General features: G+C 36.8%; 3 protein-coding genes across 3 annotated transcripts; 2 read left to right on the top strand and 1 right to left on the bottom strand.

The window, feature by feature from the left end:
* The first annotated feature begins 24,759 nt into the window (after positions 1-24,759).
* On the top strand, positions 24,760-100,223 carry LOC143613132 (uncharacterized). The gene is made up of 11 exons (XM_077086929.1): positions 24,760-24,920; positions 96,470-96,542; positions 96,744-96,843; positions 97,112-97,202; positions 97,284-97,426; positions 97,518-97,608; positions 97,714-97,849; positions 97,938-98,113; positions 98,206-98,326; positions 98,439-98,621; positions 100,209-100,223. Exons 1-11 carry the CDS (start codon positions 24,760-24,762, stop codon positions 100,221-100,223), a joined length of 1,290 nt encoding a protein of 429 aa, XP_076943044.1.
* Positions 100,224-100,534: 311 nt separating this feature from the next.
* LOC143613122 (uncharacterized) lies at positions 100,535-101,143 on the bottom strand. The gene has a single exon (XM_077086922.1). The coding sequence runs from the start codon at positions 101,141-101,143 to the stop codon at positions 100,535-100,537; it is 609 nt and encodes a 202-aa protein (XP_076943037.1).
* Positions 101,144-121,002: 19,859 nt separating this feature from the next.
* Positions 121,003-124,714, top strand: LOC143613305 (putative serine/threonine-protein kinase PBL7). The gene is made up of 6 exons (XM_077087051.1): positions 121,003-121,646; positions 121,998-122,255; positions 122,912-123,084; positions 123,169-123,248; positions 123,340-123,487; positions 124,127-124,714. Exons 1-6 carry the CDS (start codon positions 121,130-121,132, stop codon positions 124,481-124,483), a joined length of 1,533 nt encoding a protein of 510 aa, XP_076943166.1. The 5' UTR covers positions 121,003-121,129; the 3' UTR covers positions 124,484-124,714.
* The last annotated feature ends 19,465 nt before the right edge of the window (positions 124,715-144,179 follow it).

Raw genomic sequence — 144,179 nt, 5'->3', positions numbered from 1 at the left:
TTGTGATGCTTCCATATTACTTTCACTAAGGGTATAACCTTGCGACGAAGTTGCTTTTCTTTGCGGTATACAATCTCAACAGGTTGTTCAATGTAGTTCAGCTGCTCATCAGCCTCATATCAACCAATGGTACACGAGATGTGTCATCAGCTAGACATTTCCTCAGATGAGAAACATGAAAGGTTGAATGAATTCCTTCAAACTCCTCCGGTAAATCTAGATTATAAGCCACTTCACCCACAAGATCTATAATCTTAAACGGTCCAATTTCCCTCTCTTTCTAAAATGAATAATTCCTTTCCAAGGCGAGACCTTGAGCATCACATTTTCACCAACGTTAAACTCAATCGGTCGTCGCCGCTTATCAGCATATGACTTCTGACGGTCTTTAGCAGCTTTCATCCTTGCCTTGATCTGATCAAACTTTGAAGAAGTTTCTTGCACAACCTCTAGGCTTCCCATCTCATTCTGACCAATCTCATCCCAACATACAGGAGTTCTACAACGTCTTCCATACAACATCTTGAACGGTGGAATACCAATACTTGAATGGAAGCTGTTGTTATAGGAGAACTCTGTCAGATGCATATGACCATCCAAACTTCCTCCAAAGTCTAAAACACAAGCACGTGGCATATCCTCAAGGGTTTGGATTGTCCTTTTAGACTGTCCATCTGTTTGAGGATGATACGTAGTACTAATGTTCAATCTTGTTCCCATGGCTTCATGGAACTTCTTCCAGAAACTCGAAGTAAAATGACACGATCGACAATGGCATTCCATGTCTAGTCACGACCTCTTTTATGAACAAACTTGCTAACGTTTCTGACGAGATAGCCTCTCGTATAGGCAGAAAGTGAACACTTTTGGTCAAACGGTCCACTGTCACCCAAATGGTATCATGATGTTTAGCTATACGAGGTAGCTTAGTTATGAACTCCATGGTGATGTTTTCCCATTTCCATTCAGGTATCTCCAAAAGTTGCATCTTTCCATAAGACTTATGGTGTTCAACTTTGACTTGCAAACAAGTTAAGCACTTACTGACATAATCTACTATATCATTCTTCACCCGGCCACCAACAATCTTTCTTCAAGTCTTGATACATCTTAGTGGATCCCGGATGGATTGAATACCTTGACTTATGAGCTTCATCAAAGATTCGACCTCTAAGATTTCCATGGCGTGGAATCCACATACAGTCAAACCTAGTCTTAACACCATGGGTGTTCTCCACCAGATCATCTTGCTGACCGAAAATCCTTTCCTTCTTCACTAATCCTCCATCTGCAGCACTCTTGTCTATACCTTGATGATTTCTTCAAAAAGACTTGAGTTCATAATCAGTTGATATGACTTCACTATTGCAATAACTTCTTCATTCTTCCGGCTTAGCTTATCAGCGACCACATTAGCTTTACCAGGATAATGCTTAATATCGCAGTCGTAGTCCTTTATCAACTCTAACCATTTCCTCTGCCTCATGTTCAATTCTTTATGCTCGAAGAAGTACTCTAAAATTTTATGATCTGTGTAAATAGTACACTTAGTACCATACAGATAATGTCTCCATATCTTTAGAGCATGCACTACTGCTGCTAGCTCTAAATCATGTGTCGGATAAGTACTCTCATGCACCTTCACCTGTCTGGACGCATAAGCTATCACTTTTCCTCATTGCACTAACACGTAGCCTAACCCACGATGCGAAGCATTGGTACAAACAACCAAATCCTCGCCAACATCGAGTAAAGTAAGGATTGGAGCTTGCGTGAGTCTTCTCTTTAGTTCCGTAAAAGCTTATTCTTTAAACTTATCCCAACTGAATACTACAGACTTTTCGGTCATACCGGTCAACGGTGCAGCTATCTATATAAACCTTCGATGAATCTCCTATAATAGCCAGCTAGCCCTAAGAATCTTCGTTTATTAGTCGGGTTCTGCAGAGTCTTCCAATTCTTTATCGCCTCAATCTTAGCTGGGTTTACGGTAATCCCTTCAGGATTGATCACGTGACATAGAAACTGTACTTCTCTTAACTAGAATGCGCATTTTGAAAACATAGCGTACAACTTTTCTTCCTTCAAAACCTCCAACACTTCCCTCAGATGCTCAGCATGATCAGACTCGCTCTTTGAATAAATCAATATATCATCAATGAAAACGATAACTGACTTATCCAATATCAGCCGATACACCCTATTCATCATATCCATAAATGTTGCCGGAGCATTCGTTAGGCCGAATGACATCACGAGGAACTCGTAGTGTCCATACCGGGTCCGGAACGCTGTTTTAGGGATGTCTGCCTCTTTAACATTCAGCTGATGATAGCCTGATCTAGGATCTATTCCCGAGAACAAACTTGGTCAAACAAATCATCATTCCTTGGCAAAGGAAATTTGTTCATCACTGTAAGCTTGTTCAACTCACGATAGTCAATGCACATTCTCATACTTCCATCCTTCTTTTTAACAAACAACACCGGTGCATCCCACGGAGAAACACTCGGTCTTATAAAACCCTTGTCGAAGAGTTCTTGCAGCTGGGACATCAATTCTTTCATCTAGGACGACGTCAAGCGGTAAGGTGCTTTCGCGAAGGGTTAGGCTCCTAGTATTAAATCTATCTGAAATTCTATCTCTCACTCCGGTGGCAACCTCGGAAGATCCTCAGGGATACTTATGGGTAGTCGCACACAATAGGAGCATCTTTCACTTCCTTTGTCTCGGTCGTAGCTTTGAAAACATACGCCAGGTAGGCACCGCACCCTCGCCTTAACAAACCTTCGGCTTTTATCATCGAAATGACGTTAAGCCCGGATCTTTCCTTATCACCGTAAACCGTCACCGCACTACCATCCAAGGACTTTAACCTTATTATCCTACTCTTACACACTATCTGAGCTTCAAACTTTGATAACCAATCCATTCCCAAAACTACATCGAACCCTTCTAAGGTCATCACATATAGGGTAACAGGGAACTCCGTCCATCTCCATCATCGTCCACCAGTGGAACCAACTATAAATGAAATTTATGGTAAAAAAAACTACAAAACAAACCACTAATTTATGAATAGGTTCATAAAAATGACCCAAGATGTTTTATATTACCTCAGGTTTGTCGATATACACAACGATTGATTCCTGCAAGCAACTCCATAAAGTTGTGGCGTAGCTTTGAAAGTGTGAGATACTATTATATGATTTTCATATCACAATTGAAGTCAATCGCTTGTGTTAATCAGTGTCTTAATAGCCTCTTCAATGCCATTAACGTCGACGGATGACTTAAAGTAACCATAAAGTTCATGATTACATAACCGTTCAATTGAAGTAATTACCTATTGATTGCAATTGAAGTCACCGGAGGGAGGGAGACGGTTGTAGTTGAAGTCGCCTGACAATACCGGAGATGTGAATTGCATTCAATTCAATGGCGTTTCCTGATAAAGACAAAAAAAAGAGTGATAAATTACTAATTTGTCTTCTAATATGGTTTATATGTAATATATATATATATAACACAAACTATTATAATAATAATAAAAAACAAACATGGCATGCGACAAAAACTACTCACTCACCCCCTTTTGTCGCCCTGAGGGCGGTGTTCGCGTCCCTTTTATTCGCCCCACTACGGATAGCCTAACAAAGACCATGAGGAACCCCATGTGGCAAACACGGGTACACACATGATGAGCCATATATATACATATCGTATATGTCAAATCACTGTTAAAATTTTGACGCATCTCCTCCTTTTGAGAAAACAACTTACAAAACCATCAGATTAGTAAGTAGTTGGTTTGACAACCACACTAAATGACTTTGTTTAATCTCTTTACTTAATGAAAGCCATTGGTTACAATTTTAGTTTATAAGTAACAGGTCCGTCATGTCTCTCTTACATCCATAAACCAACTTACAACTAAAAATATTAACCTAAGAAGGAGCAGGTAGCCAAAACCTAATTTGCTTAGGGTGTATATTAGCAACTTTTTTTCGCATGGGATATAATGTAAAATATTTGTGATGAAGGCGTGAGAAAATATAATCTGATGGGTGACCAAGACGAAAGTGACACTCTCCTAAGATGACAATCAATATGAATATGAAGCATGTACAGGACCTGTACAGGATCTCACAGTGTCTTAATAGACAAGCTAGAGAATGCGAACTTGTGAAGACAATAGAGCATATAGTCAACAACGGGTTGGGTGATAGACAAAAAAAATTTGGTTAATCTAGAAACAGCTAGAAATATTTTTTTAAGAGTATGGGATGATGTAGAATAGAAATTAAGCACATAACTACCAACATGAGACGCGTGAAGAGTCCTATCATTCCCAACCACCCCTTTTTCTAAACTGTGATAAGGTGTTGGATCGTGAACCATACCAATGTGAAATATCATATGAGTCATGACACTAGAGTCGAAAAAATGGATCAATCAACCACACCAAATGTGTTGGAGAAATTCGTTGTGAGTTAAAATATAAGGAACTCAACTGTTTGGAGGCCAACGTTGAGAAAAAAGATCAAGCTTGATTTGAGGATATTGATAGAAAGTATCACCGGTTTGCACACACATAATTGAAATGAAAATACTGATAGTCTATTCATTGGATCAAAGTCGGCATTAAATAGACCTAGGTTACAACTGAAACAACGGAAATAAAGGAAAAAAACTAGAACTAGAACGTGCTAACAAACTAAAAAGAACGTTATTAAACTGAAGAAAAAGTAAACCCACGTGCAGATATAACACTTTCTCAGGAGGCTTGACTTGGTCCCAAAGAAAATAATATTAAAACATAACAAAACCCTAAACCGGCTCTCATAACACTAACAGGCAAGACTCGGCAGTTAGACCGGGTTCACTCCAACAATCCCTCCCTCAAACTAGATCCTTTCAACTGATCTAGTTTGTCCTTGAGTGAACACACTCTCAATTGCTCTATCAACATCACATATGAATCTCTGTGCATTGGTTTAGTGAGAATATCAGCAACTTGTTCCTTTGTACCACAATGCACGAGCTCAACTTCTCCATTTTCAACAAGATCTCTTAAGAAATGAAAACGTATACCAATATGTTTACATCTCCCATGGAATACTGGGTTCTTGGACAACTTTATGGATGATGTGTTATCACACTTAATTATCACCTTTCCATTAACAGCAGCTCCCATTTCTTCCAAAACCCCTTTAACCCACATAACTTGACACGCACAAGCAGCAACCGCAACATACTCGGCTTCAGTAGATGACAAAGTCACAATATTTTGTTTCTTTGATGCCCAACACACTGAAGCATTATCCCATATAACCACATAGCCAGAAGTACTCTTTCTATCATTAATGTCCCCAGCATAATCACTATCTGTATAGACATTCAATTATCCATCTCCTCCTTTGTTATACCATATTCCATAATCTTGAGTTCATTGTAGGTATCTCAATACTCTCTTTGCAGCAGCAAAATGAACATCAGTTGTGTTGGTACATGATGTCAGTAGTTCAGTATCTAGTGTTATGTGTGTGTCTGTAATCGTGTTAGTTTGTTTTGGTTTAGATAGGTTGTCTCACAAGTTCGCCTGATATAAGCGAACTTGTGGACAAGCGAAGTTATTGACAACTTCGCCTAGTCTGTTAGGCGAAGTTGTCGTAACATATATATACATAGGTTACGGGTTGTATGAGTAAGTGATTTTTAGAACGTGTAATTGTGATTGAACATCACGTGTTGAAGGGTTGCAATACAACGTGTCTTTTGAGTATTGTAACGTGTATTTGTGCTTGGTTTTAACGTATATCGCATCGAACACTCGTATCGTCTTACGTAGGGATTCCGCACCTACGTAGTACGAGATACTTCCGTGTAGATCCGGCTGGGAACCTACAATTGGTATCAGAGCATTTGCTCGTGATTGTGTGGTTCGGGATTATCACACGAGTGTAGAAATCGTTCCGTTTGACTATTCGCGGGATGAGTTTACGTTGAAATACCGAGTTTTTATGTCCTACCCATCTCCCACTATCAAATATAATCCATTACACCTTCGCATACCTCACAATACGTCAAATTAAAACCTGCAAAAACCTTATGTTCATCAGGAGAAGTTGTCGTCACTGTTCGTAGGGTTTGGGCGAAGTTATAAGTTTAAGCGAAGTTATCATCAAGCGAAGTTGTCATCAAGCGAAGTTGTCAGCAAGCGAAGTTGTCAATAACTTCGCCTACTGATCACTGTTCAAATTAAAAAAAAAAAAATTGTGTGTTTTCAAGTCGTGTTTCTTTCAGCGATGACTTCGATAAACATTACGGAACTGGTGAAAATGGAAGTTGAGGCCGGTTCAGCAACTAAGGCTCCGAAAATGCTTAAGGGTACCGATTTCGTTGCTTGGAAAGATCGGTTTGAACAGTATGTCAAATATCAAGATGCTAAGATGTGGGTGTGCATAAAAGATGGATACATTCCACCAACGGCCTTCTTTGAGGGTCGTGAACAGATTAAGAAGTACAATAAGATGGAAGAGGAAGAAAAGAAGATGTATGAGGCAGAAAGTAAAGCTCATGCTGCAATAACAATGGCTCTTCCACAAGAGATTCTTCACACCTTCAGGAAATACAAAACCGCTAGAGAGCTATGGGAAGCGCTAGAAAATCGATATGAAGGTAATGTGGGGATACGTGCATCCAAAATTAAGCTACTAAAAACCCAATTCTCGGTGTTCAAATATTTGAAAAATGAATCACTTGATGATATCATCACAAGATATTATCACCTGATGACCGAACTTAGAAATTACTCAAATGACTATAAAGAAGAAGAGATTGTAGAAAAACTTCTTGATGCTCTTCCACCGAAATGGGAAATGTACACGGTTTTGATGAGAGAAGATAAAGAGTTTGCCAATATTGATTTGGAAACAGCAATCAATAAATTACGAACTTTTGAACTTAACATGGTTTGGAAAGAGACACCAACTGATCAGGTTCAGGATCCGGGAATGTATGGTGCGAAAGTTACTTCAAGTTCAAGTTCAAAGTCAGAATCCTCTGCTTATTACTCAAAAGGAGACTCAAACTCAAATTCAACTCATGATGGTCATGTGACTCTCAACATGGATGGTGATGTATGTTTCGTAGCTGCATGAAGTAATTCTTCAAAACCTCAAGCCACAACTAGTAACTTTTCACCAAATGTTCCAACCAACAACTACTCACAGATGCCCATGAGTGTTAAATCAGCTGAACAAAAGTTTGCTCTCTATGCATCTTTCATTGCATCTTATGAGAATTACATCAAAGGTAAAATAGTCGATCCCTCAACTTTGGATGAAGACTATGATCAGATTGATGCTGATGATCTAGAAGAGATAGATATGCAGTGGCAGATGGCTATGATAGTAAGAAGGGTTAAGAGATTCATGAAGAAAATAGGAAGAAAGTTCGTTGGAGAAAGACCAGGGTTTGACAAATCAAAAGTTAGATGTTACAACTGTCAACAAAATGGTCACTTTGCCAACGAATGTACCAATGAGAGAGTCGAACGTAGTCAGAACAGGCCTGCACAACAGAATGGGGGAGGTAGTGAGAATAGGGCTATGGTATCTAGACACAATGGTGGGTATAACTGGAATCTACAGGTTGAGGAAGTCTTCGAACAGGAAAATTTGGTGAACATCGAAACTGCAGGAAGTGAGAAAGAGACGGGAGAAAATCAAGCTTACATGGCAGAAGTGAACGATCAGCTCTCTGAGGTAAGTTCTGAACTTCATTGTATGCAATGTGAAAATCTGTCTGAACAATTGAAAACAGTAACTGATCAGTTTGTTAGTTTGGACGCTCAATTTAAAACGTTAAAAGAAGATCATCATTACACTAAAACTAGAGAAAACAGTTACTCGGTAAAAATAAAAGCTAGTGAAAAAGATATCAGAAGTCTTAAAGCCAGTCTAGCTGGTAAAATACAAGTAATTGATCTTAGTTATGAAGTGTTAGAAGAAAAAACCAAACTAATTGCTGAAAGGGATAAACAGATAGCTGATTACCAGGTAAAAGTGGTGGAATTAAACAGAAAAATTGAACAGTTTCGAAATTCCTCAGCAATGCTTGATCACATCGTATGTGTTCAACGTTCCCAAGTTAACAAAGGAGGAATTGGATTTTCTGAAGTTCCACCACCATATAACCATAATTACACGTATGATCCTAGTAATAAGAAATCTGTTGATGTTGAGATTAGTCAGACAGTTCCTGTCAAAATTTCGATTAAAGAACCTGAAGTTAGTAAAAACGAAACGAGTAAACCTGTTTCGAATGTTAAGATTTCTGTTCCTAACTCTGTCTCATCAAATTCGGACAAGAAATCCGAATCGGGTGAGATAAAAGAAGAGGTAGTATTACTAAAACGTGGGGAGGAATATAAGCCAACTGAAAAGAACTCTCCCCTTAACCCGTTTGTCCCACCATATGTTAGACAAACGGAAAGTAATGCAACCTCAACATCTGAAACAACTGTCGAGACGAAAGTTGAACACAGGAGTTGTTTCAGATGCAATCAAATAGGACACCTGATTGCTGATTGTCCTCTAAATCAGAGAAAATTCAGAGGCATGAGGCCTCCGAAAACTGAAAATAAATCGAATGGTAATTACTATAATTGGAAGAATGCGAACTCACCAAAGTTCAGACATTGGATTTATCCAAGATGTCAAAGAAATCGATCACAGTTTTTCCTAGTTAACAACCAAACCACTAATTATAATTCAACTAATTCACGACAGTTTGGGTGGCCTCAATATCAATCCACTAGAAGGTATCCTTTTAGAACTTACAGAAGTCATTTTCAAACTGACTTTGGGCAACTAAAGTACTGGAGGCCGTTTAACAGATTTAATCGACCCAAGACCAGTAGGTCTTGGGTCCCCAGATTTTAATCCTTTTCTTTAATCGTGCAGGAACAGTTGAACAGGGCTGCAAACAATCTGTGGGTTGTGGATAGTGGCTGTTCCCGGCACATGACTGGTAACAAGAATTTGTTACGCGAATGGAAACCTGTTCAAGGAGGTAGGGTAAGTTTTGCTGGAGAGAGTGGTGGTAAAATTACTGGTATTGGAACTGTGACAAATGGTAAAATGAAGTTAGAAAAGGTGAATTTTGTTGAGGAATTGAAGCATAATTTGTTAAGCGTGTCTCAGATTTGTGACAAAGAGTACACAGTACACTTTACTATAAATGAAGCAATTGTTCTGTATCCTGGTTTCAAGATACCCGAGGCATGGGTGGTGATGAAAGCTCCAAGAGAAAAGAACACTTATGTAATGGATATGCGGTCAACTGAAATGGTAACAAAAGAGTCATGTCTTCTGTCAAAGGCAACTGAATCTGAGTCCGAATTATGGCATCGAAGAATGGGATATATACATCTTCGAAAAATGAACTACATTGTCAAGAATGGGCTGGTGCTTGGTGTTCCCTTGAAAAATTTTAACTTTGAAGACCAATGCTTATCGTGCAAGAAAGGAAAGCAACACAAGAAACCTCATCACTCCAAGAAGGTTAATTCAATAGTCAGTACCCTAGACCTACTTCACATGGATCTCTTCAGTCCCGTGAATGTAAAGAGTCTAGGTGGAACATCATACTGCTTGGTAATAACCGATGATTACTCTCGATACTCTTGGGTATACTTTCTGAAGACAAAAGATGAGACGGTTCAGTTGGTAATTAACCTGATTACCAAGGTTGAAAATATTGTGGGGAGAAAGGTTAAGTACATCAGGAGTGATAATAGGACAGAGTTCAAGAACTACCAGATGGAGATATTCTGCTTACAGAAAGGGATAGACCACTATTACAGCGCCCCGTATACTCCGCAACAAAATGGAGTGGCTGAGAGGAAGAACAGGACGCTAATTGAAGGAGCCAAAACCATGCTGGCTGATGCTAAACTTCCGGTGGTGTTCTGGGCTGAAGCTGTTGCAACAGCTTGTTATATCCTTAATCGTGTCTTAACTATTAAAAGATTGAATAAAACTTGTTATGAACTTATGCATGGTCGAAAGCCAAACTTGAATGGTGTTGAACCTTTCGGGTCCCCATGTACGATATTAAAGACGAACTCGAAATTTGGTGAGAAAGCCGATGAAGGTATTTTAGTCGGATATGTTGTTGGGACACCCAACAGAAGAGTCTTTAATCTATCGAACAGCAAGGTTGAGGTGGTATGTAACACTGACATCACAAGTTACAAACCACCAAAGCCTAGCATGGGACCCGCTGAAGCTTTCGACTATGATAAACTGTTCAAATCTTTTAATATGCTTTACTTGAATTTTGCAGAAGTTGATGAGAAAATTGCTTCACAGATTCTGTATGATGAGGAAGATAATATTGTGCCCCGTCCGAGATACGATGAATGTCAACCTTCCTCGTCAAGTGCCGTTGATATTCCTGCTGCCTCTACTGAGGAAGAATTCTACAATCCTTTTCACTCTCAACACCAATCACCCATTGATGAACTCTCTTCGAACTTGGAAAACAATCTGGAATTCATTACGGTTCCGACTACTGGAGTTCACAAAAATCATCCTTTGGAGAACGTGATAGGTGATCTGTCTGATGGTGTACAAACAAGACGAAGCTTCAATGAGCACACTTGTGTTTACGCAAGCATTAAGGAAACGGGTATCATTAATGAATGCTTGTACACCTGCTTCATCAGCCAGATTGAACCAAAGAACTATCAAATGGCTCTCAAGGATAGCTCGTGGGTCGAAGCCATGCATGAAGAGTTAGCCCAGTTCGAGAAGATGGAAGTATGGAAATTAGTTGCAAAACCGAAGAATGTGCATGCAATTGGCACCAAATGGGTTTTCAAATGTAAGAGAGATGAGAAAGGGATAATCATAAGAAACAAGGCGAGGCTGGTAGTAAAAGGGTTTAATCAGCAAGAAGGGATCGACTACAATGAAGTGTTTGCTCATGTGGCAAGATTGGAAGCGATTCGACTATTTTTGGCATTTGCTGCACACAATGAGATGAAGGTGTTCCAGTTAGACGTGAAAAGTGCTTTTCTTAATGGTAGAGTCGATGAGGTAGTATACGTTGAACAGCCTCCAGGTTTTCCTGACCCAGACTTTCCTGATCATGTGTACAAGCTGAGTAAAGAGCTATATGGACTACATCAGGCCCCTCGTGCCTGGTACGCAACCTTATCTGATTACCTACTTGAGAATGGGTTCGAAAGAGGAAAGATCGACAGCACGCTGTTCGTCAAGAGAAAAGGGGGAGATTTTCTTCTAGTTCAAGTCTACGTGGACGACATCATCTTTGCTGCATCAAAAGTCACCATGTGTCAGGAATTTGAAGAAGTCATGAAAAAGAGGTTTGAAATGAGTGCAATGGGTGAATTAACTTTCTTTTTAGGATTGCAGGTTGATCAGAAGAAAGATGGGATGTTCATCCATCAAACAAAATATGTCCAAGATGTACTCAAACGCTTCAAGATGGAGGAAAGCACTCCATTTGAGACCCCAGTTTGCATCAACCACAAACTGGGTGCTGATTCAGACAGTGATGTAGACGTGGACCCCACCCAATATCGAGCAATCATAGGTTTCTTAATGTATTTAACTGCATCTAGACCTGATATTATGTTTGCAGTTTGTCTTTGTGCTCGATTTCAGGCAACCCCGAAGGAATCTCACATGAAGGGAGTGAAGAGGATATTGCGGTATCTCAAAGGCAAGCCTAAGCTGGGATTGTGGTACACGAAAGGGGGAGACCTGGACTTGGTTGCTTACAAGGATTCTAACTATGGAGGTTGCAATCAGAAGAGGAAGTCGACAACCGGTGGTTGCCAGTTTCTGGGTGGAAGATTGGTGTCATGGCAATGCAAGAAGCGGACCTCAGTAGCCATTTCTACCTGTGAAGCAGAGTACATGGCAGCATCAAATTGCTGCTCCCAGGTTCTTTGGATACAAACAGCAATTGCGCGATTACGGTCTGAATTTCACTCAAACTCCTATTTGTATTGATAACACTGCTGCAATCTCAGTAACTAACAATCCCGTAAAACAAAGCAAAACTAAACACATTGACATTCGTCATCATTTTATACGGGATTGTGCTGAGAAGAAATTAATAGTGCTCGAAAAGGTTGATTCGTTAGATAATTTCGCTGATCTTTTTACTAAAGCGCTTGACAGAATTCGTTTTCAAAATCTTGTTGAGCTTAATGGGATGATCAATCCCGAGTAACCGTATTTTTCGTTTTTACTTTAAAAAAAAACGTCACTATCGCTTAGAATTATGTCGGTTGCTTCAGTTTGAAGGACATATCTTCGGATGTGTTTGGTCCTCACTTCTACCAGTAGATTATGAGGATAGCCATTAACCAGATGACTGAAAGTGACCGGGGCGGTTTATGATGTGTTTTTATTCTTTCGCTGAAAAATAGTCGTTCATACTTAGTTAGAAGGACACATATTCGTATGTGGTCGGTTCAGCTGATCCATTGGATCTTCAGGATAGCCGTTTACCTGAAGACTTTGACTTGATCGGGGCGATAGAATTTAAAATTTTTTAGGGAGATGATATAATTTTTCAAGTCTATAACTTCGTAAGAAGTTTCAATACAATGTTTCTAAGAAAATTGATCCAACCTTGGAAAATGATACACAAACTAATTCTGTGTGCTTAACTAGTGAAGTTATTAGGCCTAAAAGACTCTAGCACAGTCATTGTATGTTATGGTAGCTTTTTATGGTGCGTAAAAGTAGAAGTGATACTAACTAAATCTTCTCGATTTAAAGTGGAGACTCATTCAGAGTTGTGTATGTCTCCATATACATCTTTTCGAATGATAGGCAGAAAAGCGATTACCCAGTCATACACGAGCCCGTGAGTGTTCTGATTTCCGAGAAGATAGTATGTCAAGTACCTGCAGTGATCCAGATTCGGGACTTGCAGTAGTCTACTGTTATGAAGCTATGTAAATCTTTATTATTTAAATAAAAATAATAATAATAATAATAATAATAATATGATGATGATGTTAAGCCTTCTGAAGCCTATCATGTTATGCTTATCAATCAAGAGGCGATAAAGAGAACGGGAAGAAGACTCTAAAGATCAAGATGTACTTACTGTTTAATCAGACACTACGGGTCGAGGTCAACTCGGGGTGACTCGGGGAAAGTCAAATAAGCTTTGAGAATAGATGGGAGGCATCACAATCTCTGATGTTTGTCCGTTTAAATTTTGAGCTTAATTGAACCTAATCCGTATCACAGAAGCGATGAAAACCATACTAAGTTGTATACCTGCTTACAACCTGTTTCATTATGTCATAATACCGCTGAACATGGATCTATGTGACAGCCATCTAATTAGTATGATTCCTGTTCGGATCTTTTCTAAAACATTCTGGTCCCCGTCAAGACTGAAATTTGATCCCGTGTACTTTATTTCTAAAATTTACTTTACATATGTCGTTTTATGGTTTAATACTTGGTTACTTGGTCTTTGATCGTAACATTTAAATCTTTAAAGGAAGTTTTAAAAGATAATTGCATAACGTTCAAATTTATGAGGGCCTATTTTGTAAATTTAATAAAAGGTTGCAGAGGCGAAGTTGTTACAGGGCGAAGTTAAGTGTAAGCGAAGTTAACCTTAACTTCGCCTGTGTAATGTACAGCCCTATATAAGTGACTTTTTGGTCAAACACCAATTAATATTTACAAAACCCAGGCGAACTTATCACATTATAACCCTCAGCGAACATGTAAATTGAATCAAACCTTGTTGTTAATTGATTTCGATCCGTGTTAAAGGTGTGTAGGGTTTGTGATGCATATAATTCTTGTTAATGGCGTTAATCAGAAGTCGTTTTGGTCCGATTCGTGACTACGTTCATGCAATTCCTTTAAACACCCGATAACCAATCTGTTTCAAATGTGTTCGTACCTAATTTGATCGACTAGATTGTTATTATAACATGCTTTTATGTAATCAACCAACAATTCATCATTTAAACCTTGTTTGGACGTCTGCAATTCGCCGTTTCAGATTCAGGCGAACTTATGTTTAGGCGAAGTTGTTCACAACTTCGCCTATGGCATAACTTCGCCTAATCAATTTTAAATTAATTATGTTGTCTGGATAGTCTCAGGCGAAGTTAAGATTCGGCGAATTTGTACTTAACTTCGCCCTATCCCTAACTTCTCTTGCACACTAGAAGTTATCATAACTTCTCTCTTGGTAATAGGCGAAGTTATGATCTGCTTTGAGATTGCCCTAACTTAGACCGTTTGTTATGCAGATATGGCTGCTGTAGCGGGAGCTGGTGGTGCTGGTGGTGACGAAGGTGGTGATAACAACCGTCAATTTTTTCCGGGGCACAATATGTACATCACACTGGATCCGGATGCTAGTGGTATAGATGATTTTCGTGAGATCATCTCATTCCTTGTTCGCTCGCGCATCTTCCACGCTATTACTACAACACTACCCATATCTCTACTGAACATTGAAGATTTCTGGAGGACGGTAGAATATGACTGTAGAGTTGAGCCCCCAGTCATGCGCGCCACAGTTAACAATCAGGAGGTGCAGTTCTCATCTGAGCAGATAAGGGTCGCCTTGCAGTTCGGGAACGAAACTAGAGATGATCCTACAGACTTTACTGCTCCATTCAGAGATGGTGCATTATTACGAATGGGCTATTCCGGTCCATTGGGTGACACTCTGAGGCGTAAGGGATTTTTGTTGGATCAATGGCGTTTTCTCATGCATGTGATGATCGTGTGCATGTCGGGTCGTAAGGCTGGTACGGACGGGATGGGTGCGACGATGCAATCGGCAATGACAGCACTGACTTACAACAAGCGTTACAGCTTCAGTCAGATGGTGTTTTATGAAATAGACCGTCAGAGACGTGCGGTAGCTCGTGAAAGATTCTTGATGTATCAAAGATTCTTACAAATGATCTTGAATCATGTGGCTCCTACGCTACCTCAGCGCCGTCCAATTCGATATGTAGAGAGTGTCAGCAAGAGGATATTCGCACAATGCAGATCGTCGAGTGCTCGAAGTAAACCAGAGCTTCGTCCACGACATACTCCGTTATTTGGTTATTTGATAAACCCGGGGTATGTTTCTCCTCGTGGAGACGAGTTTCGGGATCTGGCACCGCAACAAGCAGTTGTTTCCCAACCACCACCTGTGGTACAGCAGGCATTATCTGTGGCTCTTGTTGTGGCACCGGAGGAACAAGTAGACCTTGAAGCTGCTTTTGGTGGCCAAGGATTCTTTGATATGGAACGAGTTGATCCTGAGGCAGAGATTCAGGTCTCAGTAGCAGAGGTTTCTTGTGTTGATGTGTCAATGGTAGCTACGTCTGTAGTTGATTCTGAAAAAACCGACTCTGACTCCTCAGCTGATGATGTTGCTGAAGCAAGACAGATACTGGTCGCCCAAGAAAGAATTCATGGAAAAAGAAAGAAAGACACAGATGACAGTGAATCTGACTATGAGGAGGAGTTAGATCGGTTGGTTCGTCGATCGAAAAAGGTCAGAACGGGTGAAGGCTCGGGAGCTGGTGAAAGCTCGAGGGTGGTTCGTTTCTCTCCACCCGCCTTATCTGGTATGACTATGGTCCCTGCATCGATGACTGTGACAGGACCGATCACCTCGGATGTTCCTGTGATATCTACATCATCTTCCTTTGGCATTCCACCCACTACCTTTCAGCTTTCGGCTCCAGAAATTGTTTCCTTGCCACCTCCTACACTTACTCCATCGGAGGTTGTTGCAAGATTCGTTGAATCGAAACTGGTTGCCACTGCAGGGTTATCTGTTACAATACCACCTGCGGTTACTTATCAGCCTGTTTCTGATGTTCTGACTACCTTGGGAATCCCTCCACCGTATGCTCAAGACATTTCTCATATGAGATTTGATTTTGATGCAACTTTATTTGACTCAGACAGGATAGCAGCTCTTGAAAGGGTCGTGACAGAACAGTCAAGAATCAACCTGATCCAGACTCACGCTATCCAGTGCCTTGTTGCAGAAAATCAAATTCAGTCGTCCCTCCTGGTTGAGCACGGTAAACTTTTTGATGCTTTAAAACAGTTCTTAGCATCTCAGGGGGAGATGAGCTGCAAGGGCGATGAGTTGAGGACGAAGAAGAGTAATGATAGAGACGATGATCCCAATGCATCGAAAGGTGCAGGTGGTGAGTTGCGAAGAACTGAACAAAGTCTTGGGACTTCCACATCTCAGGGGGGAGTCAGCTGGTGCAGCAGGTGGATCAGGGGGTGATGATGTGGTGGTAGTGGATGACGAGGAGATGTTGGATGTTGATACTGTGGGTGACGACGATGTGTTACCGGTTGAAGAGATTGAGAAAATAGGAGCTGAGATTGTGATTGACAGTGAGGCTGAAGAGGGAGAGATTGTGGAGGATAATGTTGAGCATGAAATTCCAGAAGTTGATAAGTCAAATGTGGGTCAAGATATGGGAAGCGATGAGATGAGACTGAATGGGAAGAGCAGCCGAGATGGAAAGAAGGCTACGCTCAATGGTTCGTAAAGACAAAGAAGCCAGCGGTTCCAACTATGTTTAAAAAGAGTTATAATATCAAAGGGTATGCTGAATCAAAGAAGGGGATTATATGCTGGTTATATGATGAGCAGTTGAGGCTTTTTGTGATTAAACGTTTTGACGGAGTTCAGTACCTCAAAAGGTTGTTGAGATCATTGAATACCTTGCCGGAGTGTGAGGTGAAGGATTTAGCCAAGTTGGGGTTGATAAACAGGAGTGATGATAATATGGCTAGTATTATTGGAAAGATCGTGTGGAAAGAAAGTATAAAAGAGAAAAAGTTCGAGTTGTTAAAGCCGCAGAAAGGGAAGCTTGTTGAAGATAAAGACAGAGGAGTGGGAGCTGATGGCAAACCTTGGATGGTAATGAATAATAAGCCTATCCGGGGTTTAAAAGAAGTGCCGATGAAACAAATGCCCAAGGATGTCCTAAAGGATCAGAAATGGTGGTATGTCGACAGTCAAACAGCTGAAGCGGTTATGGAGGATGAAGATGAACAAGAGGTGCTGAGAGTGTATGATCCTATGCACTTGGTGAATTTGTCCCAAACTGACTTGCAGGTGCTGAACGGGAAAAATATATTCTATATTCCTGCATGGAAAGAAGAAGCCAAGAAATACCAGAGAGTTGTCTCTGTCTGTGTAAGACAGGGAGTTCATGCTTGAAGACGGGAGATACAAGATTTTGAGATTACCAGACACGTGATTAAAGATAGAGATATGAAGCTACTGCCAAGGGGGAGTCTGTTGATACATGATGTCAGTAGTTCAGTATCTAGTGTTATGTTTGTGTCTGTAATCGTGTTAGTTTGTTTTGGTTTAGATAGGTTGTCTCACAAGTTCGCCTGATATAAGCGAACTTGTGGACAAGCGAAGTTATTGAAAACTTCGCCTAGTCTGTTAGGCGAAGTTGTCGTAACATATATATACATATGTTACGGGTTGTATGAGTAAGTGAATTTTTAAACGTGTAATTGTGATTGAACATCACGTGTTGAAGGGTTGCAATACAACGTGTCTTTTGAGTATTGTAACGTGTATTTGTTCTTGGTTTTAACGTATATCGCATCGAACACTCGTATCGTCTTACGTAGGGATTCCGCACCTACGTAGTACGAGATACTTCCGTGTAGATCTGGCTGGGAACCTACAAGTTGGTTTGGACATGTACCGGCTCAGCAAATCAGGTCTAGTAATAGTGATATACATAAGACTTCCCACCACCTGCTTGTAAACAGACTCATCTATTTCTTCCCCTTCATCTTTGATCAATTTCATGCCAGGAACTATTGGGTTCACAACTGGATTACAATTTGTCATGTTGAATCTCTCTAGAACCTCTGCAGCATACTTTCTTTGACTGATGTGCACTCCATGTGTAGTTTGATTGATCTATATTCCAAGATAATGCCTCATCTTGCCCATATCAGACATCTCAAACTCAGATTTCATAGAGTTTCTGAATTTGATTAACACATCTTCATCATTTCCGGTATAAATGAGATCATCAACATACACATTTACCATGAGAGTTCCTCCATTAGACCCATGCTAACTTACACTTGTTGAACCCCTTCTTGAATAAAGTATGCCTCAATCCTACTGAACCAAGCTCTAGGGGCCTGCTTGAGGCCGTAAAAATCTTTTTTCAATTTATTAACCATTTCTTCCTTTCCCTTCACAACATAACCTTGTGGTTGTTGGACATATACATCCTCTTGAATGTCACCCTGCAAAAATGCAGACTTGACATCCATTTGGTATATATTCCATCCCTTTTGAGCTGCCATAGCAATCATGATACGGACAGTATCCATTCAAGCTACAGGAGCATACACTTCCATATAGTCAAAACCGAACTCCTGACCAAATCCTCTTGCCACAAGCCTTGCCTTATGCTTATCAACCTCACATTTCTCATTTAGCTTGGTTTTATATAACCACTTGACACCAATACACTTGGCATTCTCAGGCAATTCAACAAGGTACCAAGTATGGTTCCTTTTAATGGATTCAATTTCATGATCCATGGCTTCCCTCCACTTTTCATCTATAACAGCTTCATCAAACCTTACTGGATCATTCACAAATTCAACATAAATTACTCCCATATTGGTTACATAGTCATCCAAATAGGCGGGAGATTTTCTTAATCTACCAACCCTATTTGTTTGACTACTAGAACCTGGATCAACACCACCATCATTGAGTTGTCCATCTTGAATATCATGTTATTCTTCCATCTCATCATCATCACTTTGCAAATCATCCAAATGTACCTCATCAATAACTTCATAATTTCCCCAGGTCAACTCACTCTCCTTAACCTTCTTCTCAACATTATTCCAATCCCATGCCTTATGTTCTTCAAAAATTACATCCCTACTCACCACCACTTTATTAGCCTTGGGATCAAAGAGTCTATATGCCTTTGATTCATTACTTATGCCAATCAGAATGCATACATGACTCTTATCACCAAGTTTGGATCTCTTTTCCTTTGGTATATGCACATGAGCTATGCATCCCCAAATTCTCAAGTGATCCACAGTAGGCTTCATTGAACTCCACTGCTCCTTAGGAGTCTTGCCTTTCAAAGCTCTAGCAGGACTCCTATTGAGCACATATAAACTCCACTGAGTTGCTTCAGCCCAAAAGTTCTTAGGCATGTTTTTAGAAGTTAGTAAAGCAACTACCATGTTTATGACAGTTCTATTCCTTTTCTCGGCTACACCATTTTGTTGAGGGTTGTAGCTGGTAGTCAACTGTCTACGAATGCCATTAACCTTACAAACTCAGTGAACTACTTAGACAAGTATTCACCTCCACTATCAGTTCTTAATGCCTTTACCCAGCTTCCATTTTCCTTTTCAACTAAGACCTTGAAAGTTTTAAAACTCTCAAAGCCTCAGATTTTTATGATAGCAGATACACCCAACTCTTTCTACAATAATCATCAATGAAACTAATAAAGTATCTCTTACCCGATTTTGAAGTTGGAAAAACAGGCCCACATATATCAGAATGAACAAGTTCCAACACTTGTTTGGCTCTCCATGAACTGAACTTGGGAACGGGCTTTCTTGATTGTTAGCCCACCATGCAATCGCTACAAATGTCTTCATAAGCAGGAAAGACGGGCAAATCTCTTACCATTTGACTTTGTTGGAGCTCCATCGTCCCAGTCTTACTAATATGCCTCAATCTCTCATGCCATAGTCTAGCAAGAGATTCTTTACTTAAATAGTTGCAGCCAGTTTCCTCTTGTGTCTCATGTTTCCTTTTCACCTCATGAATGGGAAACATCTTATTCATGCTCATGTGACTTTGAAGAATCAATCCTTTATCAGGATGATACGCTTTGGAATGATCACCTTGAAACAAGAATGATAGACCCTTTTGCTGTAACTGTCCAATACTTAGGAGGTTATTTTTCAGGTCAGGAACATAGAAAACATCTCTAACCACAAATGTTGCTTCATTTAGATAAATATTTACACTCCCCTTTCCAGCCACTTGCATTCTTGTATTGTTACCCAACCTCACAGTATTAGAAAAACTTGAATCAAAATTAGAGAACCTTTCCTTGGCTCCACACATGTGGTATGAACAACCTAAGCCCAAGAACCAGATAAGCCCTTTGGATTCAAGATCTGTATGAGCCATGAGCATTGACGGTTCATCGTCAACATGAGCCATCAATGCTACTTCTTCATCATCTTCAAAATCAGCATAATTGGCATCTTTCCATGATGGGCACTCATAAGAAAAGTGACCAAGCTTGTGGCACTTATAGCATTCAATGATTTCTTTTTACTGCCTGCCTCTACCTCTGCCTCTACCTCTTTGACCAAATATTCCTCCCCCTCTTCCTCTATCTCTTGAACCTTCACCTATTTCAACTTTCAAAACTTGTTCATCCTCTTTCTCAACCTTCTCATTCTTTTGGAACTTTTGTTCATGAACCACCAGCGCCCCCAGCAGCTCAGCAATAGACATAGTTTCCGTATCTTTAGATTCCTCTATAGACACAACAACATTGATGTATCTCTCGGTGAGTGTTCTGATGATTTTCTCCACAACTTTTTCATCGAAAATGATCTCACCATTACTCCTCATTTGATTCGTAATGGTGAGAACCCTACTGAAGTATTCTGAGAATGTCTCAGAATTCTTCATCTCCAGGATTTCGAAATTCCTTTTAAGTTTCTGCAACATAGACTTCTTAACCATTTCATTACATGCGTATCTCTTCTTCATTGCCTCACAGATTGCCTTTGAGGTTTTCCTGTCAAGGATAGTCTCAAAGATAACCCAGTCAATAGATTGATACCGGTAATGCTTGACCTGCATGTCTTTAACCCTTAACTCTTCAAGTCTCTTTCTTTGAGCTTCAGATTAAGCCACACCAACTTGTGGTTCCACAATCATGGATCAATTAGCCCCCACAATTGTTTTGCCCGCAGCAAGTTCTCCATCATCTCGCTCTAGTGCTCATAGTGTCCATCAAACACTGGTACTTTCATCTTTTCACCGGCCATTGAACCTAGCTCTCTCTCTATCTCTCTCTCTCTCTCTCTCTCTCCCTCTTTATAGGATCGGTAATTTCGCTCAGATACTAGATGATAGAAAGTATCACTGGTTTGCACACACACAATTGAACTGAAAATAATGATAGTTTATTCATCGGATCAAAGCCAGCATTAAATAGACCTAGTTTACAACTGAAACAACGGAAATAAAGGTAACAAACTAGAACGTGCTAAAAAACTAAAAAGAACATTACTAAACTGAAGAAAAAGTAAACCCACGTGCAGATATACCACTTTCTCAAGAGACTTGACTTGATCCCAAAGAAAATAATATTAAAACATAACTAAACCCTAAAACGGCTCTCATAACACTAACAGGCACGACTCGGCCGTTATACCGGGTTCACTCCAACATATATTCACCATTACAGTTTATAGTTTCTCTTATAATATATTTTGTTGGGTTGCTACGTGTAAACCATATGAAAGTGTTTCGCCATTTAGTTGAATTTGTCAAACCGCTAACGTATATGAAAACGGTTGACCCACTAACCCATTTACTAAATGTGTGACCCATTTTTGCAAAAATTCCTAATTAACACGATTACGGTTCAACACTTTTACTTTGCTGTTAACTCTACATGAATAACGAAACTATTTTGTTATGATTGAGAAGATTTTAAGGAGATAATAAAGGCCTTTTTTTTAACGACTAATAAACAAAATCCGCCTTCCCGGATAACCCAATGGCAAAAGGCAACCCCATATGCTCATGATCGCAAAGAGCTAGGTAGGCCAAACCCACTATCTCTTGTTTTGGGGAAAACCTGTTGCCTGAAGATCCGCTGCATAAGGTAAACTAGTTAAAATCGGATTCGAACTTTAGACCTTGCAGCTTGTAGCCCGGTTAAAAGCTAATTGGCGGAGAATTCAAAAGGCCCTCAAACTAGTACAAGTTAAAGGTTATTTTAGTACATGATTAGGTGAAATAAGCTAATATAGTTTGTTTAATTTGGAAATACATTTTCTCTCAAAAAGATTAAAGATTAAAAATCCAACCTCTATCTTGAAAGTGTTGTCCCATTTTTTAAACAAATATTATCTCCTAAATACATGGCATGTGTTTATTATTTCTTACTACTATACAAATAACATGCATGTGCCACCAATGGATTCACTTGTCTCCATCCCTCAAGTGGCTAGTTAATAAATTTAATCTCCTAATTTGTCTCTCCAACACAAATCCATTTTTCTTGGAAATTATAAACCCACAATATTACGTTGCCAACTTTGGAAGTTAAGCCAAACTAGCATCAGTAGCAAGCCGAGCCGAGCTAGTATATATTGTGTGGCTATATCTTATTTGGTTCAATGGATAGGGCGGGGTAGGCCAGTAGCTAGAGGCTCTGAACCAAACGAGATGGAGCCAAAATAGGTTGTCAAGATCGGTAGTTAGGTGTTACAAAGGTGGTTTTGGCTGGTCACCAAACTACATATCTTTATTCTATCTCATAATCACATTTAATAACTAAACAAGGATATTTGACGTGCTTATATCTTTCAGGTCTTTTAATTAAGGTACGTACTTGACCGTTACTATAGTTATAAACGATTTTGACTTTTGATTTCATTCCTGGAGCACAAAATAAAATTAATTAGAATTTGGGTTGACCGGTTTATTGCTACTAGATTCATTAATTTCTACATATCAACCGCACAACATGACACGATTCACATCAAAATAAGTAACTTTCAATAATAAGTATATCACAAGTAAATTAAGGTCTCGTTAATCCGTCCTTGATAGTCCGCCGAAAACATGAGTGCGGGTAATGATTTCAGACAAATTACCGGCAAAATTTACATCACAAATTACCGAATACAAGTGAGCTTACGGACAATATTTAATCATTGAACTTAGACATTTAAACTTAAAGATTACCCACGTATGATTACCAATTGTTTTTTAAACCATTAGACCGTCCGTAGTTGGGACATTATGTTGGCGTTATAGCCTATAACGCCGGGGCACACCCCCCCCCCCCCCCCCGCCCCGGCGTTTTGGCTTTTTTTTGTGAACGTTATAAATAAAACGCGAGGAAATGGCTCAAATATCAAAAAAGAGCCGTTAGTTACCGTTGGGGAATAAAAAATAATATTTCCTATATATTAAACTAACTCATCCTCAATCAAAACTCATCAAACTTATAAAAATTCTCCTTCAACTCTATAATTTCTCACACAAAATTCAGTATATAAATGGATCCTCCATCTATATATAAACGGTTTTTCAAGGCCCGACCAACAAGCCGACGACGTGGTGGAGGAACAGGCGGTTACGAGTGCGATTATGCTCGCGACAACTTATATGAGTTCCGTTACGAGTGCGATTAGCTCTCCAACACCCTCTATTTCAAAAATAGCATATATCGAACAAGATCGTACTGAAGCCAACAACCGGTTGATGGCGGATTACTTCTGCAACTCTCCAAGATACAAGAACCCGAAGACCTTTAGGCGACGTTTTCGGATGTCTAAAAATTTATTTATCCGTGTCACCAATGATTTGGAGTGTGAGCTTGATTACTTTAAGCAAAAGCCGGACGGTCAAGGGACGCTAGGATTCACGGCTATTCAGAAGGTTACGTCAGGCGTACGTGTGCTCGCCTACGGAAACACGACCTACATCAACGACGAGTATTTAAATATGGCCGACAAAACAACTCGGGACACCTTGGAGTATTTTTGTTACGGTACGTTTTGTTTTTTTTTAAATAATTTTATCACTTGTTTACTTTAATCATTTATTTTATAAAAGTTGTGTAAAATACAGGAACATTGAAACTATATGGACCACATTATCTGAGAGAAACCCAACTGTAATGATCTACAACGTCCTTACGAGGCACATACAAGGGTGCATGGTTTTCCCGGCATGATAGGGAGTGTAGATTGCAGGCATTGGGAATTGGCTAATTGTCCAACTGCATGGCGAGGTCAATTCACACGAGGTGACCAAAAGGGACCAACGGTCAGCCTTCAAGCGATTGCTTCATACGACCTTTGGATTTGGTCGGCATTCTTTGGAGTTCCCGGTTCCAACAATGACATAACCGTCTTAGAGCAGTCTCCTGTGATGGAGAGTTACATATCTGGGACCGTTCCCGTCGCTTCGTTTTGGGTTAACGATAACTTCTACCTTCATGGGTACTATCTGGGTGATGGAATATATCCAGAGTATGCGATAATCGTTAAAACATTCAGAGACCCGATGGATGAAAAAAGACAACATTTTAAGAAAGTGCAAGAGTCTGCGAGAAAGGATATCGAAAGGTGTTCTGGTGTTCTTCAACAACGATGACATTTTGTTAAAAATCCTTGTCGTCTATGGTCTTTAGAAAGAATGAAATGTGCTATGTATGCGTGTATCATAATGCATAACATGATCATCGAGGACGAGGGAAGAGCAATATGTCCAACTTTCATACCGGACCCGTATCCACCACGGACTCCGGAAAGTATGAAGCAAAGACTCGAAAACTCGGATTCCGTGCGGTCAAGAGAGATACATAACACACTAAAGGAGGATTTGGTCCAACATCTTTGGATGTATCGGCCTTTGCCTGGTGAAAACAATGATCAAAATGAGGGTAACAATGAAGACGATGATGAAGACGACGACGACAATGGAGAAGACGAAGAGGGCGATGACGACGAGGACGACGACGACGAAGAGGGCGAAGATGACGAGGACGACAACGATGACAAGTAGTTTTTTTAATTTTCATGTAATATTTATTTAATAAAATATTATTGTTATTTGATTATTCTAAAAAAAACAAAAAGTGTAAATAAAATATTATTTGATTTAAAAAAAAAAACAAAAAGTGTAAAAGTGACTGGGCGCCACGTGTCATGTAACGCGTGGAAGTGGAGAGTTATGACTACACCCTATTTTTATAAAAAATCACAACTCTGACTAGGCGCCACGTGACGCATAATGCCTGGGAATGGAGAGTTATGACTACTCATAGTCTTACTGACGCATATTACTTCACTATTCCGTTGGTAAAATATTACTTCACTATTCCGTCGGTAAAATTAATTTAGATTTCCTAAAGATTAAAATTATGAAATTAAAAAATTACAAAGACAGAATAATTTAAATTACATGCTTTTAGTAACTATGGTTCTATAAAAACAATTACACTCACATTGTCACCCGATTATCTTATTATCATAACTTGTACATGAGAAGTCACAGCCCATAATAAAATTAAAATTAATTAATCTAAGTTATTTTAGAATATATATATATATATATATCTATAATATCTTTAATGTTTAAATACTATTAAAGCAATACAATGTCGACACATGGCTTTCTTCTAGGCTGTCTGTAACACCCCGGCTAAAGCGGAATACGCCCGAGTGTGACATACATATTGCCCAAAACACATGTGACACTATTAAGTGACAATATAATAATTAATTAATTTAAAAATCAAGTACACAAGTTTAAAACAAGAAATACAAGGAAAATACAAGAACAATTAACTACTTGTCCATTTATTAATATAACCTAAGTTTTAGTGCTTCTCCGTTTCATCCTCTAATAATTGTACCTGTAACATATACATAAAATAAAGTCAACTAAATGAATAGTTGGTGAGTTCACACAAGTTCTGATATACGTACATAAAAATCATACAATTCCATGAACAAGTGTAAATGAGAAAGTAATGTCCTTTCCAACTGGGCTTGTGCACCAGCGTACTCAGATAAGCGCAAGTAAGGTCCTTTCCAGTTGGGATTGTGCACCAACGTACTCGGATAATGAGGACATTTTCCACTCATAACAACAAATGTATTGAGCGCAAAGGGGGGCGTATGATCATACTATATTGAAGTAATCCGTGTGTAAGTAATTTTGAGTAAGTAACAAGTAAACACACAGGTCCATGTAGCGAATTGTAGTTTGTAAATAATGAATAAACGAAATTGTAATTTGGATAGGATATATATGCTACTCCCAAAAGTAGTAAAAGAGTAAAAATGGGGTTTGAGAAACTCACCTTAATGTTTAACACAAACTTGAAATAGAACCGAAAGTACGTAAATGAAATAAAAGCAATTGAATGTCACGAACTAGAATTTAAAGCATAAAAATTAATATTAACTAACGACTTGTAAAATGTAGATATTCATACAAGAACAATAAGTATTTTCTAAAGGATTCCTAAAATCCTTAGTATCCAAACAATCCCACGGATTATTAAAAGTTTGACCAAAGTTTGACCTTCGTTAACTTTTGACCAAAAGGTCCATGTTGTTGACCGTTGACTAAAAATATTGACCGTTGAACAAAATATTGACCGGTGAACAAAATATTTACCGTTGACCCTAAATGTTGACCGACGACCTGTTGGTGGCTTTTGACTAATTATCTAGACTTAAAATAATCGTACGATATTCATAGTCGCAAACTAACAATCGATCATGTAATTTGCAGTTAATCATTTTCCATTCAACCCTATGACTAAGTCACACTTTTACCAATTTCATTTCCATAAGTAAGACCAAGCATTTAGTCAAATAATTTCAAGTTGACCAATAAAGTCAAATTCCAATATAACACAACAATCTTTGTACAAACTACAACTATTTTTACCAAACAACATGTTGGATAAATATGGGCTGGTTTTAAGTCAACAAAACCTATTTTTCTAACCAGTCAAAACAGCAAATAATTTACCAAATAATTCCCACAGAAACTTTCAAGTATTAGGAACAACATAAAATTTTCTTGTATATTTCAACACCCACAAACATCATGAAAATTCATACACTACAGCAACCTATTTTCAGCTACCTTATCAGCACAACAGAATGTAAATATTTTCTAAAACTTCCATATATGTCCAATTGATGCAAGACCTATTGGATTGAATTCCTAATTCAATTTTTAACATTCCAGAAGTGGAATAACACCCATATCTATTTTCAATCTCAAGTTATTAAATTTACAACACAGCTCAGAAAATTTCTCTTTCAATCAGGATTCCAACCCGATTTTGTAAATTAATAAATACTAGTCAAACAAAGTCCAAAAATTATGATTCTTGACTTTTTAAAAACTAGATTCAAAGTAATTAATCATAGTATCACAAATCAATAACAAACACCAACGTATCATCAAGTTATACAATCTACAATCTAGAACACAGAATCTGTCAACAAGAAGATTCAAACCAAAAGTCACAAAAATCATGATTCTTATATCCTTATGATCTTTTTCATCAAGGAACCATTTTCTATAACCAAATCTCATGTATTTCATTATTTTACTGATTTATAAAATAATATTTATGTACAAAAGGTTTCCATATTTTCTTTTATGACAAGACACACAATTTCTTTTAAACCATCAACTTGATCATCTTTTTATTTCTTATGATTACATGTGTTCGGATACTCAATCCCAAAATCCCAAATCAAAGAAACATAAACAAAATATATATTAACCATGCTTACTTACTTGCTTGATCAATGCTATATCACTATTTGTTTCAAGAATCACCCAACTTGATTATGATATTTTAAGAGTGTTTTAGAAAAATAAAATGTATGTGTGTATGATGTGATATGGACGGCCAAAAGGAAGAAAAAGAAAAGTTATAACATTAACTGTTATTTACTCATCATTAACACAATCATTATGACACAATTAATTTTATTAAACTTTAGGTTATGTCAGTTTTTATTACATGTGACATGTTACATTCTTTTATAAACATTTTCTAGTAACCATATGTTGTGTACTAGTCTTTTTGTTACTTGTTACGTAAGATATCATAGGTCATGTTATTTTTATTATTCACTTCTCCTACAACGTATAAGTATACAACAACTAATCGTGTAGCATGTAACACAATTTCACCGACCACATATAATACATGTAACATATCATGTGTGACAAATTTATTATAACATATCATATATAATAACATGTGTGACAAGTTTATTATTCTAGTTATCAATAACTAGTTACTCTCACTTAGGTCACCAACGACACCACCGACTCAATGTATGCATACATGACACTATATGCATGAGATTTCATTAACTTAGTTAACAAAACTAACTGGGTTTACTAACACAGTCAACTGGATTTAACTGAAAATGCCGGGTGTCACATCGGGTATTAGAAATGTTGAATGTATATTTTATTATGGATTTGGATATTGTAATATGTTTTTATACATATATTTATAAATAAAAACCGAAAATTTAAAACGGGTCGGATTTTTCGGGTTTGAAAAGTAACGAATGTTACATGACTTACAACTTTTAGAAATTTCATCCCGAAATTAAAATAAAAATAGAAATTTTAAACGAGAACAACTAATACACAGAGTTGTTACAAATTTTAACAATTTTTTACATACATAATAAAAAAATAGAATAACGCCGATCTTTTAATGACCCAAGAGAACGCCAATATGGCATGGACACTTATATATAGGATGTACCAGCGGCGTATCCACCATGCTCTTATCATATTGTATTTATCCCGTTCCCCAAAATCATTCCAAGTTCCGAGTTATTTCACACAACCGAACTTATTATATTTTCCTTGCGAGGACTTTGATAATTACGTGTCGACCCATAATTACCTCTATCGTCGGATGGTCTATATAATTTGTTCTATTGTGTGGTTTTCAAACATAGAACTTAGATAAATGAATAAAATTCTCATATATAATGTTAAAAATAAAAAAATAATGAATTTAATGGGTAAAACATTACAAAACACATTGTTATACCACTCATGCCAAGGATAACGAAAAAACACTAAGTCAAATAAATGAAATCATCGTAGTCTGAACCAAGTAAACGATGTTGAAAACAAAATAAAAGAGGTAACGAAATTAAAGAATGAAAACAATTGAATTATGAACATCGTAACATGTAATTGAAATAATGGGGTTGAGAATAACGTGGTAAGTAAACGTAGCATTTAACCAACGAAATATGAACATGTAATTTGTTAACGCATTGGGTTCGAGACAAGTTTAAATGAATGAAACTTTTAAGTATCAAAATATCATGATGTTTAAAAAAATGAAAATCTCCAATAGAACATTGACGTGACCAATGGCAGCGTTGAGATGAATAAACAATTATATCTTACAAACATGTAAATTGATAATAACTTGAAATGAAATGGATAAACGAAAATTTTAAATTAACATATTGAAATCGATTAAGTTTGTGAAAAGAAAATTATAGTAGCTTTGTGCTTATCAAGTATATAATTAGAACTTCAAAATTAAAATAAAGTAATTGTCTTAAACTGATGAAATCAAGAACAATAAAATGGTTCAAATAAAACATTGAGTGGAAGAGAAGTGCAAGAATAAACAAAACAATTTGTGTAAAAATATAACATCAGATAAACTCGGCATGTACATGGGACACAGTCCCGGTTCTAAGTAAACGTATTCGTTTGGAGAGAACCGGTCACCGATAGTAAAATGTAGAAATAAAATGAAAATACGATTTCTATTAGGTAACTATGTACACATACATGTTCATAGTCCCAATTTCCACTTAACGATTACGTTGATGGGAAATTGGTCATAAGTCAGAGAATTCGAAATAACAAACGTAAACCGATTTAATAATGCGAATAAGAATAATGTACGAATTTACGTTTCGTAAAATACAAACGAATATGGATCAAATATCAATGAACAATCAAAATAAACTTCGTAACAATATTCTAAAGGCCGTGGATGTAAAATCACTTTGGGTATGTCCGAGAAAAAAAAATACGTGAAGGAGAAGTTAAAGAAACGAAAATGTTGCTTGTGACGCTTGTCTTCTCGAGTGTCGATTTATTTGGGGTAGGAGAGGTTGACGTGGGAGGTGGTGCCATGATTTCCTAGCCGAAACTCATTGGCGTTGATGAATGGGATGAAAAGAGAACTTTAATCTTACGAAAATCGGTTGTAAATCGTGATGCTTTTAAATCTAATGGTGAAATAAAATTTATTTAGACAAAAGGTTTTTAGCTATTGCAAAGATTTGCAAATTTTATAAAACTTTCACATAAAAACAAATGTTTTCTTTTGGCCTGCGGCCTAGATAGAAAGGAAAGAAATGATTGTCAAGGTATCCGACTTGTTGAATGAAAAATAGCCTTAAAGGGCTTAAGACTTGTTTAGAACAAAAAATTTACTTTAAATATGGTTTGAATAAATTATTACATTATTATTAGTGGTGACGATAATACTAATAATAATAATATTACTAATAATAATAAATAGTATTTAATAAATTTTATTAATAATAATATTGATAATGATGGTAATAAAAATAATGATGATGGTAATGGTAGTCGTAATATTAATAATGATGTTAATAACTTTAATAATAATAATAATAATAATAGAGGTAATAAATCATTTTTAAAGAAAATCCATTTGACTGAAATTTGAAAAAAAAACAGCCAAGGATTTGGATTTAAGCGCGAGGTGTTAGTAAAAGAGATAAAATATAGGAAAGTATGCAAAAAAAAATATAGACGAGTTTGATGAGTTTTGTAAAGATCTAAGTATTGAAACCGGAATATCGTGTAAGGTCGACAAAGGATGTGGGGTTAGGATATTGCATGGCGGAACCAAGTTAGGCCTTCCAAAGTATAGCGGGTGTGCTAGGGTCACCACAATGATAGTAGGCTTGAAGCATGAGGTTTACCATGTGATTGAGACAAATGGTTAGGTATAGGTCTTATATATGGGGGCGTTGAGTTTGGGCAGGTCTTAGCAATAAGTGGTAACTGAGTCTTCCACGGATTGAAGCATATCAACGTTTCGGGGAAGTAAAGTGGTGGAACTTACACATACTGTACAAAGGGTGTGTTTCAGCGTGAGGCCTTTCGGTTCGGTTTAGTTTGTGTTTCCAAGAATGGTGCTTGGTTTGAATTTGAATTAACTATAGCGATGAAGGTAGGTGCGGTCAAACGTGGGGTGATCGGGATCGTGGAGACCGTTTGCTTGATAACTTGGATTGTTATTTTGCGAGTTGAGTGTAACAACTAGGAAACGAGGAGGCATGATATGAAACACGAAGAACACGCGTGACTTGCGACGTAAGTATGTAAACGACTAATAGATACATCAAAAAAACAAGTAAAGAAAAGAAACCGCATGAAACAAATTTGAAATCGAACTTGGAATTCCCATGAAAGTCATGAGTTTTCACCTTTCAATAAATGAAAACCTCATAAATTATTGAATAATCATAGGGAAAAAGTATTAAACTTAACAATAAATAGTGAAATCGAATTGAAAATCGAGTGTTCATGTACCACCATGACTTTTTAAATTTCTATTCTAAAACATAAGAGTAAATAAGTATAACAATAAGGTAATCGAATTGAAATTCGACCATTCATGTATCACCATGACCTTCCGAATTTTCTATTATAAAACGTAGTAGTAAATGAATAATATAATATAGTAATCAAATCAAAATTCAACCATTTATGTATCACCATAACTTTTTAAATTTTCAATTCTAAAATGTAGTAATAAACGAATAAAATAATGTAGTAATCAAATCGAAATTTAACCATTTATGTATCACCATAACTTTTTGAATTTTCGATTCTAAAAAATAATAGTAAAATAATAAATTAATCGTTTTGAAATTTGGTTATTACCTTTCGAACATCTAAAATTTTAAACCGTAAATGGATGTATAAATAACAAAAATTAGTCACAAAATTTTTAAACTTTGCTATTCTCGTATCAAAATGCGCAATTAAATCGAACTGAAAGCTGAGTATTCGTGTATCACCACGACTTAACAGACGTTCAGTTAAAACACATTGTAAAACATAGAGATTCGGACGTCAAACGTCGCATAAACCATCGAAAACTGAAAATCGAAATTCTGATTAATGAAAATCCTCGAGAATCGTTACGTTAGGCATAAGCCTTGGACTTGTGTGTGCTTGTGTAATTGAAGTATTTGAATTACGTAAATGAAATAATGTGCATTGAACAATCAAATAAGGCTCACATAATTTCTAATCATGCAACCTAAACAGTTAAGCAAATAAACTATAACCAACTAAAACACTACGTCTAATGTCCAATCTTATGGTCACGGCTCTGATACCAATTTCTAACACCCCGGCTAAAGCAGAATACGCCCGAGTGTGACATACAGATTTCCCAAAACACATGTGACACTATTAAGTGACAATAATATAATTCATTAATTTAAACATCAAGTACATAAGTTTGTAACAAGAAATACAAGGAAAATACAAGAACAATTAACAACTTGTCCATTTATTAATATAACCTACGTTCTAGTGCTTCTCCGTTTCATCCTCTAATAATTGTACCTGTAACATATAAATATAAAATAAAGTCAACTAAATGAATAGTTGGTGAGTTCACACAAGTTTTGATATACGTACATAAAAATCATACAATTCCATGAACAAGTGTAAATGAGCAAGTAATGTCCTTTTCAACTAGGATTGTAAACCAGCGTACTCAGATAAGCGCAAGTAAGGTCCTTTCCAGTTGAGATTGTGCACCAACGTACTCGGATAATGAGGCCCTTTTTCCACTCATAAAAACAAATGTTTTGAGCTCAAAGGGGGGCGTATGATCATAATATATTGAATTAATCCATGTGCAAGTAATTTTGAGCAAGTAACAAGTAAGCACACAAGTTCATGTAGCGAATTGTGGTTTGTAAATAATGAATAAACGAAATTGTAATTTGGATAGGATATATATATGCTACCCCTAAAAGCAGTAAAAGAGTAAAAAGGGGGTGTGAGAAACTCACCTTGATGTTGAAAACTTGAAATAAAACCGAAAGTACGTAAATGAAATCGAAGCAATTGAACATCACAAACTAGAATTAAAAGCATAAAAATTAATATTAACTAACGACTTATAAAATGTAGATATTCATACATGTACTATAAGTATTTTTTTAAGCGATTCCTAGAATCCTTAGTATCCAAACAATCCCACGGATTATTAAAAGTTTGACCTACGTTGACTTTTACCAAAAGTTCCATGTTGTTGACCGTTGACTAAAATATTGACCGTTGACCAAAATATTGACCGTTGACCCTAAATGTTGACCGACGACCCGTTGTTGGCTTTTGACCAATTATCTAGACTTAAAATAATCATACGATATTCATAGTCACAAACTAACAATCGATCATGTAATTTGCAGTTAATCATTTTCCATTCAACCCTATGACTAAGTCACACTTTTACCAATTTCATTTCTCATAAGTAAGACCAAGCATTTAGTCAAATAATTTCAAGTTGACCAATAAAGTCAAATTCCAATATAACACAACAATCTTTGTACAAACTACAACTATTTTTACCAAACAACATGCTGGATAAATATGGGCTGGTTTTAAGTCACCAAAACCTATTTTTCTAACCAGTCAAAACAGCAAATAATTTACCAAATAATTCCCACAGATACTTTCAAGTATTAAGAACAACATAAAATTTTCTTGTAATATTTCAACACCCACAAACATCATGAAAATTCATACACTACAGCAACCTATTTTCAGCTACCTTATCAGCACAACAGAATGTAAATATTTTCTAAAACTTCCATATATGTCCAATTGATGCAAGACCTATTGGATTGAATTCCTAATTCAATTTTTAACATTCCAGAAGTGGAATAACACCCATATCTATTTTCAATCTCAAGTTATTAAATTTACAACACAGCTCAGAAAATTTCTCTTTCAATCAGGATTCCAACCCGATTTTGTAAATTAATAAATACTAGTCAAACAAAGACCAAAAATTATGATTCTTGACTTTTTAAAAACTAGATTCAAAGTAATTAATCATAGTATCACAAATCAATAACAAACACCAACGTATCATCAAGTTATACAATCTATAATCTAAAACACAGAATCTGTCAACAAGAAGATTCAAACCAAAAGTCACAAAAATCATGATTCTTATATCCTTATGATCTTTTTCATCAAGGAACCAATTTCTATAACCAAATCTCATGTATTTCATTATTTTACTGATTTATAAAATAATATTTATGTACAAAAGGTTTCCATATTTTCTTTTATGACAAGACACACAATTTCTTTTAAACCATCAACTTGATCATCTTTTTATTTCTTATGATTACATGTGTTCGGATACTCAATCCCAAAATCCCAAATCAAAGAAACATAAACAAAATATATATTAACCATGCTTACTTACTTGCTTGATCAATGCTATATCACTATTTGTTTCAAGAATCACCCAACTTGATTATGATATTTTAAGAGTGTTTTAGAAAAATAAAATGTATGTGTGTATGATGTGATATGGACGGCCAAAAGGAAGAAAAAGAAAAGTTATAACCTTAATTTTTATTTACTCATCATTAACACAATCGTTATGACACAATTAATTTTATTAAACTTTAGGTTATGTCAATTTTTATTACATGTGACATGTTACATTCTTTTATAAACATTTTCTAGTAACCATATGTTGTGTACTAGTCTTTTTGTTACTTGTTACGTAATATATCATAGGTCATGTTATTTTTATTATTCACTTCTCCTACAACGTATAAGTATACAACAACTAATCGTGTAGCATGTAACACAATTTCACCGACCACATATAATACATGTAACATATCATGTGTGACAAATTTATTATAACATATCATATATAATAACATGTGTGACAAGTTTATTATTCTAGTTATCAATAACTAGTTACTCTCACTTAGGTCACCAACGACACCACCGACTCAATGTATGCATACATGACACTATATGCATGAGATTTCATTAACTTAGTTAACAAAACTAACTGGGTTTACTAACACAGTCAACTGGATTTAACTGAAAATGCCGGGTGTCACATCGGGTATTAGAAATGTTGAATGTATATTTTATTATGGATTTGGATATTGTAATATGTTTTTATACATATATTTATAAATAAAAACCGAAAATTTAAAACGGGTCGGATTTTTCGGGTTTGAAAAGTAACGAATGTTACATGACTTACAACTTTTAGAAATTTCATCCCGAAATTAAAATAAAAATAGAAATTTTAAACGAGAACAACTAATACACAGAGTTGTTACAAATTTTAACAATTTTTTACATACATAATAAAAAAATAGAATAACGCCGATCTTTTAATAACCCAAGAGAACGCCAATATGGCATGGACACTTATATATAGGATGTACCAGCGGCGTATCCACCATGCTCTTATCATATTGTATTTATCCCGTTCCCCAAAATCATTCCAAGTTCCGAGTTATTTCACACAACCGAACTTATTATATTTTCCTTGCGAGGACTTTGATAATTACGTGTCGACCCATAATTACCTCTATCGTCGGATGGTCTATATAATTTGTTCTATTGTGTGGTTTTCAAACATAGAACTTAGATAAATGAATAAAATTCTCATATATAATGTTAAAAATAAAAAAATAATGAATTTAATGGGTAAAACATTACAAAACACATTGTTATACCACTCATGCCAAGGATAACGAAAAAACACTAAGTCAAATAAATGAAATCATCGTAGTCTGAACCAAGTAAACGATGTTGAAAACAAAATAAAAGAGGTAACGAAATTAAAGAATGAAAACAATTGAATTATGAACATCGTAACATGTAATTGAAATAATGGGGTTGAGAATAACGTGGTAAGTAAACGTAGCATTTAACCAACGAAATATGAACATGTAATTTGTTAACGCATTGGGTTTGAGACAAGTTTAAATGAATGAAACTTTTAAGTATCAAAATATCATGATGTTTAAAAAAATGAAAATCTCCAATAGAACATTGACGTGACCAATGGCAGCGTTGAGATGAATAAACAATTATATCTTACAAACATGTAAATTGATAATAACTTGAAATGAAATGGATAAACGAAAATTTTAAATTAACATATTGAAATCAATTAAGTTTGTGAAAAGAAAATTATAGTAGCTTTGTGCTTATCAAGTATATAATTAGAACTTCAAAATTAAAATAAAGTAATTGTCTTAAACTGATGAAATCAAGAACAATAAAATGGTTCAAATAAAACATTGAGTGAAAGAGAAGTGCAAGAATAAACAAAACAATTTGTGTAAAAATATAACATCAGATAAACTCGGCATGTACATGGGACACAGTCCCGGTTCTAAGTAAACGAATTCGTTTGGAGAGAACCGGTCACCGATAGTAAAATGTAGAAATAAAATGAAAATACGATTTCTATTAGGTAACTATGTACACATACATGTTCATAGTCCCAATTTCCACTTAACGATTACGTTGATGGGAAATTGGTCATAGATCAGAGAATTCGAAATAACAAACGTAAACCGATTTAATAAAGCGAATAAGAATAATGTATGAATTTACGTTTCGTAAAATACAAACGAATATGGATCAAATATCAATGAACAATCAAAATAAACTTCGTAACAATATTCTAAAGACGTGGATGTAAAATCACTTTGGGTATGTCCGAGAAAAAAAAATACGTGAAGGAGAAGTTAAAGAAACGAAAATGTTGCTTGTGACGCTTGTCTTCTCGAGTGTCGATTTATTTGGGGTAGGAGAGGTTGACGTGGGAGGTGGTGCCATGATTTCCTAGCCGAAACTCATTGGCGTTGATGAATGGGATGAAAAGAGAACTTTAATCTTACGAAAATCGGTTGTAAATCGTGATGCTTTTAAATCTAATGGTGAAATAAAATTTATTTAGACAAAAAGTTTTTAGCTATCGCAAAGATTTGCAAATTTTATGAAACTTTCACATAAAAACAAATGTTTTCTTTTGGCCTGCGGCCTAGATAGAAAGGAAAGAAATGATTGTCAAGGTATCCGACTTGTTGAATGAAAAATAGCCTTAAAGGGCTTAAGACTTGTTTAGAACAAAAAATTTACTTTAAATATGGTTTGAATAAATTATTACATTATTATTAGTGGTGACGATAATACTAATAATAATAATATTACTAATAATAATAAATAGTATTTAATAAATTTTATTAATAATAATATTGATAATGATGGTAATAAAAATAATGATGATGGTAATGGTAGTCGTAATATTAATAATGATGTTAATAACTTTAATAGTAATAATAATAATAGAGGTAATAAATCATTTTTAAAGAAAATCCATTTGACTGAAAGTTGAAAAAAAAACAGCCAAGGATTTGGATTTAAGCGCGAGGTGTTAGTAAAAGAGATAAAATATAGGAAAGTATGCAAAAAAAAATATAGACGAGTTTGATGAGTTTTGTAAAGATCTAAGTATTGAAACCGGAATATCGTGTAAGGTCGACAAAGGATGTGGGGTTAGGATATTGCATGGCGGAACCAAGTTAGGCCTTCCAAAGTATAGCGGGTGTGCTAGGGTCACCACAATGATAGTAGGCTTGAAGCATGAGGTTTACCATGTGATTGAGACAAATGGTTAGGTATAGGTCTTATATATGGGGGCGTTGAGTTTGGGCAGGTCTTAGCAATAAGTGGTAACTGAGTCTTCCACGGATTGAAGCATATCAACGTTTCGGGGAAGTAAAGTGGTGGAACTTACACATACTGTACAAAGGGTGTGTTTCAGCGTGAGGCCTTTCGGTTCGGTTTAGTTTGCGTTTCCAAGAATGGTGCTTGGTTTGAATTTGAATTAACTATAGCGATGAAGGTAGGTGCGGTCAAACGTGGGGTGATCGGGATCGTGGAGACCGTTTGCTTGATAACTTGGATTGTTATTTTGGGAGTTGAGTGTAACAACTAGGAAACGAGGAGGCATGATATGAAACATGAAGAACACGCGTGACTTGCGACGTAAGTATGTAAACGACTAATAGATACATCAAAAAAACAAGTAAAGAAAAGAAACCGCATGAAACAAATTTGAAATCGAACTTGGAATTCCCATGAAAGTCATGAGTTTTCACCTTTCAATAAATGAAAACCTCATAAATTATTGAATAATCATAGGGAAAAAGTATTAAACTTAACAATAAATAGTGAAATCGAATTGAAAATCGAGTGTTCATGTACCACCATGACTTTTTAAATTTCTATTCTAAAACATAAGAGTAAATAAGTATAACAATAAGGTAATCGAATTGAAATTCGACCATTCATGTATCACCATGACCTTCCGAATTTTCTATTATAAAACGTAGTAGTAAATGAATAATATAATATAGTAATCAAATCAAAATTCAACCATTTATGTATCACCATAACTTTTTAAATTTTCAATTCTAAAATGTAGTAATAAACGAATAAAATAATGTAGTAATCAAATCGAAATTTAACCATTTATGTATCACCATAACTTTTTGAATTTTCGATTCTAAAAAATAATAGTAAAATAATAAATTAATCGTTTTGAAATTTGGTTATTACCTTTCGAACATCTAAAATTTTAAACCGTAAATGGATGTATAAATAACAAAAATTAGTCACAAAATTTTTAAACTTTGCTATTCTCGTATCAAAATGCGCAATTAAATCGAACTGAAAGCTGAGTATTCGTGTATCACCACGACTTAACAGACGTTCAGTTAAAACACATTGTAAAACATAGAGATTCGGACGTCAAACGTCGCATAAACCATCGAAAACTGAAAATCGAAATTCTGATTAATGAAAATCCTCGAGAATCGTTACGTTAGGCATAAGCCTTGGACTTGTGTGTGCTTGTGTAATTGAAGTATTTGAATTACGTAAATGAAATAATGTGCATTGAACAATCAAATAAGGCTCACATAATTTCTAATCATGCAACCTAAACAGTTAAGCAAATAAACTATAACCAACTAAAACACTACGTCTAATGTCCAATCTTATGGTCACGGCTCTGATACCAATTTCTAACACCCCGGCTAAAGCAGAATACGCCCGAGTGTGACATACAGATTTCCCAAAACACATGTGACACTATTAAGTGACAATAATATAATTCATTAATTTAAACATCAAGTACATAAGTTTGTAACAAGAAATACAAGGAAAATACAAGAACAATTAACAACTTGTCCATTTATTAATATAACCTAAGTTCTAGTGCTTCTCCGTTTCATCCTCTAATAATTGTACCTGTAACATATAAATATAAAATAAAGTCAACTAAATGAATAGTTGGTGAGTTCACACAAGTTTTGATATACGTACATAAAAATCATACAATTCCATGAACAAGTGTAAATGAGCAAGTAATGTCCTTTTCAACTAGGATTGTAAACCAGCGTACTCAGATAAGCGCAAGTAAGGTCCTTTCCAGTTGAGATTGTGCACCAACGTACTCGGATAATGAGGCCCTTTTTCCACTCATAAAAACAAATGTTTTGAGCTCAAAGGGGGGCGTATGATCATAATATATTGAATTAATCCATGTGCAAGTAATTTTGAGCAAGTAACAAGTAAGCACACAAGTTCATGTAGCGAATTGTGGTTTGTAAATAATGAATAAACGAAATTGTAATTTGGATAGGATACATATATGCTACCCCTAAAAGCAGTAAAAGAGTAAAAAGGGGGTGTGAGAAACTCACCTTGATGTTGAAAACTTGAAATAAAACCGAAAGTACGTAAATGAAATCGAAGCAATTGAACATCACAAACTAGAATTAAAAGCATAAAAATTAATATTAACTAACGACTTATAAAATGTAGATATTCATACATGTACTATAAGTATTTTTTTAAGCGATTCCTAGAATCCTTAGTATCCAAACAATCCCACGGATTATTAAAAGTTTGACCTATGTTGACTTTTACCAAAAGTTCCATGTTGTTGACCGTTGACTAAAATATTGACCGTTGACCAAAATATTGACCGTTGACCCTAAATGTTGACCGACGACCCGTTGTTGGCTTTTGACCAATTATCTAGACTTAAAATAATCATACGATATTCATAGTCACAAACTAACAATCGATCATGTAATTTGCAGTTAATCATTTTCCATTCAACCCTATGACTAAGTCACACTTTTACCAATTTCATTTCTCATAAGTAAGACCAAGCATTTAGTCAAATAATTTCAAGTTGACCAATAAAGTCAAATTCCAATATAACACAACAATCTTTGTACAAACTACAACTATTTTTACCAAACAACATGCTGGATAAATATGGGCTGGTTTTAAGTCACCAAAACCTATTTTTCTAACCAGTCAAAACAGCAAATAATTTACCAAATAATTCTCACAGATACTTTCAAGTATTAAGAACAACATAAAATTTTCTTTTAATATTCAACTCCCACAAACTTCATGAAAATTCATACACTACAGCAACCTATTTTCAGCTACCTTATCAGCACAACAGAATGTAAATATTTTTGTAACACCCCGTAACCGCAGCGGAAACGTAAACGGGATGCAACAGACACATCTGATATCAACAGCATTGCTTATAAAGAAAACACCACTACAATAATTTAAACGTATTACATTGTTCCCAGTTTGGTTACCGACTAGGCGTTATCACATAAGTTTTACCAATACTACGTTAACATGTTTAATACAAAATATAGACTCTTAAGCTTCCACAAAATAGCACACATCATCAAGCACGTATCACTCATTCCAATTTGGGTGTACCTAGAAAGCATGTAAAGGAAACGGGTCAACTACGAATAGTTGGTGAGTTTCACTAATTTAAATAAACCATGACAAATCATTTTAATAATCATAAATTAACGATGTAATTATGCTGAGCCTACAAGTGAAACCTCTGTTAACCCAGAAACACATTTAATAACCTCTGGGGACACTGTTAACCCAGAAACACATTTAATAACCTCTGGGGGCACTGTTAACCCAGAAATACATTTAATAACCCCTGGGGACACTGTTAACCCAGAAACACATTTAATAACCTCTGGGGACACTGTTAACCCAGAAACACATTTAATAACCTCTGGGGACACTGTTAACCCAGAAATACATTTAATAACCTCTGGGGACACTGTTAACCCAGAACACTGTTTCGGGCCTTACAATATTAGCAACTCAGACAATTACCATCTTAATACATTACCGTACGATTCCCGTACAATAAACATTATATAAATACATTCATTTCCATGCGATCGGCATGTACTTAAACACTTTGATAAAAACATGCTTTCCGCCCCGGGAAAATATTTAAAACAGTTCAATAAAAAGGGGCTCGTGAAACTCACCTTTTCGTGAGTAAAGATGTAATACTGTGCGCGGCTACCGGTCCGGATCTGTAATACGATCCCTAAGTCGTTACTACACAATTTCTATTAATATAACTTAAATTCGTGTTAACCGGTACGTCTGGGGACACACACTGTTAACCCAGTACCGTACACGATCCGGGGACAATGTTAACCCCGAAGCACTTCTCAGGACTTAGATTGTGATATCACTTAGAGTTCTTTAGTCAAAATTACCATTAGTTTGTTTTTCTCGTTTTGCGTGCCTAGCACGGTTAACCGTCTTTATGTTTTCAAAAATGAGTTTGGTCACATACGACCCGAAAATAGTTGTTACTGATATTTTAATTAAAGTGGTGAAATTAGAGCTCGGTTTAGACACCCCGTTTGGCCGCGGGGCCCGTTTCCGTCTTTAATATACCGGAAACTGCTAAATCGGGTAAAATTACCCAAATCATCCGAATTATTTTCGGATGATTTATTTTTACTTGATTAACTTAGTTTCAAGAAAATAGTCCATTTTTAAGGTTTTTATACACCGGTCAGCTCGCTTAGGCGAACTTTGCCAGTTTACGCGTTTTAAGCTTTAAAAGTTTGTTTTTATGTTCTGTTTAGCACAAATAATTATCCGTTTAGTCTCGGATCTTGAAATTTTGCACAAATCAGTTTTTGACAGTAAGGAATTTTATAAAAATATTTCCAGAATTAATTTTTATATTTAACATTTATTTATCTATTTTTAAACGTCATTTAAACACCAAATATGTCGAAAATACCAAACGACCTTAGAAAAATCCCAAATTTTTCTGGGATGACCCCTGCCATATTCATAGTTCCCAGTAATTTTTCCAGAACCAAAAACTCATTTTTCATGTCATTTTCGCCAAAACCGAGCTAGAAAACCCTAGAACTCGTTTTACCGAAAAGCCTCCTTAGACTTCTCCAATGGACCTGAAATTTTTTGTGTGACTTTTATATGTTATAAAAAGCTTATCTGAATTTTTCCAGAATTGTTCATGATGTTTAGCTATTTTTCACCATTTTTAGCCAAAACCGAGCATTAAATTCACCAAATATTCATCCTTTATCCAAAAATTACCAAATTTTCACAGATCTCATATTTTCATGTGTAGATCATCTCTGTGAAATTTCATGACCCAACTCTAAGTCAACCACAATCTGTCCAAATCATACAAATCATACGAAAAACCGAACTACCTTGTGTTTCTAGCTTTAGATCGCAAAGATCTTGCTTTCTAGCCTTTGCTAGCAACTAGACACAACACCTACAAGCACAACAACACCACACCAAGCAAGTTATACTCACAATCAAGCCATTTCTTTCATGGTTTCGGTTAAGACATCAAAACAAAGATTTTAACCGTAAAAATTCGTTTTTGACTCTTTTAACTCCTTTCTTGGACCAAGATCCCCTGTATAACTTGTATACATCACTTGATCATGCAAGAATCGGTTTCATCTCGGGTTTTCACCCATTTTTCACTTGAAACCTCATTTTCTCAAGATTTTGGAATTAAAAACCAAGATTAAACCATAATAACATGTTTATACCTTATGGATCTTCTTAAAAATCAAAGGTTTTTGGTTGAATGTGTGGAGGATGGAGAGAAATGTGGAGTTGGGAGTTTAGAAAAAAGAAAATGAAGTTGTTAAACCATATACAATGGACCGATCGGTCCTTGTTATGGTGTGGGGTGGGGCCACACATTCGGATTGTGTAATCCGGATAATGTTGTGGATAATCTGGTTCAGTTCGTTTTTCGGTTAAACGCTTAATTCGGTTTAAAACGAGGCTAAAACGGTCGTTTTTCGGCTTAAAAATAAAATTTATATAAAACCGATTTAAAAACTTTAAAAACTTAAACCATGACATTTATTGACTTAACATATCATATTGTCGGTAATTGTGCATCTTTTTCGGCTTGATCGATCGTCTCTTGCTTGGTTTGATATTAAAGGTTTCGTTTAACGTACCGACGTACCATTAAATCGAAATCCTTTTTCTGTGCTATAACTCACTCATCCCGAAGCTTTAATACTTCGTAAACCTTACTAAACATCATATATTTCGTCTATAATGTAATCCCCGATTCGTTCGGGTTTCAATAACCGTTCATCGGTTAATCGTAATTCCAATATGACTAGCTATACATTCGAGTATAATTCGTACTGTGAATCTTATATACTCGTATAAACACATTATAATTCATATATTCGGTATTAAATAACACGTAAATAGTATATACCGGCTAGGGTATACCTGAATTTGCCGGAATCGTTACATTCTCCACCCGTTACAAAAATTTCGTCCTCGAAATTTTACGCGTCAACTACTTCCTTTTGAGGAAATAGGTGGGGGTATTTCTTCCGAAATTCGTCCTTTCGTTCCCATGTATATTCTGGGCCTTGTTGCGAATTCCATCTAACTTTGACCAATGAAATCTTATTGTGTCTAAGTTGCTTGATTTTCCCGTCTACTATTTCTAGGGGCTCCTCTACGATGTTGAGCTTATCATTTATTTGGACACCGTCTAAAGGTAACACCAATGTCTCATCCGCCAGACATCTTTTCAAATTCGATACGTGAAACACGTTGTGAACTGCACTCAGTTCATCAGGCAGTTCTAATCGGTATGCAACAGGACCGATTTTTGCAGTGATGTCGAATGGTCCAATGTATCTAGGGGCTAACTTCCCCGCCTTTCCAAATCTGACTACTCCTTTCCAAGGTGATACTTTCAAATACACTTTATCACCTTTCTCAAATGATAACGGTTTTCTACGGGTATCGGCATAACTCTTCTGCCGATCCCGTGCGGACTTCAGATTGTTCTTAATTTCAAGGATTTTGCTGGTCGTTTCCTGGACCAGATCTGATCTAATAACCTGTGTGTCGCCCACTTCAGTCCAGCAGAGTGGTGATCGGCACTTCCTTCCATACAATGCTTCGTAAGGTGCTGCCTTTATACTGCTATGGTAACTGTTATTATAGGAAAATTCAACGAGTGGGAGATGTTGATCCCAATTTCCCTTAAAATCCAGTACGCATGCACGAAGCAAATCCTCCAGTGTTTGAATGGTCCTCTCAGACTGACCGTCAGTCTGAGGGTGGTAAGCTGTGCTTAGATCAATACGCGTTCCCAGCGCTTCTTGTACAGCTTGCCAAAGATTGGAGGTGAAATGGCTATCTCGATCGGAGATGATTGAGATGGGTATCCCATGACGAGACACAATTTCATTTATATAAATCTGCGCAAGTCTCTCGGTGTTATAATTATTTCTAATCGGAATAAAATGTGCCGACTTGGTTAATCGATCCACGATTACCCAAATTGCATCGTGTCCACTGGACGTCTTAGGGGGATGTGTCACAAAATCCATCGTGATTTGCTCCCATTTCCATTCGGGAATTTCCGGTTGATGTAACATCCCCGAGGGTTTCTGGTGCTCCGCCTTAACCCTCGCACACGTCGTACACTTGCCGACGTATGTGGCTATATCCTTCTTCATACCCGGCCACCAGTAGAACTCCTTCACATCCTTGTACATCTTATCCGATCCCGGGTGTATGGAATATTTCGATTTATGCGCTTCGTCCATGATTAATTCACGAAGGTTATGGAGGGTCGGGATCCAAATCCGATTTTTGAAATAGAGAATTTCGTCCACTCGCTGTTCGAAATTCTTCTCGTTACCGTAAAGTCCTTCTTTTTCCAATTGTTCCTCTTTCAACGCCTCGCGTTGAGCGACTCGAACCAGGTCCGAAAGGTTCGACTGGACTGTCATTTCTAGTGCTCGCACTCGCAATGACTTAACCCGATCCTTTCTACTCAAGGCATCGGCTACGACGTTAGCCTTGCCGGGGTGATAACGGATGTCACAGTCATAGTCGCTTAACAACTCCACCCATCTTCGTTGCCTCATATTCAGTTCTTTCTGATCGAATATGTGTTGCAAACTTTTATGATCGGTGAAGATGGTGCACTTTGTACCGTAGAGATAATGTCTCCAGATTTTAAGTGCGAAGATAACTGCTCCCAGTTCTAAGTCTTGAGTAGTGTAATTCTTCTCGTGTACTTTTAACTGTCGAGAAGCATAGGCTATAACCTTATTATTTTGCATCAACACGCATCCTAACCCTCTCCGGGATGCGTCACAATACACAACAAAACCATCGTCTCCGTCGGGGAGACTTAAGATCGGCGCTTGGCACAATCTTTGTTTTAGCGTTTGAAACGCCGTTTCCTGCTCTTCATCCCATTCGTACTTTCGATCCTTTTGGGTCAGAAGGGTTAAAGGTTGGGCGATGCTGGAAAAGTTCTCTATAAATCGACGATAATATCCAGCTAAGCCTAAGAATTGGCGGATTTCCTTTGGCGATTTAGGCGCTTGCCAATTCTTAACTGCTTCAACCTTACTTGGATCAACATGTATTCCCTGATGGTTTATAACGTGACCAAGGAATTGCACTTCTTGTAACCAGAAGTTACACTTGGAGAATTTTGCATACAACTTCTCCTGATTTAGAAGCTCTAAAATTAATCTTAAGTGTTGCTCGTGCTCTTCTTTACTCTTCGAGTATATCAAAATATCGTCAATAAACACGATGACGAATTTATCGAGGTAGGGTTTACAGACTCGATTCATATGATCCATGAACACTGCTGGCGCATTTGTTAGCCCGAAAGGCATAACTAAGAACTCGTAATGGCCATAGCGAGTCCGGAATGCGGTTTTTGGCATATCCTCCTCCTGAATTCTAACCTGATGGTATCCCGATCTAAGATCAATTTTTGAGAAATAGCTCGCACCTTGCAGTTGGTCGAACAGGTCATCAATTCGGGGGAGAGGATACCTATTTTTGATTGTCAAATTGTTCAGCTCCCTGTAATCAATGCACATTCTAAGGCTTCCGTCCTTCTTTTTCACGAATAGTACCGGTGCACCCCACGGGGAGTAACTAGGACGTATAAATCCTTTATCCAACAATTCTTGCAACTGGTTGGATAATTCTTGCATCTCTGATGGTGCAAGTCGGTAGGGTGCCTTAGCAACAGGGCCAGCTTGAGGTAATAGATCGATTCTGAATTCGACCTGTCGGGTTGGCGGTAATCCAGGAAGTTCCTCTGGGAAAACTTGTGGAAATTCGCGTACCACTGGGATATCGTCCACCCGTTTTTCCTGAGGATCCTTGGCCGTCAAGCTCGCTAGATACGCCACGCATCCCTGGCGTATATATTTTAACACCTTGAGGTGGGATATAAACGGTATCATATTGCCCGACTTCTCACCCTGCACTAATACCTCTTCGTCATCCGACACCCGGATCTTGACGATTTTCTTTTCACAGTTTATTTCTACCTTGTTACGTGCTAACCAATCCATTCCCACTATCACGTCGAAACTACCCAATTCTACCGGTAACAAGTCAATCAGAAAGGATTGTTCGTTCAGAATAAAAGGGCAATTCCGAATTTTCTGATTAATTATCATGGTTTTACCGTTAGCGACTTCTACGGTGTAAAGTTCTATGGTTTCACTAATTGGAAGGTTTGCAATCGATAGGAATTTAACAGAAACAAAACTTCTATCGGCGCCTGTATCAAATAATACAGAAGCGTAATGATCAGAGACGAGGAATGTACCTGTCACTACGCTGGGGTCCTGGCGTGCTTCGTTCGCCCCCATCACAAATGCTCGGCCTCGCGCTGGGTTGGACGACGATGCCGGACCCGCGGTTTGCCGCCCATTTCCTCCCTGGTTCAGTTTCGGACAGTTTCTCTTGAAGTGCTCTGTGCTGCCGCATTCAAAGCAAGCACGGCTGGTGGTCATCACTTGATTTCCTTGTGGGTTTTGTTGTCGGGCTGGTTGGGTCCTAAATGGCTGCGCACGGATAGGTTGCGGTTATCGGTTCAGGTTGTTCAGGTTTGTCCTACATCTCGGTGCGGAGTGCCCTTCCCTGCCACACCGATGGCACACTACCACCCTGCACTCGCCTCCATGTTGGTAACCGCATTTCCCACACCTGGGAAACGTCCTTGTATGCGGTTCTTGCCTTCCGCCCGAACTAGTCATGGCGTAGTTCTGGGCAGCGGGCTTAGCACGTTTACCTTGCTGCTTTTCCTGGATCCTATGGTCATGTGTACCCCGCTTTCCCCCAGCGGATTCTCCCGCCACCTTCAGTGACCCGCTCCTTACGAAATCATACGTAACGATACCAGCTAGCGTCACCGCACCCTCATACGTCTGGTGTCCCCCAGAATTGACTATACTCCTTGCAACTGGAGTTAGCCCCCAAATATAACGCTCAACCCTCTTCGACTCTGGGGTGACCAACCATGGTACCAATCGCGACAACTCATTAAACCGGTTCGTATAACCCAAATGGTCTGCCCCCTGCATCTCCAGGTTCCACAATTCATTTTCTAATTTCTGCAATTCGTTTTTCGGGCAGAAATGTTCCAGTACAAGAGCCTTAAGCTCTGTCCAGGTCATGCGGTTTGTCGCCGCCTGACCCCGGGTCTGCACTATTGTGTTCCACCAAGTCAAGGCATGGTCCGTGAATGTGCAGGTGGCGTACTTTACAACACAGTCCTCGGGGCAGTTGCTGATGTTCACAACTGATTCTGTTTTCTCGATCCACTTAACCAACCCATTTGGTCCTTCAGACCCGCTAAACTCTAGAGGTTTGCACAACATAAATTCTTTGATCGAACATCCCCTGGATGCAGGAATCGGTTCAGTACGGTTCGTCTCTACAGTTGGCATAGGGCCATTACTGTCCGTAACGACCACTCTAGGCGGTGCGTCATTACTCGGAATCGTGTTATCATTCTGTGGAGGATTAACATTTTGTTCCCCGTCATTATTGGTGGTCGTTTGATTGCTCGGAGGGGTTGGATTGGTCGAATTATTAATACTGGCGGCGATGCGCGATACTATATCCGGTATCGCCGCCTCTAACTGTTGAGCAATCAAACGGCTCACATCTACTTCCGACATTTGAGCTGATCGTTTTGGTGCCATTCTACACATCATCAGAAAATACATATAATTAATACAAGTTCCAATCATAAAACACAACAAACATTCCATTCATTATCAAACATTAGTACATATTACATCCATGTCAGTTCACATACTTTCCTGTCATCATTACATAAGTTAAGTTTTCCTACATAGGGCCTATGTCGGCATCATCTCGACATAACCCGCAATGGGTCAGTGCTTGAATGATACCCAAAAGTATCTATAATGATATACCCCAAAAGAGACCCCCTAAGGGCCAGTGGTTGTATTATAACTACACAAGATTCACTCTATGTTAGCATCACCACTTAACTGCTTACACAGAGTATCAAAAAGCGGTCCATGACTTCTACCATCCTAACATCACTAAACACGGTGGTATAACAACCCCACCAACACAGCCACCAACACCACCATCACAGCCAGCATAACCCGGATCCGCGTCTCCATCCGGCCGATCATCCACTGGGAGTATGAGCACTCCCTCTTCAGCTGCGCAATCGCATACTGGTGGTCCAGTATGCAGTCCCCCAGATACATCCGCCTCTGCACTCCCACTGTCAAGGCGGCGGAGTGCTCATTCACCTGCTCGGTGAGCACTCGAAGCCATGCCTCCGCGTCCCTTTCCTGCCTAGGGAGACCCCACACAGGTGGAGTCACAGGCTCGGGCTGGGAGCGGGAGGACTCGCCCCTGCGGGTAGCAGGTCTGGGTGGGGGCGAGGTAGGTGGGACATGCGGGACACTGATCCGCGCCGTGAGGCGGGGTCCGAATCCGGGGGGGACAGGGATGGCCTGTGGTGCGGGCGGGGTAGGGGATCTGACAATCCTGACTGGGGAGGACTGGCCAGAGCTCCTACGACTAGCCTCGCTAGGCTCAGAGCTGGATGATACGCGTAGGCTCCCAGAGTTCCCGGAGCTGACTTCCTCCGGGTCCTCCTCCACCGACAAACTAGGAGTTCTCGACATTCTTTCCAGCACACAAGTTAACAAACATATAGTTCTTTCCATAGTGTAAATCATAATAAAATTAATATGCACTTACTTATACAACTTGACCACATAACAATATTATCATATATTTGCACATATGTTGCCAATTTTACCTATTAAAGTCCCCCGTGACTTCCCCTGAATTCCCTCGTGCGGACAAGTCTGTTATTATGTTCCGGACCATAATAACTCACTTGTCCATCCAAGTTCATCCAGACCTTGTCACAATAAATTATTAGTTGATATTCAGATCCTATAACACTTGAGCTACTGGCTATATTTTAGGTATCTTTTAAAGACATCCTAATTCTTTATAACCAATGGCTCTGATACCAAGTTCTGTAACACCCCGTAACCGCAACGGAAACGTAAACGGGATGCAACAGACACATCTGATATCAACAGCATTGCTTATAAAGAAAACACCACTACAATAATTTAAACGTATTACATTGTTCCCAGTTTCGTTACCGACTAGGCGTTATCACATAAGTTTTACCAATAGTACGTTAACATGTTTAATACAAAATATAGACTCTTAAGCTTCCACAAAATAGCACACATCATCAAGCATGTATCACTCATTCCAATTTGGGTGAACCTAGAAAGCATGTAAAGGAAACGGGTCAACTACGAATAGTTGGTGAGTTTCACTAATTTAAATAAACCATGACAAATCATTTTAATAATCATAAATTAACGATGTAATTATGCTGAGCCTATAAGTGAAACCTCTGTTAACCCAGAAACACATTTAATAACCTCTGGGGACACTGTTAACCCAGAAACACATTTAATAACCTCTGGGGGGCACTGTTAACCCAGAAATACATTTAATAACCCCTGGGGACACTGTTAACCCAGAAATACATTTAATAACCTCTGGGGACACTGTTAACCCAGAAACACATTTAATAACCTCTGGGGACACTGTTAACCCAGAAATACATTTAATAACCTCTGGGGACACTGTTAACCCAGAACACTGTATCGGGCCTTACAATATTAGCAACTCAGACAATTACCATCTTAATACATTACCGTACGATTCCCGTACAATAAACATTATATAAATACATTCATTTCCATGCGATCGGCATGTACTTAAACACTTTGATAAAAACATGCTTTCCGCCCCGGGAAAATATTTAAAACAGTTCAATAAAAAGGGGCTCGTGAAACTCACCTTTTCGTGAGTAAAGATGTAATACTGTGCGCGGCTACCGGTCCGGATCTGTAATACGATCCCTAAGTCGTCACTACACAATTTCTATTAATATAACTTAAATTCGTGTTAACCGGTACGTCTGGGGACACTGTTAACCCAGTACCGTACACGATCCGGGGACAATGTTAACCCCGAAACACTTCTCAAGACTTAGATTGTGATATCACTTAGAGTTCTTTAGTCAAAATTACCATTAGTTTGTTTTTCTCGTTTTGCGTGCCTAGCACGGTTAACCGTCTTTATGTTTTCAAAAATGAGTTTGGTCACATACGACCCGAAAATAGTTGTTACTGATATTTTAATTGAAGTGGTGAAATTAGAGCTCGGTTTAGACACCTCGTTTGGCCGCGGGGCCCCCTTTCCGTCTTTAATATACCGGAAACTGCTAAATCGGGTAAAATTACCCAAATCATCCGAATTATTTTCGGATGATTTATTTTTACTTGATTAACTTAGTTTCAAGAAAATAGTCCATTTTTAAGGTTTTTATACACCGGTCAGCTCGCTTAGGCGAACTTTGCCGGTTTACGCGTTTTAAGCTTTAAAAGTTTGTTTTTATGTTCTGTTTAGCACAAATAATTATCCGTTTAGTCTCGGATCTTGAAATTTTGTACAAATCAGTTTTTGACAGTAAGGAATTTTATAAAAATATTTCCAGAATTAATTTTTATATTTAACATTTATTTATCTATTTTTAAACGTCATTTAAACACCAAATATGTCGAAAATACCAAACGACCTTAGAAAAATCCCAAATTTTTCTGGGATGACCCCTGCCATCCTCATAGTTCCCAGTAATTTTTCCAGAACCAAAAACTCATTTTTCATGTCATTTACGCCAAAACCGAGCTAGAAAACCCTAGAACTCGTTTTACCGAAAAGCCTCCTTAGACTTCTCCAATGGACCTGAAATTTTTTGTGTGACTTTTATATGTTATAAAAAGCTTATCTGAATTTTTCCAGAATTGTTCATGATGTTTAGCTATTTTTCACCATTTTTAGCCAAAACCGAGCATTAAATTCACCAAATATTCATCCTTTATCCAAAAATTACCAAATTTTCACGGATCTCATATTTTCATGTGTAGATCATCTCTGTGAAATTTCATGACCCAACTCTAAGTCAACCACAATCTGTCCAAATCATACAAATCATACGAAAAACCGAACTACCTTGTGTTTCTAGCTTTAGATCGCAAAGATCTTGCTTTCTAGCCTTTGCTAGCAACTAGATACAACACCTACAAGCACAACAACACCACACCAAGCAAGTTATACTCACAATCAAGCCATTTCTTTCATGGTTTCGGTTAAGACATCAAAACAAAGATTTTAACCGTAAAAATTCGTTTTTGACTCTTTTAACTCCTTTCTTGGACCAAGATCCCTTGTATAACTTGTATACATCACTTGATCATGCAAGAATCGGTTTCATCTCGGGTTTTCACCCATTTTTCACTTGAAACCTCATTTTCTCAAGATTTTGGAATTAAAAACCAAGATTAAACCATAATAACATGTTTATACCTTATGGATCTTCTTAAAAATCAAAGGTTTTTGGTTGAATGTGTGGAGGATGGAGAGAAATGTGGAGTTGGGAGTTTAGAAAAAAGAAAATGAAGTTGTTAAACCATATACAATGGACCGATCGGTCCTTGTTATGGTGTGGGGTGGGGCCACACATTCGGATTGTGTAATCCGGATAATGTTGTGGATAATCTGGTTCAGTTTGTTTTTCGGTTAAACGCTTAATTCGGCTTAAAACGGTCGTTTTTCGGCTTAAAAATAAAATTTATATAAAACCGATTTAAAAACTTTAAAAACTTAAACCATGACATTTATTGACTTAACATATCATATTGTCGGTAATTGTGCATCTTTTTCGGCTTGATCGATCGTCTCTTGCTTGGTTTGATATTAAAGGTTTCGTTTAACGTACCGACGTACCATTAAATCGAAATCCTTTTTCTGTGTTATAACTCACTCATCCCGAAGCTTTAATACTTCGTAAACCTTACTAAACATCATATATTTCGTCTATAATGTAATCCCCGATTCGTTCGGGCTTCAATAACCGTTCATCGGTTAATCGTAATTCCAATACGACTAGCTATACATTCGAGTATAATTCGTACTTTGAATCTTATATACTCGTATAAACACATTATAATTCATATATTCGGTATTAAATAACACGTAAATAGTATATACCGGCTAGGGTATACCTGAATTTGCCGGAATCGTTACAATTTTCTAAAACTTCCATATATGTCCAATTGATGCAAGACCTATTGGATTGAATTCCTAATTCAATTTTTAACATTCCAGAAGTGGAATAACACCCATATCTATTTTCAATCTCAAGTTATTAAATTTACAACACAGCTCAGAAAATTTCTCTTTCAATCAGGATTCCAACCCGATTTTGTAAATTAATAAATACTAGTCAAACAAAGTCCAAAAATTATGATTCTTGACTTTTTAAAAACTAGATTCAAAGTAATTAATCATAGTATCACAAATCAATAACAAACACCAACGTATCATCAAGTTATACAATCTACAATCTAAAACACAGAATCTGTCAACAAGAAGATTCAAACCAAAAGTCACAAAAATCATGATTCTTATATCCTTATGATCTTTTTCATCAAGGAACCATTTTCTATAACCAAATCTCAGGTATTTCATTATTTTACTGATTTATAAAATAATATTTATGTACAAAAGGTTTCCATATTTTCTTTTATGACAAGACACACAATTTCTTTTAAACCATCAACTTGATCATCTTTTTATTTCTTATGATTACATGTGTTCGGATACTCAATCCCAAAATCCCAAATCAAAGAAACATAAACAAAATATATATTAACCATGCTTACTTACTTGCTTGATCAATGCTATATCACTATTTGTTCCAAGAATCACCCAACTTGATTATGATATTTTAAGAGTGTTTTAGAAAAATAAAATGTATGTGTGTATGATGTGATATGGACGGCCAAAAGGAAGAAAAAGAAAAGTTATAACCTTAATTGTTATTTACTCATCATTAACACAATCATTAAGACATAATTAATTTTATTAAACATTTTCTAGTAACCATATGTTGTGTACTAGTATTTTTGTTACTTGTTATGTAATATATCATAGGTCATGTATTTTAATTATGCACTTCTCCTACGACATATAAGTATACAACAACTAATCGTGTAGCATGTAATGCAATTTCACCGACCACATATAATATATGTAACATATCATGTGTGAAAAATTTATTATAACATATCATATATAATAACATGTGTGACAAGTTTATTATTCTAGTTATCAATAACTAGTTACACTCACTTAGGTCACCAATGACACCACTGACTCAATGTATGCATACATGACACTATATGCATGAGAGTTCATTAACTTAGTTAACAGAACTAACTGGGTTTACTGACACAGTGTACATGATTTAACTGAAAATGTCGGGTGTCACATCGGGTATTAGAACTGTTGAATGTATATTTTATTATGGAGTTGGATATTATAATATGTTTTTATACATATATTTATAAATAAAAACCAAAAATTTAAAATGGGTCGGATTTTTCGGGTTTGAAAAGTAACGAATGTTACACTGTCCACATGTGCAATCCAGTCAGCATGTTTTCATTCTCAGGTGCTTTAATATTGTGCCATGTGTCCTGTTCTCCAAACACCCAAAATAACAAAACCCGGTTTAATTTTCATAAACAATAATCAATTCCACCACTGATTTTCTCTCTAATTATCCTGATGATTATACGAACCCTAATTCCGCCGCTGAGATCCACAACCAATTACACCACTAATTTTCTGTCTAACCTCCCGATGAATATACGAACCCTACATCCGTTGTTCAGATCCACCATCAAACCTCTACAGTGTTTACAAACAATAAGAACCCTAATTCCGCCGCTCGGAATCTAACCGATTGGAGGCATCAAAATCCTTGGAATTGAAAAAACCATTTGTTCGATTCCGAACCGAAACCGATGCTATAACGTTTATTGATGATTATAACAGATCGATTCTCCGATAAGGTAATTAACAATCCATTTTTGCAAATACAGTTAGTTTATTTAACATCCGATGAATCTTTCCGGCCAATCTGTTAAACGGATATTTTATGTTTACTGAGTTTTCCGGTCAATTTTTTACTTTTTTGTTTATTGAATGTTAAGAATTTTATATCCGACCAATTTCGGTATACATTTCAGTTCAATTTTTTATTGTTTTCTTTGTCCAATTCTTAAATTTTCCGGCTAACCTCTTCTGGCAGTTTTGTTCTGAAAATATTTATATTTTTATTTCCGTCTATTTTCGGTTCAATTTATTTTTCCGACCAATATTTTATTGTTTTGTTTAATGAATTTTAAGAATTTTATATCCGACTAATTTCTGGATATATTTCAGTTAAATTTTTTATTGTTTTCTTTGTCCAATTGTTAAATTTTCCGGCTAACCTGTTCTGATAGTTTTTGTCTGTAAATCTTTATATTTTTATTTCCGGCTAATTTCCGTTCAATTTATTTTTCCGGCCAATTTATTTTTAGTTTAAACAAAAAACAGAAACTTCTAATTTGGTTAGATATATGATATTAATTAAAAAGTTTCTAAATTTTTAATAATATTTTATGAATTATAAATTTAGTAACTTTTCCAAATCATAATTTTAAAAGAAACAAATAAGTTTAAAATTGACTATAATAAAGATAATTAAGTAAAGAATTTAAGATTTTTATTATTATTGTTATTATATTTAATTATTATTGTTATTATATGTAATTCCTAAATTAAGCAATATATTCTTCTAATACATTAACTGATTTCATTAACCTTAAATATTGAAATAAAATATTTATTGTATAATAATACATTCAAAAAATTACATTTTGAATATAATCAATCGGTTATTTTTGGAATAAAACATTTACAATAAACCGCTTTAATTATATTAATAACTGATTTTCATTAACCTTAAATATTGAAATAAAATGTTTATTGTATAATAATACATTCTAAATATAAATTTGGAATATAATCAATCGGTTATTTTTGGAATAAAGCATTACAATAAACCGCTTGAATTATATTCAAACTTTATTTAGAAAGTTTCTAAACATAATACGTTTACCAAAATGTATATTCTCTACATCCTACTATATAATATCTAACTAATTGTTTTACATAAAAATCTGCTAAGGATAATGTATCCAAATTCATTTAGTGAGGATTAGTGCTATGGTGATGAAAACAAGTATGTATCGATTGTAAACACAAACACACGGATTTGTGACGGGGAAAAGCCCTTGATCTGGTTCGGATCGCCAGCACAAAAACCCCGGGTGATGACAATTGTCTATCACCACTTTATTAATATCAAAAATGAGGATATAAGGTTTGGAGAATATGATCAGTATTACAACGAAAGATATGTGAACGAGCCATGATAGAGAAAATGCTCAGGTGTGTGTGAATACAATGTGTTTTCTAACTGATTATAATCTCAAATATATATAATAGATAATAACTCAATGGAGTTATTAATAATAAAGACTATTAACTAATTTTCCTAAAAATCCGCCTTTATCTTCAATGTAAACATAACAGCCACTTTGACCACGTGCTCCATCACTCAGGCTGCAAAAAGGGGGTAGACCAAGTCTCTTAGCCGTTACATCTGTCAAATATATTGTTATACACATGAAACAATCGTTAGTAAATAATAAGTACTGAGGATCCTTGATCCTGACGGGAACCGACCAAGGATAACTAATCCAAGAACATATTCCAGGATAACTTATCCACAGTGTCAAATTTCTGTGCACTAACAATTGCCCCCAAAATTGCGGTTGTGATAAGATCATAGCTGCCATTTTGCCTTTGAATTCAAACTTCCTGCAAAAACATTTGAGATTTGACAAGCTAGATATAATTGTCATATTTCAATGGATTTTCCTTGGGAACTTCACTTCCGGCTGTATATCCTTCTCCCTGCAAATCAAGAACAACTAGGAACACCTGTATAACCCGGGTGGATGGTCCATTTTTTGAATGGTGAAATCCGGGTTAAGTTTTTGGTAATTGCATGTAACTTTAATAAATAGTATCTTTTAACTATCTGTTGATTGTCTGTTATTTTGAAAGTTTGTCTGATATAGATTTAGACTTGTTGAAAGTTTTGAGAAATATTCTTTAGTAAAAAGTTTTTAGGATAAAATATCCTTGCAAAAATAAACCAGGATCTTAAATCCTTAAAACTAGATTGAGAATAATGAATCCTTATATCTATGAAGATATAAACTGAAATCAAATAAGTGTAAACCGATAAACAGAAATCATACCGTAAGGTCTGGTTAGACCTAAGTTACCATAAGTATTGATCCTTTTGCAATCCTTATAAAACTGAATTTAAGGATTTTGAATCCATAAATATTGATCATTTGGTGATCCTTAGAATCTAACTTATGATACCTGATGCAAATAACTTATGATATTATCTGGGATTAAACCCAATAAACCGGGGAAAAGCCCAAAAAATAAACTGGGGACAAGCCCGTGTAATCTACGGACAAGCCTGTGAACTGGTGTTAAACTGGGGACAAGCCTAAAAACTGGGGACTGGCCCAAGGATACGGATGTCAACTGGGGACTCGCCCAAACTGGGATTTAGCCCAAACGTGAGTGACCTGAAAACGCCAAAACCTTAGCTAACATGAAAATGTTAGAAACCTTTGTCTTTAGATAACGTGAAAACGTCATAAACCGGTGGTATGGTACGTCTACCATAAATCGTAGGATCCTCCATATAGCCGACGACAACGAAATTGTCAGCCACTAAGCGTGTACTGGTCCCGCTGCCCCGGACTATACGTTGGATAGCGTGCGCTCCAGGCGAGAGTGTAGAAACTCTAATTTATAAGAAAGGTGAAAACCTTTAAACCTTGGAGGGTATGACCATCGGGGGTCATACCCAATCGTGGGATAGGCCAAGGAAAATAGCAATGTACCTTAAGCGTGAGGGAGAGGTGGCCAACCTCTTAGACATTGAACCTCTTATTGAAACCTGCATTGTTACTTAAAAACTTGGAAAAGACAAACGTTTAAAAAAATATATTATCCTTAAATTAATAAGAATCAGAAAAGGATAAGTGATCAGATAGATGTTACCGATTTTAGGATCCTATATCATTTAAGGATACTCAATACTTTTAGGATACTTGATCCTGATCAGAAAAAGTACTTCTTGAGGTGGATAGCATTCCATGCTCTTGGTAACCTGTTGCCTTCCATGGTGAGCAAATGATATGCCCCCTTCCCTGCTTTCGACTAGATCAGATAAGGACCTTCCCACTTGGGTGATAGCTTCCCATATGCCGGATTGGTTGTATTTTGGAAGGCTTTACTTAAAACTAGATCTCCTTCTTGAAATCTTAGGATCCTTATATTTTTGTTGTATGCCCCAGCTACCCTTTGTTGATATGTTGCCATTCTGATCTTGGCTAGGTCTCTGAGTTCTTCAACAGTATCCAAGTCTTCAAGAAGGATTTCTTCATTGACCACAGGATCACGGATGCTTGTTCTAGCTGTAGGAACCACCATTTCTGTAGGGACTACTGCTTCTGATCCAAACACCAACGAAAAGGGTGTCTGGCCTGTTGCATTCTTGGGTGTTGTATTGTTAGCCCAAAGGACATAAGGTAGCTCTTCAGCCCACTTTCCTTTCTTGGATCCTAGCTTCTACTTTAAGTTTTTGTTGATTAACTTGTTGCTAGACTCCGCTTGACCATTAGCTTGATGATGTACTGGAGTAGAGGTAATCATCTTGATGCCCCAGCTGTCACAAAAGTTAGTGGCTCTTTTCCCGATAAACTGGGAAACATTGTCACAAATAATTTCTGAAGGGACACCAAATCTAGTAATAATATTTCTTTTAATGAAAGATATCACCTCTTTTTCACGTACTTGAACAAAAGCTTATGCTTCTATCTATTTTGAAAATCAGTCATTGCAAGCATGAATACTTTTCCTCCTGGTGCCTTAGGTAGTTTACCCACAATATACATGCCCCACTTCATGAAAGGCCATGATGAGGATAAATGATACATAGGTTCTGCTGGTTGATGTAGGATGTTTGCATGCCTTTGACCAGCATCACATTTCTTTGAGTATTTCATGGCATCTCTCTTCATTGTTGGCCAGAAGTATCCTGTTCTTAGAATCCTAGAAAATAGAGCTCTACCTCCAATGTGATTTCCACAATCACCTTCGTGAAAATCTTTGAGCACCTCTTGAATTTCAGGATCCTCGATGCACCTCAGATAGGGACCTGTAAGAGATTTTCTATATACAATATCTTGTAAAATAATGAATTGTGATACCTTTAATCTGAAAGCTTTAGGATTTTTCCTTATAGGGATCTCTCCATCTTGCAGGAATTTTTTGATTGGAAGGATCCAAGATCCTACTTTTGAAGAGGATGGAGGATCCGTATGTTCTCCTGTGCAATCCACTGTTGTAAGGCCCCGTTACCGGTAGCCCTATTTTGGTGTTGGATTTACTCATAAACACAATTCTACAAATCAGAGTTTATTAAAAGTTTACGCGGAATATAAAACTTCAACCATAATATCTTACATAACCTCCAAATCTTGTCTTATAAAACATTCATAGTCAATTAAAACAAAACATAGTCTTTAAAACATCACAATATTTCTTCGAGATGCCAGTATCTTCGATTCCATGCCATGTGTCTTCAATCATGCGAGCTGCCTCAACCTATTTACCTGCGTGCATACTGTTGGGTCAAGAAATTGACCTAAGGGGAGATTGTTGAGTCAAAGATTTGACCTAAATGAAATACATGGAAGATTAGAATCTTCTCAACCTCCTCTGAATTTTCTAAGTAATGGATCCGAGCACACCTTAGACCTCCGAGCAAGCTTTTATTTGGCCGAGTACGATATTTTGCCTACCTGGCAAGGTTTACTTCAAGTAGTCTTCTTAAGTGGATATCCGAGCAGGGTTTGAAAATTAGTGCATTGCCGAGTAAGGTACACTAATTTATGTAAATCCGGGCAAGGTTCACTTTATCAAGCAAGTCTGTTCTTCAGAGCCAAGTTATTACTCTTCCGAGTAAGGTTTGGTTAACCAAGTCCAAGAAGCCAAGTGATTGGAAGACCGGGCATGGTATTCATTAATAAGTATGATCCAAGTATGCTTGATAATATAAAGGAATATCTCTAAGTAATATCGGGTAAGGTTCAGCTCGAGCAAGGAACAGTACTCCCGAGTACACTTTGCTAATAAGTTATTTTATAGCAAAGAGCTGAAATGGATCATTGAAGAACAAGGTTGCTCGTAAGGAGTTGTCGGGCAAAGTCTGGCAAATTCAAGAAGACTGAAGTCTACTCGGTGAGTGTTTTACTTAGTGAAACACTCTTTAAGTAAAGTCTACCCGGAAACTGATCCCGAGCACACTTCTATGTTACCAAGTTATGAAGGATGGCCGGGCATACTCGGAAAGACAAGATTGGTGCAAAGCCTACCCGGAAGACTTGTTTTACACTTAGTTTATTTTGAATATGTAATTTGAATATGTATGACTGTATTTAGGGTTTCTAGAAGGAATGACAGCTGTCCTAGGTTGTCATGCCTATAAATAGAATATTTAGGGCACGCCGCAAAAGGGGGCACAATACGGATAAGACAGACACATTAATTGAGGGAATATTGTGTGACGGCTGTCTTAGGATTCCTAGAAAACCCTAAATCGATTATCCTTTTGTATGATTAATATTATATAATTGGAAATCTTTTGAGTAAATCTTAAGTGTGCTTTCTACCTTTGATTATTCATTGCAACCATATGTTTGTTATTGATTCCGCCTTTAACAAACGGATATCTTTCTAAATATAGCAACCCGTCATTAACTCTCTTGTCGACACATCAATCTGTGTGAGTTATGACATGATTAATTAAGATCCAAGTGAAATCGAAGGGACCGACAAGTGGTATCAGAGCTTGTTACTGCTATTTTGGAAAGATTGTTGCTGATTGAAGATTTGAAGAAGAATGACGTAAGTAGACCACTGTTCTATTGATTTGTGACGTCAGCAACCCTGTTTTTCATTTTTCTTCCAGATCTACAATCTACCAGTGTTTTCTCTTCCTTATTTCAATTAAAGTTCTAATCTTTATATCTAAATCTTGTTCTAATCACATCAGACACATCAGATCTGAGCATTCTGTTTTCAGATCTGATTATTTTGAAATTTTTTTTAAAGGAAACTGATTTTTAATCTATCAAAATGTCTGGATATGAGGAACAAGAGGTGTCTACTAAGAAGATACCAAGGTTGTATGGACAGGAAAACTTTATCAAATGGAAAGTACTCTTTGAAACAGCCGTATGCTACAATGATATTGATATGTGGAACTCCATCAAGAATGGTCCACAAACCGCTGTTGAAGAAGGTGCAAATGCAACTGCAACTGCTGCTGTAAGAGAAAAAATGAGAAAGGTGGATGACAAAGCCTTAGCTATGATTAAGCTAGGTTTGTCTTGGGAGATTCTGACCAAGGTGGCACATCACACAACTGCCAAGAAAATGTATGATGCTATCCTTGAGATGTATGAAGGGAATACTGAACTAAAGAACATAAAGAAGCAAAGATTGAAGCAACAGTTGGAAAGGTTCAAGTATAAGGATGGAGAGAGGTTGAAATCAATACTAGAACATTTTCTAAGCATTGTGAATGAGTTGAGGACAACTAATTATGTAATGACTGACTTTGATTTGAATACAAAGTTACTCAACTCAATGCCAAAAGAATGGTATACTGCTTGCAAGTTCATCCTTCAGAAGCAAAATTTCAATGAATTGAAATTGGATGATGTGGTATGCTTTCTTCAGGCTACAGAACTTGAAATGATAGAGAATGAGATGATTAAGGAAGATAGACCCTGCTTCAATGTTTCAAATGCATTGATTGCACCCATGGGAAATCTGTCTACCAAGAACCAACAGCAAATTCCCATTATTGAAGAACCAGCTGAACATAATGTTGTTACTCCAAAATCTTTCATTAGCGGTAGCACAAGTAATCAAGGAAATCAGCAGAGGTTCAATGTGCAACTGATTGATGATACTGATTCTTCCTCCAAGCCAAGTAGAAATGTTCCTAATACTGGCACAGGACATGGTCAAAGCAATGAAACACAAGCTTTGTTGTCTATGTTTACTGAGTCATATAATGCATTTGTTGCAAAGAATATAATTCACACAAGTGTGGTACAAGATGATTTAGAACAAATTGATGCAGATGACTTGGAAGACATGGATTTGAAGTGGCAAGCCGCCATGTTGGGTTTGAGAAGTAAAAGGCTGTATAACAGAACTGGTAGGTCTCTGGTTTCTGGTCCTAATGACAGGATTGGATTTGACAAGTCAAAAGCAATATGCTACAATTGTCAGCAACCTGGTCATTTTGCAAGAGAATGCAATCAACCAAGAAACTTTCAAATGAATCAATTCCAGAATCAACAACCAGGAGGTCAGCATCAATATCAACAACCAAGAGGTCAGCAGAATTACCAACAAAATCAGCCAAGATTCAACAACAACAACAGTCAAATGAACAACTTTAACAACTTCAATCCCAACAACAATTACTCCCCCAACTTCAACAACTTTCATCCTCAAATGAATAATCAACAACAAAGTATGCAACAGACTCAAGGTTTTCAGATGAACAACAATCAAAACCTTCAAGCAGCTCAAAATGTTCCAAACAACACTGTTCCAGCAAATCAAAATCAGATCAGAAATCAAGGAAATGTGACAGTGACTACACAACATGAAGGAAATTTTGATTGGAGCAATCATGATGAGGACATTGTAGATGATATCAGGAAAGCAAATGTGGCATTCATGGCCATAATTGAGAAAGAAAATGGATCATCATCTCAGGTACACTCTGCTCCTACAGTTGATTTAAATGAACTTATCATTGAATTGAAAACAAAAGTAGGGAAGCTGGAAAGTGAGTATTTTAGAAAACAAAGCATCATCAATGAGTATGAGGCAAGTGAGTTGATCAGTGATGAAAAGATTAAAAGCCTTGAAGATGATTGCATAATCATTTACAGAACTCAAACCAGATACACCACTGAGATTGATGGATTAAAGAAGATGTTAGTTGAAGAAAAGGTGCAAAACGCAAGACTGAAGATTGAAATTGAATTTCTGAAGAATTTGATCTCAACAAGCAACATATGTGGTATACTGAACCAGGTGAAGGAACAAGACAAATACAAAACAGTACCACCTCCATTCAACAACAACTTCATGCCAAAAGTTGATAAAGAGAAAAGAGATGCATACTTGCAACAATTCAGAGATGTCTTTCAAGACAAGGAAGAATTTGTTGATTTGTACAAAAAGGTAGAAGTGAATGAAGAAGGAGAGTTTGTGATTAAGAAAGAAGTAAAAGAGGATAAGTCAATTGGAGTTTAAGTCTCTGAGGATGACTTTGATTCAGTTGAGTTGGATCAAGATGATTTGAGTGATTTGAGTGATCAAATTACTGAAAAGGAAATCAAAGCTGCTGAAAGAGGAAGAAAATATAAGAAACCTGAATCTGTTGATAATCTTCCAAAGTATCCACCAGTCCCACCAAGATTGAAGAAACAGAATGATAAAATGAAAAGAGAACATGTTCCTTTTGATATTTGTGAAAGGAGGAAGATAAACTGCAATGCAGTCAGACCACCAAGCAAGGCTGTATTGAGTAGGATAAAGCAGAACAACAAAAAGAAGATGGTGACTGAAAAAGTTGATACAGAAAATTTATCCCAGTTTATCCAGTCTTTTCTAGTCATGAGGTGTTGGATGTTGGAGAAGTGGAAACAATGGAAGAGTATGAGAAAAGACAGTCAAGGGTTAGAGAAAGCAGTGATAAAGAACCTATGATTATGGAGAAAATTGTCTTTGTCAAAAGCAAACTTAAAAGACAAGACATCAAGATTGAGGAATTTGTTCCTTTTTCAATTGATTTTGATGGTTTAAAGAATCAGAATACTCTAGGAGTCAAGACACCTAAGCCAAGTGAAAGATACAAGAAACCAAAAGAACATGAAATATTCAAAGGCAAGGTTTGGTGCAAAAGGTGTGATGAATATGGTCACCACACAGATTCATGTAATGAAAGATTCAAATTCAAACCATTTCATGTACCAGATGGAACAAAGTATGGACAAGACTTTGTCCTGTACAAAAAAAAGTATGATGAATATCTGGGAAAAGGAAAGGTGTGTGGAAATGAAACCATGAACAAAGAAGAGAAGAAATCAGAAAAGGAGACAAGGATTGAGAAGAAAGTGGCTGAACTAGCAAGAAGAAGTAAATCTCCTAAGAAGAATGAGAAATTGACCAAAAAGAACTATCAGTCTGTGAAAATCAAGCAAGATACTCAATCAGTCAAATCTGATAGCTCTCAAGGATCATCAAGCAGTCTGAAACTGAATCTGATGAACTGCAAGTTGATAAGGCTTGCACTTCATCACTTAACTAATCAAATTTTCTTTGTATGTGCAGGAACAGTCCACTCCTCTAGATGACATATGGTATATCGATAGTGGTTGTTCTAGGCACATGACTTGTGACAAGAGATCTCTTGTCAATTATGAAGAGAAGTATGAAGGTCCAATAGCTTTTGGGAGTGATGAGAATGGTGGAAAGATTGTTGGAAAAGGAATCTTAACAAATGGGAAAGTCTCATTTGATAATGTATTTCATGTTGAAGGTCTTCAGCACAATCTGCTGAGTATATCACAAATGTGTGATAAGGTTTACAAAGTCAGTTTTGATGATTCACACTGTTTCATTTTAAAACCTGAGTTTGTAATTCCACCTGAAATGATTATGATGATGGCACCAAGAAATGGTAACTTGTATGAATTGAATATGAAAGAAGCTATTTCAAGAGGAGGTGCATGTTTTGTTTCCAAAGACACTGAAAATGAGTCAAAATTGTGGCATAGGAAACTGTGTCATGTGAACTTGAAGAACATGAATAGACTTGTCAAAGGTGAGTATGTCATAGGTTTACCTACAAGAGAATTCAAGTTGAAAGATCATTGTGATTCATGTCAAAAGGGAAAACAACACAAATCTACTCATAAGTCAAAACTCATCAACTCAATTGATCAAGTACTTGAATTACTTCACATGGATATCTTTGGTCCAGTGAGTGTACCAAGTATCGGGAAGAAAAGATATTGTCTGGTGATCATTGATGACTATTCAAGATACACTTGGGTTTATTTCCTAAGTACCAAGGATGAGACTGCAGAGTTGATTAAAGGTTGTGTAACAATGATTGCGAACAAGTTGAAAAAGACAGTCAAGATGATGAGAAGTGACAATGGCACTGAGTTCAAGAATGGAGTTATGCAAGAATTCTGTGAAGCAAAAGGAATACAACAAAAATTCTCAGCTCCTAGAACTCCTGAACAAAATGGTGTAGCAGAAAGAAGAAACAGGACACTTATTGAAGCTGCAAGAACCATGTTAGCAGATGCTAATCTGCCTGTCACTTTTTGGGCTGAAGCTATAAATACAGCCTGCTATGTTCAAAACAGGATACTTGTCAACAAAAGGCTTAACAAAACTCCATATGAAATATTTCACAACAGAAAGCCTTACATTAAGTTTTTCAAGCCCTTTGGATGCAAATGTTTCCTACTGAACACAAGAGACTATTTGAACAAGTTTCAAACAAAGTCCCTGGATTGTTTCTTTGTTGGATATTCTACACACTCAAAAGCATACAGAGTCTATGTAAAAGATCACTTGAGTGTTATAGAATCTTCTGACATCATTTTTAATGAGAATCAATTCAATACAGTTGATGGTGCAGCATGGCTGTTTGATCATGAGAAGTTAATAAGGTCTTTCAAGATTTATCCTGAAGACTTTGATGAATCTTTCTACAAGACCAGTGAAATTGAAGAGAAAAAGAAGAAGTCATTGGACTTGGAAGAATTATGGAAGAAGGTTGCTGAAAAGGAAAAGGAATATACTTTTGTGAAGAACTCCTCATGTGATATTGGTGAACCTAATCAAGAAAACAATCACAATGTTGAACATAATCATACTGAGAACAATCAAGACAATCAAGATTCACAAAATGATCAAGTTTAGAATGAGGGTGACACAAGCAACCAAGCAAGTGAAGAAGAAGCTGCATCTACAGCAAGATTTCAAGATCTAATTCAAAGATTAAATATTGGAAACAATGGTGCATCTACTTCAGGACAATATAATGATGAAGCACCAGAATTTCATGATGCAGAGACTGATTTGATCATTGAAGTACCAGAACTCAATGAGTCAAATCTTGACACAACTATGTCTACAGATATGATTGTTCAAACTCCTTATGTGGAAAAGAATCATCCTTCTGAAAACATCATTGGTGATTTGCATGAAAGAGTTACAAGAAGTCATTCCAAAATTGCAAACATTTGTCTTTACTCTTGTTTTCTATCCCAAATAGAACCAAAGAACAAAGCACAAGCATTAAAAGATAATAGTTGGGTGGAAGCAATGCAAGAGGAATTGGCACAATTTAGAGACCTGCATGTGTGGGATCTTGTTGATAAGCCATATGACATATATGCCATTGGAACCAAATGGGTTTTTAGAAACAAAAGGGATGAAAGGGGTTTGGTGATTAAGAATAAAGCTAGACTTGTAGCACTGGGATGTCTTCAAGAAGAAGGAATAGACTTTGAGGAAGTCTTTGCACCAGTTGCAAGACTTGAAGCTATCAAGATTTTTCTTGCATATGCTACCTCAAAGAACATTAAAGTGTTCCAGCTTGATGTTAAGTCTGCATTTCTAAATGGAAAGATTGATGAAGAGGTGTATGTTGCTCAACCTCCAGGTTTTGAGGATCCAATGTATCCAAACAGGGTGTATAAGTTAAACAAAGCCCTTTATGGATTGCATCAGGCTCCTAGAGCATGGTATGATGAGTTGTCAACTCATCTTCTTGAAAACGGTTTCAAAAGAGGAGCCATTGACAAGACACTCTTCTACAAAAGAAAGGGGTCAGACTTGCTTCTAGTACAAGTGTATGTGGATGACATCATCTTTGGTTCTACAAATGAACAAATGTGTATGGAGTTTGAAGGGGTAATGAAGTCCAAATACAGCATGAGTTCTATGAGAGAAATGAACTTCTTTCAAAAGGATTGCAAGTTCAACAGAAGGCTGAGGGGATTTTCATTCATCAAAGCAAATATGTGCAGGACATCTTGAACATGTTCAACTGTCATGAGTACAAGACTGCTTCAACTCCAATGGACACCAAAGAAAAGATGATTGCAGATGAAAAGGGGGAGCCTATAGATGAACATGAATATAGAGCCAAAATTGGATCTCTGATGTATTTGACTGCAACAAGACCAGATATCATGTTTGCTGTATGTGTGTGTGCAAGATTGCAATCAAGTCCAAAAGTCTCCCACATGAATGCTGTTAAAAGAATATTCAGATATTTGAAGGGAAGACAAGACTTAGGGATTTGGTATCCAAAGAACCAAGCTTTTGATCTGATTGCATATACAGACAGTGACTATGATGGCTGCAACATGAGCAGAAAGTCAACCTCAGGAGGATGTCAATTTTTGGGTGAAAGGCTAGTGTCATGGCAATGTAAAAAGTAGACTACAGTTCCAATCTCTACTGCAGAAGCTGAATATGTTGCTGCATCTGCCTGCTGTGCACAAGTTCTATGGATTCAAAATCAGATGCTGGACTATGGTTTGAATTTCTTGAACACCCCTATTCTTATTGACAATAATGCTGCATATTTTACTGTTAAAAATCCAGTTCAACATTCCAAAACTAAGCACATTGAAATCAGACATCATTTCATCAGAGACTGCAGTGAAAAAGGTTTGATTGAAATGCAAAGGGTTGATACAAGTGACAATTTGGCTGACCTATTCACTAAATCACTTGATAGAACCAGGTTCAACTTTCTTCTGAAAGCCCTGAGAATGATCAACTCTGATGAAATCTGATTAAGGATGTGTGCCTGGTTATGTGTCTCTCTGTGCTAACTGATTATTTTGACAGAGGTTACACCTTATGAATGTTGATTGAATATGTTTTGAATATGTTTTAACTGAATAATGATTAAATATGTTTTGAATATGTCACTGGTTTGAAGTTAACTGATAGGTGCTTAAGTAACTATCTGTGCAATTTGTTTGAAATTGATGATAATTATTAAACATCAAGTTAACTGATCTGATGTTATGATAAGTAGTTTGATCTATTTGGGTGAAATTGAATGCTTGTCTGATGTCATGAGTAATCACATGTTTATGGTTACTTGAATATGTTCTTTATCTGATCTCCTGATGTTGTTAAGATAGGATAGACATTGAATGTTAGTACAGTTTGTTTTCTTGATGATGTTAAGAATGATTAAGAGTTGATTGTGTGATGCAACTGTTTATGTCAAAATGTGTTTTATGTCAAAATTAAGTGATTCAATGAATTTTATAATGAATTTTTCATAAATACTTTATTTTGGTCAAAACATGAGCAAGTTGATTAATGGTGTAGAGATATGATAAGATTAATCAGTTCAAGCTTTTAAGAAGCTTAAAAGAAGGATTTTTTTTTGAAAAGTCTCAAATAGTTGTTCTTGCTGAAAACTATGTCATTTGCCCAATTGGAAGGACATGCACTTGTGTATGTTTGGTCCTTAAAGCTCTATAGATTCAAAGGATAGCCATTGACCTGAAAACTGAATGCATTTGGGGCAATTATGACTTGTTTCTTATTCCTTCACTTAAAACTATGTCAATAGCTCTGACTTTGAAAGGACATATATTCACATGTATGTTTGGTCCTGTTGACCACTTTTGGTCAAACAGGATTGCCATTAACCTGACAATGAAGAGATATTGGAGTGATTGAATATTAAACTGTGTTTTTTGGGAAATGATAGTACATTGACTACTTAGCTGATCATATGGAATTAATAGGCTAAAAAGACCTTAGTATAGTCATTAACATGTATGGTTGCTTTCCCATGATGATGTAAAATCTAAGGTGATATAAACTAAATGAATATGCTAATCTTTATGTGGAGATACATAGTTGTCTTTGCATGTCTCAAGATAAATCTCTCCAAATGATAGGCAGAAAAGTGATTACCCAGTCATACACAAGCCTGTTGTTATTTGGTCAACCAAAAATGAAACATCTTTAAATATGAAAAAGAACATGTTTTGAGAAAAGTTGAGAAAATATCAAAAACAAGGGGAAGAATGAATAAATCAACCAAAAGTTGATAAGTGTTTTAAATATTTTATCAAACAAGAGGGTTACAACAAGAACTACAAAGATGTTGACAAAATCTGTCTCATCTTGAATGAAAGGCATGTTACTAACTGTAAGCCCAACGTTCAACCTCTATATATGTTTGAATCTAAAAATACAAAAATACAATAAGTTCTGTCATACAAAAACTATTTTTTACCAAATACAGGAGGTTGGAGTCAAATTGGGGTGATCTGGGGAAAGCCAAATAAGCTTTGAGAAGAGATATGAGGCATTATAGCACAGTGTTGACCATTAATGCATTATGCTTTAAATGAACCTAAATCATATCACCAAAGAGATGAAATTCATGCTAAGTTTATACCTGCTGTTAACCTATCTATGTTGTCATAATAATGCTGAGAATGAAGTATTGAGATAGCTACTTAATCAATATGATCCCATTCTTGAGATCTTTTCAGTAAATGGAAGAAACTATTTTGAAGAGAAATATAACTGAAATTTGATCTCTAAATGCACCATTTGCTATTAAACTATGATCTGAAATGAAAAATATATTTTGACAAAGTGGTTTAAGTCAAAAAGTGTTGCATTTTGCCTAAAATAGGTTGAATATGTTAGTTCGGGTAAGGTTTGATGCCTTATAACCTTCCCGGGCACAAACTGTTTGAATATGTGTTTTCGGGTAAGGTTTAATGATTTACAACCTTTCCGGGTACAAAACAGTTGATTATGTGTGAATATGTTGTTTCGGGTAAGGTTTGATAATTTTCAACCTTTCCGAGTAAGCTTAGTCATTTTTGACTAACTTTATGATTTTCGGGCATGCTTTGAAGTGTTTACACTTTCCGGCTAGAGTAAATTGTTGTACTCATTTCCCGAGCAAGCTTGAGGTCTTGAGATGATTATGTGTTGTTATAGCTAGCTTTTAACAAGAAATTCTTGTTTCGGGCAAGCTATGCATGTTTTATGTTGATTGTGATTTCAAGCAAATTTATGAACTCAGTCAAGTACATCAAGTAAGCTTTGTGATTTGTGTGAATATGTCGTTAGGAAAGGTTTGTTAATCTTTCCGGGCATGCTTAGATATTACTATTTAAGTTTGTCATTTTTCGGGTATGGTTTGGCATGTTGAAATCCCTCGGGTAAGGGCATACCTGATGATTGAATGTGTTTATCCTAGCAAGCTTAGTGCTAACATAGGATTTTCAGGCAAGCTCTATGCAATTTTAGACTATAGCACACTTAAATGTCTTTGTGTTTTAATTTCATTCCGAGCATGCTCTGTGATATGTGTGTTTATGATTTCTTTGAAATTATAAGTGTTTTCGGGCAAACTTTGTTTTCCGGGCACCTTTATATTCCGGGTACACTTTTGTTCCCTCAATATACTTGGTAATTTCAAAACTTAACTTTCCGAGTACACTGTCTACTGGAAATCCTTTCCGGGCACACTTTGTACTATATGAAGGTTATTCGGGTATACTTTGCATTAGAAAGGTGTTCGAGCACACTATTCTATTGAATGGTTGCTCGGGCACACTATGTTTTTCAAGTATGCTTGATTGAATATGTTAGTTAGTATGATAAAATTGATTATGATTCTTATTAGGGTTTATGCTAGATAAGTTTTAATTTGAAATTGAGAAATCTATGTGGGGATCTTAATTGATTCTTAGTAAGGATGTTTATTTGATGATTATACTTGATTATTTGCCTTGTGATTAATTTCTCAAGAAATCTAGTATTTCGGGTAAGCTTTCTTCATCATGTCTTAACTTTAAATTAATTTACTTGATCGAGCAAGGTTTATAAATAGACGAATTCGGGCAAACTTTGTATATCCAAAATGAAAATTTTCCAAGCAAAGTTTGACCAGGTAAGGTTTGTAAGTGGAAGTATACCGAGTAGACTTTGGATATATTAATCTTTCGAGTAAGGTCTTATGAACTTAAATGAAATTAAATGTTTTTAATATATCAAGTGGATAATGTTACTGGTTGACAGCTGATAATTCACAAAATGACAAAAAGCATTTAAATCCCACTTTCAAAAGGTATATAAGAGGGAGTTAGGCAAATTTTTCAACATTACTTTTCCCTCTCTCTCTCCTTCCACTACAACTGCTTACTCGCAAAGAAACCTAAACCGACTTATCACATTCATCTTTAATCCAAACCCTAACTTGAATTAGCCCTCTAATTCCGACTCGGTAAGCATTAATAATGTGTTTTCCGATCATGATTAGACTATAATGGGCTTTGATTATGTATTTGATTACTAATACTCTGTTTATGTGTTTAGGTTATTAATTTGTCGAAGAACAGATATGGCAGAAGAAGAACAGCCAAAGTATTTCTTTGAAAAGAAACATAATATGTGTGCACTTCTGCAAGTCACACCTGACAATGAGCCTGTGGCACCAATAATTAGATGGATGGCTCGATCAAATGTCAACTTTGCTCTTACTGAAAATCCTGTCATCTACAGAAATCACTCACTTGATTTCTGGAGATCAGCAGAACTTGTAGAAGACATCAATGGGAAAAGAATTGAAGCATCCGTTGCTGGTCAGGAAATACATGTGAAAGAAGGGATGATTAGAAGATGTTTCTAGCCCACCTCATATACAATCACCAAAACCATCTACCTTCCAAACTCACACCACAGAACAACCTGATTATGAACAATTCTTCACAACACCACCTACATCACCACACACTGAAACTGACCTTCTGACCCTAATGAAAGAAAATGCTGAGTTGAGAAGAAGGAATGAGGAAGTAACACAGGAGAATGTGATCCTGTTAGAGAAGTTGATGCATGCAAACTTGAAAATTCAAGCCCTGGAGTAGGAGGTTGAGAAGACCTCAGCTGCCCCAAATCAGGGGGAGAATGATTCTATGCCAACTGTCTCAGGTGTAGAAGGTGAGAATGTGAATGCATTGAATATGATTATGAATGTGTATGGAGATGGAGAGGAGAGCAGTGAGGAGAGGAGAACTGAGGAAGATACTAATTCCTTAGCTACTGATGTACTTACTGATGTCACTGATCCATAAACTGAAGAATTCATTGATGAAAATGCTGCTACTGAGGAACTTATATACACTGAACCAGAAACTGACCAAGAAGAAAGTTCCAAGAGGGTAGAGCATGATTCAGAACTGGAAGCACTTGAAAAGGAAATTGATGACTTTCCTCCTGATTGTGAAGAAGACTTAAAAAAGAGGATGGAAAAGGGAAAGGCCAAAGTTACAGAAGAACAGCCTCTTAAGGCATATCCTGAAAAGAATGTTTTATTCAGAGTTGCTGCTGCTGCTGCCTTAAAAGAACAAGAAAGAATTATCAAAGAGTCAATGGAAATGGAGAAAATAGCCCAATCCTTAACTCATGAAGAAATGGCAGAGCAGAAGATCTTGATCAATGAAGCCAAAATAGCAAAAGAAATACTTGATGATGTGGCTGATCAAGAGGTGATAGAGGAGTTGATTAAGATAAATAGAGCTGAGGAAGTTGATAATTCCTTAGCTATGGTGGTTAGCATGTTTCAACCCCAAAGTCAATCAAATGAAACTGCTGAACCAGCCAACTTGAATACTGATGTCATGATTGAAGAAGAGATTGGTGAGTCCATTGCTTCAATGGCTGCCAAGAAATGGGCAGTGCAAGTAAAGGAAGATCTGAAGAAAAATCCCACTGACAACTGGTCAGAAAGGGTAAATATGCCTGACCCTCATGAAACACTTAACAAGAAGAGAGAAAGACTTTCAAAACTCTATGAAGAATTTACTGAAAAAGTCAACAGGTTTTCCATATGTATGAGAAGAAGGATAAGACGCCCCAACTACACAGTACAGAAGAATGGCATAATTGCTGAGATTAAATACAAAAAAGAATACCGATCACTTCTTACTGAGAAACTCAGATGGAAAGATATTGGGGATTATCAAGGAAGAGGAAGATTTGACATATCTGCACAGTGAAGATCTCATGGATATAAGGGACTTGGCCTTACCAGAAAGTCACACTCATTACCAAGCCCTTAATATCTTCAAGATGAAAGCTGCTTCAGAGCTAATCAACAGAAGACAAGCCGTTCATGATGCAAGAAGAAGATAAGATTAATAGAATAGGCTTTGTTTTGTAATGTCTTCGGACAACTTTCTGAATTTGTAATTTTGATTGTTAATTTGATGTGTATTTTTTCTAAGTGTAAGTAACCATAGAAATGTTTTGGGTCAGCTGAGGTGTTCCAATCTAGGGGGAGATTGTTGGGTCAAGAAATTGACCTAAGGGGAGATTGTTGAGTCAAAGATTTGACCTAAATGAAGTACATGGATTATTGGAATCTTCTCAACCTCCTCTGAATTTGCTAAGTAATGGATCCGAGCACACCTTAGACCTCCGAGCAAGCTTTTATTTGGCCGAGTACGATATTTTGCCTACCGGGCAAGGTTTACTTCAAGTAGTCTTCTTAAGTGGATATCCGAGCAGGGTTTGCAAATTAGTGCATTGCCGAGTAAGGTACACTAATTTATGTAAATCCGGGCAAGGTTCACTTTATCAAGCAACTTTGTTATTCAGAGTCAAGTATATTACTCTTCCGAGTAAGGTTTGGTTAACCAAGTCCAAGAAGCCAAGTGATTGGAAGACCGAGCAAGGTATTCATTAATAAGTATGCTTGATAATCTAAAGGAATATCTCTAAGTAATATCGGGTAAGGTTCAGCTCGAGCAAGGAACAGTACTCCCGAGTACACTTTGCTAATAAGTTATTTTATAGCAAAGAGCTGAAATGGATCATTGAAGAACAAGGTTGCTCGTAAGGAGTTGTCGGGCAAAGTCTGGCAAATTCAAGAAGACTGAAGTCTACTCGGTGAGTATTTTACTTAGTGAAATACTCTTTAAGTAAAGTCTACCCGGAAACTGATCCCGAGCACACTTCTATGTTACCAAGTTATGAAGGATGGCCGGGCATACTCGGAAAGACAAGATTGGTGCAAAGCCTACCCGGAAGACTTGTTTTACACTTAGTTTATTTTGAATATGTAATTTGAATATGTATGACTGTATTTAGGGTTTCTAGAAGGAATGACAGCTGTCCTAGGTTGGCGGGCCTATAAATAGAATATTTAGGGCACGCCGCAAAAGGGGGCACAATACGGATAAGATAGACACATTAATTGAGAGATTATTGTGTGACGGCTGTCTTAGGATTCCTAGAAAACCCTAAATCGATTATCCTTTTGTATGATTAATATTATATAATTGGAAATCTTTTGAGTGAATCTTAAGTGTGCTTTCTACCTTTGATTATTCATTGCAACCGTATGTTTGTTATTGATTCCGCCTTTAACAAACGAATATCTTTCTAAATATAGCAACCCGTCATTAACTCTTTTGTCGACACATCAATCTGTGTGAGTTATGACATGATAAATTAAGATCCAAGTGAAATCGAAGGGACCGACACATACTAAAAGTCAGCTACGCTGATTGAGTTCTAGCTAACCACATAACTTACTTTACATACACATATACGTGCCCGTAGGTATGCATTACATACTTAACCTGTCCATCATTATTTCATATACATTCATAACTAACCTTACGTTATAAAGAGCATTCGCCCTACATAACTCAGATATTATTAGGGTCCGGTACCCTCCATCCTCGGATATTATTAGGGTCCGGTCACCCTTCATCCTCGGATATTATCAGGGACCGGTACCCTCCATCCTCGGACATTATTAGGGTCCGGTCACCTTTCATCCTCAGATATTATTAGGGTCCGGTACCCTTTCTTCCATACCTTCATAACATACTTTCGATATACATAATCGTAAGTTTCGCACATACATACATCATTCATTATTCATCTTACAACAAACATATAACATCAACCATTACCTGGCAGTACATGCAATATCCGAAGATCGTTCATGTACCGACAAGAAAGCATTCATACATTTCACATAATACATATATGGCATACACTTATCACTTAAGATAAGTGTATTAACTAATCACATCGAGTATGCACACAGCCCCGAAAACATACCAAGGAATGGGGCTAGAAACTCACCTGAATGCGGTTACGTTCACCGTTTATAGTTATTCCTTTCTTGACCTGTGCACAACTAACTGTATAACAGTTACACATATCAATTAACTATCACTATCTATATCACGTTTCTATTTTATTCATAACCCACAACGAATGGAGGTCCGGGGCAGCGCCCCTGGCAGTGGGGTCTAAGGGCGGCAACCCCTAGCAGGGTCCAAGGGGCAGAGCCCCTAACTTGGGTCGAGCTACCAGGTCAGTTTGGAAAAATTTTATTTCCATTAACTGTCTTAACACATTTTCCATTAAAATTTTGAATCGTTATTTATTTAGCTAACTTAAAAGTTCAAGGGCTTCTTTGCAAATAAACCATTCTTTTATATGTCCAGGGACCATTCTGCCATTTTATTAAACTTCTAATTCGTTACTTTGGTCTTAGCGAATTGGTTATCATAACGAACTGGTCTTGTAACGAATTAGACCCTCAAACGAACTGGTCCTCTGACGAATCAATCCATATAACGAACCAGTCCACGTAGCGAATTGAACCTTCTAATTCTTTACCTCTTTTAACGAATGGTCAAAGCGAATTGGAAGTTAGTTCGTTATCTTATACTTAACGAATTTGAACACGAACTAAGGCTAGTTCGTTAAGCTTTCATTAGTGAATTCACTTGACGAATCACCCCTAGTTCGTTAACTCTCCATTAACGAATTAGGGTTAGGGTTTGTCAGGGAATGTCAGAAACATTCTCTAACATCCTTAAAATACCCAGCCGCCTTTCCGGCACCGTCTTTCCGGGGCCGCCGTGTCGGAAAACCGGGCGGTGGCCGGAAAAGCGTGTTTCAGCACCGTTTTCACCGTTTTTCATCCCGTTTGATCCAGATCTGAGCTAGGGTGATCCCTAACCTCATCTTAGGTTCGGCTCGTCGTTTCGTGACCATATCTAATGGGTTTGGGTTTATACAATATCATACTATCATTACCTCGGGTCGGTGTTCGGTTTCCTTCTTGATTTCGGCTTAGGTAAGGAGAGGACTAGAGAGAAAGCTTAAGTGTGTATTTTGGTGGTGTAAGGGATATGTGTAGAAATGAATTAAATAGGTGATTAATGGTTTATGTAATTATGGATCATGGGCTTAAGCCTATGGTCTTTTCCTTCTTTCTTTCACAACCCAAGTCCATAACCCATATCCATTTACCCAACACTAGCCAAACTCATATTCTATTTATCTAAACCGATAACGACCCACTATAAAATAGACGGAATTTATTTTATTATTATAACCAAAAGTAGGATGTTACAAGTCTTCCCTCCTAAAAGGGTTTCGTCCCCGAAACCTAACTATTACATAAACAAATTCGGGTAAAACATGTGCATCTCATCCTCAGCTTCCCAAGTAGCATCTGAACCCTTGCGATGCTTCCATATCACTTTCACTAAAGGTATAACCTTGTGACGAAGTTGCTTCTCCTTGCGGTCAACTATCTCGATCGGTTGTTCAATATAGTTCAACTGTTCATCAACCTCAATGCCCATTAATGGCACATGAGACGTGTCATCAGCTAGGCATTTCCTTAGGTGGGAAACATGGAAGGTTGAATGGATTCCTTCTAACTCTTCTGGGAAGTCTAGCTTATAAGCCACTTCACCTACACGATCTATAATCTTAAACGGTCCAATGTACCTTGGACTCAACTTTCCCCTCTTCCTGAAACGAATGATTCCTTTCCAAGGCGAGACCTTGAGCATCACATTGTCACCAACGTTAAACTCAATCGGTCGTCGCCGCTTATCAGCATACGACTTATGTCTGTCTTGAGCAGCTTTCATTCTTGCCTTGATCTGATCGAACTTCGAAGAGGTTTCTTGCACAATTTTAAGGCTTCCCAACTCTTTCTGGCCAATCTCTCCCCAACACACCGGGGTCCTACATCGTCTACCGTAGATCATCTCAAACGGTGGCATACCAATACTTGAATGGTATCTGTTGTTATAAGAGAACTCTACTAGATGCATATGATCATCCCAACTTCCTCCAAAGTCTAAAACACAAGCACGTAGCATATCCTGAAGGGTTTGGATCATCCTTTCAGACTGTCCATCGGTTTGAGAATGATACGCCGTACTGATGTTCAATCTCATTCCCATAGCTTCATGGAACTTCTTCCAAAACCTCGAAGTGAATCGAGTATCTCTATCAGACACGATCGATAACGGCACTCCATGCTTGGCCACAACCTCTTTAATGAACAAATTTGCTAACGTTTCTGACGAGATGGCGTCTCGTATGGGCAGAAAGTGAGCACTTTTGGTCAACCGTTCCACTATCACCCAGATGGTATCATGATGCTTAGCTGTACGAGGTAGCTTAGTTATGAAATCCATGCTAATGTGTTCCCATTTCCATTCTGGTATCTCTAGAGGCTGCATCTTTCCATAAGGTTTCTGGTGCTCTGCCTTGACTTGCAAGCAAGTTAGGCACTTACTGACATAATCTACTACATCATTCTTCATGCCTGGCCACCAGCAATCTCTTTTCAAATCTTGGTACATCTTCGTAGTTCCTGGATGAATCGAATATCTTGACTTATGAGCTTCATCTAAGATTCGACCTCTGAGATCCCCATGGCGTGGTACCCACATACGGTCAAACCTAGCCTTAACACCATGAGTGTTTTCCATCAACTCGTCTCTTTGACCGAAAATCCTTTCTTTCTTCACTAGCCCTTCATCTACCAACACTTCTGACTGTGCTTTGATGATTTCATCAAACAGACTTGAATTCATAATCTACTATTATGACTTCACTGTTGCAATGACTTCCTCGTTCTTACGACTTAGCGCGTCGGCGACCACATTAGCTTTACCAGGATAGTACTTAATGTCGCAGTCGTAATCCTTAAACAACTCCAACCACCTCCTCTGTCTCGTGTTCAATTTCTTCTGCTCGAAGAAGTACTTTAAACTCTTATGATATGTGTAAATGGTACACTTAGTACCATACAGATAATGTCTCCATATATTGAGAGAATGCACTACTGCTGCTAGCTCTAAATCATGCGTCAGATAAGTACTCTCATGGACTTTCAATTGTCTAGACGCGTAAGCTATCACCTTTCCTCGTTACATCAACACGCAACCTAACCCACAATGCGAAGCATCAGTACAAACAACCAAGTCCTCGTCACCATCGGGTAAAGCAAGGATTGGAGCTTGTGTGAGTCTCTTCTTTAACTCCTGAAAAGCTTCTTCTTGAAACTTACCCCAACTGAATACTATCGACTTTCGGGTCATACCGGTCAACGGCGCGACTATCTTGGAGAAACCTTCGATGAATCTCTTATAGTAGCCAGCTAACCCTAGGAAGCTTCGTATGTCAGTCGGATTTTGAGGAGTCTTCCAATTCGTTATTGCCTCAATCTTAGCTGGGTCCACGGTAATCCCTTCAGGATTAATCACGTGACCAAGAAATTGCACTTCTCGCAACCAAAACGCGCATTTCGAAAACTTAGCATACAACTTCTCCTTCTTCAGGGTCTCCAATACTTATCTCAGATGCTCAGCATAATCGGACTCGCTCTTGGAATAGATCTATATATCATCGATAAAGACGATTACTGACTTATCCAGCATTGGCCGATACACCCTATTCATCATGTATATAAATGTTGCAGGAGAATTTGTTAGACCGAATGACATCACGAGGAACTCGTAGTGTCCGTGTCGCGTCCGGAACGCTGTCTTAGGGATGTCTGCCTCTTTCACCTTTATCTGATGATAGCCTGATCTGAGATCTATTCGTGAGAACCAACTTGAACCTTGCAGTTGGTCAAACAGATCATCAATCCTTGGCAAAGGATATCTATTCTTTACCGTAAGCTTATTTAACTCGCGATAATCTATGCACATTCTCATACTTCCATCCATCTTCTTCGCGAATAACACAGGTGCGCCCCACGGGGAAACACTTGGTCTAATAAAACCCTTGTCGAGGAGTTCTTGCAGTTGGGACATCAATTCCTTCATCTCGGAAGGTGCTAGACTGTAAGGCGCTTTCGTGATGGGTTGGGATCCTGGTACTAAATCTATCTGGAATTCTATCTCCCGCTCCGGTGGCAACCCCGGAAGATCCTCAGGGAAACTTCTGGGTAGTCGCGCACGATAGGAACATCTTTCATTTCTTTTGTCTCGTCCGTAGCGTTGACTACATACGCCAGGTAGGCACTGCACCCTCGCCTTAGCAAACCCTCGGCTTTTATCATAGAAATGACATTAAGCCCAGAACTTTCCTTATCACCATAAACCGTCACCGTACTACCATCCAAGGATTTTAACCTTATCATCCTACTCTTACATACTATATGAGCTTCATACTCAGACAACCAATCCATTCCCAAAACTACATCGAACCCTCCTAAGCATAACATACAAGGTAACTGGGAACTCATGTCTCTCTAACTCTATCTTACAGTTTTTAACCATTCTCATTATTTTAACCGAAGCGTCACTAGCGGTTTCTACTATAAAAGTCGAAGACACTCGGCAACATTTCATTTTAGCTAATTTATTAAACGGTGTAGCTACGAAACTTTTATTCACACCCGAATCAAATAATACTGAAGCAGAAATACCGTTTACTAAAAACGTACCAGTCACAACATCCTGAATCTGTTTGGCCTGTTCCTGGGTCAGCATGTAGGCTCTAGTCCTTGGCCTAGTTTGATCGGCATCTTTCTTTCCACTACCTCCAGCTCCACCATCAGTGCACTCCCTTGCCATATGACCCATCTTACCATACTTGTAGCATGCGGGTTTTACATCAAACTCATTAGCATAGTGCCCCACCTTCCCACAGTTATAACAGGCATTTTTTCCAAGCCTACACTCTCCACCATGAGCCTTTCCACACTTGTGACACACATCCGAACCAGTACCCCACTTGCACTCACCACCGTGCACTTTACCAAACGTCTTGCACGTCTTCCTCTCCCACACCTTCTGCTTCTTGTCCTTAGATTTCCATAACTGAGTACCCGGTCTCTTGACCTGATTGACCCACTTCTTATCTTTCTTTTCTTCCCCTACCATAACTTCATCTACCACCAGGTCCTCATAAACCATCTCTGTGATTTATACAGCAGAGTCAAAAGTACCTGGTTTATTCGCCCTGACTGGTACGCGGACTTTCTGTGGCAATCCCCTCACAGAGCACTTGATTCTCTTAGCCTCAGTGTTGACCATATCAGGTACCAACCTAGACATTAGTTTGAACTCTGTGGTGTACTCACGATGTGTCATCGTCCCAGCTTACAAGTTTAGGAACTTCATCTCCGCCCTCTCAACTTCGGCGTCAGCGCAGAACTTCTTCATCACCAGCTCTTTCAAATCCTCCCACTTCAGTGCTTTGATTTCTTCTTGGCTCTTCCTCTGCTCGATCGATTCCCACCAATACATAGCCTCCTCACCAAACGATTGGGTGGCATAACCGACAGCTTGGTCTGGACGGCACTCGCTAATGCGGATAATTTTATCCATGGCGGTTATCCATTGAAGTGTAGAGATTGCGTCTTCCTAGCCAGTCAGCTTCGGCGGGTCACAACCCTTGAAGGAATTATAGTTGCAACCACCTCGGCCCCTCTTCCTATCATCCACTTTCATAGACCTTACAACACTCGAAGCCTCCCTCTCCCCTTCACCATCCTTCCTACCACATCCTCCCGCTCCTTCAGCGGTTCTTTCACAGCCTCCAGCAGACCCCTCCGGATTCATGTTTTTCACAGCCGTGCTACTGCTTGGACAATAGCTGCTTGGATTAAGGGATCAAGTTGAACCCCTTCATTGTTATCAGGGTTGTTTCCATCTGCACTTCCCTCAGCTCCGGTGTTGGAAGCTGTTTCTACCGAAGGTTGTGTGGCACGACGAGGCCTGCCACGACGTCCAGTACGGCCTCCTGCTCCAACAACTGCCCTAGATCCAGCCATCGTATTTTGGAAAGGAAAACACAAACGTCATCACTCAAGGAACTATTTAGTACAAGGATAGTATGGCTAACAGGTAATAACAGTGGCCAGCAGTGATTAGCTAATCACGTTACTTTCCGTTTCCTATACACTTCCTCTTATGAGTCTATTTGTGCTGGTTCTACTCTAAACAGTTAACCAATTGAAGAATCAATTAGTCATATCCCTAACATTCACATATTCTTTCTTTAGCAGTTAAGCTAACATTTACATACATATTTAATCATACACTTTACCGTTACTGAGCTTGCTTGAGTGACACATGGCTATCTCGAACTGGCATCTTCTTTCTTTTCTTACTTTAATCCCATTCTCTGTTCGAGTCTAAGCAAATAGGATGCTTAAATCTCTCGAACTTTGCTCTGATACCAACTTGTAAGGCCTCATTACCGTTAGCCCTAGTTTGGTGTTGGATATACTCATAAACACAGTTCTACAAATCAGAGTTAATTAAAAGTTTACGCTGAATATAAAACTTCAACCATAATATCTTACATAACCTCCAAATCTTGTCTTATAAAACATTCATAGTTAATTAAAACAAAACATAGTCTTTAAAATATCACAACATTTCTTCGAGATGCCATCATCTTCAATTCCATGCCATGTGTCTTCAATCACGCGAGCTGCCTCAACCTACTTGCCTGCGTGCATACTAAAAGTCAGCTACGCTGAGTGAGTTCTAGTTAATTGTTAAGGCACGGAAATTTGACTCTGTGGATACATTATCCTGACATATGTTCTAGGATCCGTTATCCTTAGACAGATCCTGTCAGGATCAAGGATCCTCGGTAATTGGTATTACTAACGATTGTTTCTCATGTGTAGGTTAATATTTGATAGGTATAACGGCTATAGGACGTGGTCTACCTAATATTTCACTATAAGGCACCTTCAGCACGTGGTCAAATGGCGGTAACACGTTTAGTGGGGATAATGGAGGATTTATAGGACTTCTTGTTGACTCACAAATAGCTGAGTACTGAGGATATGCTATCCTTGAAGACGTGTCTGGATCTTATCCTTCTGAAGAGTTCCAGAGTTATATATAATGGCTCAAAGGACCAAGTATGCCTAAACTTTTGCTACAAGACTCCTTTATGCACGTGGTCAAAGATATGGAGTGGCTAGTGGAGGAGTTGTGGATTTTTAGGACCTATTTGTTAGTTAGTTATTATTTCTTTCTTTATATATTGAGATTATGATCGATTAGGAAATTAATTCATCACATGTACTATCACACACACTAGAGCAGAAGCAAACATTCTCTCTACTCACTAGTTTACCTTGTATTCTCGATCATTGATTCCACAACACTTGTAACCACCTTTTATTATCAATATCCTTGACGGTGATAGTTTTCACCGTCCGGGGTTTTTTGTGTCGGAGATCACGATAATCACATACTCATCGACCAAAGGTTACCTTGTTGATCCTTGACCGAAAAGATTCGACCAACGATTACTTAGTTAATCCTTGATTGAAGAGATTTGACCAAAGATTACCTTGATAAGTTTTAACCGAAGTAAGACTATCTTGGTTAAGGGCTTTTTCCCTCGTGATCAAACCTTTGTGTTCACCAATATTATGAATACACCCTTGTCATTATCGAGTTAGCATCTTACCTCACTTAACAGATTTGGATACTCGATCCTTAGCAGATTTTTGTCCAAAACAATTTGGCGCCCACCGTGGGGCCATTGGTGCTATAATCCATATTACTCCTATCAATTTTCGATCTTTTCATACCCGTACCACTATCAATGACCTCTCAATCAACCTCTGCCTCATCAAACATGCCATCGCCGGCCCCTCTCTCATCAAGGACTTTGCCACCGATGTCTCCGCCAATCACGGCAGCACAACGAACTGCTGCTACTGGAAGCAGAATGCAACTACCAGTCTTCCAGAGCACGAAAACCGCTGCTGCTGCCCCAGTGGTTAATACTAACAGTGATGTTTCGTCTATGTTTTCGCAGGTTAAAGCATACATGGAACAACAGAACAAGACTAACCAGAGGATCCTTCATGAGATAGAAGATCTCAGGAAGAACAAGAGACCAGCAGATGATCTTACTCCCCTGGTGCCCAGGATGCTGGATTTCACCAGTCCAGGATCCATGGCTCAGCTTTCGCAAGGATCTTCTATCCTTCAACCAGGGTCCATGGGTCAGGCTCAAGGATCCTCACTATTTCAACCAGGATCCTCTATCCTTCAACCAGGGTCCATGGGTCAACAGGCTCAAGGATCCTCACTATTTCAACCAGGATCCGCTATCCTTCAACCAGGGAAAGGACGGAAATCAACCCGATTCTAGAGAGACTCAAAGAAGCCTGCCTATGCAAAGGCTTTGGTACCACACTAATGGGAGCCGCACTAAAATGGCTGCTAATTCTTCCTCCTTTTTCAATTACTTCTTTCTCTCACTTGGTTAACTTATTTAACAATCAATTTTCCTGTAGTCGGAAATTTGAAAGGTTAACCAGTGATTTATATCGTGTTATTCAACCTAGTGATGAATCCCTTAGGGACTTCGTTACCAGGTTCGGTAAGGAAGCTCTAGAAATCCCAAATCTTGACATGACTACTGCTGTTAAAGCATTCAATATGGGAATTCAGAAGAGCTCCCCCTTTTATGATGATTTAGTGATGACTCCATGCAGGACATTGGACGAAGTCAGAAGCAGGGCATTGAGATACATCCGATTGGAAGAAGATAAAAGGATCCAGGATCATCTTGGGGGACAAACAAAACAAGAAACCCCCGAAAAGAATAAAGGATCCTGGAACTGGAACAACAATTCGAAGCCGTACACCAAGTTCAACAATCAGAACGTACGGGCAGTTGAAGAAGGAGATGATGATGAAGACTATCCATGCATCTCCGATTATTGTGTCTTTGTGAACACTCATGGCCTGATCTATGCCATGAAGGAGTTGGGAGAAAAAGCAAGGTGGCCCCGAAAGAATGAAAAGGTTGTCGGCTTCAAGGACAAGTCTAAATGGTGCACCTTCCAAGAAGACTTTGGCCACGCGACAGACGAGTGTATCGGTTTAAGGAGGGAAATTGGATACCTCCTTAGCAAGGGTCACTTTAAAGAACTCTTGGGAAGGAAGAAATCCAAGATCCAGGATCCTAAAGATCTTCCACAGAAGGCAACACCACCACCACCAGATGCTCATGTGATCAACTTTATCTCCAGAGACTACGAATTATTTCAAGATTCTTGTGCTATAGAAGAGAGTCCCGTAGAAGAATTCGAGTTGGACGATGAGAGAAGACCGCTCATCCCCACTACTCGAGTGACTGATCAGAGAGTCTTTTTCAATTCAAGGATCCAGGATCCTCATCAGGACAAGCTGGATGTGCAAGCGGTCATTTCATCTCTGGAGGTTCAGACATATGTGGAACTTCTTTCTCTGCAGCAAAAAGACTGGCCAAAGAGATAAAGATGGATAATGGAGATCGACCAATAGTATCAACCACCTTAACAACAGACAAAAGAATCTTCTTCGATGAGGAAGATAAGCTAAACATTCAGGATCCTCATCACGACGGTTTGATTATTACATTATTTATTTCTAACCATTATGTACGCATGATCCTTGTGGACGGTGGCAGCTCGGTAAACATTATCCAACACAATGTCCTCAAAAAGATGAACATCCCAGATTCAGAGATCATTCCCAGAACATCGGTGCTAGTCGGTTTCAGTGTTGAAACCAAGAAAACATTGGGGGACATTAACCTCCCAATTTATATCGAAGGGTTAAACTCATATCAAAAATTTTGTGTTATTGATAACCTTTCCTGTTGTAATGTTATATTAGGTAGGCCATGGCTGCATGGAATGAAAGCAGTAGCCTCAACATATCATCAGTGCATCAAGCTACCTACTCCTTGGGGAGTTGTGAAGATAATTGGTGACCAAGCTGAGGCAAGAAACTACTATTCTTCATCAATGAAGACAACAGCCAAGCCAACTATAGCATAGCAACTACAGCAACATCCTAGGGAGGTGCTGGAAGCTCGGGAGACAGACCTTAAGGAAGTATCATTGGACCCCGAAGATCCAGAAATAAAGGTGTTCCTAGGATCCAGTATCCCCAACAAAATCGAGGAGGATCTAATATCCTTCTTAGAGTGAAGAAAATCTACCTTTGCCTTCAAGCATTCTGATATGACAGGTATTTCTAAAGAGGTAATCACCCATAAACTCGGCCTTGATTTATCTGTTAAACCCGTCCATCTGAAGCGAAGAAAATTCGCTCCTGAAAGGAACAAGATCATACAAGAAGAAGTTGAAAAACTTCTTAAGGCCGGTATGATCAAAGAGGTTCAATATCCGCGATGGCTAGCTAATGTGGCCGTCGTTTCATAAAAGAATGGAAAGTGGAGGGTGTGTGTCGAGTTTACCGATTTAAACAAGGCATGCCCCAAGGATCCATTCCCATTACCACATATAGATTCCATGGTGGATGCAACGGCATGACATGAAATGCTTACCTTTATGGATGCTTCCTCTGGATTTCAACAAATTTAGATGGAACCATATGATCAAGAGGATACAACATTTATGACTCCTACCGGCATATACTGTTATACTGCTATGCCGTTTGGACTAAGAAATGCAGGGGCAACATACCAAAGACTATTCAACATGATGTTCAAGGATCAGTTGGGTACGACCATGGAGGTATACATAGATGATATGGTGATGAAGTCAAAGAAAGCTGAGGATCACCTTAAAGACCTCGAGGAAGCATTCAATATCCTCGACCATTATAACATGAAATTGAATCCGTCAAAATGCCACTTTGGTGTTAAGGCCGCTAAATTTCTGGGATATATGGTAACCAAACGAGGAATTGAAGCAAGCCCTGAACAGATTGAATCCATCCTTAATTTGAAGTCTCCTGCAAACCCCAAGGATGTCCAAAGGCTCACAGGGAGGATAGCCGCTCTCAATAGATTCATCTCGAGATCCTTCGAGAAGTGCAAAGACTTCTATGACATCCTTAGGAAGAATAAGAAGTTTGAGTGGACGGAGAAACATGAAGCTGCGCTTACAGCCTTGAAGGATTACTTATCATCAGCTCCAGCTCTAATTAAGCCAGTGGATGGAGAATCCTTATATCTGTATTTAATTGTCTCAGGAAACGCAGTAAGTGCCGTTTTGGAAAAGGTCCATGAAGGTGAGCAACATCCTGTTTACTATGTAAGTAAAAGTCTTCTAGATGAGGAAGCCAGGTATTCTCATTTAGAAAAATTGATTCTTGCACTCATTATGGCTTCTACTAAACTAAGAAATTATTTTGAAACTCATCCTATTATCTTGAGAACTAACTATCCTGTAAAGAATGTCCTTAGAAAACCAGAATTATCAGGTAGAATGGCTAAATGGGCTGTAAAATTAAGTGCATATGATATCCAATACGAGCCGAGAACAGCAATCAAGTCTCAAGCACTAGCGGACTTTGTGGCTGATTTCACTAGCGATCTATAAAAGGAAGCTGATTTGGAGGTCCAACAACTGGAGAAGACCAAGGATCCCTGGATACTCTTCACTGATGGAGCATCCAACGTGAGAGGAACAGGATTGGGGATCCTACTGAAATCGCCACAGGGGGACATATTACCCCAGTCCATAGCTTGTGAATTCCAAGAAACAAATAATGAAGCAGAGTACGAGGCTCTAATCGCAGGTTTCCAATTAGCCAAAAGCATGAGGATCAGGTATCTTCAAGTTTATGTAGATTCTTTATTGATAACTAACCACTTTAATGGCTCATATGCTGTTAAAGGTGAGAAACTAATGAAATATTTAGATATTGTGAAGGAGTTATCGAAATCCTTCGAAATATTTAGCATTACACAGGTATCGAGGGAAGAAAACGTTGGGGCAAACGCCTTGGCAAACTTAGCCTCATCTTTGAAGATTCCTGAGGATTTGAAAATTCCAATAATCCACATCCTCTCGCCAGCAATAGGAGAACAGGAAGTTAGAGAAATAACGAATAATAAAGAAATCACTCAGCGTAGCTGACTTTTAGTATGCACGCAGCCAATAATCCATATGTCAGGATAACGTATCCACAGAGTCAAATTTCTGTGCCCTAACAATTAACTAGAACTCACTCAGCGTAGCTGACTTTTAGTATGCACGCAGGCAAGTAGGTTGAGGCACCTCGCGTGATTGAAGACACATGACATGGAATCGAAGATGCTGGCATCTTTTGCATGGTGAAGTCCGGGTTAAGAAATTTGGATAAGTCCTTGCGGCTTATTTTAATCAATATATAAATCTTTTGACTATTTACTTGTTGTTTATCTTCAAAAATTTGTTAGATATAACTTTAACATAAAAGATTTTTAGGATAAAAGATCCTTATAAAAATCGTTTAGGGTAAAATATCCTTAAAGAATAAATAACAGGAAATAATATCCTTAAAGGTTGATAAAAATTATATAACAGAATCCCCTCAAAGGGAAAATTTTAGGATAGAGTATCCTTAAAATAGGTAAAACTATTAGTAATCAAATAACTTTAAGAGAATAGCTTTTTAAACTGAAATATCCAAAATTATTGCAATAAATATCATACATAAGTTAACTAACAGAGATCATACCAGAAGGTCTAGATAGACCTAAGTTACCAGAAGTATTGAACTCTTCGATTCCATGTCATGTGTCTTCAATCACGCGAGGTGCCTCAACCTACTTGCCTGCGTGCATACTAAAAGTCAGCTACGCTGAGTGAGTTCTAGTTAATTGTTAGGGCACAGAAATTTGACTCTGTGGATACGTTATCCTGACATATGTTCTAGGATCAGTTATCCTTAGACAGATCCTGTCAGGATCAAGGAACCTCAGTAGTTGGTATTACTAACGATTGTTTCTCATGTGTAGGTTAATATTTGATAGGTATAATGGCTATAGGACGTGGTCTACCTAATATTTCGCTATAAGGCAACTTCAGCACGTGGTTAAATGGTTGTAACACATTTAGTGGGGATAATGGCGGATTTATAGGACTTCTTGTTGACTCACAAACAGCTGAGTACTGAGGATACACTATCCTTGAAGACGTGTCTGGATCAATTATCCTTCTAAAGAGTTCCAGAGTTATATATAATGGCTCAAAGGACCAAGTCTGCTAAACTTTCACTACAAGACTCCTTTATGCACGTGGTCAAAGATATGGAGTGGCTAGTGGAGGAGTTGCGGATTTTTAGGACCTATTTGTTAGTTAGATATTATTTCTTTCTTTATATATTGAGATTATGATCGATTAGGAAATTAATTCATCACATGTACTATCACACACACTAGAGCAGAAGCAAACATTCTCTCTACTCACTAGTTTACCTTGTATTCTCGATCATTGATTCCACAACACTTGTAACCACCTTTTATTATCAATATACTTGACGGTAATAGTTTTCACCGTCCGGGGTTTTTTGTGCCGGAGATCACGATAATCACATACTCATCGACCAAAGGTTACCTTGTTGATCCTTTACCGAAAAGATTCGACCAACGATTACTTAGTTAATCCTTGATTGAAGAGATTCGACCAAAGATTACCTTGATAAGTTTTGACCGAAGTAAGACTATCTTGGTTAAGGGCTTTTTTCCCTCGTGATCAAACCTTTGTGTTGACCAATGTTACGATTACACACTTGTCATTATCGAGTTAGCACCTTACCTCACTTAATAGATTTGGATACTCGATCCTTAGCAGATTTTTGTCCAAAACATTAATCACATAACTTACTTTACATACACATATACGTGCCCGTGGGTACGCATTACATACTTAACCTATCCATTATTCTTTCATTTACATTCATAACTAACCTTACGTTATAAAGAGCATTCGCCCTACATACCTCGGATATTATTAGGGTTCGGTACCCTCCATCCTCGGATATTATTAGGGTCCGGTCACCCTTCATCCTCGGATATTATCAGGGACCGGTACCCTCCATCCTCGGACATTATTAGGGTCCGGTAACCCTTCATCCTCGGATATTATTAGGGTCCGGTACCCTTTCTTCCATACCTTTATAACATACTTTCTATATACATAATCGTAAGTTTCGCACATACATACATCATTCATTATTCATCTTACAACATACAAATAACATCAACCATTACCTGGCAGTACATGAAATATCCGAAGATCGTTCATGTACCGACAATAAAGCATTCATACATTTCAGATAATACATATATGGCATAAAATTATCACCTAGGATAAGTGTATTAACTAATCACATCGAGTATGCACACAGCCCCGAAAACATAACAAGGAATGGGGCTAGAAACTCACCTGAATGCGGTTACATTCACCGTTTATAGTTATTCCTTTCTTGAGCTGTGCACGACTAACTGTATAACAATTACACATATCAATTAACTATCACTATCTATATCACGTTTCTAGTTTATTCATAACCCACAACGAACGGAGGTCCGGGGAAGCGCCCCTGGCAGCGGGGTCTAGGGGCGGCAACCCCTGGCTGGGGTCGAGATGCCAGTCAGCTTGGAAAAATTTTATTTCCATTAACTGTCTTAACACATTTTCCATTAGACGATTGAATCATTATGTATTTAGCTAACTTAAAAGTTCAAGGGCTTCTTTGTAAATAAACCATTCTTTTATATGTCCAGGGACCATTCTGCCATTTTATTAAACTTCTAATTCGTTACTTTGGTCTTAGCGAATTGGTTTATCATAACGAACTGGTCCTGTAACGAATTGGACCCTCAAACGAACTGGTACTCTGATGAATCAGTCCATATAACAAACCAGTCCACGTAGCGAATTGGACCTTCTAATTCGTTACCTCTTTTAACGAATGGTCAAAGCGAATTGGAAGTTAGTTCGTTATCTTATACTTAACGAATTTGAACACGAACTAAGGTTAGTTCGTTAAGCTTTCATTAGCGAATTCACTTGACGAATCACCCCTAGTTCGTTAGCTCTCCGTTAACGAATTAGGGTTAGGGTTTGTCAGGGAATGTCAGAAACACTCTCTGGCATCCTTAAAATACCCAGCCGCCTTTCCGGCGTCGCCGTGCCGGAAAACCGGGCGGTGGTCGGAAAAGCGTGTTTCAGCACCATTTTCACCGTTTTTTCGTCCCGTTTGATCCAGATCTGAGCTAGGGTGATCCTTAAGCTCATCTTAGGTTCGGTTTATACCCGATTCCATCCGGATCTCGTGACTTAAATGGTTTAACGGTGTCGGCTCGTCGTTTCGTGACCATATCTAACGGGTTTGGGTTTATACAATATCATACTATCACTACCTCGGGTCGGTGTTCGGTTTCCTTCTTGATTTCGGCTTAGGTAAGGAGAGGACTAGAGAGAAAGCTTAAGTGTGTGTTTTGGTGGAGTAAGGGATATGTGTATAAATGAATTAAATGGGTGATTAATGGTTTATATAATTATGGATCATGGGCTTAAGCCCATGGTCTTTTCCTTCTTTCTTTCACAACCCAAGTCCATAACCCATATCCATTTACAAAACACTAGCCCAACTCATATTCTATTTATCTAAACCGATAACGACCCACTAAAAAATAGACGAAATTTATTTTATTATTATAACCAAAAGTAGGATGTTACAACTGTTATCTTCACGAGTTCTTGTTCTCCAATTGCCGGAGACAATATATGAATAATGGGTATCTTTACATCATCCGGGATCTTCATCGATGATGCTAAGTTTGCTAAGGCATCTGCCCCAGCATTCTCTTCCCTTGGTACCTGTATTATGCTAAACAATTCGAAGGATTTTGCTCATTCCTTCACAACATATGAATATTTGATTAGTTTTTCTCCTTTAACAGCATATGAGTCGTTAAATTTGTTAGCAATAAATAATGAATCTATATATATTTGAAGATACCTGATCCTCATGCACTTAGCTAATTGCAAACCTACAATCAAAGCCTCATATTCTGCTTCATTGTTCGTCGCTTGAAACTCACAGGCTATAGACTGGGGTAATATGTCCCCCTGTGGCGATTTCAGTAGGATCCCCAATCCTGTTCCTCTTACGTTAGATGCTCCATCTGTGAAGAGGGTCCAAGGATCCTTAGTCTTCTCTAGTTGTTGGACCTCCAAGTCAGTTTTTTTTTTAGGTCACTAGTGAAATCAGCCACAAAGTCCGCTAGTGCTTGAGACTTGATTGTTGTTCTTGGCTCGTATTAGATATCATATGCACTTAATTTCACAGCCCACTTGGCCATTCTACCTGATAACTCTGGTTTTCTAAGAACATTCTTCACGGGATAATTAGTTCTCAAAATAATTGGATGAGTTTCAAAATAATGTCTCAATTTAGTAAAAGCCATAATGAGTGCAAGAATTAACTTTTCTAAATGAGAATACCTGGCTTCCGCATCTAAAAGACTTTTACTTACATAGTAAACAGGATGTTGTTCACCTTCATGATCCTTTACCAAGACGGCACTTACTGCATTTCCTGAAACAGCTAAATACAGGTATAAGGATTCTCCATCCATTGGCTTCATTAGAGCTGGAGCTAAGGATAGGTAATCCTTCAAGGCTGTAAGCGTAGCTTCATGTTTTTCCATCCATTCAAACTTCTTCTTCTTCCTAAGAATGTCATAGAAGTCCTTGCACTTCTCGGAGGATCTTGAGATGAACCTATTGAGAGCAACTATTCTTCCTGTGAGCCTTTGGACATCCTTTGCGTTTGCAGGAGATTTCAAATTGAGAATGGCTTCAATCTGCTCGGGGCTTGCTTCAATTCCTGTTTTAGTTACAATATATCCCAGAAATTTTCCAGCCTTAACACCAAAGTGGAATTTTGACGTATTCAATTTCATGTTATAATGGTCAAGGATATTGAATGATTCCTCGCGGTCTCTAAGGTGATCCTCAGCTTTCTTTGACTTCACCACCATATCATCTATGTAGACCTCCATAGTCTTACCCAACTGATCCTTGAACATCATGTGATTAGTCTTTGGTATGTTGCCCCTGCATTTCTTAGTCCTAACAGCATAGCAGCATAACAGTATATGCCGGTAGGAGTCATGAATGCTGTATCCTCTTGATCATATGGTTCCATCTAAATTTGTTGAAATCCATAGGAAGCATCCATAAAAGTAAGCATTTCATGTCCTGCCGTCTCATCCACCATGGAGTCTATATGTGGTAATGGGAAAGGATCATTGGGGCATGCCTTGTTTAAATCGGTAAAATCGACACACACCCTCCACTTTCCATTCTTTTTTGAAACAACGACCACATTAGCTATCCATCTAGGATACTGAACCTCTCTGATCATACCGGCATTGAGAAGTTTTTCAACTTCTTCTTGTATGATCTTGTTCCTCTCAGGAGCGAATTTTCTTCGCTTCTAAAGGACGGGTTTAACAGATAAAGGCCGAGTTTACGAGTGATTACCTCTTTTGAAATACCTGTCATGTCTGAGTGCATGAAGGAAAAAGTAGATCTTCTTCGCCCTAAGAAGGATATTAAATCCTCCTCAATCTTAGTGGGGATACTGGATCCTAGGAACACCTTATTTCTGGATCCTCAGGGTCCAATGATACTTCTTTAAGGTCTTTCTCCCGAGCTTCCAGCACGTCCCTAGGATGTTGCTGTAGTTGCTATGCTATAGTTTGCTTGGTTGTTGGCTTCATTGATGATGAATAATAGTTCTTGGCCTCCGCTTGGTCATCCACTATCTTTACAACTCCCCAAGGAGTAGGTAGCTTGATACATTGGTGATATGTTGAGGCTACTACCTTCATTCCATGGAGCCAGGGCCTACCTAAAATAACATTGCAACAGGAAAGGTTATCTATAACACAAAATTTTTGGTATGAATTTAACCTTCGATATAAATTGGGAGGTTGATGTCCCCCAATGTCTTCTTGGTTTCACCACTGAAACCGACTAGCACCGATGTTCTAGGAATGATCTCTGAATCCAGGATGTTCATCTTCTTGAGGGCATCATGTTGGATAATGTTGACCGAGCTCCCACCGTCAACTAGGATCATGCGTACATAATGGTTAGCGATAAATAAAGTAATAATCAAACCGTCGTGATGAGGATCCTGGATGTTTGGCTTGTCTTTCTCATCGAAGAAGATTCTTTTGTCTGTTTTTAAGGTGGTCGATACTATTAGTCGATCTCCGTTATCCATCTTGATCTCTTTGGCAAGTCTTCTTGCTGCAGAGAAAGAAGATCCACATATGTCTGAACCTCCGGAGATGAAATTGACCGTTTGCGCATCCAGCTCATCCTGATGAGGATCCTGGATCCTCGAATTGGAAAAGATTCTCTGATCAGTCACTCGAGTAGTGGGGATGAGCGGTCTTCTTTCATTGTCCAACTCGAATTCTTCTGCGGGATTTTCTTCTATAGCACAAGAATCTTGAAACAATTTGTAGTCTCTGGAGACAAAGTTGAGCACATGAGCATCTAGTGGTAGTGGTGTTGCTTTTTGTGAAAGATCTTCAGGATCCTGGATCTTGGATTTCTTCCTTCCCAAGAGCTCTTTAAAGTGACCCTTGCTCAGGAGGTATCCAATTTCCCTCCTCAAGCCAATGCACTCATATGTCATGTGGCCAAAATCTTCGTGAAAGGCACACCACTTAGACTTGTCTTTGAAGGCGGTCGTCTTCTCATTCTTCCGAGGCCACCTTGCCTTTTCTCTCAGATCCTTCATGGCGCAGATTAAGCCATGAGTATCCATGAAAAAACAGTAGTCGGAGATTCATGGATAGTCTTCATCATCATCTGCGTCTTTGACTAATCGTACGTTCTGGTTGTTGAACTTGTTATACGGCTTTGTGTTGTTATTCTTGAACGAGAATCCTTGCTTCTTGTCGGAGGATTCTTGTTTTGTTTGATTCCCCAGACGATCCTGGATCCTCTTGTCGTCTTCTAACCGTATAAATCTGAGAGCCCTATTCCTTACTTCATCTAGGGACCTGCAAGGAGTCATCACAAGATCATCATAAAAGGGGGAGCCCCTTTGAAGTCCCATCTTGAAGGCCTCAACAGCTGTAGCCATGTCAAGATTATGAATTTCCAAGGCTTCCCTACCAAACTTCGTAACAAAGTCCCTAAGGGATTCATCACTTGGTTGGATAACACGGTATAAGTCGCTAGTTAACTTCTCAAATTTCCTGCTACAGAAAAATTGGCTGTTGAACAAGTTAACCAAATGAGAAAAAGAAGTAATTGAAAAGGGAGGAAAACTTAGCTGCCATTTTATTGCTGATCCTGTCAGTGTGGATCCAAATCCTTTGCATAGGCAAGCTTCTTTGAGTCTCTTCGGAATAGGATTGATCTCCATCCTTTCTCTATATTGTGCCACATGTTCTTTAGGATCAGTGGTCCCATCGTAAGTCTTCATATTCGGAGTCTGGAACCGCTTCGGGATTTCAGCATCACATATAGGTGGAGCAAATCTGGATAACTTGTGGCTTTCCTCAGGTATCTCGGGTATTGGTCTTATAACCCCAGGAACACTCGATATCATATCCTTGAGCTTCTGTAGCTCCTTGGCCATAGCTTGGTTGATACATGCATCCTGCATGGAACCACGTTTAGCATCTAAGGATAAAGGATCATACAAGTTACCTCTTTGCTGGGTGAAGGTTGGCATCTCGAATGAATATCTGGGATAAGAAGAGTCAGCGACGGGAGTGGGACCACCCGACGCGATAGTCTGCATGGGAATGAAATCTCCTTCATAGACTTGGTCAGGATCGTTGATGTTGGATTCCTGAGGATCCTTGATTCTGAAAGAAGGATCCTTGAGGTTGGGAATTATAGGACCCTTGAATATACAACCCAGAGGATCCTGGTGGAATGACGGATGATCCCTGCTGGAATAACAAGGATCCTTGAGCCTATTGACCCACGGACCCTTGTTGAAGGGAGAATGATCCTGGCTGAAATAGTGAAGATCCTTGAGTCTGTTGACCCATGGACCCCTGTTGAAGGATTGATGATCCTTGTGAGAGTTGAGCCATGGATCCTAGAGAGGTGAAATCTAGCATCCTAGGCATCAAGGGAGTGAGATACTCTGCTGGCCTCTTAGTCTTCTTGAGATCTTCTATCTTACGAAGGATCCACTGGTTAGTCTTGTTCTACTGCTCCATGTATGCTTTAACCTGCAAACACATAGATGAAACATTACTGTTAGTATTAACCACCAGGGCAGCAGCAGCGGTTTTTGAGCTCTGGAAGACTGGTAGTTGCGTCTTGCTTCCAGCAGCAGCAGTTCGTTGTGCTCCCGTGATTGGCGGAGGCATCGGTGGCAAAGTCCTTGATGAGAGAGAAACTGATGATGGCATGGTTGATGAAGCAGAGATTGATTGAGAGGCCATTGATAGTGATATGGGTATGAAAAAATCGAAAATTGATAGGAGTAATATGGATTATAGCACCAATTGCCCCACGGTGGGCGCCAAATTATTTTGGATAAAAATCTGCTAAGGATAATGTATCCAAATTCGTTTAGTGAGGATTAGTGTTATGGTGATGAAAACAAGTATGTATCGATTACAAACACAAGCACACGATTTGTTACGGGGAAAAGCCCTTGATCTGGTTCGGATCGCCGGCACAAAAACCCCGGGTGATGACAATTGTCTATCACCATTTTATTAATATCCAAAATGAGGATACAAGGTTTGGAGAATATGATCAGTATTACAACGAAAGCTATGTGAACGAGCCATGATAGAGAGAATGCTCAGGTGTGTGTGAATACAATGTGTTTTCTAACTTATCATAATCTCAGTTATATATAATAGATAATAACTCAATGGAGTTATTAATAATAAAGACTATTAACTATTTTTCCTAAAAATCCGCCTTTATCTTCAATGTAAACGTAACAGCCACTTTGACCACGTGCTCCATCACTCAGGCTGCGAAATAGGGGGTAGACCAGGTCTCTTAGTCGTTACATCTGTCAAATATATTGTTATACACATGGAACAATCGTTAGTAAATAATAAGTACTGTGGATCCTTGATCCTGACGGGATCCGACCAAGGATAACTGATCAAAGAACATATGCCAGGATAACTTATCCACGGTGTCAAATTTTTGTGCACTAACACTAATCACATAAGCCTTTCTCATACTTTTCATAATTATAAATTCTGCAACAATGTAAGCTCCTACCCTTTTAATAATTGTTTTTATGTTTCAAATAATTTAGTCTAATGTTTTATAATTTAATTTTATTCATAGGACAATGGAAGCTCAAAAATTTACCACGCTAAATGAAATTGATGTTCTCAAAACATCACCATCAACTCTTAAGGTTAGAGTTCTAAGACTTTGGAGCATCAGAGACAACTAAAATGTCAACGAGGATTTTTTAATCGAGATGGTGCTAATGAATGAAGATGTAAGTATCTATTTATAAATCTGTATATATGTTACAGATTCTACATTTTTTATATCTTAATTATTGATTGATTATAGTTGTAATTCTCATATATATGTTGTTCTTTAATGACAGGAGAATCTAATCCAAGCCACCGTTTACAAACATGATATCTTTTGTTTCAAAAGATTCTTGAAGGAAAGCTCTACTCTGACTATTGTTAATCCTAGCGTTGGTCTAATGGATCGAACTACCGTGTGATTGACTGTTCCAACAAATTGGTGTTTGGACCAAACACACATGTCAATCCATGTTAAGAGTTTGATGGTCGCATGTTTGGTTTCAAGATGATTTCATTTGAATCACTAATCAATAAAGATGTTTCTTTTAAATCCACTGTTGGTATAAATAAATTTTAATTTAAATAAATTGATTTATAATTTTAGCGTTAGATTTCCATTAAATCTGTTAATTAATTATTTATTTTATTTTCTTTGTCTTAGATATTATTGGTCACGTGGTTCATGTGTTCAAGAGCAATGCTTCAAACGTCAAGGACAAAAACAAGCGTACAATGGAGATATGTGATTTAAGGTATTACTATTTACACTAACATTTGGTTTCATATTATTGTTAATATACTTTATACTGTATTTAACACTTCTCTCATTTCAGTGGAAACTGTGTATATCTCACACTATGGGATCATAATGCGTCTGAGCTCTCTAAATATGTAATTGAACATTTTGATGAAGACCAGGCCATTATTGTACTGCATTTTGGTAGCGTTAAGTATTACACCGGTTCTGATGGTAAAGGTAACTATGTCTACTGTTTGGAAGTTACTTGAGTTTTAACGTGTCACTAACTTTAACTGATGTTTCCTTGTATAATTTTCATTTTTGTGAGAGAAAGTGTATGTGTCTAATTCTTTTGGATCTAATGTTAGCTGTTTCTTTATAAACGACTTTTTATTTGAAATAGAAGAATACAAAAATAAGTATATTATTAAACCAGTAATTATTGTTTTAGTTCATCGATTTTGTTATTTAAATTTTATATTATCTTACTGATTCCTAAATTATTTAAATTTTCAATTTTGTAGTTTGTTGGGTTTGCTAAATGGCAATGATGTTTCTGTTCGTAAAGCGATTCCGGTGAAGATGCTGTTGTCTGTTGATGATGAGTTTTTGAGAGCAACAGATTTTTTTAACATCGGTGATATTTGTACTATTATATTTGTAAGTTAATTATTACACTCTTTATGTTATCCTAATTATCTTTCAATACTAATTGAATATTGATTAAGTGCTTTTTACTTTATTGCAGCCTAAAATTATCATTATCCTTGGTACAATTATGGACATCTGTCTAGATACGGAATGGTATTATATTGGTTGTAATACTTGTAGCCGTAAGCTCATGGAAAATAATGATGAAGGTGGAAAGGAGTATGAATGCAAAACAGTAAGATGCAATGTTTTAGGTGTTATCCCTACACCTAGGTATTTATTGAATTCAAATTCAAATGTGTAATTTGTCCATTGTAGAAGTATATGTTTTTCTTGCTATTTACATATTTCAAAAACTTTTTTAGGTTCAAGATCAAGATAAGGGTGCACGATTTCACTGGAGTTGTGTCGTTGACTCTCTTTGATAGAGATGCTAAAATGCTGACTAACAAAACAGCAAAAGAATTGATTGATTCTCAAAATGAGGTTTGTTTTTCCACTAAAATACTTTATTATTTATACATCATTGTCATTATATTGTTATGTTTAACAATGATTAATATTTTATTTGTTTGTTTGTCATCTAATTTTATTACAGAATAAGGTTGAAAATGGTGGATTCCCTGCTAAGTTGGATTGTCTTTTAGAAAAGATATTCGCTTTTAAGGTCGATGTGGCATATTTCAACTTCAGAAACAATGTCGAGAACTATGGTATAAACAAGCTTACTGATGACACTAATATTATCACTGAATTACAGAAAAGACAGAATAATCGTTTGGTAATAATATAATCTTAACATGGATTTTGTATTTGTTTAACACCGGTACCTTTAGATAATGAATTTTGAATCCGACTTAGATTCCAGCTCTAGTTGCAATGAAATTTCTCTCTTTGTTTGTATACAGAAGCAGCCACCATGTTGCAAAACGAACCAATGTCCTGTACCAGCTCCGATTTAAACTTGTTTGCAAAAGAACCAATGTCATGTACCAATTTAGATTTATGAGCCTACTTAAGCTTACCCATTTATTGAACAAGTTAATTTTTAGGCTCCAGTTGAGCCCAGGCTCGTGTAACTTACAAAGCCAATGCTCTTTATCATTTGGTAATATTTATCACAATTTATATATAATTATTATTCTGTAAAATGTACTTAAAGTATTACATATTGAATATATTAATATTGGCTCGTTTTGGCTAATAATCCTACTCGAGCAAAACTGAAATCATTTATTGAAATAAAAACTTATTACTTCTATATGTATGACTATGTTCCCTTCCTGTTAGCAAGTCGTCAGATCGCAACCTGCAACAATATTGACTGTCAGGTTAGGGATTTGATTGTAAATAAAAACCACCAACTACTATTAGCGCCTAAAGGTCTTGTAGCCTTATCTATACTTACGAAAATAACCGAAGACATACATATTTCTACTAAGAAGCGTATTAAAATAAATGTTATGTAAATCTAGATTAGAAGTGAGAGACTCACCGGGTTCCAAGAATCATCGTTCTCTACATGCTCATGGTTCTAGTTGTGCATTATATTGCTAATTCATTATTATACAATATTAGTTCCCAAAACTAACATAGATCAAGACTAGAGTAGTAATAACATTTAATTGAATATGTTACAGATCAATACCTGAATAGGCTTAGAGTCGTGTCATCAGATCTCATGTCAGGGCTGGCTATAGGGGGGAGGGGGGGACAGGTGGACGACAGACCCCGGCCCGACACCCTGATATGCCTGGATTTTTTTAAAAAAAATTATATATATATATATTTTTATGAAAAACAATATGTATATATAATGTTTAAACTTAATTACACAACCACTAGCTTGGTTTAGTGGCAAAGGGGTATGACTTTCAACCAAAAAATTGTGGGTTCTAACTCACTTGAGACATTTTAACCATATTTTTATTAAAAAAAAAAGGTTTTTTTACAAAAGCAAATCATAAGGCCCGAAAAATTAAGGCTTATTTAAAAATGAATTGTTTAAATATAACAAGATACCCCTTTTTATTAAGGACCAAAAATTTTTAACCATTCTCGAAGCCGGGTCTATCTCATGCCAAAGCTTCTTAAGGATTATTATAAAAACCCTAACTAAAATCAGGATTGGGGCTTCAACAAGTAAAAAAAAAACTAAAAAACTTACCCTTGAAACTTTAATTGGAACTCAGTTCGTCACATCCCTTCATCCTTGTTTCAATTAATAGAAAGCTGAGACCTCTCAGGCTCTCCTAAACACGATTTCATATAAGAAGTTTTGCGATGGTTCCACCACATCATGAGATCCTATTTGTAGAAACAAAACTTAATTTTTCACTTTTTATGTGCTTTAAATTTTGACTTTTAGAATGAAGATATCTAATACAAAAAATTAGTTCTCCAAGTAGTTACCATTCGCTTTCAAAATACTTTTCGTTGATACAAGCAAATTCCAAGAAACCTTTCACTCCATCGATTAACTACGCTAAGATCATGGGCAGTGTTTAGAGCCTCTTTGGGTGTATTTTGCGGCATGTGACGTCACGTCACCATAGAGGCTTTTTGACTAAAATAAGTGTAGTGGATAGAGCTCATCCAATCATTACCTCATTACAATTATTATTTTTATTTAAATTAATACCAATAAAAATTCATTCTTAAATAATTAAAATTTACATTAAAATAAAAAAACGACTATAAATTACTCGTTTTCGTCTTCACCTTCTTCGAGCTCATCTTTGCCGTCTTCGTCTCCACTTTCCTCGTCTCCTTCTTCATCATCTCTGCTTGATGGCGAATTGGCTTAACCGACCAAGCACGTTGGACCAAATCCGCCATAAGCGAATTATATATCTCACTTGAACGCATTTGATACGCATTTTGCACCATCTCCTCCATAGTTGCTTGAGTTTGTTGTTGGACATTCCTCGGTATATAATGTTGACGTATTGTTTTCCCCTCATATTTTATAATCATTTTATGCAATATGATACACGTATAGATAACATCTCTCATTTTTTCCAATGTCCATGCACGACACAGATTTTTCACGAATGCCAACGTCGGCGAAGAACTCAAAACACCTCTTGATGTCATTTCATGAATACTCTTATACTTTCTTAAAATAGTCTCTCGTTTCATCCATCTGGCCTCTAAACATTTTGACAATAATAGGATATTCCGGTATATCTCATTTTCCAAATAGTATTCGTGTGGGTAGTAGTTATTGTTAGCCCAAAATGATGCGACTAGTGCGGTAGCGAAGATATAATCCTCTACCACAGGCGACACCGCCAAAAACATTTATGTCGTTGGTAGACACAGGGCTGCGAAAGTAGGTCGATCAAACCCAAAAGTCATACGAAGCAACAGCTTGAAGACTCATCGTTGGTACTTTCTGGTCACCACGTCTATATTGACATCGCTATGCATGTCACACCCTCAAAATCCACTAACGGAGTTTTACCGTCAGAGGGTGTGAACTAACAGGATCGGAATCATTAGTTATATCAAACACCACAAATAAAGTTTTAAAACAACCAAGACATCAAGTCTTAAGTATAAAAATGCGGAAGCGTAAAGTGTAAAGCTAAAAGTTGCGCAACATAGGACGACTTAAAAACACAATTTTCATGATAAAACTCAAAAGAAGTTTAAAGCATAATAGTTCAGAGAATGCATGTCCTATACCGCTCGCCCGCCTCGGCTACCTGAGATAAACATACTAAAAGTGTCAACACAGGGTTGGTGAGTTCACAGGTTTATATAAATAAAGCGTTTGCGTTTTTGCTTTACCAGATAGTGTTAAGTCAATTATATATCAATAGGTAGCTAACCTATCAAGCATGTATTACTAAGTGTTCGACACCGAAGCTGACTGTTTAACGATTGCCTTGCCACCATGTCAACCACGACCATGGTAATGTGTTAGCCAAGATTACACCAACTCGACCTACAGTCGAGTTTAGAGTTGGGTGGGGTTTGTTAAACCCAGTAGTACTACTCAAAGGTGACTCGCTATTATCCAAATATTAACCGGTTCGATGTTCAGAAGGACTTTAGTTGGTTTGTTTCCACTTAGCCTTACAAGTGATATATAAGAGTAACAAAATCTACATTGTTGGAGTATGTTATCTCCCCTTAATAAAAGCGTTAAAAGAGTAAAAGGGGCCGTGAAACTCACTGTTTGCGAAGATAACAAAAGATCCGAGAAAAGTGTGCGTCACAGAAATCCTCACTAGTGCTCTAAAAACAAAACGAGATTTTCTAAGTATTTGAACTACGAGTGAGTCCCTAGACTTGACACATGAAACTTATTTATGAGATGTGTTTGTGTTACTTTGTGAAGCATGTGCGACTCGACAAACACGTTGGTGATTAGTTATGCGTGTGAACAAATATTAAGAATTAAGTGTTACCATTGTGCATTCCTAGTAACATTCTCCCACAAGGGCAAATAAGTCAAACACATAGCAAACATCGATCAACAATACGCTTTTCATGTTAACATAAATAATTCAGCAGCTAATTTATCGAGACAGATTTTAACCCGACAAAATTACTCTATTTAATAGATCATAACAAGTCAATAAAAATCATCAAAAATCATCACAGAAGCACACATGAGTTAGGTTTCTAAAAATATTTTTATTATATTTTTATCACATATGATTTTCTTACAATGATCAAAACATCACAGTAAGTACACAGCAGTCATTATCATGCGCAACAGAACGTTATTTGTTATTACCGTTATATGGGAAATTCAAATAATGCAAGGCCAATTGGGTCAAAGTCCTTACTCAAAATATTAACCTCCAGAAATGGAACCAACCCAATTGGTCTTGTCGTTATGAGATACACTAATTACAAAACAGCCTACCAGCAGGCTTCCCGAATCAGATTTGCACAACAGATTTGTAAAATAATAAAAACTAAATTTCACACGTCAAAAAATTACAAACTTAGACTCTTTATAAACTAGACTCGACTTACTACATCATAGTGTCAATAATCACTTCAAAACACAACATTAACATCGAGTTACAGTCATTTAAACATGCAATTAAGAATCTGTCCAGCATTAGTTTTCATTAAAATTCAACAAACTAATAACCTATGAACTAGAAATCATGCATACAACTCACTAGATACATAATCCACCAACCATGCATCTCAATTTCACTTTACAAGCACCTTGAGGGTTTTACTTCAAAATTCAATTTCAAGAAACATGTAATTAAGAATCAATAACAATGCAACTAGTTAGGGCTGGCAATTTATATACGAGACACGAATACACGACACGTATCTACACAAATTTAACAGGTAACAGGTAAGGCCTTAACAGGTTTCGTGTACTAAACAGGTAGACACGAAATTACTTGTTAATTTTCGTGTCTAAACAGGTATAATACCTGTTTACCTGTTAGGTACCTGTTAATACCTGGTTATTTTTAAAATTAAATATATATATATACAAAATATATATAGTTATATTATAACCTATTAAACATTTATCCCTAACCCTAATTTCTCATCATCCAGCATTCCAGCCGTCGCCTCTCTCATCATCCATCCTCCCACCCGTCGCCAGCCATCCCACCCGTTGCCGGCCATCCTCTCTCCGGCCATCACCCGGCGCCGGTCATGCTCTCTTCGGCCTTCCTAGTTCCTCCAGGTTCCGTCCATAAACCTCTCGCCGGACACACTCATCAGCCTAACATTAATACTTGGTAAGTTTTGTTTTGTTGCAATTCATCTCATAAATACTAAATTCCATCTTCAGTCGGCCATTAATTCATATTATTGTTATGTCTCAAAGAGTTTGTTAGTTTGTATAAAAATGGAAAATTGATTTGGGGATTTTGGGATTCATTTGAACGAGTTGGTAACCCTATCCAAGTTGTTTTAGATATTGTTATCTTTCTTTTACTCTTTTAGTTGGATAAACGGGTATTGTTTGTTGATACGGTCTGTCATACATGGAAGAATTTTGACTTTCTGTAGTTGTAATGTGGCCAATGTGATGATATGAAAAGTAGTATGTGCTTTATGAGACTTACTGAGTTTAATTTGTTTAATAATATGGGACTTGCTGAGTTTATTTTGTTTTGTACAAAACTATTAAGTATTGATGTGAATTATACTATTATAGGGTTGTTTTAGTTGCTCACATTTGTTAGTATTTACTATTTAGGTATTAATCCACCAACCATGCATCTCAATTTCACTTTACAGGCACCTTGAGGGTTATACTTCAAAATTCAATTTCAAGAAACATGTAATTAACAATCAATAACAATGCAACTAGTTAGGGCTGGCAATTTATACACGAGACACGAATACACGACACGTATCTACACGACTTTAACAAGTAACAGGTAAGGCCTTAACAGGTTTCGTGTACTAAACAGGTAGACACGAAATTACTTGTTAATTTTTGTGTCTAAACAGGTATTATACATGTTTAGACACGAAAATTAACAAGTAATTTCGTGTTGGTTTTGAACTTTTAATTGCTCACATTTGTTAGTATTTACTATTTAGGTAAGTTTGAGTGACCCACAAAAGAAGGTGGAAAAAGGTGAAGGATAAGAAAGCCAAAACAACGGTATGTTTGTTGATCCAACTATATTTATTTTGGTTCAAGTTTGGTTTTATTTTTGTGTAACTTTATGTATTTTTTTTCTTTATTCATTCCAGATGGAGAGTGATTCTATCCAAGTTGTGAATCAAATGCTTCAAACTCGGTGAACAATCCTAAGGTACCAACTCTAAATGTTTCAAGTAGTGTTGCTTGCTAAAAACAATGAACAATCCTAAGGTACCTCACTCTAAAACTTTCTAATAATGTTACTTGAGAAAACTATATGAATACGTTCAATTGTTCATGATTAATATGACTAATTGACTATACTTATTTTGTGTGTAGGTTTGATTGTTTCCTTGTTTGGAATTGAAGATTTGAGAAGAAAGACCAATTGGAACTTGGAAGTTTGGAACTTGATATTGCTTTCAATAGATGTTTTGATTAGAATTCTATGTGTTTTTTGTCTTAAATTTGTTAAAGAGCATGAATTTATATTTTATTTTAAGACTTTTATGAACTTTCGTCGACTTTGGTTTCGCTAAAAGGTTGTCAAATATGTGTTTCTAAACAGCTATTATCGTGTACTATCGTGGATTATCGTGTATACCAGGTAGTAGCAGGTTCGTGTTCGCGTTTGGGTTACAGGTACACGATAAGTTTTCATGTCGTGTACAGGTATACCCATTTTGTGTTCGTGTCTTATCATGTTCGTGTCTTATCGTGTACGGGTATACACGATATGCCAGCCCTACAACTAGTTATCAATTTACTAGTATTCATCAACAAACATACAAATAAACCCTAACTCATCTTTAATCATCACTTTCAAGATTTAGGGTTTGATTAACATGTTCAATAGCATAATTAAATCAATATAATGTCTAAAGATGGTGTTAATTACCTATCTAGCACCTTGAATCCTTCAAACAAACTTGAAAAACACTTTGCGTGTGTGTGTGTGTGGGTTTACGGTCGCCAAGAGGGAGAGAGGGAGGGAGGCCGATCGCAGGGGGGATTAGGGTTGGGTAATAATTTGTTTATATAAATAGTCATGTTACACTTAACCCCCTAGCCTTCTAGTTAATCAATTTCTAGCACAAAATAGTTTATTTTCTTCATGAATTAACGTTATACATGTCAACACCAAGTAACACATAAACGTAACACGTAATTATCAAATACTTGTTTATGATGTTTATTGTTTGTTCACCAACGGTTTGAGTCGACTCGTGTGTGTTTTGGTGAAATTTTGAAAGACTACTTGTGTAATGATTGTCACGCGTCATTTAAACCCTAATTAAATGTAATGAGATATGCGTTAACTGGAATGACATAGTTCGTGTGACCTTATGTTTGAATTAACGGAATTCGGATTAACAGAGTTAACCTGAAATTGACGAGTGTCACAATGCAATTGGATAATTAAACCACTTTCAATGCATACAATCTATACTAAGATAACGTGCACCGTATAATTGTATTATGCCTATATTAAAATAATTAAATAAACAAATTTAAAATAAACGCAAGTTAGATTTTTTTTAAAAAAAATTAATAAATACTTTGGCAAAAACACTCCAATGTGTCTCGTATCGTTTGTCCCTTTAAGTACTCGTCGTTGATGTCGGCCGTGTTTCTGTAGGCCAGCACGCGTAACGTTGACGTACACTTCTGGATACTGGTGAATCCTAACAGCCCTGGTGCGCCTTGTTTTTGATTAAAGTAATCATACTCGCGCTCCAAATCTTGTACAATGCATAAAAATAAACGTTTAGACATTCAAAATCAACGTATAAAAATCTTCGGATTGTATCTTGGCGAGTCATTGAATTAGTCTTTCATCGAACGATCGCTCACGCCCTCACGGTCTCGTTCGATATATTCTCATCTCATAACCGGGCGAGGAGGAGAATTAATAGATTGCATATACTTTTCCGCGAGCGTAATTGCACTCCTAACCGCCTCCTCCTTCGCCTCGTTATCGGCTGTATGCTCATTATTTTGCAAATTCGGTTGATTATGTCGGACAAAGAGGATGAATCTATTTTGTTGGTGTTTTGAATAGAAAGTTTATAAAAATTGTGAAGATTGTTGTAAAGTTTGTAGAGAGTGTTTAAAAGTGTGATGAATTTTGTAAATGTTTGGTGATTATATAGGAAAAAGTGATTTTTTTTTAAAAAGTAGCCGTTAACCAACTGCTAGTGGGACCAAGACACCAAAACACCAGCTTTTTGTGGGAAGTGCTCCCCCCACCCCACCCCATCCCCTCCAAAGCGCCACGGAGGCGGTGTTCCAGACACATTTAGACGCCTTGAGGGTCGGAAGCGTCCCGCTACGTTTGGTCTAAGATGCGTGTGTATGAACTTCTTTCTATCAATCCCTACTCCTATTGTACATGCCGACATAATCAATTTATATAACAAAACCATACATACATTCTCTCACTATGGTCAGCTTCTCCAACATTATCAATTTTTAAGAACATACATATGCATTACATACACAGGTATTGGATCATTTCAGAAGTAGTTTTACAGCGAGAAATGCGAGAAGTGAAGGTGTAACTCCATTAATTCCTAATTTCACTCCATTTATTATGTGTAGGTGTGTTGTGTAGGTGCATATATATGCGTGTAGGTACGTATGTTTTTATATGTGTACGTATGTTTGTATATGTGTATGTATGTGTGTAGATACATAGGCTTGAATGTGGCTCGGTATATTTATATGTTTGTAGGTAGGTTTGAATGTGTAATTAAGACATAAATACAACCAACCTACATATATGTATGTAACATCATATGAAAGGGAGTGAAATTAGGGATTAATGGAGTTATACATTCACTTCTCGCACTTCTCGTTGTAATATCACTTCTCGCAAGATCCATCCCCTACATACACATACATACAAAGATATAAACATACATATAAATATTCATACATACGCACATACAAATTCATATACATTACACACAAATAAATACTAAAAAGGGAAAGACAAAGGGCGGAAAAGGCCAACTATCAAGCAAAGGTGGTCTAGAAGTAGAAACAATTACAAGTATTCGTTTGTTGTTTTAGGTGATAATTAAAAGTCATATAAGTTAATAACATGTCATTTTGATGTTAAAGAAATGTGTGTGATTAATGATATGCTTTGGTTCTTGGCATGTGTGTGAGTCTGTTTAGGTTGAAGAAAGTCATATATCATAACAAGTTATTTTGGAACCTTTAAGGATGATTTAGTAGCAAGTACTAAATTCTCTACAAAAGATGTCTCGGGTTGGGATTTTTCTTCCTCTAATTTCATACATAACCTTTTGAAGGCCACTTACTCAATGCAAGCTACAATTTAAGTGATCCCATTGATTAGAAGGGAATTACGGATTTCATGGGGTTTTTTTTAACAATTCTTGTGATTAAAAAAATATATATTATTTTGGTGTTAAAAACATGTATATGACTAATGGTACACTTTTTGACCTTAATGGGACTTGACATGTGTTAGTGTGTTGTTTTAGATTACACAAAATTATAACAAATTATCTTGGACATAAAGGCATGTATGTGATTAACAATACAACTGTAAGTCTTATTGTGTCTTGCTAAGTGTTTATGGGTTCATTCATGTTTCACGAAGTCACATTAGCTAATAAAAAATAATTTTGGTGTTAAATTAAGACATGAGTATGACTAAGGATACGCTAATTTTATTAGAAAATTAACTAATAAAAAATTATTTACGTCCATGAAGTAAACTAGTAAAGGGAGAATGAAAGTATATGAACACCAAATTTGCTATACATTCAAAATTACTATTTAAGATCTTAAAAAAATATATATTATTATAGCGTCATTGATTCGTATTTACTAAATAAACCATTTTCTATTTTCAATCACGAGACTTGAATTCTTACCTTCTAAAAGAACAAAGACCTATCTAACTCCTTGATACCGCTAGCTCAAAGATAATTTGGTGATTCTTACTTACATCTAACTACTTCTAAGGGCACCTCGAGACTCCCTCTTGTGCAATCGTCAACAAACGCAACAAATTACAAACACGTGATTTTTGTTTAAGAATGGAATCATGTTTCTATTTTTGACGATGTCTTTTTACTAATGTCATGTAACGAACAACAAGGACTCCTGGTCCTCTCATGGTCATTTACCTCTCATAATTTCTATGACATTTGTTATAATTTTATACAGGTGTTTGTTTACCTCTCATAATCTCATGGTCATTTGTTAAATAAAAGGGAAAGATTAAAATACGAAGGAAGACGAAAATGAGAAATGTAAGAAAGATTTGTGGTCACATAATAAATTCTTCAACAAAAAATTCAAAAAAATAATTAAAAAATCATAAATAGCTCAAAATATAAATAAAAAACGAACAAATTCTAAAAACTCAAATGTTTCATCCGTTATTTTTCGTTCAAAAAAACGACGAAAAGACACAATGCCGAAATGAACAAAAGACACAATTATAATTAAAAAAACATAATAGATCAAAAAATATAACACAATGCCGAACAAAATATAACACAATTTTAAGTAATATAACACAATATTAAGAAAAAAAGACACAGTGTCAAAGAAAAAATACACAATCAATGACGAAAATAAACACAAAATACAATGATAAACAAAAAGACACAATGATCTTTTTCTTCCAACATTGTTTTTTAACGAGGAAGACGGTGAAAATATTTTTATGTTTTTCCTTTTTTTCGTTTTTTAATTATATATTGAGTTATGATTTTCCTTTTAAAGAGTTTTTTGTGTGAATATAAATCATTTTAGTCTAGAACAATATTCGCCTGCTTCCCCGGTCTCTCTTTTATTTGGCACCTCAACTTAATTAGTTATTTTAATGTTATTTTACTACCTAATGAATAATAATAGAAGTAGTAATCATTAATAATCACATAATTAAATCACCAAAATCATGCGCCTTCCAAACTGGCCCCTTCCCTCTCTTAGCTTATGGACCACATGTCCCCTCTCCCATGCATTCGTGGTAGTTCGGTGTGCCATAATTGAGTCACTATAATATTCTAATATGAATTGGTGATGATATAATGTTCCCCATAACACCTCATTTTATATAACTACCCCATAATATATAACCTGTTCTTAATTAAATAGTCAATTGATGCAAATGTCTCAACATTAAATGGATTTTATAACTTGTGGTTATTGTTTTGTAAAGGTGTATATGGTCACCTTCTCATCACATAACATCATGTTCACATTAATTTTAATATGAAAATCTTGTTATGTAAAGGTAATGTAACCATTAGATTAGAATAAGTTTTTCTCACAATTCTTCTCAAGTATAACAGTTTTACTAAAATCATATAATGTGTGTTATATATGTTGAACTTATTTTAAAATTAACATCTAACAGTAATTAGAGTAATTGCATAAATAAGTTAGGCATCAAGAAATTATCCTCGGTCCTTAACTTTAGATCTCCTTCAAACCGTCTATTGAGATCTTCCGTACCACCTTTATACTTTTCGTATTAACCGTCCGGGCCTTCAAGTTGGTTTTGCACAAAGTTTTACACTCCCTCTCAGTACCAACTTTCATTGTTCCTCCAAGATCATTCATCTTTGAAAGGAGGGTACAGAATTACTTTTTGTTTTTATTGCTTTTCTGTTATGTTTACAAAGAGAAAAGATGAAACTATTATACAGAACAAACTTTGTCCTTTACAAAGGAAATACAAAAAACTTGGAAAGTCAATCCCTTGATTTGTGTCCTCCAACAGTTCTTAGTTTATTGTTATATTGTTGTTAAAGGACTCCAAAAAGGAAATGATGATGCTGATCCTTCATATATTTGGTTTATTATTATTTTCTAACACTCCCCTTCAAGTTGGGTAGTGGGATCTCCAATACTCAACTTATCAAGACACTTGTTGAATATTCTTCCGTTGACAGCCTTGGTTAAAATATCTGCTAATTGATCTTCTGATTGAACAAAAGGTAACTCTATAATTCTAGTTTCAAGTTTTTCTTTGATGATGTTCCGGTCAACCTCTATGTGTTTTGTGCGGTCGTGTTGAACAGGATTCTCTGAAATTTGTATGGCGGCTTTATTATCACACATAATCTTGCTTTCTTCGGTTGGAGGGAAACCTATTTCAGTCAGAAGTTTACGAATCCATAAAATTTCTTCTAGGCCTCGAGCAATCCCTCTAAATTCAGCTTCGGCACTGGATAAGGCTACAACCTTTTGTTTGTTTCTTTTCCAAGTAACCAAATTTCCACCAACTAGGGTGAAGTATCCTGATGTAGATCTTCGGTCTCCTTGATCTCCCACCCAATCTGCATCTGTGTATAGTTGGACTTTTATATGTTTATTTTGGTGGAAGAGAACTCCATGAACAACAGTCCCTTTAAGGTATCTGATAACCCTCATTACTGCCTCCATGTGGGTGGCTTGGGGCTGGTGCATAAACCTGCTAACCACTCCAACTGCATATAAAATATATGGGCGAGTATGTGAAAGATATATCAATTTACCTACTAGACGTTGATACCTTTCTTTGTTTGTTAATTAGGCGTCCTCTTCCATACGGAGTTTAAGATTGACTCTCATTGGGGTGTCGGCCGGTTTGCAATCAATCATTTCTGTCTCGGCTAGAAGATCAAGAATGTATTTTTTCTGGCATATAAATATTCCTCGTCTCGATCTTAGTACCTAAATCCCAAGAAAGTACTTAAGCCTTCCCAAGTCCTTCATTTCAAATTCTGTGAACAAGTTTGCTTTTAACTCCTTCACTTCTTCTTCATCGGTCCCTGTAATGATCATGTCATCAACATATATAATTAAACAAGTCACAAGTTTACCTTTGTGTTTAAGAAACAACGTATGATCAGAGTTGCTTTGTTGGTATCCATATTTCTTCATTGCTAGAGTGAATCTGCCAAACCATACCTGGGGAGATTGTTTAAGCCCGTACAAAGATTTCTTCAACCGACATACTTCCTTTTTCATAAAACTTCTTGTGAATCCGGGTGGAGCTTCCATATAAACTTCTTCTTGTAACTCTCCGCGTAGGAAGGCATTCTTAACATCAAATTGATGAAGAGACCATCCTTCATTTGCAGCGATCGGAAAAAGAACTCGGATTGTGTTAAATTTGGCTACTGGAGAAAACGTTTTTGAGTAATCAATTCCGTACGTCTGGGTGTAGCCTTTAGCTACTAACCGTGCTTTATATCTTTCAATAGGTCAATCAGGTTTGTGTTTAATTGTAAAGACCGAACGACATCCTACTGGTTTCTTTCCTAGAGGAATATCACATTTTTCCCATGTGTTATTTTTCATTAAAGCCTTCATTTCAATATCCATTGTATCCTTCCAGTCCTTTGTTTCAAGGGATTGTTCCACTGAAGTTGGAATTTGTTCCTTGTAAATGGAAGAAGTAAAGGCCTTGGCTTTTTTGGTAAAGTTTCCGTTAGCTATGTTTTCTATGGGATATTTAGACGACTTAGACTGTTTTTTCTGGAGAGTATCGTTTTGCTGGACTCCTCTGTTGACTCTTGGTGGAAGAACATATCTTTCAGTTGTTTCTTCTTGTATAGTTTTTTCTGGTATCGGTTCTTGTTCCTCCTGCACTATTTGTTCTATTTCTATCGTATGGTTGTTAGATATATCAATATTTTCTTTATCTGTTATATTTTCAGATTGAGAATTAATTACCTCAGATGTCAGGTTATGAGGAGTTGGGTCTGGAACACTGATCATTGGTCCGCCAGATTTTTGTGAAGTCTGTGACTCATCTTGGTTATTATGATTGACTACTTTGGAAGATGGGGCCTCTTTTGGAATCCATTTTAACCAATTTAGCGTGTCATGCCCATTCTCCCACTCACTACTGTGTTGGGAGGTATAAAAGAATTCGGTTTCGAGAATGTCACAATTCATGGTGGTGTAAACATGACATTTTGCTGGACTATAACATCGGCACCATTTTTGGTTGACACCATCGCCTAAAAAAAGGCATTTTTCAGCACATGGGTCAAGTTTGTTTCGATTGATTTTGGGTATATGAACAAAAACGGAGCACCCAAATATTTGTGGTTGTAATGTAAGGGCAGGTGGCAGTTTGGTAAATTCTGCAAGTGCTTGGAGAGGTGTTTTTAGGTTAAGAGCTTTCGTTGGTAGCCGATTGATAAGATACGTGGCAGTAGCAAGGGCTTTAGGCCTGCAGGACTTAGGAACGCGGGATTCAATCAAGAGAGCTCGAGTTATTTCTAAGAGAATGCGGTTTTTCCATTCGACAGTGCCATTTTGTTCGGTAGTGTGGGAGCAAGATGTTTGGTGAATTATTCCTTTTGTTTGACAAAACTGTTTCATCGAATCGTTTATGTATTCCCCACCATTATCAGATCAAAGAAGTTGAACATTAGTTTTGAATTGTGTTTGTATCATAGCATAGAGTGTAGTAAATTTATCAAAAACTTCATATTTATGTTTTAAAAAATAAATCCATGTCATATGAGTGCAATCATCTACAAAGAGGACGAAAAAACGAAAGTTTTGTCCTCCGACAACTTTTTCCGGACCCCATACATCCGAATGGATAAGAGAGAAAGACGAATTAACTCTTGTGTTATTTGGTTAAAAGGTATGTCAATGGCTTTTAGACAATACACAAGTTTCACAACTTAATTTTTTATTCAAAGGAAATAATTTCGGAAATAAAATATGCAAATAACCGATAGATAGGAGTCCCAATCTTCTAGGTCATAACCAAGATTCTCTTTTTGTAGCCCCGTGAGCCAGCATCACAGTATCATGAGTCACTTCTTCCACATAGTAAAATCCTTGGCGTTCGGTGCCACGTCGAATAATCGCTCTCGTCCTGATATCCTGTAAGATACAGAATGTCGGGTGCATTAACACTATGCAATTTAACTCTTTTGTCACATGACTAATGGATAATAACTTATGTGGCAATGAAGGGACGAAAAGACAATTTGAAAGTTTTAAAGTAGGGGATATTTCAATAGTTCCCCCTCCCTTTACGGGAACTATTCCCCCATTTGCGGTTTTTATGTGGTCAATTTTAGGTTTCGAATTTAATATTATGTCTGATAATTCGTAACTCATGGTGTCGGTAGCACCACAATCAAAAATCCATGAATTATTAGAATTTTCACATCTTTTGGCCATATTAACTTCTCCCATAATTTGGTTTTGGTTATTTTTGTAAAAAAGCGTATTTTTGAGGGACTTCAGATATAAATTTTTCAACCTTTTGGCCAGTATCAAAGTTAACCGATTCTTTAGGATATTTATCAAGTTTAATATGTTCATCGAGGGGGTCATTTAATAAGTTACTAACTATAGGGTCTAAAAATAGAGAACTTGAAATACAAGGGGTTGAACTACAAAGGTTTGAGATTAATATCTCAAACCCGTTACCTCTGTCATCTGAACCACCGGAAGCGTCCCCTTCATCTTCTCCGGCTGAACCTGCAAAACCACCAAATCCACCGCTTCTCCCTCCATTGCGCCGGTTGCCTCTGCTGTTGGTGGCTTCCGAGTTGCCCGGCGACGGCCGCCGCCCGTCCTTTGTCCTTATCTCCTTTTTTGTGGCCATCGGTCCATCACTCGAGAAACCGACAAGTTTGAAGCATTGTTTCTGTTAGTGCACGGTTTTGGCGTCTCGAGTCTTTATATTTATCGTCTTTGTATTAATTATTATTATAATGAAAAAGATATTTATGTTAAATAGTTAGTTCGTTAATGTAAGGCTAGTTTGTTAAGGATGTTTAACGAACTAGCCAGTTCGTTTAATGTAACACCCATTCGTTAAGGATGTTTAACGAATGGGCTTGTAGTTCGTTATGTATGCTCCCATTCGTCATGGAATGTTGACGAATGGGGCATAACGAATCATTGGTCCGTTATGTTTGCTTATCGATTCTTTAATGTTAACGAACTGGACTCTAATTCGTTACTGTATGTGTAACGAATTAGGTCCATCGTCTATATATAGAGGCTTAGTCCTCTGATAATTTAAAAACATTTTGATTATCTAACGTATTGAACCTCTGTCAAAATTATCTCTCGATCAAAGCTTCGTATAATCTATTACTAATTACACCTAATACAACTAATACATAATATATATATATACACTAATTAAGAGTAATAACAAGAACTATATCCTAGTAAGGTATTAGATCAAAGATTGGTTCGTTCTAGATCTGATTCATTGTGTTCAACAAGTGGTATCAGAGCTTTCGGTGCTCTATATGCTATTGATTAAGTATCTATAATCGTTAATTTGAAGGGTTCTGGTTTTATTTAGTGTGATTTGAAATTGATTTAATTAAAAACTAGATCTGTGGATTATGGACGAAATTTGATTTGTTTTATGTTCGGTAAGGTTTACGGATTGAGTGTGCTGATTGAATTGTGAATTGGTATGGAATTGGATTGAATTTGGTTTGGATCTGGAGGTGTACGGAACAGGGTATCGGTTTTGGTTTAATTGGATTTTGATTTGGTCGATTGAGGTTACGAGATGTTGTGTATTGGAATCGCGAGTTGATTACGATTCTATTGGTTTTTGATTTGGTCGAATTGGTGTTGGTTTGAGAAAGTATTACGAATTTGAGTTTGGTATTTTTTATTGTTGTTTATGGACAATTTCCAGATTTCTGGAATTAACAATGAAGATTTGAAGATCTTCATCATTTATTTGAAGATTCGTTAAAGTTTGCAATTCGTTACACCAAGTTCGTTAACAATTGTGAGTCGTTATCCTTGATTCGTTAGACACATGGTCTACTTTGTTAGTAATTCGTCTAACATACTTGTGCCTGATTCGTTGTTAACTGTAGTTGATTCGTTAACAACTGTAGTTAGTTCGTGTTCTTTGAATTCATTACTGATTCGTCAACCTGATTCGTCAACCTGATTCGTCAACTTGATTCGTCAACATGATTCGTTAACTTGATTCATTGACTTGATTCGTTAGTGACGTGTCCTTGATTCGTTACTAATTTGTTTTAAGCTAATTCGTTGTGGTATTGTTCCTTGTTCGTTATTCAGGTAACAATCAATTCTTGCCTTTGATTCGTTATACGCGATTCGTTACCATTACTGTTCACAGTTCGTTATCAAACTTTTAGTATTAATACTTGAAGTTTAAATTATTGTCAAATTTAACCTTGTTATTTACAATGGCTGGTTTTATGCGTTGGCATCTCAGAACGCACTCATGCAACAAATGTTACATCTTGATGTTGAAATCGGATCTCATTCCAAATGTCCTCGACTGATGAAGTTCAGTGATTATGCAAAGTGGGAACCACGGTTTCGTGCTCATCTTGGTTCCGTTCATCTTGATTGTTCCTATTGTCTCGATGAAGTTTATACTGTACCAATGATTGGTGATGAGACTACTGGTTTTACTCCTATGGCATTTTCACAGTATTCCCAAGAAGAGAAGAAGGCTTTAGAGATTGAGACTAAAGCATATTCCACTCTCACTATGGCTTTACTTGATAATATATTCAATCAAGTTGGAAGTATTAAAATTTGTGCCTCATTATTTCAGCATGTTAAAATGAAAAGTATGGGAAATACTGAAGAAAGCAAAAAGTTAATGTTGAAGTTTCAATTTCGAAACTTTAACTTGATGAAGGGAGAGACAGTTGAGGAAATGACTACAAGGTTTAATCATCTGATCGCTGAGATGGTTAAGTTAAAAATGAAACCAGATGAAAGTGACAAGATTGACACTGTGAAGAACGCTTTACCTGCTTCATATTCTACATTTCTTATGGTTTTAAAAGAAAATAATTATTTCAAAAACGAAGATTTGACTGCTTCAGAGTTTATGCAAAAGATTGAAGCTAGAGAACATGATCTAAAGTGTCAAAAATCATCTAAAGATGATCCATCTTTCTATGGAGGAAGTATGTCTTTAAGTAGTATTACAACTCCGATCACTGCTTTTCTCACTCAAAATGCAAATGTGGGATCTTCAGCTTGTAGTGATCCAAATGCCTGTTTTATGGAATCTGGGTACACTGGAAACACTGGGAAATCTGGTGGATCTTCTACTACAAACAATTTCACTCCACCACCAAACGTGAACATCAAAGAAGCCGAACAAAACTTCTCGTTTCTTTATGCTTTTATGACTTCGTATGAGAATCTGGTGGGTAGTAAAATTGCAACGAGTGAACTAACTAATGAAGATTATGATCAAGTTGATCCTGATGATTTGGAACTTATGGATCTTAAGTGGAACATGCCAATGATCGTGAGAAAAGTGAAGAAATTCATGCAAAGAACTGGTAAAGATTTACCAGCGTTGAACAAGAAAATTGGGTTTGATAAGCTGAAAGTCAAGTGCTTTAACTGTCAAGAATTTGGTCACTTCACGAAAGAGTGTGATGAACCGAAGAAAGAATATAATGGACCGCGAAATTCTGACAGAAAGGGTGATAATGCTGATAAACCATCTGGTAGTAAACTGCCTGCTTTGGGATCACAAGCTTTACTTTCTGCTGCTGATGGAACTGATTGGTCTCAACGGCTATTATGCAACCTGAATCAAGCAAACTTGGCTATGTTTGAGATGCATGAGAGATTTCAAGATGCAAATGGGAATGAATTTTCATCTGACAATGACACTGATTCAGACTCTGATGATTCTTGTCATATGCAGCCAACTACATTTGCTTGCATGGCTAAGTTCGATGAGGTTAGTCCTTCTTCCTCTAACTCTATTAAATTGTCTACTACTGTGCCTTGTGTTGTTTATGAGAGAAATAAGCCTAAGTTATAAACTTTGAAAACACATAATGACAGTTTGGTAAAAGAAATTGCTTCACTTAAGGATACTTATAGACAATCATTAGAATCTCAAATGAGATCTAGGGAGAAAATTGAAGCATTGTCTCTTAGTAATCATGATCTCAAGGCTGAATTGTCTGTCAAAATGAAAATTAATGATCAAAAATTTCAAGAAATCTTGAAACATCGATCCAAGATAACAGAACTTGAAAATGAGGTTCTTGAGTTGAAGAATAAATTGGGCAAATTTAGAAATTCATCTTTTTTGCTAAATGAAATTATTGAAGTATCAAGTAAGCAAAAAAATTCAAAGAAATGTGTAGGTTTTGTTGAAGTACCACCACCATTTCACAATGATTACACAGCAAATCCTTTTGCTGGAAATGAAGAAATTGTTGTTAATGAACCAGTTGTTGAAACAAAATCTAAAAGTGCTAAAAGTGACAATGTGAATGTTCAATCTTCATCACAAAAACCTCATATTCAAAGTAATAAGGTCTTTGTTGAAAATAATGTTGAGAAAGTAATCGTTGAGGATGTACTTGAACCAGAAGTAATCGTTGAGGATTAACTAAAAGGAATTAGCAAAGTTTTCACCGAGAAAGACATTCCGCTTAATCTAATCAAGCCTGAGTTGATTGAAAGCGTCTTTCAAAATGAAACTTCCAAGATTCAAAATCTTGAACAAGAATTTGTGAAATCTAAAACACCAAATGTTGTGGATCCTTTAGTAAAAGCAAAACAATTGTCAAAATTAGCTAAAAGGGTTCAATTTGTAAAATCTCATGGAACTGATTCATTGCAAAGTTTTTCCAATTGTTCAAATCTATATTTCTACATGAAAAGGAAATTTGTGACATTTGATGAGTTAGATAAAGGACCTATTGCTGGAGTTTATCATCAATCTTCGGTTGCACCTGTTTCTGCACCATCTCACCGTGAACATGTTGATATGAGAACTTGTTTTCTCTGTGGTGAACAAGGTCACCCTGTCAGAAATTGTGGCTTGAAGAAATCTCAAAATCCTCATCCATTTATCAAGGAACAATCGAAATTCGTTTTTGTGATAAAGGAGATTTTGAAAAGACCTATGTTTTTGAATGATGAAACTCACATTATTTCTAATGTGAATCCTGGCAAAGTGATTCATGTTAATGAAAAATCGGTTAATGTAAAACCAAAATTTGTCCCAAACAAACCTATTTGTAAGAATGTGAATACAAATGTCTTTCAAGCTGCTTATTTAAGACGAAAGTCTAAACGGCCTGTAACTTATTCACAAGTTTCTGAACAACGTTTGAATTCTGTTAATTTTGATTCAACATGTGAAACTCAAAAGGTGCCCAAGACTGAGGCCTGGGCTGCCTTTTTGAACTAATCACTTTATGTTTGTGTGTAGGGTTCATCCAAGACCGTGTCTGGTGAAAAGTGGATCATGGACAGTGGATGCTCTCATCATATTACCGGCATAATCAATCTTCTAACAAAGGTCAAAAATATTCAAGGAGGGTATTTTGCTTTTGCTGGAAATTCAGGTGGTATGATAACACAAGAAGTTGATGTTTCAAATGGGCATATTACGTTTTAAAAAGGTCAACTACTGTGAGAAAGTTGATCATAACTTATTGAGTGTGTCGCAAATTTGTGACAAAAAGTACATTACCGTATTTAATGATAAAGAGTGCATTATCCTAAAACCGGGATATGTCATTCCTGAAGATATGGTTGTCATGTGATCCCCTCGATCGAATGATATTTATGTGTTGAATATGAGTTCGAAAGCATCTACTTCTGTTGAAACGTGTTTCATTTCTAAAGCAACTGAAAAGGACACAATTACCGTGGCATAGAAGGATGGGTCATATTCACGTTCGAAAGATGAATTATTTAATGGCTAATGACTTGGTCGAAGGTGTTTCCTTGAAACACTTTAAGAGCATTCTCAACCCATTCTTTAAAGTTGTCAAACCCATATTATTTAGGGTAAATTTTAAGAAAACCATCAAAATCACCTCTCCAATCCATTCCCTATTATATGGATGAGTTATATGGCAACTAAAGTAAATCCCTAAATATAGGGACTCATTTTTTATCCATACCATATAATATATCACTTATCTACCAATCACTATTTACTATATAATTAGACAAAAGAGAAAAAAATAATAAAGAATTAATTTATGGATATGAATAGGGAATAGAATGTGGAACAATTTTGAAAAATGATAGATAAATTTATGGAATGGTGTTTTTTAGCTAAATTATAGGGAAAATATATGGAATGGGATGTGAATGCTCTAAGTTAACTGACCACTGTGTTGCTTGCAAGAAAGGCAAACAGAAGAAAAAGTCACACCATTCTAAGTTAATCAATACCATTGATACTCCTTTAGAACGACTTAATATGGATCTGTTCGGTCCAGTGAATCGTGCAGGTATCGCTGGTGATTGGTACTGTCTAGTCGTCACTTATGACTATTCAATATATTCGTGGGTTTTATTTATGAGTTCAAAAGATCAAACACCCATTTTGATTCAAAATCTAATCACTAAGATCGAAGCTTTCGCTAACTCAAGTTTCTCCAACGGCAAGTTTCCATTCTTTAGACCACGGAGTAGACTTCCACTTCTCCGGTGTCGAATGACCATCCGCTTCGCCGGTTTTCTTCCCCTTCTTTTTGTGGGATCGTTTTGCCGGCTTCTCCGATGCCGGCTCCGGTTATGTGTTTCAGGACCGAATAATCGGATTGTGACATATCCATGAACGCTTGAAACGATTCGTCGTCCATGTAGTTCAATCCCCCGGGAAATTGAGTTTCGTTGATGTTGATATTACCGTAACCCGAGCCTAACATGGTTTTAACTTGAGAGATTCTTAAATTATTAGAAAGAAATGTAGTGAGAATGATATGTTATTGTTATAAAATGAGGTAGTTATTTATAATGGGTTTGTAAAAAAAAATAGCTAACGGCTATTTTTTTTAAACTTCAACTAGCCAACGGCTAGTTATTGCCCCGCGGTCCCGGCCACGGGGCTCGTCCACACCCTTGATCACTTAATGGGTATAGTGATGTTCGCAGGCCACCTAGGCCGCCACCTGGACACAAGTCAAATAAAACAATTTTTACTTTGATAAGATGTAAGATGGTTTTAATGTAAAATAAAGGGGCATTTACATATTTCCCCTTCCTAACATCCTTAATTACATATTTTCCCAAAACTAAAACAATAATTACATATTTCCCCTTCCTAACACATATAAAAAGGGAAAATATGTAATTGATTTTTGAGATTGGGAATATATGTAATTAAGGGTATTTAGCAAGAGAAAATATATAAAAATTCCTAAAATAAAAGGCTTAAAATGTGGTGTTTATAGAGTACACATTTGGTCATTAAAAGAAAAGTGAAATAAAAAACAACAGTCACAAATCTATACGTCAAAGACACCTTAAAATTCAAAAATCAAAACTGTCTGTGTTTTAGTTTGTCATGATTGTTATTAACAGAGTGAATCTCTCTTCAACTGTCACACTTTTTATTCTTCTTTTTCTTTTGTATAATAGTAATAATAATATAATAATCCCATACATTTCTCTTTCTTTTACTTATCTCAATGGACCATCTCTCTCACACACACACCAAGACACACACATTTCTCCCAACTAATTCTCTTAATTAAATCCTTCACAGACCACCTACATTATATTACACACCCACTATTTTGATTCTCCATGAAAATATTAAATAAAAAAATACAATACATATTCTCTCCTCCACTTCCAAGCAATCAATTTCTCTATCTTTTGAGTTTCTTGATTTCTGTGTTGCAAATTGACCATCATTGCATTTGATCCAAATGGGTGTTGAAGATTCTCATTCTTTAACCCAAATTACCAGAAACCCAACCCCAAATTTCGAAGACGATGATGAAATTTATCACTGCAATGACGACACTAAGCGCAACTTCATATGGGATTTTGGGTTGCCGTGTTTCTTTCCAATAGTTTTCAACAAGAAGAACAAAGATGAAAACGGCAAGAAGAAGTCGGAGAGTAATTTGGAGAACAACAAGGCGTGGCTGCTTGCGGAGTCTGGCGGGTGCGTTGGTGCTAATAGTAATGAGCCGCACTCGGTGCACTCGTCGTTCAGGTTCAGTCTGTGCTCCCAAGTGGAGCTTGAGTCGTTGAGTGTGAACTCGTCCTCTTCGACGGTGCTGATGGTGAATTTGGATAATGGGTTGGTGGAACCGAGATCTCAAGAACTTAAATGGAGGCGTATTGAGTCCTTGGAACGGAGTATTTCACCGGTGGCTCATACTCTTGTTAGATTTACTTTTCCTGAGATTGTTTCCGCTACTCGCAGATTCTCCAAAGGTTCTTCATCATTTCACTTTCTAGATCTACAATAACTAATAATTAATGGCGATATAATTTTTAGCTTTTTATTTGGATCTGTTAAACCCGAACACCACCCTTGTTTTATTCGTGTCAAAAACATCACCTTGCACACACATTTTAATCCATTGATCTAAACATGTCACATAGGGGTTGGCGGGTGATAACCAAGTTCTTAATTAAACATGGGTTAAACGGACAATGAACGAGTTTGTGGGTCGATTTGATTTGTTTAACTAAAGAGGTCAAACCAAACCAAACCCAGCCCAATTGTTATTAGTTTTATTTTATTTTATTTGGATCTAATTTAAATTTGTTCGAATTATGTAGGGAGGGTTTTGGGAAGAGGTGCATTGAGCTATGTGTTCAAGGGAAGAATTGGGATCTTGAGAACAACAGTTGCAATCAAGAAACTTGACAAAGAAGATAAAGAGGCCCCAAAGGCTTTTTGTAGAGAACTAATGATAGCAAGTTCTCTTCATAATCAGTATATTTGTCCCCTAGTCGGGTTTTGTATCGATGCAGAAGGCGGGCTGTTTTTAGTTTACAAGTATGTGTCTGGTGGAAGCTTAGAGCGTTATTTACGCGGTATTATTTCTATAACCTTTGTGTTTGTTTTTTGATATTTTTCTAAACTTAGGATCCTTATCAAGTCAATAGATTACCTGTTTTGTAGAAACAAGAGTGTGTTCTTGATATTGAATTATAAAGTTTGAATCTTTATTAAATCAAGAAAATACCTGTTTTGTAGAAACAAGTGTTTGTTCATGATCTTGAATGTTAAAGTTAGAATCTTTATTAAAAACAAGAAAATACCTGTTTTGTAGAAACAAGAGTTTGTTCTTGATTCTTGAATGTTAAAGCTTGAATCTTTATTAACCAAGAAAATACCAGTCTTGTAGAAACAAGAGTTTGTTCTTGATCTTGAATCTCTATTTCTATGACCCTTGTGTTTGTTCTTGATCTTGAATCTTAAAGTTTGAATCTTTATTATTATATAAAGAAAATACTCGTTTTGTAGAAACAAGAGTTTTTTCTTGATTCTGAATCTTAAAGTTTGAATCTTTATCAAATAATAAAAAGAGCTGGTTCATAGAAACAAGATTTGTTCTTGTTCATGGGTCTTAAAGTTTGAACCTTTACAAAATCGAGAAAATACCCATTTTGTAGAAACAAGAATTCGATCTTGAGCTTGAGTTTTAAAGTTTGAATCTTTATTAATTCAAGAAAAAAACACTTTGCAGAAACAAGAACTGGTAAAAATGGCGGATCAAAACTTCCATGGTCAGTAAGGTATAAGGTTGCTATTGGGGTTGCTGAAGCTGTGAGGTATTTGCATTATGGTACTGAAAGATGTGTGGTTCATAGAGATATTAAGCCTTCAAACATCCTTCTTTCTTCAAGAAAGTCACCTAAGGTTAAAAAGTTGATTTATCACATGCTCACTTTCAGTTCAACCACTGTTTGAGATTAATAATTTGTGTTTCACTTTTTCTTACAGTTATGTGATTTCGGATTAGCTACTTGGACTTCTGCCCCTTCGGTTCCGTTTTTGTGCAAAACTGTGAAAGGAACATTCGGGTATGTTTTGATTAAGATGTTTTAGGCATATTTGCTTTTGGTGGGTTGTAGATTTTTATGATGGATAATGTTTTTCTTTTTCGTCTAATAGCTATTTGGCGCCTGAATATTTCCAACATGGGAAAGTATCCGATAAAACGGATGTTTATGCATTTGGGGTGGTTCTTTTAGAGTTAATAACAGGACGTAAGCCGATTGAATCAAGAAGAGGAGCCGGAGAAGAAAACTTGGTTTTGTGGGTGAGTTTTCATGATTAAAGTTGCTATAGATAATAATTAAGCATATTGGATAATAATAACAATAATAATAATAATATTATTAATGATAATAATAGTAATATTAACAATAATTATTAAAAAATGTCAAATTTGATTATTTGTAATCTACATCATGACACCTATGTAGTGGTGTAATTTCTGACATGACACAAAACATGACACAAACCAGACACGGAATTTGCATGTTCGAGTTATGCCTAAACAGGCTCAGGTTAGTTCAAGCTCGACCTACAACCACATTTTGCTAAACGGGTTTTGTTTGGTCGACTTGGCTAGTTTGTGGGTTAAGCCTCATATATATATATATATATATATTAATAGGTATTTTATGCCAAAATTTAATGGTTGAAAGAGAAATAAATATTAGTTTTTATAGTTTATACCTAAATATTTTATACACGTTTTTTTGTTGTAAATTGTAATTTTAGAGTATGAATATGCAAAAAGGAGAAGGATAAAAGAAAATAAAATTTCCGTGTCAAACTTGTTGTCTTTGTGTCCATCCGTAATAATTTGTGTCGTGTTCATGTGTCTGACATGATTTTCGGATTCATGTCAAATTAGTGTTATTGAATTATATGATTCTTATTTATTTTGCAGGCGAAACCATTGTTACAACAAGGATTTATACAGGAACTACTTGACCCCCGCATCAATTTCACTCAAAGAAACTTAGACCAGATTACCCGAATGATACAAGCTGCAGACGCGTGTATCCACAATGAAGAATCGAAAAGACCAAACATTGATGTAGTACTTTCGATCCTTAAAGGAGTCGAAGCAAATCCAAAACTAAGGAAAACACCAGCCGGGACCCCATTTTCATCTAACCACTATGCTTTCGACGGTTATCCTCAGATTCCACAAACAAAAAATGACTTGAATTCACATTTAGCTTTGGCAATGATCGGTGTTTCAGAGTTTGAAGACGATCTTGAACATTTGTACTGTCGTTGACTGTGACTGTAGAACAAAAAACATCCATTTTGAAGGTGCAAATCTGGTTTAATATAACTCATGAATACAGAAGTTGAAGATTTGAGGGTGGATAGAGGTTTGTATATAGATTTGTAGTTGTAAAAAAAAAAAAAACTAATTTACATGTATGTGAATTGAGATCATCTCGGTCATGCCTTTATTTTAATTTTTTTTTTCAACTGTGGTCATGCCTTTATTTGACAGGTTTATTATGGCTAGATTTTTTTTCTTTTTATTATTCTCGTGAAACGAAAATGCTTGTATTTAATCTCCGTTAGAAAAAAGGTGACTTGATAGTTAAGTTAAACCAAACCCATTGAGAAACTTATGGTTAAGTTGTGAGTTTTTTATTTATTTATTTAATATTCTTTTGAACATGAGTTGGACGGTAGCCTGTAAAAGCAATGGAATTTCTTTATCCTAATGTAAATGTAGCAGCGACAATCAACAAATTAGGCCACATACAGAAAAAACAATGAACATAAATTTGATCGGGCTACTAACAAATCACATATATGTCAGCATGTACGCTTTGTTTCTTTCCCAAACTCTAGTCGATCAATTGATTCACTCGGAAGCAAAAATGAATTCAATATTGACAACTGATATAGGTGTACCAATGATGTAGAAAGAGAAGGGGCGCCGGTGTTCAACGATGGATGTGATGTAACAATGGCATCAGGTCTGGTCGGAGCTGTCGATCTGTAAAGTAAGAAGAGGACTTTTCTTCTTGTAAGCATACTTGTAAATCTAACGTAACCCAAACGAAATAAATACCTACAACTAAAACATGGGTATATTTGGTTGAGAGCTTTTAGCAATATTTAGCTTTAAGCTTTTAAGAAAAAACTATACTCAATTAAAAGTCTTGTTTGGTTTAAGGAGCTTGAAGCTTTTAGGTTAGAAGAAAAAGTTTAAAGCTTGAAGCTCCTACTAGTAACGTTTAGAAAAAGCAACAACCAATGTTTTAAAAACCGGTAATTTACTTGTATCGGATTGACCTAAAAAATAGTACAACTGGTTGAACCGGGTTATATCGGGAGGTTCAATTGATTAAATAGTTTACCTTATAATTTCCTATAAATACAACTTTAATCCTAAAATAACTCAAAAGTAAATATTTTAATATCAAAACATAATCCAAAAGTTAATCTATTTCTAAAATGTAATACAAAACCACTCAATTTTAAAAAAATAGTCTTAAAGTTTACACGTTTGAATGTTAATTGTTGGGTTAAAAGTAATTTTGTAAAAAATATGGGTAGCAAATATAAAAAATTTCTCAGACTTAAAACCGGTTTGCCCGTAAAACCGATATTTTAGAAAAAAAAAACCCACCAGTATGATGTTTTAGCAAACCGTCCCAAAATACCGGTCTCAAAATACCGGCAAGTTATGCGAAATCCGGTTTAATCACTTCAACCGGCCGGTTTGAACCGATTTTTAAAACACTGGCTACAAGTTTTTAGTATTTTAAATTACTTAAATAACCTTCCAAAATAAATACATTTACTATTATCTTTTTTAGTTATGCCCATTTTAACCATTTTATATATATTTTATAGAAAGTTACAGCTACTCTGTTAAAAATAAATGTGTCAAAGCCTACATAATAATATATAGACAAATTAAAAATAACAAAATATATAATATCGAAGACGTATCACCGATGGCCAAGACAACACCCTTGATCCAATAAATGTTTCAAAGCCTTTGATATGCCTATTGCCACCCCTGAAAAGGAAAACATATGATTAACTTGACGTAACAAACTAAAATGAAGAAATTAAACAGTTTAAATAATGATTTCTATGAGTTGTTTTCGGGATATATAGGTATTAAACAACCATTTATCAAAAACTAAGATAATACTATAACAAATAAACAAAAGGATAGGCAACAACAACTTTAAACTTTAAACCAAAGAATTTGAAAATTATTGACAGACTTGTATATATCACTCCAACAACAAATTCTAACTCTTAACACTTATAAAACTTTCAAACAATTTGATAGACGATTCAGGGTGTGTTTGGGATTGTTTATTTAAGAGAAAAAAGACTTTTGTTAAAATGACTTATTAACTTATGCATTTTTTTAAAAGAAAATTTTTAAAGGTCGGACTGCGCGAACCCGCTAGCATGATTACAAAAACACAATGTAATAAATTTCAGACGACTTTTAACCCATGTGACCCATATGACCCTTTTAGAATTATATTTTATTCTTTTTTTTTTTAGTATTGTTAATTAGTGCTTGTAAATGTAGAAATTTTTCTAAAAGTGGTTATATAAATATATCTATTGTTACTACTCTAAAAATATACGTCATTTATTATAACTTCTAGATGTATTTCCAATCAGCTTACATGCTAATTTAAGCCTATAAAAGAACCGAACATAAACAAACTGTTGGGCTAGAAGTTCATCTTTGTTTATTTAAAAAACGAACAAACATGAACATGCATTTTGTTTGTTCATTTATGTTCGTGAGCATCCGGTTATGTTCGTTTATTTACGTTGATGTATTTTCGTTCGTTAATGTTTTATAAACATCTAAGTAGTTATATATATATATATATATATATATATATATATATATATATATATATATATATATATATATATATGAAAATAAAAAGGACTCGTTAAAATGAATGAGGTAAATTTAAGCCACTAATTTAGATGTGTTTTATGGATAAATTGTGATGTATTAGACTTGTTCATTTCGATTGCAAACTGTTAATTTAGATTTTAAATCAACGAACATGAATGCACACGGACGTGCCCTTATTTTTTATGAACGAACATGAATAAAGTAATGAAAAGGGAACTTGGAATACCAAGGATTCCATTATGCTAACGACCTAGTGTTTCCCATTTTCTGAAAGGCGTAGCTAAATATTTTCATCTAAATGTAAACAAAATATGTAACCTCCATTATGACCGAATCTCAATCAAATACGCTTCTTAGTAACACTGGACCGTTTATGATTTATGACCAGCATCTATTGAGAAAGAAACCAGCACCTTAAACTTTAACTTTCTGAACTTGTTGTATTGATGCAGGAAGATAGTTATTCCATAATTGACCTTGCACTACTAGAAAATAGGCCTAACGCAACTTTTTTAAAGCAACCTTTTCAAATGCGTTGCCTTTGACTCTAATGTAATTGCGTTGAACAAAAAGGTTGCATTAGATAATCTAATGCAACCTTTTTCATAAAAGGTTGCAAAATTATATAGAATACGCAACCTTTTTATTAAAAGGTTGCGAATTATACTAAAGATTGCAACATTTTCTTTAAAAAGGTTTCATTAAGAAAAATCAATTGCAACGTATTTTAAAATAAAGGTTGCGTTAGATCTCCTACAAAACCTCTATGTTTTAGCTCATTAACCAATAAAATTCCAGGTTAATATATATACCAAGTTATGGTCTTATGTGACAATTGCATTCACATATGTGGTTAGCACTTTCTGCATTTTGTTGTGGTGGTATATATTGACATGCTAGATGGTGATCGATTGAAGATTATTGTTGTATGTGATGCCTAAAATATCTTCATGGTGGAAGTGGAGTCGTAAACGAATCGAAAGTTAAAAGTTCGGAGCGAAGTTAGTTTGCATTTGCTAGTTTTATAAAAGGGCGAACATGAAAAATAAACCCATTTGGATTAATTAAATACTTTTAGGCTAAACTTGATTTATCTTTCAGTTGGTTATGTCTAATGTTTGGGATTAACAATGCTGCATTATATTTTTAAATCAGTTAATGTTCGTTTATGTCCGTTTAATGTTTGTTTATGTTCGTTGGCGTTTGGTTAGAAAGTTAATGAGCGAATATGAACAACTTCGTTTTCTTAACGAACACGGACACAACTTGGGGTACATGAACCATCCATTTGTCCGATACAGAGAACCACCATTTTACATGTCTTCATATTGCTAGGTCAAAGGCCCTTTGGTTATTATGATGTTTTTTAAAAAAAAAAGTATTTCTTTTAAATATTTATAAAGAAGGAAGATTGAGATCTTTGTGATATCCAGACGTTAGGGTTTCCACCACTAATGGGATTTCAGGAGGGTGGGTTTTCTGGAACTGGAGATAACTTGGAGGCACTTAAGGGCTCCGTACGGCTGGGTTGGGCCATCTGGCGGTGGACTTTTGCCATTGGGTTACCCGTACAGAGCACCTATCTAGCCAATTCTCTGTTTATTAGCCGTCGAAAGAAAAAAAATATTTATAGAGGTAAAAATGCTAAGATATATAAAAAAAAGTTTAAAATAAAATTAAATGGTGAATAAACATATTATATGATTAAAATATCAATGGGCTCTTAATTAACTGGTTCTAATCCCCTGTACATATAGCGGCAATTACATGGTGAGCATTTTTGTTTCCCTCCATTCACCCTGTAACCGTATAACCGTCTGTATCTGAAACCTATTTCCCGGTGATCGTGAGTGATTCAATCGCCAGAAGGGTTCAATGGCCAGAAGTTCGGGTAACAATTCGTTTCCACCCTAGGTCAGTAAAAAAGCAAATAGTTATGATCTATTAATCAACAATGTGTGATTGTATTATTTATGTGCAACGAGTAACAATTCGTTTATACCCTTTTCTATGTTGTTAGGTATCTAATCAATGTGGAGTCCAAGTTGAATCGTCATAACACTAAGCTTCTCTGCTTGATAATCAATTCTTTTTGTTTTGTCGATTATTTTCTATACTAATTAAAGCTTTTCTATTTGATAATCTAAGCCAGATTGATGTTTATTTTTTCTTGCCTTAACTTATAAATTCGATAGTTTATTTAATTTAAACAGAGTAATTTGATATTGAAAGGTATAACAAGTTTTAATTTAACTGATTATGTCAAAAGGAAAGAGGTATAACACGTTGGAAATCTCTTGTTAAGTTCTTGACTGTTTTAAGTTTTTTATTTTTTTATATTAGGTATCTTTGGTTAAATTGAAAGCTCTTTAGTATTATTAATTGAACCGATTTTAACCTCGGCCGGACCTGTTAACCCACCCGACCCAACCCGCTCATTTTATCAGGTATGCATGTAGTGCTTACATGAATAAATTTTTGTTGTTGTTAACTTTTGGATACCAGGGGGTGAAACGAGTCATGCCGTTCATGAGCTACCTGAGATAGGGTCGCCAAAAGCTCTAATTGAGCTAAGCTTAAGCAAGCTCTTGCCCAAACCTAATAATAAGCTTGTGTAATAAACGAGCCCGAGCTTCATTTGTCGAGCTTGAGCCGGCTCGTTATACTTAAATTTGTTATTATAATAAGTAAAGAATACATATTATGTTATATATAAAAATTGCAATTAAAATTATACAATAAATATAAGTAAAATAATTAATAAAAATAAACAAGACAAGCCCGAGCTGATCTAAACTTGAAAAACTACTCACGAGCGGAGCTCGGGCTTTATAAATATAGCTCGAAATGAACTGAGCTGTAACACCCTACTTTTGATTATAATAAATAAATGAAGTTTCGTTTATTCAATTAAGTGTCGTGTGTCGGTTAAGATAAATAAAATATAAGATGATGGGCTTGGACCTTAAAGGATGGAATGAGCCTTGGGTCCATGAGCTTAAGGGAGTATAAATACCCCTTAAACCCTAAACCTTTCTATTCTTATTCATCTCTACACCATAGCCTACACCATCAAAAAACACACACAAGACTATCCTTTAACCCGAGCCTAGATCTGAAGTTGAAAACCCAAGATTGTTGGTGCTAGAACGTTGTGACAAACCGAACCTACATCAAAGACCAGCTCTTGTTCGTAGTTCGACTCATTTAAGGTACATTTATATCTAGAAATCGTTCATTAAGGTTCAGATTTGTTTGGGAAACCTTAGATTTGTATGATAATGATAAAAACGAACCTAGCACAACAAACCTTACTGGAAACCATAAACGATTAATGGGTTAATCGATTGATAAACGAGACGTAGGTGCTTAAGTGTAAATCGCACCCTCTAAATGTTGATGTTAGACGGATTTGATGACTAGGGTTTATTAGCGCTGATATTGTGAATCTATTGGTACTAAAATCATGTTATTTCGTCATGATTTGAAGGGTTAATTGCAGATCTGAGGGTCTGTTGACTATTCCTTGCTCATATCAATTTTGACTTTGACCCTTAGTCAAAGTCTGGATAAGAACCTACGCCAATTCGTTAGATGAGATAACGAATCAGGAGGATTCGTTATTCGCCAATTCGTTATGAAAAGATAACGAATCAGGAGGATTCGTTATTCGCCATTCGTTATGATAAGATAACGAATCAGGAGGATTCGCTATTCACCAATTCGTTATATTAAGATAACGAATCAAGTGATTCGTTACTCACCTAATTCGTTAAGATAACGAATTAGGTTAGCGAACCAGAATAACGAACCAGCTAACAAATCAGATATGTAAGATAACGAATCAGTTAATGAAGGAGGTGTAATTCGTTATGAAGAATGAGTTAACGAATTAGAAAATAATTTAAAATCCTAATGGAAAATGTGTTAAGACAGTAAATAGAAATAAAGTTTTCCAAGCTGACATGGCAGCTTAACCCTAGTCAGGGGCTCTACCCCTTGGACCCCGACCTTGCTGCCAAGGGCGCTGCCCCCGGACCCCCGTTCGTTGTGGGTTATATAAAGATAGAAATACGATATGAGTAGTAATAGTTAATTGATACGTGTAAATATTATACAGTTAGCCGTGCACAGCTCAAGAAAAGAATAACTATTAACGGTGAACGTAACCGCATTTAGGTGAGTTTCTAGCCCCATTTCCTTGTTATGTTTTCGGGGTTGTGTGCATACTCGATGTGATAGTTAATACACTTACCTTAAATGTTAAGTGTATGCCATGTATGATTTATATGTTATGTATGATATCTTAAATGTGAATGAAAGCTTGTCGATACGTGAATGATCTTCGGATATTACACGTGTTGACGAGGGAGGTATGTATATGATGGTTGAACGTGTATGATAGATATATGTATAACGTGTGGATGTGTATTAATGATTAACGAAAGTATATGAATGTTATGGGTATGTAAAGACAGTATGCACGATGACGAAGAATGAGGGATCAGACCCTAATAATATATGAGATAGAGAAGAAAGGGATTTGACCCTAATAATATCTGAGATAGAGAAGTAAAAAGAGATCAGACCCTAATAATATCTGAGATAGACGAGAAAGAGATCAGACCCTAATAATATCTGAGATAGACAAAGGAAAGAGGGATCAGACCCTAATAATATCTGAGATAGAAAAGGAATGGATCAGACCCTAATAATATTTGAGATAGAAAGGACAGTAATTATATAGTATGAAAATAATAAAGTATGAACGTATGTATGAAATTATGTAATGAAAGTAAATGAGTAAAGTAATTATTATGTATCTTCGGATGCGTAATTGAAGGTAAGTAAATGTATTATATGACGTATGATTAACTAGAACTCACTCAGCGTAGCTGACTTTTAGTATGCACGCAGGTGAGTAGAATGAGGCAGCTGGCTTGTGCGGGACACATGGCAGAAGAATAAGAGTCTTTTCTTTTTATATATGAAAGACAAGAATGTTTGTTAAGACATGTTTATGAAGTTATATGTAATGTTTAATGAAAGTTTTATATTCTGCGAAAGTTTTAATTAACTCTGATATTTAGAACTGTGTTTATGAGTAAATCCAACATCCAAAGTAGGGTGCCGGTAAGGGGGCCTTACAAGATGGTATCAGAACAAAGTTCGAGAGATTTAAGCATCCGAAATGCTTAGACTCGAACAGAGAATGGGATTAAAGTAAAAAAAGAAAGAAGATGCTAGTTCAAGATAGCCATGTGTCACTCAAGCAAGCTCAGTAACGGTAAAATGTATGGTTAAATAATGAATGTTAATGTTAGCTTAATTGCTAAAGAAAGGATATGTGTACGTAGGGATAGGATTTTCTGAATGTTTGATTGATTAACTGTTTAAGAGTAGAACCAACAAAAATAGACTCATAAAGGGAAGCGTATAGGACACGGAAAGTAACGTGATCAGCTAATCACAACTAGCCACTGTTATTACCTGTTAGCCTTACTATCCTTGTACTAAATAGTTCCTTGAGTGATGACGTTTGTGTTTTCCTTTCCAGAATACGATGGCTGGATCTAGGGCAGTTGTTGGGGCAGGAGGCCGAACTGGACATCGTGGCAGGCCTCGTCGTGTCCAACAACCTTCGGTTGAAGCAACTTCCAACACCGAAGATGAAGGAAGCGCAGCTGGGGAAAACCCAAACAACAACGAAGGGGTTCAACTAGATCCTGCAATTCAAGCAGCTATTGTTCAAGCTGTAACAGCTGCTGTGAAGAACTTGAATCCTGAAGGGTCTGCTGGAGGCCGTGAAAGAACTACTGAGAGGGCGGGAGGTGATGGTAGGAAAGATGATGAAAGGGAGAGGGAGGCTTCGAGTGTGGTTAAGTCAGTGAAAGTTGATGATAGGAGGAGAGGCCGAGGTGGGTGCAACTACAAGTCATTTAAAGGTTGTGAACCGCCGAAGTTAACTGGTTTGGGAGACGTAATCGCTAATCTTCAATGGATAACCACTATGGACAAGATTATCCGCATTAGCGAGTGCTGTCCCGATCAAGCTGTGGGGAATGCCACCCAAACATTTGGTGATGAGGCAATGTATTGGTGGGAATCGATTGAGCAGAGGAAGTGTCCAGAAGAGATAAAGGCAATGAAGTGGGAGGATCTGAAAGAGTTGGTAATGAAGAGGTTCTGTGCTGACGCAGAAGTTGAGAGGGCGGAGATGAAGTTCCTGAACTTGAAAGCTGGAACGATGACCCATCATGAGTACACCACAGAGTTCAACCGAATGTCTAGGTTGGTACCCGATATGGTCAACACTGAGGCTAAAAGGATCAAGTGCTATGTGAGGGGATTGCCACAGAAGGTCCGCACGTTAGTCAGGGCTAATAAACTGCTACTTTTGACTCTTCTGTCGAGCTCGCAGAGATGGTTTATGAAGACTTGGTTGTGGATGACGTGGTGGTAGAAGAGGAGAAGAAGGATAAGAAGTGGGTCAATCATGCTAAGCGACCCAGTACTCAGTTATGGAACTCCAAAAATAAGAAGCAGAACGTGTGGGAGAAGAGATCGTGCAAGACATGTGGTAAGATGCACGGTGGTGAGTGCAAGTGGGGTAAGGGATCTGATGTTTGTCATAAGTGTGGTAAGGCTCACGGAGGAGAGTGCAGGCTTGGGTCGAATGCCTGTTATAAGTGTGGAAAGGTGGGGCATTATGCTCTTGATTGTACTGCAAAACCCGCATGTTACAAGTGCGGTAAGCCGGGCTATTTTGCCAAGGAGTGTACTGATGGTGGAGCTGGAGGTAGTGGAAAGAAAGATGCTGATCAAGCTAGGCCGAGGACCAGAGCTTACATGTTAATCCACGAACAAGCCAAGCAGATCATAGATGTTGTCACATGTATGTTTCTAGTAAACGGTGTATCTGCTTCAGTATTAATTGATTTGGGTTGCGAACAAAAGGTTCGTAGCCACGCCATTTAGTAAGTTTGCTAAAATGAAATGTTGTCAAGTGTCTAAAACTTTTATAGTAGAAACCTCTAGTGACACCTCGGTTAAAATAATGAGAATGGTTAAGGACTATAAGTTAGAGTTAGAGGGACATGAGTTTCCTGTTATGTTGTATGTTATGACCTTATGAGGGTTCGATGTGGTTTTAGGGATGGATTGGCTGTCTGAGTATGAAGCTTAGATAATTTGTAAGAGTAGGATAATAAGGTTAAAGTCCATGGATGGTAGTGAGGTGACGGTTTATGGTGATAAGGAAAGTTCTTGGCTTAATGTCATTTCGATGATAAAAGCCGAGGGTTTGTTAAGGCGAGGGTGCGGTGCCTACCAGGCATATGTTGTCAACGCTACGGCCGAGACAAAAGAAATGAAAGATGTTCCTATTGTGCGCGACTACCCAGAAGTATTCGCTGAGGATCTTCCGGGGTTTCCACCGGAGAGAGAGAAAGAATTTCAGATAGATTTAGTACCAGGAGACCAACCCGTCGCGAAAGCGCCTTACCGTCTAGCACTGTCCCAGATGAAAGAATTGATGTCCCAACTGCAAGAACTCCTCGGCAAGGGTTTTATTAAACCAAGTGTTTCCCCGTGGGGCGCACCAGTGTTGTTCGTGAAGAAGAATGATGGAAGTATGAGAATGTGCATAGACTATCGCGAGTTGAATAAGCTTATGGTAAAGAATAGATATCCTTTGCCAAGGATTGATGATCTGTTTGACCAACTACAAGGTTCAAGTTGGTTCTCACGAATATATCTCAGATCAGGCTATCATCAGCTGAAGGTGAAGGAGGCGGACATCCCTAAGACAGCGTTCCGAATGTGCATTTATGGACATGATGAATAGGGTGTGTCGGCCGATGTTGGATAAGTCAGTTATCGTCTTCATCGATGATATACTGATTTATTCAAAGAGCGAGTCTGATCATGCCGAGCATCTGAGGGAAGTGTTGGAAGTTCTGAAGGGAGAGAAATTGTATGCTAAGTTTTCGAAGTGCGCTTTCTGGTTACGAGAAGTGCAATTCCTAGGTCACGTGATCAATTCTGAAGGGATTATCGTGGACCTAGCTAAGATTGAAGCGATAACAAATTGGAAGACTCCACAGAATCCGACTGATATACGAAGCTTCCTAGGGTTAGCTGGCTACTATAGGAGATTCATCGAAGGTTTCTCCAAGATAGCCGCACCGTTAACCCGTATGACCCGAAAGTCGATAGTATTCAGTTGGGGTAGGTTTCAAGAAGAGGCTTTTTAGGAGTTAAAGAAGAGGCTCACGCAAGCTTCAATCCTTTCCTTACCGGATGGTGACGAGGATTTGGTTGTTTTTACTGATGCTTCACATCGTGGGTTAGGTTGCGTGTTAATGCAACGAGGAAAAGTGATAGCTTACGCGTCTAGACAGTTGAAAGTCCATGAGAGTACTTATCCGACGCATGATTTAGAGCTAGCAGCCGTATTGCATGCTCTCAAGATATGGAGACATTATCTGTATGGTACTAAGTGTACCATTTACACAGATCATAAGAGTTTGAAGTACTTTTTCGAGCAGAAAGAACTGAACATGAGGCAGAGAAGATGGTTAGAATTGATAAAAGGATTATGACTACGATATTAAGTACTACCCTGGTAAAGCTAATGTGGTCGCGGATGCACTAAGCCGTAAGAATGAGGAAGTCATTGCAACAGTAAAGTCATACCAGCTGATTATGAACTTAAGTTTTTTTGAAGAAATCATCAAGGTGCAGTCCAAAGTAGGGCGCCGGTAAGGGGGCCTTACATGAGCTTAAGTGTTAGAAATAGAGCTCGAAATGAGCCGAGCCTGAGCTTGAAAAAATACTCATGAGCCAAGCTTGAGATTTGATGAGCTTGGGCTAGGCTTGTTTAAACCCTTAGGATACTAGAGAAGGGAGAATGCTACTGATTATCCAGGTGTGTGTTATAACACGATTTTGTTTAATTTACTAGTATTCATAACAACTCATATGCGTTGCATACAGTTATGTATTATTGGCCCTATTACCAGCATCATTGAAAATAACTTGCTGAACACTTTTGTGTTTTAGTTTACCAGCTTTTTATGCACAATATTAGGTTAGTGGCCATATATGCATTACGTGTGCACTTTGTTAATAATATATAAAAAATAGATAAATGTTAGAATGCAGATTTTCAATAGCATATTTTTAATGCATTCAACAAAATTTGACAAAGGCTTCTTGTATTAAACGCAGATCAACGAAACATTTGGTTCTTGTTGATGACGAGGATGATGATGAGGACGATGACGTATTTCAAGGTATTGTTTTTGCCATCTTATATATTACAGTAATGAAGTTAGCAGGAGTCATAAACTTGGTTTAGCAGTTAGTAGCATGGATCTCCTGTTCCGGATTCACCCTCGGGGCAGGTTACATAGGTGGTTAGAGAGGTTATTTAACATCCAAAAACTAATTAGGTTTTTAGTTCGGGTTGGGTGGGGTTGATCTACATTTAATTAGGTGGTTAGAGAGGTTTTAATCTAGTTCTGAGTGGGATGATAGTCATTTTAATTATGAATTTTAGATTTGCTTTACTTTACTTGTGACCTACCTTGATTGTGATATATGATCATCATTTAGGATGGTCAATTTAGACTTATTTATAAATTTTACTGTAAGTATTTGATTTCTCTTTAAAACTGATTATACCTTTTAATTTATGAATATCGAAAATGCCTTTGGGATATCGATCCATTTTCTTTGGCTATGCTACTCTAGGCTAGTATTGGAAATTTTAATGTTGCATATGCAAATGAGTGAATAGTTGATTCCCATTTGCATGGTTTATCTTATATCAGGAAAAAAAGGCAGCCTCATTCTAGAAAAGAGCATTGTTGAATTTAAGCCAACAAGTATATGTAAATTCGGTGTTAGTTTGAGTTTAGATACAGTCACTTTGATTAGGTGCTACTTAACATGGAATTAACTTAAATATTATGTATGTTTGTATCACAAATAAATTCGATGTTATAACCCGATTTAAAAGTTCTATGGGTTTGGTAAAACCCATGACCCGTTTTTTTAATATAAAATTGTTTCTTAATTATAAATCATATCTTTTAAAAAAAAATTATATATTAATTTTTAGTATATCCCTATTTTATAAGATTTGTATATCAAATATTTTGTGAGATTATTTTTAATTTAATGAGATGTTATAACTCGTTTAAGGATTGTCTGTGTATAGTAAGACACATACCCGTGAATTCAGGTAAAATACATGAAAAGACTTTATTTAAAAATCAAGCAATCTAGTGGCTTTCATAAAAGGGGGAGCGACCACATCACGACACGTAAGATTTTTAAGCTTTCGTTTATATATATTATTATAGATAGATTTGATTTGATCTATCGGATTCGGATCCCAACTTGTTTGAGCCCATTCAAATATGAAAATTACACTAGTTTAGACAAACATACATTAAGCAAATCAAACAAAGATTCGAACCTCCTAAAGGCTAAAACTACACATCTTTCCCTTCGAAAAGTGACCACATGGCGACTACGAAAGAATCATACAAAAAAAAAAAGAAAAGGAAAAATGCAAGCAACTTTGGTGGTGATCATCACGTGCCACGTGGGTTGCGAATTTTTATGGGTTGTGGCTCACGTTATGATGGAAAGCCATTCCGCAATAATAAATATACTGTTAGATTTTCACACAAAGTTAATGACTCTAAAATATGTTTTTAATCATACATAACAAAGTTAAATAATTGATTATCGCTTTGCAGTTTGACTACTAAATGTTACTTAAAATGTCATGTCAATATTAAATAGGTAGTATGGTTTTAACTAGCCCGTTTTTTAATTAGGTTTACCTAGATATTAAATTATGAGTTAATTAGGTTTACCTAGATATTAAATAAAAGAAAAAAAAATAAAATATAAAAAATATGTGGGTGGTAGGTGCTCCCATATCTTTGGCATTGAATATTGTGTCTCACTTCGTTAAGGGGATGGTGCTCCCCATATTTGACGTCGAATTTGATTTGCTCAGCGTGGTGTAGCAGGTGCGATCTTGCCTATGTGGCAAGGCTGATGCCCATTTAACCATCGACAATGAATAGCCTAATGATTGGTAAATGGATTATACTTAGAAGAATTTATCAACAAAGAATTACATATTTTGCATTGTAAACTTGGTTAGTTACAATGATATATTGATAAATACGTATGTTTCCCTTGTATAGTTTGTATCAGTATAGATTGCTTTTTGTTCATTTTCACTTAGAATTTGTATACTACTAACCAAATTATGTTTAGTAGACTTCGGGATTTAAATATGGCTAAAGCGAGCGAAAAACGGAGTTAAACAAGTCACCAAACGAGAGCCGGAATGATCTAGAAGAGTAATATTAGTTAGCACATCATGCAAATCGAGGCAAAAAAGGCTCGCCGCGCCACGCGGTCAGGAAACATGACACTGGGTGGTGTGTTGGGGAGTGTATGTTATTTTTAAGCACGTCGCGTTACATGTCCATGCTCTATGCGTGGCGCGGATAGCCTTTATTTCGAGAAAGTCTGATCGTTTTCAAGATTTTAGGCTTCTTTTTCCCTATATAATCATATTATCATAAGCCTGACAAAAAGAGACGAACCAGAGGCTGGCAAGGACGAAATTCAAGTTAGTATTGAATGTTTTGAAGGAATCACTGTTTGAAAAGCTACAAGTGCACGATTGAAAAATTCATGAGTTTTATCTTCCAGACTTCTTTATTTTAATTAAATACGATGAATTCCGGTTTTGTCATTATTATTGTTTTATTTGATTTACCAATGCTAGGCTAAACATTATATATTGCCTAGGCTTATTGATGAACCATCTTTGATGTTTGATTTTTATTGAGATTTGCTTTTGTTTATGGGTTTTATGAATCAATAAGAAGTTTGATATTATTTATTTGATGCATATGTGTTTTAGGATTCGGATAGTAGTTTTAGGATTTCCGGATTATTCGGATATCCGAACTATCCGAAATATTAAATTTAATATTTATTATTACTATATTAACCTTATATCTATGTAACCCTCATTTCTAAACATCCATTTCTTTCAGCCGTTCACTACTTCCCTAACCCATCCTAGACTTTGGTCTCAAATCACCACCTTTGTCCGCCGGTGCACCACCACCACCACTCCAGTCGCCTCCGTCACTAGTCACCACCTCCGTCGTCCCCTGTCACTTTTCTCTCTACATCAAATCAATCTAGGCTCCACCTGGATGTTTTGTGACGGTGACCTGTATGTTTAATTTCAAAACATGTTTTGTTTTGTTTTATAATAAAGATTAAACATGTTGTTTTGTTTTTTCTTTCCATTTTTTTTTCAGATTTTTTTTTCTGATATCCGAATCAATATCCATTCGAATATCCGAAATTTCGGATATCCAAACTTCGGATATCCAAAATTTCATACTCGGATCCGAATAATGAAATCTAGTATCCGAAAGATCCGGATATCTGAAGTTCGGATATACAGTTTTGAACACCCCTAGTTATAATATCCTACTTTTAGTATTAATAAATAAAAGAATTTTGTTAACTTAATTGTGTGTTATTTTAAATAATAATAATAATAATAATAATAGAGTGTGAGTTTGGAAAATAAAAGATGGATGAAGCGATGGTGATGGGCTTTAGGTCCACAGACTTGGGGATATTTAAACATTCTTAAACCTTCCATAAACCCGTAAACCATCATTTCCACCATCTGTAACATTTCAAGTTTTCCATTTCTTGTTTTTTTAGTCTTTACCCGACCTGATTCGTATTCGGGTAATTTAACAATAAATATCCCGTATTTATTAGTATTATTTTGTTTTATTTTATAAATTAATTGTTAAAAACTATTAGAGTGCAATAATACCCCTCTCCCCCCTTTTAACATTTACCCACTTGTGTACCCAACCCCCCAAGTTCAAGGACCTAACAACAAGAATTAACCAAAATATTTCCCCCCATCTTCATCATCACCATCGGCAGCCGTACCACCCACCTTTCTTGACCCTTAATTCACGGAATATGTAAGAAATTTGATCTTGCCAAATCAATTATTAACAAAACACAAGCCTACCGACACTCTAATCATAGTAAACGATGAAGAATCGATAGCGAACTGGTAACCCGAGTCCTAATTCGTCCATAGAACACTTAAACACATGATTATAATTCAATTAAATTCTACCACACCATCCTTGCACCATAACGAAACCAAACCCTAACTCAATTTTGCTAGAAGCCGTTAAGATCAGCATTGATATTGAAATCGAGCTGTGAACCCTAATTCACCGTTCACATTCATTTCTCCATCAATTTATGTATTATGTTCGTTTTAATCAATTAACAAAGCCCCCCAACTCAATTTAACCAAACTATGAACAATTTTGGGCAATTTAAATTCTAGGGTTCATAATAGGAAAGAACTTGAATCAGTTAGAGTATAAAAATAATTGGTTTCAAGTTATAAACGAGTTAGAAACCTGCTCCAGTGGCAGATACATGATTTTTAAGGCACTTGAACCGGCCTGGGGGCGCGAGTTTGAGTCCTCCCAGGCCCGGTTTTGTTTTTTTTTATTTTAACTTATTTTATTAAGCTAATTTTGTCATTATTTTGTGTTTAGAACATTTAAAAAACGTTGTTTTTAAGAAATCGAACCTCCGACTTATTGTCTTCTTGTCTTTGGACTTCTATTAAACTTTTAATATATATATATATATGTGTGTGTGTGTGTGTTTGTGTATGTCTTACTTATAACAAATATAATAATAATAATATTTTTACCATTATCTTAACGAACCAAACTATCTTAAACGTTGAAAATGAATGTTTTGTTAACTCTTCCCGTTAATATATGTGTATTATACTACCTTGTTTTTATTTATCAAAAAGTAATACTTATGTTATTCAACAGCAACAATAACAACAACTATGACAAACTGAAAATTTTTCTTACTTTTTCAGACACTCATCACGAATTGACTCAAATTTTCGGGACGAAAATTCTTTAACATGGGAATAATGTGACAATCGTCAATTTCAGGTTAACTCCGTTAACGCAACTCCGTCAATTCAAACTTTAGATTATTGAATCTAAACGCAAACCTCATTACATTTAAACTAGGGTTTAAATGACGCTTAACACTTACTACATGTGTAGTAGTCTTTCGGGATTTGCACCGAAACGCAAACGATTGATGAATAAACGAAAAACACTAAAACACTAATTATGTGATAATTATGTGTTAGGATTATGTGTTATGTGATAATATTATTGTCATGTTAATTTAATGTGCAAGTTATGATAGAATGTTCTAGAAAAAGTAATACTTAATGTTAACTTAATGTGCAAGTTATGATAGAATGTTCTAGAAAAAGTAATACTTAGGAGTTGAGGGGCCAAAGTGTAACATATTCCTTTATAAATACATGGTAAACCTAAACCCTAACCTCCTACCTATTCCCCTACAAAAATCGGCAGCCATCCCCTCCCTTTATTTCCTTGAGATCGATTAATATACACACACACACAATCAAGATCTTTCAAGTTTGATTGAAGATTAAGGTGCTAGGAAGGTATACACAACTATTCTATGTATCCTCTATGTTTAATTGTTAGTTTTATTGGGTTAATTGTAAACCTTTATGGCTGATTTCTTGGTATTATGATATTCATGTGATTCTTGATTTAATTGATGATGATTGATAACTAGATTTGATATTGTTGCATGATTATTGTTGTCTTTGAGTTTGATATCAAGTAAAACTCTAACTATGTATGTATGGTATGATTGATAGGAGTTATGATGTCTAGAATGTTCTATGAATGATTTGTGATCTATAGATAGTTAAATTGTTGAGTTTGGATGAAAACAGTTTCTGGACAGATTGTGTTGTTGATGATTGAATGACTGTAACGGGATGTAAAATTGGTAAATGAATGAGATAATTGATACTACAGTAAACTAGGTTGAGTCTAGTTTCTAAAGAATATAAATTTGTAATTTTTGGACGTGTGAAAGTTAACTTTTATGATTTTACAAAAACGTGGTGCAAAGCTGAGTTGTTAGACCTGCTGTTAGGTTGTTTTGTAAATATTATATCTCATGATCTACGAGGCCAATTGGGTTGGTTCCACTTCTGGAAGTTGACTTATTGAGTTAGGAACCTAACCCAAGTGGTCTTGCATTTATTGGATTTTTCCTTTAACGGGAATTGCAAATAACATTCTGTTGCGCATGAATCTGACTGATATGAGTTTGCTGTAATGTTTTGGTCATTATAAGAAAAATATGTGGAATAAAAATAAGATAAAATATGTTCTGGAAACCTAAGATATGTATGCTTCTGTGGTGATTTTTGGTGAATTAATTGAGACGTTATGATCGGTGAAATAGTACAATCTTTCAAGTAGAAATTCTGTCATAATGAAACTAACTGCTGAGTTGTGTAAAAATGCATGAAATATGATAGTTTTTGTATATTTGTTATGTTTTGACCAAAATACCCTTGCGGGGAATAGTTGCTAATTGATTGCCATGAATTGACCAAATTGCCCTTATGGGGAATAATGGTTAGTTAATTTTGTTTGTTGACCAAAATGCCCTTACGGGGATAATTGCTAGTAAAGTATGTTATTAGTACGTGACACGAAAGTAATTGCTCACTCATGTATCGTATCACAATTTTACTTGTTTAAGTCACACACGATTCACAAACGAAACACGAAACATGTTACGTGCATAGGTATTATGTGCCGAGTCTAGAGACTCGTTAAACATTCCGATACTTAGAAAATCTCTTTGTTATTTTAGAACGCTAGAGAGTTTTCTACGACGCGCATCACTCGGTGATCTAGATCGGATATTCTTCGCAAACCGTGAGTTCACTTACCCCACTCTTAAACTGTTTTCAAACGTTTTTCACTTGGGGGAGATAACATACTCCGATAAACATATTTTCTGAGATAAACGCACATGAAAGATTTTGTTATAAATTATATATCACTTGTAAAGGCTAAGCGGCATACGTAACATTTGAAGTCCCACACATCGGACCGGTTAATATTTGGAATAGCGAGTCACTTTTGGGTAGTACTACTGGGTTTGACAAACCCCACCCGACGCTAAGCTCAACTGGAGGTTGAGTGGGTGTAAATTTTGGCTAACACTTACCATGGTCTGGAGGACCTGGTGACGGGCACTTGATAAACAGTCAGCTTCGGTCGCGAACCACTTAGCGATACTTGTTGTATAGATTAGCTACCTATCGATATATAATTTGACATAACACTATCTGGTAATGCAACACTTAAACGTCGTAACGGGGTTACGCAACACTTAAACGTCGTAACGGGGTTACGCAACACTGAAACGCCGTAACGAGGTTACGCAAAACGCTTAAACGCCGTAACGAGGTTACGCAAAACGCTTAAACGCCGTAACGTGGTTACGCAAAACGCTTAAACGCCGTAACGTGGTTACGCAAGACACTTAACGTAAAACGCTGAACGCAAACGCTAAACGATTTATTTTTATATAACTTGTGAACTCACCAACCTCGTGTTGACCCTTTTAGTATGTTATTCTCAGGTAGCCGAGGCGGGCGCGCGGTCTAGGAACATGCATTGTTTGAATCATCTTTATTTATATGGTTTACGCTTCCGCACTTACTTTCATTTAAACGTTTTTCTTTGGTTTGGTTATAACTAATGATTCCGATCCTGCCAGTTCACACCCTCTGACGGTAAAACTCCGTTAGTGGATTTTGAGGGTGTGACAGATTGGTATCAGAGCCATTGGTTATAGCGAACTAGAAGCTGCATGCATACTAGACTATAACCGCGACGACCCATTAGTTATAATGATACGCACTGCATAGGTTTGTGTAGTCTTTGTTGTCTTCTCTCTTTACCTCTTTCACTCATATGCGCGCATACACGGCATACCTGTAGAGATGTCGACGCCATCCTCATCATCGTCCGATCTGATGACTCATGCTCACGGGAAGGAACCGCAATTA

This window comes from Bidens hawaiensis, unplaced genomic scaffold, assembly GCF_021521415.1.
Source record: "Bidens hawaiensis isolate Kalapana, Puna unplaced genomic scaffold, B.hawaiensis_p1.1 tig00002265_1, whole genome shotgun sequence".
In the NCBI taxonomy this organism is placed as follows: Eukaryota; Viridiplantae; Streptophyta; class Magnoliopsida; order Asterales; family Asteraceae; genus Bidens; species Bidens hawaiensis.
Note: the sequence above shows the minus strand (reverse complement) of the source record. Positions and strands in the feature narration are given on the sequence as shown.

Excerpts from the sequence above, each read along its gene's own strand:
- LOC143613305 (XM_077087051.1), top strand. The coding sequence starts at position 121,130 with ATGGGTGTTGAAGATTCTCATTCTTTAACCCAAATTACCAGAAACCCA. Across the intron at positions 122,256-122,911 it reads CTTAGAGCGTTATTTACGCG|AAACAAGAACTGGTAAAAAT; the intron begins GTATTATTTCTA and ends AACACTTTGCAG. Across the intron at positions 123,085-123,168 it reads CTTCAAGAAAGTCACCTAAG|TTATGTGATTTCGGATTAGC; the intron begins GTTAAAAAGTTG and ends TTTTTCTTACAG.
- LOC143613132 (XM_077086929.1), top strand. The coding sequence starts at position 24,760 with ATGTATCGGCCTTTGCCTGGTGAAAACAATGATCAAAATGAGGGTAAC. Across the intron at positions 24,921-96,469 it reads GAGGACGACAACGATGACAA|GACAATGGAAGCTCAAAAAT; the intron begins GTAGTTTTTTTA and ends TTTTATTCATAG. Across the intron at positions 98,114-98,205 it reads GGTGTTATCCCTACACCTAG|GTTCAAGATCAAGATAAGGG; the intron begins GTATTTATTGAA and ends AAACTTTTTTAG.
- LOC143613122 (XM_077086922.1), bottom strand. The coding sequence starts at position 101,143 with ATGTTTTTGGCGGTGTCGCCTGTGGTAGAGGATTATATCTTCGCTACC.